The 144,179-nt window shown below is 41.8% G+C and overlaps 3 protein-coding genes across 3 annotated transcripts in view; 1 reads left to right on the top strand and 2 right to left on the bottom strand.

Moving 5' to 3' along the window:
* Positions 1 to 13,941, top strand: part of MRAP2 (melanocortin 2 receptor accessory protein 2) — a 24,223-nt gene extending 10,282 nt beyond the window's left edge. The window contains exon 3 of the mRNA XM_075554034.1: positions 12,582 to 13,941. Coding sequence (XP_075410149.1) covers positions 12,582 to 12,969 — 388 coding nt within the window. The 3' untranslated portion in view covers positions 12,970 to 13,941. The remainder of the gene's footprint in view (positions 1 to 12,581) is intronic.
* On the bottom strand, positions 1,763 to 2,640 carry LOC142452848 (multiple coagulation factor deficiency protein 2 homolog). The gene has a single exon (XM_075554033.1). The coding sequence runs from the start codon at positions 2,533 to 2,535 to the stop codon at positions 2,212 to 2,214; it is 324 nt and encodes a 107-aa protein (XP_075410148.1). The 5' UTR covers positions 2,536 to 2,640; the 3' UTR covers positions 1,763 to 2,211.
* An 11,188-nt stretch (positions 13,942 to 25,129) lies between the features above and the next one.
* On the bottom strand, positions 25,130 to 102,751 carry CEP162 (centrosomal protein 162). The gene is made up of 27 exons (XM_075554816.1): positions 102,501 to 102,751; positions 101,334 to 101,448; positions 91,636 to 91,744; positions 90,164 to 90,310; positions 89,477 to 89,660; positions 87,152 to 87,213; positions 86,514 to 86,629; positions 84,436 to 84,466; positions 83,863 to 83,982; positions 81,987 to 82,169; positions 81,268 to 81,349; positions 78,820 to 79,099; positions 77,160 to 77,442; positions 75,148 to 75,281; positions 74,685 to 74,903; positions 73,203 to 73,343; positions 71,099 to 71,211; positions 66,349 to 66,454; positions 56,171 to 56,297; positions 54,424 to 54,587; positions 53,307 to 53,411; positions 43,775 to 43,987; positions 40,072 to 40,718; positions 37,198 to 37,339; positions 34,945 to 35,043; positions 29,351 to 29,485; positions 25,130 to 26,635 (listed from the first exon to the last, which is right to left on the bottom strand). Exons 2-27 carry the CDS (start codon positions 101,388 to 101,390, stop codon positions 26,426 to 26,428), a joined length of 4,209 nt encoding a protein of 1,402 aa, XP_075410931.1. The 5' UTR covers positions 101,391 to 101,448; positions 102,501 to 102,751; the 3' UTR covers positions 25,130 to 26,425.
* Positions 102,752 to 144,179: the final 41,428 nt, after the last annotated feature.

The following is a 144,179-nucleotide window of genomic DNA, read 5'->3' as shown; positions in this document are numbered from 1 at the left end:
AGTAATGAGAGTAGTGATACCATGAGGGTAGGGAGAGGTGGGGGAAGGAGGGAGAGAAAGGAGGAACTGATAGTAATGATCGACATACAACACCCACCTCCCCAAAGGGGGATGGACAACAGAAATGTGTGTGAAGGGAGACAGTGGATGGTGTCAAATATGAAAATAAAATAATTTATAAATTATCAAGTGTTCACAAGGGTGGGAGAGTCGGGAGAGGAAAAAGGAGAAAGGGATGGGAAAGGAGTTGATAACAAGGGCTCAAGAGGAAAGAAATGTTTGGAAATGATGATGGCAACACAGGTACAAATGTGCTTGATACAGTTGATGTATATTGTTATAAGAGCTGTAAGAGCCCTCAATAAAATGATTTATTTAAAAAACAAATGAAGAATGTCTTTCTGGAGGTTTCACTATGATCCTGGGTAGCTGAGGTGTGCATATCCTAGCTTCCAGTCGACAGTTCAGACAAACTACTAGATGGTCTCTCTCTAGTTAACATTTTCTTCTTGTGAATTAGGTGACGGCTTACTGAGCAGAACATCAGTTTTACATTCATCCATCGTTCATACACATTTTCTCTCCTTTATTGCCTCCTATTTCCTTTTTCCATTCCACTTTCATAACCCTTCTGAACTTTGTCTTTGGGTAAATGTGCACTGCCCCCACCTCCTTTGTTGAAAATCCCGCCCGAATGGTTGGTGACTGAAAGGTGTTCATCGCTCCCAGTGTTACTGTTCCCTCGCAGAACTGCTTCTTGTGTGACGGAAAACCGCGCTGTGGGGATGCGCTCAGTTCAGACATGGAGATGACTAAGGACCACAGTCTCAAGGGCTCCACTAGTCTCTCTCCGACCAGGAAACCTCGTCTCTCTTTTTTTTTCACTTTGGTTTGCCAGTTTTATTGGTCATGAGTCCAGAATACATTATATAAATCTTTTAAAATAAGTAGATATTATAAGAATAGTTTACAATTTTGTTCTGATTGCACAAATACTTGACACAAGAAATCGTTTTTACAAATACATAGGTTCTTAGAAGAATACTTCAATAAAGAAAATAAGTCTCTATACATCTGATAACAAGGGGTAAACAGTATTTGCCCCACCGATTCATCATTTCATGTTTTTTACAACTTGTCCATACGTCCAATAAGCTAAGTCACAGTCAGCTGCTTCTCATTTTCAACAACTGAGTCACACCGCAGGCGTTTCTAAGCGTCTTTGCGTAATCTTTCCTGATCTGAAAGAATTCACGTATTCGGGCTGAAAGAGGTCATTTAAACATCATTCCTTCTAAAATCTAATCTTGCACTGACCCAGCACTGTGCTTGGGGGCTGATTTTCTACTTCTTCGCCAGATTAGACCTGCCAGCTGTTTGGCCTGACTGTAAGTCTCTATATCTGAACAGTTTCTAAACTGCAGAAAACAAGAGTTTAGAAACCAGAGCTAAGTACAAGGATCACGAAAGCCAAAACATTTGCTATTGATTAGAGCAGAGAACAATTGTGAAGGCCCCATCTCGCTCACACTGAATACAGAACACAAAGGAAGTGTCCGAATGTGGCAGTTTTATTTAAGTACTCAAAAACGGGAGAGTTCATTGCTTAGGTCTAAGGTGGTCACTTCCAAAATGCCAGAGGCTACACACAGACTATTGAACGTCAACACCTGACATTCTTTTGGGGCTGCAGCTTTGAAATGGCCTTAGGAGTACTGGCCGGGAGCGAGCCATTATGTAGGCCGGAGGACCTTCGCAGAGAACTCCCCACGTGAGCAGAAGAGACAGGCCCACCAGGAAGAAGTGGTGCCCTCTCCACCCCTTCAGTTAGTTGCAATGAGTCCACTTGGCAGAGCTTGCTGTCCTGCTTTGCGGCAGCAAGACTTAAAATGAAGACGCGAGCAGTGTCCTACCGTCACACTCAAGTTCCTGAGTACTCAGCTCCATATATCGCACATTCTTAAAAAACAAAACAAAAAAACTTTACTCAGGCCCTTATCCAATTAGAGGTTTTGCAGTCCTTGGGGACTCTGAGACATGTCCCCTTTCTCTTGACTTTTCTTTCTTACCCCAGTGTAACTAGTTGCTACAGGTGTTTGCCCAAACGCTGCAGCAATGGTTGGAGATGAGTTATTTTGCATCACGGAAAGCACTCAATCACATGCTTTTGGGTCCTGTTTGCATATAGCTAGGAGGCGACCGCACACCCGTCTACTGCAGTGATCTTGCAAATTCGGCATAGTCGATGTAGCCGTCGTTGTTCTTGTCATCGTCTCTCAAAACACCATTGATTAGGTTGATCAGTTCCTCTTCGTTCATCGGCGGAACATGTTCGCTCCCTTCCTCCCTGTGGACGTGAGTGATGGCCGTGGAGCGCTCCAAGCCGTCCAGCAGATTATTGCCATCGTAATCGTGCATCTTGAAATAGTGGAGCTGCAGTTCCTGTGGGGACATCTCTGCCTCTGGCTTGATGACACCTTCCAGATGCTCCATGATACGCTCTTGGTTGTGCACTGTATTCTTATCCAGGCCCATGCCAGCGCCGTGTGAGGAGCAAGGTTCTGAACAGCTGCAGGAATCCCATGGTCTCAGGCACCGTCGCGGTCCCAAATGGTTTTCCACCGAGACGCGAAGCCTTCTAGCATGGCCTCGCCGGGCCCGTCCCAGACGCTTCTTTCCCCCTACCCCCGCTTGGCTCCTGAAACCTCGTCTCTTTTGTGATTTTGAGTTTTGTTCCTCTCTCTTTTTGATGAATGTCTTGAACGCTTTAGGTCGGAGGATGAGGTCCATCATCTTGATACACGTATCTCACAAGGTCTTTTCGCTGTTAATAAACTGATAGATCCGCTCTCAGCCACACTTTCAGTGCTTCTGCACACAGTCACAGGCCACGTACGAGGCAGTGTTTGGTTGCAGTATACCAGAAGAGTAAAAGTGGGAAAAATCTAACATGTGGAAAACCTCTTAAATGGACCCGTTCAAGAGGCTTTTGGATCTTGATAAGCTTGACATGAACTTGGCAAGAACTTTCTTCTAAAGCATACATTTCCATTTCACATACCCAGTTTTAATATAAGACAATCCACTACATGTCTACAGGATACTTAGGAGTGAAGGAAAGCGTGATGAATATGGAGAAAAATAAATATTGCAAGCACAGTAAGAGATAAGTTATCAAGTGCCAAGGACTAATAGCCATCTTTAATTCATTATCTCCCTAACTCCTCACACGAAGATAAAGTAAACCTTAGAAGCATTCCCATTCTCCAGGATTGGGGGCCGGGTGGGGCATGGGGACACTGAGGCATGGGCGTATGAAGTCTCACAGCCTATAGTTTTTAGCTTCTAGCTAAGGTATGTTTCACCTTCAAATTCCTGTTCTCCCCATTATTTTACCTTGTCTCATTGGTCTCGTCAATCTTTCCCTTCTATTGAACAAGAGATATTAGCAAGCAGCTAATTCATCTATTTGTGTCACTTAGGGGACCAAGCATGAGCCCTGGAGTCAAATATTTTCAGGTGTACAGATTGAGACTCCGGGATAAGTTCTTAATCTGTAGTTGCGACTTCTCATTTGTTAAAAAGGAAAATGAATAATATTTGCCTCTTAGGATTTTGTGTGATACAGCCGGAACCGCTGCCACTAGGCTCACAGTGGTGTACAGTCAGGGCTCGTTCCCCCCTTCCATGCTATTGGAAGATTTGAAGGATCATGGGAAAGGTTGAATAAAAAGAAAACCATCTCCTCATGGGAATGCCAGGCTCTGGGCATTCACGTTGCATCTGCCCTTCCTCCAGTGTTGTCTCATTTTACTGCAGCTTCAGCTTGGTTGCACCCCAAGTTCAATGGAAAAGAAGCCTTGGAACCGACATACTGGAATTCTAACCGGATGGTTTGTCACAAAGAACACGTTCTTTGTTCTTTCTCAATTAGGATATCAGACAGCATTTTTTTTTTTTAGTTTGGGGGGAGGGCGAGGGCACACATAACTCCAGTCCTCCGGTAAAGGTACCTCGTCAAGTCTGAAGGCTCAGATAGATGGACCAGTGCTGGATCGACCACTTAATTCTTTTTTCTATGGGGCATCTCAGGGCAAGGCTGAGCAGTTCCAGAGCATCATCATTGCTTTATCATGAAGAGAGCATGTGTACCCCTGAGGCAGTAGAAGGTTGTAGGATGGCAGCTACCCACCTAGGTGCCCCTATCCCCAGGGCCAGGGCAACAGCAGATATCACTAATTACCTGTCTCATCTTTCTTGCTTCACTGAGACTCAAGAATCATTTTCAAAACAACTCCAGGCAGTCACCAGGAGTCGTTCCTAGCCCACCCAACCCACGGCCACCGAGTTGTCTCCCACGCATAGTGACCCAGTGCCACAGTAACATTTTCCTGTTGGAAGTTGTCGACTGGAGAGCAGGTTGGAGACAAGCTGCAGTTCTGGACCCATTGACGGGCCCATGTCTCTTGTGAAGCAGGGGTGTGGAGTAGGCCAGACAAGGCTATGCTGCAGTGAGAAGTAACCCCTGTGATCTCAGGGTAACACAAGAAACACAAAAGCTGGGGTGGTCCAGTCGATTTTGATTCATGGCGACCTTGCGGATGTCGGCATGGAATGGTGCTCCCCAGGGTTTCCCGTGGCTGAGATGTTTCTCCTTCCGAGGATTCTCTGAGTGGATTTGAATCGCCAACCTTGCATTTAGAAGCTTAGTGTGTCACGGTGCCACCCACGGCGCTTTATTTCTTGCTCAGACTTCATGCCTGCCAAAGGTTGGCCAGGGCCTTACAGCAGCTTCTCTCATTGTGTACCTGTCCTATTCAGCCTCCTGGGTGACTGCGACAGGGGAAGGGAACACAGGGAGATTTCACGGGCACTTGTTCTTCCCGTGGAAGTGGCGCACATCATTAATCAGAACCAGCTGTGCCCACCTTACTGCTGGCGGCCTGGGAGTCATGGTCCTCTGAGTACCCAGAAAAAGAGAAGCAGGTACCGGTGAACACTAGGGATGCATACTGCAGGGGGCGGATGCAGGCCGATGTGAAGCTGACACCACTTTTCTTAAAAGCTTTTAGGTCCAAGCAGCACCCTTGATGGGTGTTATTTTTTCCATGATATATTTGCCATGTGTGAAAAAAAATAGGTGAGGGGAGCTCTTCTCTGGGACCTTTATGAACAATGTAGGTAAAAGAACCATTTTTAACACTCCCTCCTGCCTTCTCAGCTGAAGAGTCATTTACTCTGTGTGCTGTCTGGTTAAAGCACTAAAATCCATTATCATAAATCTTATAAATAGAGAGGCTTGGATAAGTTTTACCCTGAATGCTTCGGTCTTCTTAAGAGACACCAGATTCTCAGCCCTCCCCCCCCCCCTCTGCCCCCTGCCTCCTTGCCATTGTAGCCTTTATTAAATACACCTTGTCCAGGGGAGGATGCTCTTTAGGGCGGGTTGCTCATGACCTTGTGAAACTGGAAATTACTTTTTACTTTGAACTGCAGTTTACCTGATTGTGGCGTCCTCTCAAGGACAGGCGCCTTGCAACTAAAAGCTAATCACCGGAAAAGGCCCTGCGCAAGGTCAGAAGAAAGCCCTGTCCTTCGCAGATGTTTCCCACTGCATGCTGTTTCATGCATTTGATCTCGTTTGTAAACATGCTTTCTTTTTCAGGAGATCATTTTAGTCCCTTGTCAATTAAGAGGGATTTACTGAGTGCTGGCTGATAAGCTGCGTTCCCAGCAGGGTGTGTGGTGCCTCTGTTAGGCTTACTATTGAGCTAAAACACTCAGCCCAGGCCAGGGTTCTACAAATGTCAGTGGTTATTACTCTTTTTCTCACTGGTTGTTTATCTCAGAAACTTTCACTCATAGCAGGCCTTTAGTTGACAGGCAGCCCCTGGGTGAGGAACGAGGTCAGTGCCTGTGTGTCTTTGAGTTCATTTTGTACGTATGTCCCCGTGGTTCTTCTTGAGCCTCTACACGTGCATGTGAAAGTCGGACATGGAACAAGACAGAGTGAAGAAGAATGGATGCGTTTGCATTGTGCTGCTGGGGAGGCGTGCTATGGAACTACTGTGGCCAGCCCCAGAACACACAGGTCTGCCTTGGAAGAAGCAGGAACACAATGCCCCCTAGAGGCCAGGATGGTGCGGCCTCGTCTCAGGTGCTCTGGACAGGGTGTCGGGAGAGAGACCAGTCCCTGAAGAAGGACATCATGCTTGGTGAAGTAGAGGGAAAGCAAAAAAGAGGAAGATCTTCGACAAGATGAATTGGCATGGTCGCTGTATCAATAAGCTGAAACATGAAACAATTGTGAGAAGGGCACAGGACCAGGCAGCATTTTGTTCTTTTGTACACAGAGTGGCTATGAGTCAGAGCCTAGTAACAACAAGTTGAAAGGGAAGCCCTTTCAATGGTTTAAAAGCTGCATGTGCTGCAAGTGAAGGTCATTGTGAAGCACAATTGTTTGTCAGTAGGGGGCTGGTTCATTCATTTTGCAGAGAGGGCAAATTTACATTGCATTAAAGGGCAAGTAGGTGTTGTCCTTTAATTTAGACATTCATAACCTCTAACTCAGGGATTGCATATATATATATCTTTAAAAATCTGCTGGAGATATCAAATATCAACAGTCTGGTGTACCCATCGCTTTTCATAAGTGAACAAGCCTGCACACATTGTCTGCATGCTAAAACGACATAGCAGCAGGCACTTCAATTGTAAATGAACACACACACACGTTGCTATGGAGCCAGTTTTGATTCTTGGCAATCCCGTGTGTCACAGAGAAAACCTGCACTGTATAGTGTTTTCAAGTCAATGCCTGTGGCTTTTCAGAAGCCGATTCCTTGTCTTCTGTAGCTCCTCTTATTGGGTTCCTACAATCAGCAAGCCAGTAATCGAGTCTTACTCATATGCAGCACCTCGTGGCTACCATGTTGGACTGCGTGGTTCTAGAAGAAAGCATAGGGACTATCCTCATGACTTTGGGTAAGCAATTATTTCTTAAGAGAGGATACAGAAAACACTAAACGTAAGCGAAAAATGGAACTTTAGTGAAATTTAAAACTTCTGCTCATCAATAGAAATTTTAGGGTTCTGGAAAAAAGACAAGGCTTTGTACTCCTGTAGGAGTGACAGTCTCAGGAACCCACAGAGAAGTTCTACCCTGCCCTTTAGGGTGGCTAAAAGTCAGAATGGACCCAATAGCAGTATGTTTGGGTTTTTTGGGGGGGTAGCAAAACTATATATATATATACATATATATAAAACATATATATATAAAACATATTTCTATACACAAATACAAGCATGAAAACATATGAAGGGTATTCAAATAACTCATGGAAACATGTGTAGTGAAAATACTATGACGGGATTGTGTAACATCTTTGTACCAAATTAAACTCATACTTGTTATAGCATGACTGAAAAAGATCTAGCTTGAGTTACTAGCAAGGTATTACATCAGTTTGGAAGAAACTCTTGTCACAGGAACATGAATTCTGCTATAACTGAAGCATGAACAAAAATCAAATTTGTGATGAAACTTGGGTGAGACAATGGTGCAATAACTGATGTTTTACAAAAGTCTATGGAGACAATGGCCCAAAGAAATAAGCAGTTTGCAAAAGGATAACTTAGTTCCAAAAGGAATGAGCTGGTGCTGAAGATGAAGACCGCAATGGCAGGCCATCCACATCAATTTCCAAGGACAATCAATGCGTTTCACACTCACATTGAAGAGGAATGTCGATTAAAAGCACAAACAATTTCAACACCATAGATATCTCAAAGGGTTCAGTTTACACAATTCTGACTGAAAAATTAAAGTTAAACAATGTTCCGCTCAATGTGTTGCACCCAGATCAGCTGCAGAAAAAGACAGAGATTTCAATGGAAATTTTCAATAAGTGGGATGAAGACTGTGAAGCAGTTCTTGAAAGGACTGGACCAGAAGATGATAGATGGCTTTACAAGTCCTTGTGACAAAGCAGTGACTCCTGAAGGGTGGAAATGGCCTAGTCTAAGCAAAAGCAGACAAGTTAAGAGCAAGGTCACACCAGGAATGCTCAAGGTAGCTAGCTTCTTGTCTTTCTGGTATGTCAACAATAATGTCTGCTTATTATGAAGTATTTTTGAGAAAGCTAGTCGACGTTTTGGCAGAACATTGCCCAGGAAAGCTTCACCAGAGAATCCTTTCCCATCACAACAATGGTGCTACTCATTTCTTCAACCAAACAAGGGCGATTTCTGAGAATTTAGATGGGAAATCATTAGGTATCCACCTTAAAATCCTGACTGAGTTCCTTGGGACTTCTTTTTGCCTCCTAATCTTTCAAAAATCTTTGAAGGGCACCCATTTTTCTTCAGTTAACAATGTGAGGAAAGACTGCATTGGCATGATTAAATTCACAGGGTGTTTTGTTCTTTAGAAATGGACTAAATGGCTAATATCATCACTTACTATAATATTCTAAACTTGATGGAGCTTATGTTGAGAAATGAAGTTTGCACTTTTATTTTTTTTAAAATCTTTTTTGGTGGCTTTTACAGCCCTTACCACAATCCATATATCCATTCATTGTGTCAAGCACATTTGTACATATGTTGCCACCACCATTTTCAAAACTTTTCCTTTCTACTTGAACCTTTGGTATCAGCTCATTTTTCCCTCTTCCACCATCCCTCATGAACTCTTGATACTTTATAAATTATTATTTTTTTATGTCTTACACTGACTGTCTCCCTTCACCCACTGTACTGATGTCTATACTCCTGGGCAGGGTATATATGTCGATCATTGTGATTGGTTTCCCTTTTATACCCCCACCTTCCCCTTCCCCTCCTGGTATTGCTACTCTCATTATTGATCCGAAGGGATTTATCTGCCCTGGATTCCCTGTGTTTCCAGCTCTTATCTGTACCAAAGTACATGCTCTGGTCTAGCCGGATTTGTAAAGTAGAACTGGGGTAATGATAGTTGACAGGGGGCGGGGAGGGTAGTGGGGAGAGTGATGAAGCATTAAAAGAACTAGAGGAAATTTGGATGTTTCATTGGTGCTATACTGCACCCTAACTCATGTCTTCTTTGTGACCCTTCTGTAAGGGGATGTCCAATTGTCTACAGATGGGCTTTGGGTCTCTACTCCACCCTCTCCCTCATTCACGTCAATATGATTTTTTCTTCTGGGTCTTTGGTGCCTGGTACCTGATTCCACTGACACCTCATGATCCCACAGCCTGGTGTGCTACTTCCATGTGGGCTTTGCTGCATCTCAGCTAGATGGCCACTTGTTTATCTGCAAGCCTTTAAGACCCCAGACACTATCTCTTTTGATAGCCAGCCAGCTTTCTTCATCACATTTGCTTATGCACTCATTCAGTCTTCAGAAATTGTGTCAGGAAGGTGAGCATCACAGAATGGAGGGTCATTAGAACAAAGTGTTCTTGTGCTGAGGAAGTACTTGAGCAGAGGCCCAATGTCCATCTGTTGCCTTAATACTTAATGTATAAATATATGCACATAGATCTATTTCCCTATCATTGTATATGCTCTTATCTTTTAATTCCATTTCCCACACTTTTTAAGCCCTTCATATGGTAGTTTTTGTTTGTTTGTTTGACCTCAAGGAATTAGCTCATGCAATTGTGAGACCAACAACTCCAAGATCATATCTGTAGATTAGATGTCAGACTGAAGGTCCTGCATGTTTGTGCCCCAAAATTCAAAATCAAGTGACAAGAAGAGTAGAGAGTTATAGTGTCCCGATAAAAGGTCTATGTCTTTGTCTGAAGATAGAACATGCCCTTGGAAACTCTGTTTTTGCTCGTAAGGTCTTCAACCGATTGATTGAGACCCATTCACATAATGGAAGGCAGTCTGCTTTATTTCAGGCCAATTAGGTTAAGGTTGGGCTGCTGTACAAGGTCAGTGGTTCAAGCCCATCAGCCACACTGCAGGAGAAAGATGAGATTGTCTGCTGTTCAGAAACCCTATGGAATAGCTCTACTCTGACCCATAGGGTCACTTTGAGTTGGAATTTGGTTTAAGTCTTTATAACAGCAATTGAACGAGTGTACAAAACTAGGCAACATAGGCTAACCTTGCCAAGGGGGCAGAATGAACACTCTTGTATACACATACACACACACACACGCACACACACACAAGATCAGGATTGAGAAAGAGCTGATGGCCATTATGGGATGCCCTGGAACCTCAGGGAAACATCTTAGAAATAGGTACTTTATGCCCACTGGAACGACGCAAAACTCTCTTTGGACCCAAATCTTAATTCTGAGAAAATGCAGCCTGTATCACACAGTTGTGCTTCTGAATCCATGTTCATACTCAGATGACGCCCCGCGCAGGCGGAAAAGTCATTCTTCATTGCTTCTTGTTCCTGGAATTGAGGATACTGTGGCCTCACACTCTATACCCCTCTCTTACTTTCGTGACTGTGACTTAATGATCATAGGTTTCTGACACATTCCTCCTTGTTCTCAAGTATCTTTGAATGCTGAGCAAAGTGACAAGTAGGCGGGAAAAATCATTTTTAATACACACACACACAAGACCATTTAAAATTGTATTGCAGCCGAGAATGTCAGTCTCTAAGTTTTTTTTCTCTGAACTTATAAAACAAGGCCTGATGAATGCTACATTGTGAAAAATACCAAATCTTCACAGCACATCTGCTTAGCTGATAATGAGATTCCTTAGCTAGGCTTTGACTAAAGGAAGAAGAAAAATTGTTGCCTAGGTATTCACAGGAGGAGCTAGATCCAGATAAAGGTGCCTCGGCTGGCTGAAGGCAAAACTGCTAGCATGACTGCCCCCCTGAAATCCAGGGGAGTCTTGATAATGTTGAGGTTAGTGATATCGAACAAGTTTCTGGACCCGTAAATTGAATCCATGCTCCCTTGCCTCTTAAGCATTTGGTCGTAAATGCTTTATACTGAGTGGTGGAATGGGAGGAAAGAGACTTAAGATCTGAAGACACTAAAAAAAATCACAATTCACTGAATTTTTTTCACATTCTGTTCTGTGGGATATAAAAGACTTTTCCCCAGCTTTGTCTCTCCCAAAGATATGCCACACATTAGAGGCTGTTTGTCAGCAGATGGTGGGAGGCCAGATGCTTAGAGATATCCTCCTGAAGGCATTCAACCTTCATTTAGTCTACAGTCTGGTCCCACCACAGGTGGGGCTCATTCCCTGCTGTTAGGGACAATGGATTACTTCCCCTGAAAGCTTGGAGTCTCCAGCTCAAGGGCCATCAAGGTTAGGCCGCCATCATGAATCTAGGATCCGCCCATTTTGTCACATGCGTATACCCAATCCCACCTCTTATTATTGCGTGTATACCCCTAGATCATTCTCCTCTCATTACTGCATTACCTGTAGTACAACCCCTTCCTGTGATGTAGGTCTTTACCTGTAATTAGGGGGCTTGCATGCCCCCCAAAGGTATATAAGCCTTGATTAGAAATAAAGAGCTCTCGCTCCCCTGGTGCTCTCTCCCACCCCTTGTCATCGCTTCCCTGTCCCTTTTCCCCTTGTCCTTCTTCCCCCTCCTCTCTCCTGCACTCTCTCCAGCCCCCTCCACGTGTACCACAAAGAGGAGCTGAGGTGAGCATGCTACTATGAAATGTGTCTGACTTTATTATTTCACTCTGTCTTTTATCTCTTATTTTCTACGACTTTACTATAATCTTTACTTATTATCGCTGTATAATTGCACCTACCGGACCTATAATGATTTGTTAGGGGCTGGCTCCCCTCCCACTGTTCTGGATTTGAAGATATGAAGACATGATTCTTCCTGTTCAGGAGTCAGAGTAAGAGCAAACCATATATAAATCTGGAGAGGATAGTAACTTAGGTAGATGGGCTGTCTATCAGGTTACCCAGTTTACACCCGTGCTCTTTCTTTCATGGATTCGTGGTTCAAAATGATAATTATTGCATTCATTCATTCATATCCATTGAAATATTAATTTTTATGACAAATTAAACAAGGAATTTTTGTTAGGTGCCATTGAGTCTGTTCTGATCCACACCAACCCTCTGCACAGCAGAATGAAACCCTGCCCGGTCCTGCGTCATCCTCACAATTGTTCCTGTGCTTGCGCCCATCGTTGCAGCCACCGTGTCAGTCCATCTCCTTGAGGGTCTTTTCATTGTCCCTCTGTTTTAGCAAGCGCGAGGTCCTTCTTCAGGGACTGGTCCCTCCTGACAACATGTCCAAAGTATGGAAGACAGGAGATCAGAACTTGAGTCTTCATCCTGTTCCCAGCACTATCTGGTTGGGTGACCGAATGGACACTTTTACTGCCCCTAATGTTAGTGTAGGAGCCCTGGTGGGTCTGTGGGTTAGTGCTTGGATGCTCACCAAAAAAGAACAGCAATTAAAACACTCCAGACTCTTCCCGAGTTCATTGACCCGTTTTCAGAACTCTCTCATTTCTGATGGTTCTCTGTATGTTCTCTATGGAAATAGGCTGGGCGATGTACATAAATCCAGGATGCTTCCGTGAATGAACTGCAGCGCCAACAATCTGTTCTTTTTCTTTCCTCACAGCAATGCCGAATCTTCGGAAAAGAGATTCAGAATGAACAGCTTTGTGTCAGATTTTGGAAGACCCTTGGAGCCAGATAAGCTGTTTTCTCGACAGGGCAATGAGGAGTCCAGGTCCCTCTTTCATTGCTACATCAATGAAGTGGACCACTTGGACAGGCCCAAGTCTTGTCACCAGACCACAGCCTTTGACAATGATGCTCACTTCCAAGAAGCCCTCCGAAACAGTGGAAGGCCAGAGGAGGAGCTGAACCGACTCATGAAGTTCGAGCTTCCCAACTTCATTAACACAGACCAGAACTCCTTTGGGGATGATGATCTTCTGATTTCTGACCCCCCAATTTTAGAAAATAAGCCAGTTTTCCAGACACCACAAAAAGACCTAGATTAAGAGGCATGCTTTGTAAAGGCTTTGGTGAAGATATTGATTCTGTCTTTGTATAGCAAGACAACTTCACCAGTGTGTGTGTGTGAGAGAGAGAGAGAGCGAGCGAGAGCAAGAGAGAGAGAGAACAGAGCACAAACTGTTAAGCATAGTAAACAGGGTATTTGTTTGCCTTTAGACCCAGCTGGGGCTTTTTTGGCTTATTTACACTATTTCATTATCCTTGTTGAAAAAAATGTGGCCAAATATGCGATGCCAGGCTTCTGGTATGGAAGTCAGAGTCCTGCTTTCTTAGCTGACCCTGCCATGGACAGGTTCTGTGCCTTTAAGCAATTTGTTGACTAAGCTGCCTGGGATGCCACTTTTTACTGTAAGATGAGGTGACTCCACTATCCTTTCAGCTCTGATTTTTGGTGGATTTGTCACTTTGCATCTAGACGAGGCTGAGATATATATCAAGTCGCATAAACTAAAGCATTACCTCCTGGCTCTTGATTTAGGATCCCTCAAGTATCATTACTGGGCCCAGCTTTTGCCCAGGGGCCTGACAATCTGCTAGGTGGTCAGGAGCCTGGACTCATGGAGTCACTGTTGGCCAGAGTTTCTGCTGGGTCATATTGAAACTGCTTGTCTAAGAACTTGAGGCCTCTCCTGCTCACACGTGATGGACAGCTTCTTCCAATCCAGTCTCTCCCACAGCCCTTCGGTCCCCAAGAACTCCCGAGAAAGTTGTCAACCGAGTGAGAGGGGTTAGAAGAGGTGCTGCCCTGCTTGTCTCTGGGTTGATGCACCAATGTCTGGTCACACTGAGTACCAGTGGCCACAGACTAATAGAAGTGCGATAGGCCAGGCTGTCTATTTCCTACAGGCGTGAGGACATGGTCAACGTGCGGGTGGCCTGGATTGTGTCCATACCATGAAGAAAACAAGCCTGCACCTTGGTATTGGCCATAGCTTCGTTTGCCCATGCCCTCAGCTCTATGCCCGGCGTTTTCATTTTGAATTGATGCAGCACCTGTCTTGCTTTTGCTGTAAAATAAATGCATTTAATTGCCCAGGAATCTTCTCTGTATTCTTGTTCTCACACGTCTATTTTTGTGATTTCCATAAAACACTCTGTCTCTCTTATAATCCTTCCAGTTCTGTGGCGTGAGCCCCATTGAGCCTGTCACCTTGGCAGGCCCAGTCATGCATCAGACTATAACGGAATTAATCAGCTGAAAGGAACCCCTTTCCCATAATAATGTTCTTGAGAAAAGTTTTATTCTTTGAGGCTGATGAAATAACAGGACAAAGTGCTAATATTTCTTAATAATTATATCTGCTTTAACACTTTCTTTAGGTACTTGTATGTTTTCCTGAATACTTTCTATAACACAGTGAAACTAGTAAAGAATTACTTTGATGAATATGTATTAGTCTGAATATGTCATAAATTAGCCACATATAAAGCTTGAGCTATTATTAATATTCAGAGCTTTTAAGTAGTACCTTATTAGAAGCAGATTTATTACTTAGAAAACACAGATATTTAAAAGTTGGGAAAATTGCATTGTTTTTATAAACAAAATCAAGAGCGGAAGGGTTTAAGATGTAACTGTGCTCGCAATCTAATACATGGTCACAGTACAGATCCATGCTTGCAACCAGAATACGCTTCTGAATGAGAAACACAGGGTTTTCTTTCTCACAACACTTCAGGCAGCAGGAGCTTCGCACATTGGTTCATGCATTATACCCCCATTCCTGTTGTCCTCATAGTCAGGTGGAAGCTGGAAAAAGCAAGACGGATGAATGCCTTTGGATCACGACGTTGGCAAAGAATGTTAAATACATAGTGGACGGCCAAAGAGTCAATACATCTACCTTGGGAGAAGCAGAGCCAGAATATTCCTTAGAAGGGAGGATGGCGAGACTTTATCTCATGCACTTCTCCAGTTCCTGGAGAAGGTTATTATGCTAGAGAAACAAATCCAGGGAGACTCATGTCTACGAAAGAACTTTTTATCAAAGAGCAATTGTATATTGAGAAAACAACCCAGCCTATTCCAGAGCAAGTCCATAAATCCGATTCTAGCCTATAAGTCCAATACTAGTCCATACATCCACCTTCAGACTCATGCAGCACATTTAATGATGCCGAATGTAGGAAGACCACAGGCTGGTGGGTGTACAGTCTTGTGGATCCAGTGGAGGTGGAAGCATCTCAGCACTGGCATGGGTCTCTCAGGGTGGCTCCTTAACAAGAAGGTGAAGCAGAGACAGGGAGCTATTGCATGTCTCAGCAATTGTCCCATGGCTTGTCAACAAGAAGACCAAGACAGAGAGAGAGTTGTTCCCAGAATCCTCACGTGAAGGCCATGCCCACAGGAGGCATCATCAGGCTGTGACCCGATTGACTGGCTAGACTCCACCCCTATACTTTTTTTTATTATGTAACTATCACACTTGATACAGTAGAGGGTCCGTGAAAAAGGGGAAGGTCCTCAGCAAGAAGGGTGGACACAGAATCTCCAACAATGGGTTCACACATAGCAACGATTGTGAGAATGGCACCAGGCAGGGTAGTCTTGTTCTGGGGCACTGAGTTGGCACCTACTTGATGGTACCTGGCAGCATTGCTGGTGTTAAAAAATATCCACAAATGAGTGACTTAACATGACACAAATTAGAGATTATTCTCTAATCTTTCTGGATTTAAAAAATCAACACTCTGTGTCATTGGGTTAAAAATCAAGACATCATCAGGCCCTCTTGATTCTCGGGGGAGAATGTTTCTTTACTTTTCTCAGCTTTTAGAAACGGTCCACATTTCTTAGGAAATGGCCCCACCTCACTGTGACATCTCCAAAAGCAAGGCTTTAGGAATCGATGGAATACCAATGGAAATGTTTCAACAAGCTGATGAAGAACTCACTCTTTGATGCCAGGAACTTTGGAAGACAGATACTTGGACAACTGATGCGAGAGATCCATATTTGTGTTCATTACAAAGAAAGGTGATCCAACAGAATGCTCAAACTATAGAACAATATCTTTGATATGACATGCAAGTAAAATTTTGCTGATGATCACCCAGCAATGGTTGCAGTATATTACAGGGACCTGCCAGAGGTGCAGGCCAGATTCAGAAGAGGGCGTGAAATGAAGCGTATCATTGCTCATGACAGATGGATCTTGGCTGAAAGCAGAGAACACCAGAAAGATGTTTGCTTGTGTGTTATTGACTATGTCAAGGCATTTGACTGTGTGGACCAGAATATACTAGGCATAATCTTGAGAAGAATGGGAATTTGGAAGCTGTACATGGATCGAGAGACGTCTTGAACAGAACAAGGGAATTATGCCAGTTTAAAGTTAGAAAAGGTGTGCTTCAGGATTGTATCCATTCACCATGACTGTTCATTCTGTGTGCTGAGCAAACCATCGAGAAGTGGGATGATATGAAGAATGTGGCATGAGGATTGGCGGAAGGCTTATTAACCTATGATATGCAGATGACACAACCTGGTTATCTGAAAATGTGGACTTGAAGTTTTCAAATTCCCTATTTTGCATTGTGTTCTGCCCAATCTGATCATTTTTTAACATCTGGATCCTAAGCCACACTTTCTATAAAAAGCTTCCCACGTTCCTATTGAAAATAATTTTTCTTTCCTGTTTCATTCACACATTATAATGTCTTCGTTGCACTTAGTTATATTTGGCTTGTGTATACATGTCTGGTCTTCCTGCCTGACAAAAACCATCTCAGTATCTGGAATATTGACTTGTTTCCTTCTGTCTGTCAGGTAGTAAGTAGTCCCTGGAGCGGTGTCCTTAGCAATCTTTTGGCGTTCTTGAGTGGGTGACACGAATGGTTGATGCGCTTGCCTTCCAAACAAAGGTTGGAGGTCCACCCAGGGGCACCTGGGAAGGGCTGGCCATCTACTTCAGAAAAGCAGGCATGGAAAACCTAGAGCACAGTTCTACTGGTGACCGAGGTGGGGTTGCTGGGAGCCAGATTGGCTGGATGGCCATTAACAAAGCAGGCAAGAGAAGGCAGCAGTGAGCCCCGTGTTTACCAGGGATCTGCAGATGATATCCGGCTTCCAGGTGCATTGCCAAGGATTCCAACACTCAGAAGTGTTTAGTCTATTGCTTATTATCAGCAAGATTTCACAGCTTTTATCATTTCCATGGCAATTGCTGCACTGTCAAAGGATAATGGGATAATTATTTTCCAAATATCAAAATATACTTCAGTTGCCTTATGATGCTAATTACATGCAGCTGTGGCTTAACAATCTATTGATTGTTCATGTACTGCTCTGTCATTTAACAACGGGAGGGATGCCACACGCTTCTTAAAGCTCCCAGTGATTTCGTGGACTACCCGAGGCAGTGGGCCTCAACTCCGAGCGAGGATATTTCCACCGGTCCACTCCAGTCCAACGCTCGCCCTCTATGGGGGGGATACAGTTAGCCTGCTGCCTGCTGACAGCCCAGGCCTCTCAGGAAGGACAGTTGAAGAGCCAGTGAAAGCATGCGCAGTGCTCTGGCAGCATGGAAATAGGTTTAACCTGCTTTTTGTCTAGAGCCCAAATTGCTGTACCGCTCCATATTTTTAAGGAACAAGCACAATGAGGGAACTGTTTGAACACCTAACAAATTAGCACCATAATATGCACAGGGAACTCAGCTTTCCCACGGCACTCGGCTTTGCCGCCGTGACACTTACTTGGAGCGATGGCTTCTCCGGTGAGTAGTTGAAGGCCCAGCAACCTTATGAACGCCTTTGTGTGTGTCTTCTTGAGTCTCCACATCATTAAATCTGGGAGAGTATGCGAATCCTATTCATTGGCAGCACCACATTCATCTTTATTGAAACATCACGCATTTGGACGTAGGCAATTTGAAGACAGAAATGTTCTTAGAGTTTTGTTTTAAACTAAAATCATGGTTAGTCATTCAATTTCAGAAATTTAGTGATATAAAATTAAAAAGTGATGGATTGTTAATTCCATTACACAGGATAGCATGGCCCCTGCAGCCTGTTTCGCTTAGCGCGACAATGGCCTCCCTCTAAGAGAACTTGCAGGCCGGTGCTCCTTGTCAGCACTGTCAGTATCGTCCCCATCAATAGGGTCATTCTTTTGGAAGGTTCCAGGCAACCTGGAGCCCTGCTGATGTCGTGGTTACTCATTGGGCTGCGAGCCCCAAGATCCACACTTCAAAACCACCAGTCACTCGGGAAGAGAAAGGCCGGGCTTCTGACTCGGTTAAGAGCCGTGGCAACCCACAGGGGCGGCTCTACCCCGTCTCGAGGTGGCTGTGGGTCGGATCCACTCGATGGCAGTGAGGGACACCGAGATGGAGAGGGAGGGGATATGGTACTTGTATCCGAACATAATAAGCACAATAGGAAGACACGATGCACACAATGAGTTCCACTGAGAGAAGAATGTGATACAAATGGAGCGGGGTGAGAAATCTGGAGGTGCGAGAGAGTGGTGTGATGCAGCGATGGAGGGTCAGCGAAGGTGGCAGCTTAGGATGGTCAGAAGGTCAGAAATTGGTGAGTGAAGGCAGTGGGGGAAGCAGAATAAGGCGTTTGCCTATGCGTGTTAGCGTATCCAATAAAAAGGGATTTTTTTGCAGGCGTGATTAAATCTCTGAAAATGGGGAGGGGGTGCAGACAGCCTGGTAGAGAGTTTTGCCTGTGCCAGTGAGCCAGCCATCCACCATCCACTGGAGGTATTTTGAAGGTCACTTGTCCAGAGGGCGCCCAGGTCAGGGGAGGGGAAGGAGAGATCATCTACTTAGTGGCTGCCATGTAAATATATGATAAGCTCCCCCCTAGACAGGTAGACAGCCCTATCACAGGGTTGAGGGATACTGATGGGAAAAACAAGCCAGGAGAGGGAAAGGGAGCAGACATGTCTTTGGAAAAGAGGGAGGACTGATGTGCAGTTGGGGAGGGGGTGGGTGGGGTGGAGGTGGGGAAAGAATGATTAAAAATGCTTTGGGGGGTTCACTAGCGGGGTGGGGGAGTGTCTTTGGTGGTATACATTGAATAGGCCACAGTAACCTGGGGTTTTGGGAGCATCCTGCAAACCCAGGCCAGCTGCCGTGAAGTGCTGGGACACTGAATCCTGGATCTTTAAGGTGCATGCCATGCTCCAGAAGCCACATCAGTGAGCTGCAATGTGGAAACTCTGCTGGGTGAACTGGACGCTACCTCAGATTCACTTGTCACCTGACGGCTAAGTCAGAAAATACATGGTGTCTGAGGAAGAAGAGAGCTGTACCAATCGTGGTCTTGCTACATCAATGCCCATATGCTGTGTTAAGATTTGTATCATTACTGGGGAGGAGGTGGGGAAAGGGAAAAAAAAGAGGATGAATATAAGGAAAAAAAGGGGAGTGGGGGCATGGGGAGTTAACCCACCCAAGGGGAAGGTATTGTTTATATCTCCACAGGGAAAAAAGGGACCAGACTTCAACCCAGTGCCTCAAGGTGTGAATGCAACATTCCGGCGTGGAGTAGGGAACCAGTGGAGAGGTCTGGGAGGCTTGCCCAGTACCAAAAATTAAGTGGATGCCTGCCCCTCTCCCAAGAAGAATTTGTTTCAAAGGACGACACTGAATCTGAAGCTCCGGGAGAGGGTCATATCTGATCAGAGCACATGGGAGCAGATGAAGGGGTAGTTGGAGAGTGGAGCATAGCCTGGCCCACCAGGCCCTGAGGATGATGACCTCAATTAGAGCAGCCAGTCCCACTATGAGACATGACGTCCCTCACTGACCCATGGCCCTGCAGGGGACAGCACCGGAGACACAGTGTGGGAATTGCACCTGACCTGATCCCACCACACCGAGACAAAGCACTGGGGGAGTGCAGTGGAACAGCAAGGGAATGGAGTGGCAAGGTCCCCAGGGAATGCTGAAAGTGGACCTTGGGGCCAGGGCGTGGTGCCCCAACAGACTGGACTAGAAAACACTCCTAAAGGCCAACAAATGATCCTTGAACTAACTACAAGCTTTTCTTTCTTGATGTGTTTTGTTTTGTTCTTTGTCAGTGGTTTGTTGTATACTGTTGCTTGGTTTTGCTCTGTCTTGTTTTTGTGCATGTTATTATCTCCGCAGGTCTATCAAAATAAGATAGGCTGGATGAACTATCTGGAGGAAAAACAACGGGACCAACAGTTCCGGGGGGACATGGGATAGGGGGAGGTGGGGGTTAAGGAAGTGGTGTTAACAAACCCAGGGCCAAGGGAACAACAAGGGATCCAAAATGGTGGTGAGGTGGGTGTGGCAGGCCTGGTAAGGCATGAGCAAGGGTAATGTAACCAAGAGGAATTGCTGAAACCCAGGTGGGGACTGTGTTGGACAGGGTTTTCTAGAGAGACAAACCAGGTTGCTAGTAATTATATATATAAATATATTTATAAAGATAGATATATAATACAAGAAATGAACTGTTAAATTATATACAGATAGATAATACAAGAAATTAACAGTTAAATTATAAAGCAGTGAGACACTAGCAGTATTTAAGGCTTGAGAGCCGCCAGTTGCCAGTCCCCTTCTATAGAGAGAGCTGGGCTATATATATCCAGGCAGCAAACAGCAAGGCAGGTCCCCAACTGTCATCAACTGTCGGTCCCCAGCTCCAGAGATGAACATTCCAATCGTGTGGGCTTAAAGGGACCTCAATTTAGAGCGACACAGTCCACAGGCTAGGCATCCCACAGGTAGTGTACCCCTTTAAACTGAGGCACAGAACAAGCAAGGCAAGGCTCACCGAGCCATTTATCCCTTTGCCCTTCAGTTAATCCTACTTGTGTTTATCTGCCAGGCTGGCACAATAAACTATCGCAGGGACTGAGCATGATAGTGAGACAGGAGGAAAGTCAAGGGAAATAGAGGAAAGAGCTAGGAGGCAAAGGGCATTTATAGAGGTCTAGACAAAGACATGTAAATATGCAAATATAGATGAGGACGGGGAAATAGATCTATGTGCCTATATTTATAGGTTTAGCATTAAGGTGGCGGAAGGATATTGGGCCTCTACTCAAGCACTCCCTCAATGCATGAATACTTTCTTTTATTAAATTGCCATTCTATGATGCTCACCCTCCTGACACAACCATTGAAGCCAAAGAGGGTGAATAAGCAAATGTGGTGAAGAAAGCTGATGGTGCCCAGCTATCAAAAGATATAGCGTCTGGGGCTTAAAGGCTTGAAGATAAATAAGCGCCATCTAGCTCAGAAGCAACAAAGTCCACATGGAAGAACACACCAGTCTGTGTGATCATGTGGTTCCGAAGGGAGCAGGTATAAGGCATCAAAGAACAAAAAATCACATCATTGGGTGCACACCTCCATGATACGATCGCTGAGGACAAACGGGTGCATAAGCAAATGTGGCGAAGAAAGCTGGTGGTGCCTGGCTATCAAAAGAGATAGCGTCTGGGGTCGTAAAGGCTTGAAGGTAAACAAGCGGCCATCTAGCTGAGAAGCAACAAAGCCCACTTGGAAGAAGCACACCAGCCTGTATGATCACAAGATGTCGAAGGGATCAGGTATAAGGCATCATCAGAAAAAAAAAATCTTACCATAGTGAATGAAGGGGGAAGTGCAGAGTGGAGACCCAAAGCCCATCTGTCGGCCACTGAAGATCCTCTCACAGAGGGGAGGAGATGAGTCAGTCAGGGTGCGATGTAGCACCCATGAAGAATACAGCTTTCTTCCAGTTCCTAAATGCTTCCTCCCCGCCCACTATCATGATCTGAATTCTACCTTGCAAGTCTGGATAAAGCAGAGTTTGTACACTGGTGCAGATAGGAGCTGGAGGCACAGGGAATCCAGGGCGGATGATACCTTCAGGACCAGGGGTGTGAGGGGTGATACTGGGAGGGTAGAGGGTGAGTGGGTTGGAAAGAGGGAACGGATTACAAGGATCTACATGTGACCTCCTCCCTGGGGGATGGACAACAGAAAAAGGGTGAAGGGAGATGTCGGACAGGGCAAGATATGACAAAATAATAATTTATAAGTTATCAAGGGCTCATGAGGGAGGGGGGAGCGGAGGGAGGAGAACCAAAAAGAGGAGCTGATGCCAGGGGCTTAAGTGGAGAGCAAATGCTTTGAGAATGATGAGGCAAAGAATGTACAGATGTGCTTTACACAATTAATGCATGTATGGATTCTGATAAGAGTTGTATGAGTCCCTAATAAAATGTTAAAAAAGAAATTCTATCATTTCAGCAACCCTGTGACAGACATTCTCAGTGATGATGACTGTAAATCTCCCTAACAATTAACCCCATTGTTTGTGCAAATAGCAATTGAGTAATTCAGGTACTGTGAGATGGAGTTAGTCTACCTTGGCCCAATATTCCTCTCTCACCAGTGCTTTAAAAAATTAGTACCAAAGGGCTAATCAAAGACATAGTAATGAATATCATTATGCCCCAGGGGGATAATTGCCAAGCCGTTCTACCATAAATTAACAAAATTTTGTAAGGGAGTCAAAGGCCAATAAACAAAGACACAAAAAACATAGATCTTACATCACGGCCTTGCTGGACACTCGCCCTCAGAAAGGAAGCACAGAAGACACGGGTGCTATAGCAAATGGTGGCAAAGAAATTAGATGGTGGCCGGCTAACAGAGAAATAGCGTCTGGGGTCTTAAAGGCTTGTCTCTAAATAAGCAGCCATCTAAGTGAGATGTCTAAGTCCACCTGGAAGAAGCACAGGAAGGATGGTAAATCATATCACGGGAAGTCGGAGGAGGGATTAATATCAGAACCTAAATTGTGAGAATCCGTTTGCAGAAGGCTGTGGATGGCAGTGGGAGCTCGAGACACCTTTGTGGGATCCACACGGGCAACAAGCCTCTGGGGGTTTCCCTCTGCACAATCGAGGGTGGGAGGACAGTGGCTACACAGAGTGCATCGCAGAGGTAAGTACAGAAGATCAAAGGACGAACCTCCCTTGAACAGCTAGACCACTGTCAGGTGAGCCCCTTCTGATGCATGCTGGACCTGATCTGCCTCTCAACATTTCTGTCTTTGTTTGGTTTGCTCAGATTAGTGTTTATCTCTGAGGTTGGGGGTCACCCTCTTAAAGTTGTTACATGCTTTTCTGTTTTTCAGTGTATGAAACCCAGAAATGAACCTGTAGGGCAGGCAAGTAGAATAAGGGTGTGTGTGTGTGAGAGAGAGAGAGAGAGAGAGAGAGAGAGAGAGAAAGGGAGCCGCTGTCAAGGAGTCCAGAAAGGAAAAGAATGTTTGGAAACTAATTGTGGTAGCAATTGCTCAATATTGCTTGTATTAACTCCCAATGAATAATAAATTAAACAAATAATCAGAGATCTTTTCTTAGCGGAGCTCAGTCAGGGAGGGCTGTGACAGTAAACAGTCTTGGGAAACCACAGGGGCTTGCTATGGGTCAGCAATGGCTTGACAGCAGCGAATTTAGCTCTGGTTTCTTCCTAAGGCTTTTCTTGACACAACATCAATCCCCTAAGGTTTTGGCAGAGGCCAGAGGGCACGGACTTTCCCGAGACGTACTCCACTTGGTCAGTCCCTGTGTTTTTCGGTGGCTCAAGCAGGCAAAACGTCCAGTTATGCTCTCCAGAAGTTCTCCACAAAGTCTGGACCATTTGCCATTTTCCGGAACTTATTAACAACCCCTTTTACTCTATCAATGAGACCTTATGTTTCTCTCCTTTCTGCGGAGTAAACCCCCACTGAATTTGGCCCCTCGATGGATCGAATTCTTACAGTCTATCATAAAGTAGGTATGGGTAGTAAAGAAGCATATGCGTCTCCCCCTGTATCAAACAGTTTAGGTGACTGTGATGGAGTTTTCAGCAAACTTGGAAAAAGAAAAGTGACTTCTTAGGTGAGAGCGGAGGGGACAGGCTAATGAAGGCCGTGGTTTAACCTGTTCCACGCGGGGCAAGTGCCCAGTGAGAATGTGTGTGCTTGTGGATTAAAGTCTCTGATGGAAACTGAAAGGGAATGTTACTCATCAAGTGGATCTCAGTACCAAATAGAATTGTCAATGAACTTGGAAGGACTGAAAGATTTTGCTCCCTGCACTATTCACTGCTAAGGAGCTCTTCAAAGCCGAAAGCAGCAGAGTAACCTTGGGACTACAAAGTGCCTTTGTTCAGAGAATACCCGTCAGCCAACATGCCTGTGAATCTTGGCCCTCACGAGAGTCCTTGTGTTGTACATGTAAATTATGGAATTCGGGACTTTTGTAATACGGATGGAACATCAATATAAAACTTGGATTTCTCAGGGTTTATGCATCATGAAGCTCCTGGGTGGTGCAAATGTCCAAACACTTGGCTACCATCTGGAACAGTGGTAGTTACATAATCTGGTGTCACCTTGAGACTTAAGAGTGAAGGGGTGGAGTTTAGCCTGTCAATCAGGCCGCAGCTTGATGAGGTCATTTGGAGGCACTAAAGAGAAAAATTGCTCGCTGGAGGTGGGGCACATGCTCACTCCCTGCGAGAAATTTCTGTTGACAAGACACATGGAGCTTCACAAGAACTCTGGAGCCAGAGGAGCCACGTGGAGACCCCTGCCAGCACTGAGATGCTTACAATGTCACTATACCCACAAGACCTGCCACCCACTGGCCTGTGATTTTCCTGCATTCAGCTTCATTGCCTGTGTTGCGTGAATCTGAAGAGGACTTCATAGACTGGCATCGGACATATGAGCTAATATCGGGCTTAATGGACTTGATCTGGACTGGGTTGGGATGTTTTCTCAATATTCAATGGCTCCTCTTGTATATAAAGCTCTTTCTTATACACATATGAGTGTATATGAATTTGTTTCTCTAGTCTACCCAGCCTAGCACAAACACACTACTAAGTTGAACACAGCCAGAGCACCTGGGAATACAGGCCACCTGATCCACTGCTGAAAGGTCTCAGTCTAGAAAACCCAATGGGGCAGGCTCTACTCTGCACACACGGAGTCACCGTGAAGAGGGGGGAGAAGCTATCAGCAGATGCTATGGGCTCACAAGCAGGTGAATCATTCAAAGATCACTCTGCACAAAAGCAGAGGTGTCAGCGACAAAGGGCACACTCAGATAATTAGCAAAATAGATGATTTATATTATAACTTAAGACAATAAAGTTACTTCACATAAAAAATAAAATGGCACATTATAATGGTCTACATTTTTAGAAAGGAACATGAAAAATTGCTGTACATTACATTCATTTCACTATATTTAACAAATTTCTATATTTCATATTCAATACACATAATCACACTATGAATTATTTAACCAGTAATTTTTAATAAAAAAGTCTACTTTGTAATGATTACGCTAGGGCTGTACTGAGTAATATAGCATGCAGTTACTATGTTTTGAAATGAGGCTATTCCAAATTGAGATTCTATAAGTAAAATATACCTTAGATTTCAAAGACTTTGCATAAATAATATAAACATAACAACTGTATAGCAATGTTGGTATTCTAGATATATTAGAAAGCATAAAATATACTATTAAATTAATTTCGCCTTTCCCTTTTTAAATATAGTTACTAGATAATTGACATTAACAGATGGCTCAAATCACATGTGTGTTGGACAGTGTTAGGAAAGAACACTTAAAAACGCGGGGCTCCAGCCTCACCGCACCCACACAGTACGCACTGCAGACCCGCGTTCTGCTTTGGGAAGTGGGAGTCACAAATGAGCAGTAACAACCCAGCTGCTTTTATTACTGCATGTCTGTGATTTTTCTAATGGACACATAGTACTTTTTAAATCGAGAAAGTAAAAATGTTATTGAAGCTTCAAAGGTACCAAAAGAAGAGGACTGGAGTTCAGGATACGTAGCTTACATAGTATGCCACTTTATAAATTAAGATTATAGCATTGATTAAATCCTCCTACTATTTGTGAGATACATATTTGCACCTGATAAGGGCAAAAAAGGAGACACCCTGAGGACGCAGGGAACTAGGGGAGATCAAGAGAACTGCCCGTCTACCTGGGCCGCAATGAGAAGTCTTTTCTCAACGACAGAGGAAGGTCGGCCACTCAGCCTCCAGCTGACGGCTCTGCCCATCCCATGGACAAGGACCACTCTTATGGCACCGAGGAGACACGCTCGATCGATAATCGTGTGAAATGCAGTGTGGGAAGCCGACTGCCTGTCTATCATAGGGCTCCAGGCATTTTACAATCAGTCTCACTAGTTACAATCATTTGGCACAAAGGGACCGATCCAGACTTATGATTTTTGTAAAATCCGCCATGATGTTTCTTTTTCCTTATTCATTAAGGATCATTTATTTTGACACACTGCATCTGCATTACTTGCTTTCTGGCAACAGAAAAGAACGCGCGTTGGAAAAGTTCTTGCTGGGCCGGCACAATCCCATCTACCTGTGGTGCTTCTGATGAGGCCCTGTGAAATCCGCCTTTCTAGTCAAGCTCGGCTGCATTCGCGTCAGCTGAAAAAGCCACCGGGACAACCACCCCCTGTCGGTGCAGCTCTCGAAGGACATCTAATATGGAGTCCAGCTCGGTGCGGAACTTGTCCAGCTCTCGGTTCTTCAGCTGCGCGAGCCTTTTCCATTTCTCAACTTCTTTGTTTTGCTCAGTCTCTACCACTTGGCGTGTCTGCTGTATTATCTGAAAGGCAAAGCATTCCTCATTACGGTTACAGTTCCGACTGGGGTGAAGGACACTTATTCATTGCCGGTGGACCATGGGACGGTGACAAAGGGAAGGAAGAGCGGAAGCTTCACCTGAAAAACTGAAGGCTTGTCACTGCATCTAAGGACTTGTCCATTAAGAAAGGGGGAGGGGGGGGAAAGAGGGCCTGATGCAAAGGGCTTAAGTGGAGAGCAAATGCTTTGAACATGATGAGGGCAAAGAATGTACAGATGTGCTTTATACAATTGATGTATGTATGGATTGTGATAAGAGTTGTATGAGTCCCTAATAAAATGTTAAAAAAAAAATAAAGAAACGGGAAATCAAGAATCCAGGTCTTAGACTAAATTTTATAGTTAAGAAAGTCATAGTAACATTTGAAAGCATCAGACATTTCTAATACCTTGGTATAAATCTTAACTTCTAAAAATGTTCCATTTAAGACAGCAATTGGTATGTACTTAAGACAGATTTAGAATAGATTGTAAAACCTGTGAGAGCAGGAACCTGTAAATGGCAGAAGTCTGCCAGAGAAAGAAAATAAATATTTCCCACTAACTGAGAAAGAGAAAAGTGGCAAGACTGCACCCTTTCAAAGATGAGAAATGGCAAGACCTGGAAAATAAAGTTCCGTCAAGTTCTCTCACCCACTGGACTGTGCCACGTGTCAGTAACTAATCACACACGACGTTGTTAGTGTCCGTGCCTTCGAGTCGGCTCTGACGCGCAGTGATCCTGTGCACAACCAACAGAAGAGGAGACCCCCCGGTCCTGTGCCAGCCTCACGACGGCTCCTACGTGTGAGCCCAGGGTTGCTGTCGTGGTGTCAATCCACCTTGTTGAGAGTCTCCCTCTCTTCCCCTCCCCTTCTCCGTTACCAAGCATGGTGTCCTTTCCCAGGACTGGTCTCTCCTGCCCACATGTCCTAAGTACGTGAGCTGAGGTCTAACCAGTCTTGCTTTAAGGAGCATTCTGGTTGTACTTCTTCTAAGGCAGATCAGTTTATTCTTTTGGAAGTCCATGGCACTTTCAATATTCTTCACCAGCACCGTAATTCAAGCACATCAGTCCTTCTTTGGTCTTGCTCATTCAATGCCCAACTTCTGCATTCATCTGAGAGGATTGAAAATATCCTGGCTCGGGTCAGGGGCACCTTAGTTCTCAAAGTAACATCTACCTACATGGTTGGTGGTTCAAACCTACAAGACAGCCCGAGGGAAAAAAGATAAGGTTGTCTCTTTCCATAAAGATGTACACGCTCCAAAGTCCTAGAGAGGGTCTGAGTTGATGGCAGTGACTTTGGTGGGTTTTTAAAGCAAGTTCGGATGTCAATCTTGAACATCAGGTATTGACAACTGAGAGGCACTTTCTAGAGCAGGCATTATAAGGTAGTGCACGGGGTAAGCTCTACTGAAAGGATGGTACAACAGAACGCCCTAATCCCACTGTGATGCATGGCTTCTGGTGTATAATGTGTTTCTCAAAGAATTACACAACAGTTTAAGAGTAAGGATGAAAAAATCAATTATATTATTTTTTTGTCTACCATTTCATAATATTTCTCAGTTCTCATAATGAGAAAGCACAGAACCTTGATATGATCGAATAGAGCTAGTGGTTCTCTGTGGAATGCTGGCCAACAACAAAACTTTGCTTTACGTCTGAAAATGTTCAGTTTTCAAATGCTCTATCAATTTACATTGCTCAAGAAGTTAAACCTCAGCATGAAGGCAAGACTAATAACACGCCGTACTTTCCCTCCATTTTTCCATTTTGTGTGCTTATACTAAAGGCTCCTAATCATATTGCAAGTACCAATTGATTGCATTTTCATGTTTATTGCTTATATAAGCATTTATTGAAACTAGTTACTTATCAAATATGTTCTCAAAGTATTTCCAAGACAAAAAAAAAACTATAAACAAACTCACTGTCATTGAATCCATAGCAATGGACTCATAGTGACGCCCCTATGAGTTTCCGAGACTGTAACTGTTTACAGGGGTAAAAAGTCTCATCTTTCCCCTGGGGAGCAGCTGGTAGTTTTGAGCTACTGACCTTGTGGTTAGCTGCCCAAAGCATAACGACTACACCACCAGGGCCCCTCTAGTCCCAGGACAAATATATAAAAAATTTAAGCATAGGTCAAAAATGAAATAAAAAGAAAATGGAATTTTCCAAGAACTTTTGAAGGCCCTCATGATATATGCTGTTTCTTTATTTCTCTAGACATCAGACAAACTAATCCTCAATTATCTGAAATCAAGTTATTTTCACTTAAAAGCCATGAATTCACAAGATTAAAATGAGGTGAAAATATTTTAATAAATAACTTCTGCAACAGATGACAAAACCTTAAAAAAATAAGAGGCAGTGAAAACTTAGATTTATAAGAGGCAATGATGAAACCAGTGCATTGAGCCGATTCTTAAAGTGACCATGTAGGACAGACCAGAACTGCCCCAGACTGGCCACAGCCTCTGAAACAGCCATTCCCACCCTCTGCTGGCAGGGCCCTGGCACGGGCTCCCCGGCTCTCAGTATTTACAGAGAGCCACAGGTGTCTCCCCGGGGGTGGCTTGTGGACTCAAACCCTCAAACTTTTCATGAGCCACCAAGAGTTTTAACGCCCGTGCCACCACGCCTCCTTAAAGCACCACACAAATACAGAAATGCCGTCCACTACTTTACCTGCTGAAGTTCCTGCTCTCTCTGCTCATGTCTCATTTCCATCTGTTTAATTTTCTTTTCTAAGCCTGTGAAATGTTTCATCTCTGGCGTATGGTTTTCTTTGGCTTCTCTCAGTTCTTCTAGGAGCTTCGTAACCTAAAATTGAGGGTGCTAGGTAAGTGAAAAACTACACTGAAAAGGAAATCATTTTGATTGTAAATAAAGAAGTAGAGGTAATTTGGATTTTAAACAAGGGCTTGAATAACAAGGACATTCATGATCTTCTTTCTGAACCTTAAGAGAAGAGACATCTTAACAGCAGGGATATTTCCGGGGCTGTTAAAGGAGTCAACAGCTTTTATGTCCCATGCTCACGAAGTAAAGGCACCCTCAGCTTTGGGTTGATTTAACATTCACAAGAAGATCTAGGTGACTGGACCACTTTTTCCCTTCTATGTCTGCCTAGTTAGTCTGAGGCTCAAAGAGAACTTGGGCAAAGTACATTTCTGGGGTACTGGCTTTGGTGCACTCAGTTCTGTTATGAAATATTTATTAAGTGACTGTATTTAGGATTAAATGATACAGCATTTAAAGCACAGTACATCTAATATAAATTGCTCAATAAATATGGATCCTTCTTCCATCACCAAATCCCTGTCCTCCGATTTATGTCTATCTTATGGCCCATGTTACTTTATGTTTTATAGTAATTCCTTACACAAATGAAAACATGCATGTGCAGTAGAGATAATTGAGGAAGTACTGAACTCTATCTTAATATTGGTCTGAGCGATGAGTTTTCCTGGTCACTTTGCTGGGAGGAATGAATGATTAGTGATTGGAAACACTTCATCTGGGCAGATCGGGATTCTAGCTGGTCGAAACTGAAGTTCTTGGTCATAGCCTCTTCAACAGCCATTCCCTCCTCAGCTGGCAAGCCCCTGAGATTGCTCGGGCACTCGGCTGACCCAGGGGTCCATAGGGATCCGAGGTGGGCATGTGACTTGGTGCTGCTGCAGTAGGGACGTGCGTCATGTGCCGTCCCCTGCACTAGAATGCGGGCTCCTTGCGAGCAAGGGTAGATACTTTGTTCCTCACCATGTCCCAAAAGCCGAGACTAGTGACTGACGCCCACTACGTCGTCATTAAATTCACAAATAACACTGCTTAGTAGCTTTTATTCCTTTTACTAGCTAAACAACCCGAGTCTTAAATACCAGTTGGTATCTGCAGAAATATATGTAGGTCTCTTGCTGTCTGCATGGGAAACCGACCATGGGTTCAGTTAACTTACTAGCTCTGCTTCTTCTTTGACAGAGACGGACATGCCAGCTCTGATGCCAGGCAGTTGGCTTGAGGTAAAGAGACTGACGGTTGGTAGACTGCCTGTGGGCTTGGGGAACTTTGTATGAACTCAACTACCTAGCGAGAAGCCCCAGCGTTGGGCAGTACGGGGACGGTGCCTCTTACAAGTGGACAAAGCCCTCTCAGGAACCATGGCAGGCAGGTCCATGGGGTATTTTCAAAGAACACTGCTTTTTGAGGAGTTTAGGGTGTCTAAGGTAGGGCAGTTCCTCCATCTGCCTGCGGTGAGGCTGACTTCTGTGCCCCTGTTCTGTCACCTGGGGGTCTAAAGCTACCTTGAGCTTAATAAGATCTGCACCCCATGGCAGTAGGTGAGACTTAAAGGCAATGTGGTACAGGGAGATTTTAGAGGTAACAAAGGCATAGATATACAATGCAGTACAGGTACAATAAGAAAACTTGCAAATTTCCATGATTAGCATATTAAGTTGGAGCCGGTCATTATTTACAGCACTGTAAAGTTCCTTCAATAACAAACAAGCAATCAAAAAACAAAATAATCCGACACTGCTTTAACTACAGTGTGCTTTCATTCGGGATCACACTCCAGTAAAAGACAGGACGGAGTCTCCTCAAGCTGAGTATGAGGTGGTGTACCGGAGAGGACGTCTTCAGAGCTTCTCAGGGGGGCCCTCTCATGTCGTGCTCAACACAAAGTGTGAGCCCACGGCCAGGGGACTCTTACCTGCTGACCGCAGCCTACACAATTCCCAGGGCTGGGAATATGTCATATACTCATCAGCCCGAGGAAAAAAACGCTTCATAATACATAGGACCTCAAGGAGTCCTTTGAGAAATATCACCTTCAGAGTGGGGATGCATCAGCCCTATATTAAGGCTGCTCTGGAACCACCCTATTGGTGGTGTGGGTTAAGCACTCGTTGCTAACCGCAAAGTTGGCAGTTCAAATCCACCAGCCACTCCATGGGAGGAAGGTAAGGCTCCCTGCTCCCTAGAAGGTTTACAGCCTGGGAAGGCTGAAGGGGCAGGTCCAACAATGGGCCAGAGCGGGTTTTCAGAAAATACTGTTCCAAGTACTTTATCCATTAGAACCCAAATAATGATGTCTTGTGCAGTTTATAGCACATACAGGGTCACTTTGTGTGGGAAGCAAAACTAGGATGGTGGGTTGGGCTTTTTGAACTCCACGAACAGAGCGTAACAACAAGGCTTAAAAAGAATCAAACTGATCCCAAGTAACTGAACTACCTGGCAGAACAAAGCTGAATCAGGGAAAACTCCTAGGCTAGAAGGTAAATCTGGGTAAAGGAGAAGGCAAATATAGTAAGGAAATTGGCTAAAAGAGGAGAGCAAGAGTTGAAGGCGAAAGAATAAAAGACGTCGACCTGACCATCCTGACAGCGGTGGTCTCCAAGACACGCAGGGATGACAGAGGTGAAGGGTGAGACGGCATAAGGGAGAGCGGGAAGACAGCCACAGAGACGGGTTTGAGAAAGGACAGCTGTACATGGGTCTTCACCTTGGCTGACAACCTATCCCTAAATGTGGGGGAGCCGACAGGGGCAAAGTTCTGCAAACTTCTTCGACATAACGAAACCCTGTGAGGCTTGTGTCACCAGTCTGGGGGCTCAGGACCACAGTCTTGGTGGACGTCAAAGTCCATCTGCACAACAGCCCACAGAGGTCAATGTTGTATGGCACTGACATGGTGGTAAAGCCTGTGGGCAGCCATGTAAGATGTCCCTCTTGGATGGTTCGTGTCCAGAGGAAAGAAGAGTGAGGGGACGCTACGATACACAGAAACCATCAGTCCAATGGACAAATGGACCATGGGAACACCAGTTCCCCTGACTTTGGGATCAACAGATGGAGACTGTGCGCAGCCCCCTCTACTAACTGCCCTGAAAGGGATCACGTGGAAAATCTTGGGTCAAGTAAGAAAAAACAACATGGAACAAAACTCCAAGCTTATAAAAGCATCCAGGATAACTTGGTGGGATAGAGATTGATGGAAACCCTGAAACTCTGGGTCTTAGTCACCCTTCAGGTCCGGAAGGGAATTCCACCAGCCATCAATTTCCCGCCCAACAACAGCTCTCTGCGGAGAACGGGAACACGAGGGAGCCGCACGCACATCCGAGCACTGTCACCTGCTATCAAACCGCAGGCAGCATTTACCGCAGGAAGAGCTCAGCAGGGTTAGGAGAGGAGGCGGAAAGGCAGCAGGACACACAGGCAAGAAGTGGGATGGAAGTGGGTTACTCGGAAGGGACTGCACTGAGAGAAAATAAATGCGTATGAATTGCTAAATGTAAAATTGATGATCTGCGTAGTATACCTTTACCCAGTTTACAATCTAAAGGTTTTTTAAAAAAGCAGCCTAACACTATTTCAAAGAGCAACAAAATTCACCTAACCACATAAAATTCACAAGGCCCAGCATCCAATACAACATCACCAGGTAGGCAGAGGCAGGAGGAGCCTAAAAGGAAAAGTAATAAACAGAAGTCTCAGAGAGGGCAGACATGATGGAAGTAACAGAGGAAGATGTTAAAAAAGAACTCTTATAAATATACCTTGAGTTAGTCTAGGCAGACTAAAGAAACAAATTCCCAGAAACTCAGATTTTATAAGAGAGTTTTATATAAAGGGTAAGTGCACATTAAGAAAACATCCCAACCCAGTGCTGCCCAAGCCCATATGTCTGACACCCACATGTTCAATGACCAGGTCGGCACCATAAACCTTAACTATCACATACCTCATATTCTCAGGAAGGTAGAAATGAACATGAACATGGTCAAGATAGAAACGGAAGGAAGGCACAAAGGGACTTAATTAGAAATTAAGATGAAATATACAATAACTGAAATGAACAATACATCAGATGGGATTAGCAGCATATTAGGCATTGCCCATGAGTGGATCATGAACTAGAAGATGAGGTCTAAGATAATAAAACTGCTAAAAACTGGTGGAGAAGAGAAAAATCAGATTAGGATCAGCCAGAGAGAGAGAAAATAATGAGCACAGCCTCTGTCAGAAGCTCTGAAAGGCAGAGGGTAATAGAGCGACATCTTTAAAGTACTGACAAAAAGAAGCCAACTCAAAACAAAAGCACACAAGCTGTCGGCCTCCAATCTGTACCTTGTGGGAAGTCTTTCAAAATGGTAACTACGCACCGTGGCAATTTGTTTCCAGCAGATTCACAGGACAGAGGCAGAGGCTTACACCAAGCAGAAATTTACATCGCACAAAGCAACAATGGGCCAGAAGTGGGTTTTCAGAAAATACTCTTTCAAGTACTTTAGCCATTAGAACCCAAATAACGAGGTCTTGTGCAGTTTATAGCACATACAGGGATAACATGTGTGACACCAACAGCACACAGGAAGGGAAGGGTTCCACGCGATGCGTTCTACATGACGCCAGCCCAACGCACTGCCACGGAGTCCGTTCAGAAGTGCAGCCACCCGCAGGCAAGACACAGCGATCCACCGCGGTGCGATTCTGAGGCTGCGACTTTCTGTGACGGGGAAAGGCTGTCTTTGTCCCATTACATGCGAAGAGGTATATTATTATTCGAAGTATAGATCACCAACTCTAAGGCTAAGCTGGAACACTACCATGGAAAATAAAAAGGTATAGCTAATAAGCCAATTAAAGCAAACAAACAAAACAAAAACCAAACTCACTGCCACTGAGTCAATTCTGACTCCTAGTGGCCTTCTTTTATTACCTTAAGGCCCTTTTATTACATATATATTATATATGTATCTTATATATGTAATACGCTAATAGGGGAGAGAAATTACAATTAAACCAAAATAATCCACAAAATTAAATGTAAACATTTTAAATATATTTCAGTTTTTCCATTTCCAAGGTTAAAACATCACGTGATGGAGAATCAAGAGGCGCTTAGGTAAATAAAAATGATGAGTTTCCAGAAAGACCTACTTCCTGTGACGTATAATTATTATTGACGATACAGGACTATGAGCCAGTCGTGGATGCTTTACCTATTTCTTCCCCAAATTAAACAATCTTAGTACTGAATGCAGAAATGGCCTGGCGTCCAATGCACCTTCTAAAGAAGTCACACAAGAACCAGCTGCCTTGTCATCTTTGTGTGGAGAAAGAAATACAAACATAAAAATCTCAAGTAAACACTGGATAGCAAAGACAAACAAATACTTTCCAATTCATATGTGAGCTTCATCTCGGGAAGGGAGATTTTCCTTAAAAATGTCACGAATATACTCTCGACAAGGCGTCAGTTCTCTTACCTCATTCTGTAGGACTTCTTCCCGAACTTGAGAAACTGCAAGAGATTCTTGCTTACTCTGTAGCTCACTAACTTGGTTTTGGAAATGCTTTATAAGAACCTAAAAGTTAGAAATTAAAAAAAAAAGTTAGCTTACTTGAAGGTCATTAATAAAGTGAACTTATTGCTTTTATTTTCACTAGTGAAATCAACAAAACAAAAAACTTGCCAATTAAAAATCATCCAAATTCTACTGCAGAAATAACTGCCATAGGGATCGAGCACATTTTCAGTTTCTTGTAATGTTTAAAAATAAAACACCACTCATAAATTAACTGCTGAAGCAACGTGGCTTCTCTAGCCACCGTACTGTTCTTCTGAAGGCCTGGAAAATACCTTTTAAAATAAACTGCTACAGCATCCAAGCCACCACTCAGCTGTCAGTTTGCCATCCTGTGGGGGGTTTGCATGTCGATTTGGTCATGGAAACAGGGCCACTGGGGTTTCCAATACCGGCAGGGTCACCAATGGTTTTAGTTTTCAGATGAGATATCCGAACAAGGTAGACCAGGAAAAAAGAGACTTCTAAAAAATTAGCCAGTAAACGTGTTATGAGTAGCAGCGGACCACCGTCAGCTGCAGTGCCAGGGGCTGTCCTCTCAGGCTGACGGCTAAAGAAATACGCCTGCAGACGAGGCGCCTGCCCAAAGCAGTCGCCCTAATGCTGGGGCTGGAGTCAACGCAGTCCCACTCACACCCTGGCAACATGGGACAGGGCGCGTATGGGACAGGGCGCGTATGGGACAGGGCGCGTATGGGACAGGGCGCGTATGGCCGATCACATTACTTTCCTCACCGCAGGACGCTCGTTCCCCCCCTCACTGCCCACTGAGGTGGGGTGAGGAAAGCAGAGAAGTTGTCCTTAAGGTCCTACTCCTGGTTACTGCGAAGAGCAACTCCTTTTTTATTGAAGTATAAAACTATAGTCAAAGTTCTTTTTAAGTTCTTTTGGGTGTTTCTTTTTCACTCATGTTTAATTCTTGGATGAATAGTAAATAAATCGATACCCTAGATTCAACAATTGTTAACATTTATTTCTTTCTGTTTATAAACATATGTGTATGCTTGATTTTTTTCCCCCCTGAGCTATTTGAAATTAAGTTGGAGACTTGATGCCATTTTATTCTTAAATAGTTCAACATACATCTCCTTGTAATAAGGGTACTTTTTAACAGTACTACTTATATTCCTAAGAAAATAATTTTCAGTGATCTACTAAACCAAAATCACACCAAGCCTGTTGCCATGAATGGATTCTGACTCATAGTGATCCTCTTTAAACTTCAAATGAGGGATGTATTTTTAATTAAGATGCTACTACATAATGACAGGTGGGAGAGGTTGTGGTGATGTCTAAATTTTCTTGACATTTCCTCTTCTTCCTGCCTAGCTCTGAAAAAGTAAAACCGACAGAAGCTAAGAGGAATTACAACGAACATTTCTATATTTTCAACTTGATCCATCAGCTGCCAGCATTTCCTACTTGTTCTTTCTGTTTGCCCTTGTTCTCTTTTGGGCTACACCTTTCCAAAGCTCGCCCAGAGATAAAAGTTCCGTCCAAATGCTGTTTTCCAACCTCCTAACCTTATAGAAGATGGACTACACAGCAGATATTTATAGATATTCCAAGCAGATATGCGCAGTTACAGAGAAAGAAGGTACATTCATTCCAAGACATGCTGAGGAACTGTCAGCATTCCAGGGAATGCTCACTTGGAGACTAACTGGCTTCGCAGAGGTGCTAACTCACTGTCACGGAGTCAATTCTGAGTGCAGTGGACGGACATTCTCTTCACTAGTTTTGTCAGCAGTGCCTCAAGCTTTACTGACTGAAAAGTAATTTAACGGCAAGACTGAGAATCCTTATCGCTGACTGGGGTTGGGAATGGGGAGAGATGGGCCAACATTCAAGTTCAACTACTAACATTCCCATCTTTCTTGGAGTTTGCTATAAGCTACCGAGAGAAAGGTATATCTGAGAAATGTAAAGGCCAAACTGTATGAACTCTAATTTAAAATGGTGTGGTTTTAAAGCAGAAACATTCCATAATATGGTATTTTTTCCTATGAAGTCACATTAACTCCCCATTTCTATCAGCAACCTGAAAAAATGAAATTAAATTGTGTCTAAAGTAAATAATGTTCTGTTAAGTCTGTAAGAAAAATGGACAGATGTAGAAGTCAAAGAAAAACCCAGGCAAACTTGGCCATTTACCTCTTGAGTAGCGATTTTCCGGTTTAGTTCAGCTACTTTGGAAGAAGAATTTTCCAGTGCGTTTTGGCAGAGCAGTTTCTCGACTTCTCTCTGATGGGATGCTTTAAGGGATGCGCTGTGCGCTGTGGCCTCCTCCTTGATCCTATGGAACAAGTAAACCACATACAACACAGGGCTCAAAAGCTCACTGTCCTCCAGGTGATTCTGCGAGCATAGGCCACCACTACCACAAACAAAACCAAATTCAAGTCAATGCCGACTCAAGGCGAGCCTCCTCCCCTCCCCCCATGGGTTTCTGAGACGGCAAATGTTTATGGGAATTGAAAGTCCAGTCTTTCTCCTAAGGAGTGGTTGGTGGTTTCAAACTGCCAACCATGCAGCCCAACGTGTCACTACTACACACCACCGGGGCTCCCGACAGCAGGAATGGGAGTGAAGGCCGATGCTTTCTGGGCCGTGCTTGGTACTTTAAACGTGACTGCCTGTGAGTTCTCACAACTGCTGCGAGAGCAGACTGTTATTTACTGAGTCTTATTGGGGCCTGTTCAGGTTTGGGGAAAAGACATGCATTCAGGACCCCAAATGAGCAAGCTTAGAGCTGAGGTCAGACCCAGCAGAGTTGGATCCTAAACCTGAGGCCTTCCATTGTACCCCTTCCTGGAGCAGATCGTCAGCGAAACACTGCTGATATGTAGTAACATGGCAACTCTGAAAACTTTACACAGACTTCTTTCCCCAGAAAATAAGAATATTTTCTTCATGGAAACAGTTTTATTAGGCCCTCAGGAAAGGTTGAAAATGCTCCAAATACTCCTGATATAACTAAATGACAGTTCTAGTTTTTAACTAAATGATAGTTAAAAAGCAGCCTAAATCTACATTAGGAAAATTTAGTCCTTTTTTTCAAGCCCAGAGCTATATGTTGAACAGATAAACACCACTAGAAAAATTTCAATTATGTAGAGTACAATTTATAGAAAATCACGAGTTTAAAACTATTTCTAAGAAAGCCTAGGATTTTCTATACATAGCCTCACCACTACTTGGAAGCAATCACTTGCCAGGAAGGCTCAATCCCTTCCTGGCTGACAGAGTTGTGCTTCCCAAGCCCATGCTGCTGCCACACCAGGTTGCTGTGGAGATCAAAAAGACCTGAGTTTTCAAGGAATTAAGGTGGTATATGATTCATGCTTACTTAGGACATATTACATAAATTGTACAGGAGATGAGATGGGAGCGAGCAATTTCCTGGAAAAGTCCAGGAAATAGTTCACGGAGCTGAGATACGAATGAGCAACAGGTAGTGCAGACAGGAAGCAGCTTAAGCACACAGCGTCGGATCAGAACCGTGGTGGCATCGGCAATGCCAGGAGAGAACTTCAGTCCCAAGACTGTCAGGGAGCTGGGAGTGAGCAGAGGGTGGTGACAGACACAGATGAAGTGTACTTAAGGCTTATTGCAGGCTTTCAGGAACGAGGACTGAGAAAGGCAGAAGGGAATGTCAGGGAGATCAGGCAGTGTGCGCTAACTCATGCACGCCGCACTGGCTTCCTAGTCAGGATGAAAGCACGCGCAGAAGCACGTACTGCCGACGAACCCAAGAAACACAGCAGCGCTGGCTCTGAGAAGAAGAAGGCCATGGGCAGATGAGGACATTGGGAAATGGAGGTAATTTAAGGGTAAAAATGAAACAAAATGAGAGGTTTCAAGGTACTTTGATTCCAGGATGTACAACCCAGTACATAATTGAAAGTCTAACATCTGAGTTCAGGAAAGACAGGAAGCCTTCAAGGTAAAATTTCAATTCATAGTTCAAAGAAGCCTTTCAAAGAGAACAGATATATTTTCCAATGGAGAAAGAGCAACTAAAAAATAGACAGCTACGACCTTTAGCTCAAAAGAAAGCCAGATTTTTAGGGCAGGAGGTATGGTCGTCAATACAAGAACCAGAAAAGATGGTTTGGTTAAAGCTGTCAAGACGTGGGGGGACAGGAGGACACTGTTTCAGGAGGGGCAAGGGAACCAACACCGTCAGAGAAAAGGAGATGCGAAGACTCCACTAGACTGAGCAAGGCCGGTACCCAGAGGGAGGTTTCCAAGAGCGGTGAGTCTGAAGTCACATTCAGGGGGAAATCCAAGAAGAAAACTGTCACCGAAAAATAGCAAGCGGACAGGCAGTTGTTTGCTCAGGGGAACGAGACAGTGGATGGTAATGGAGATTCTGAAGCACTATGACCACAAGATCACTTTGCTGTTATTCTGGAAAAGAGGGGGGCCTTTTTTATCCTTGTAAAACTGCTACCTAGATTCACTAACAGCTGTCATTTGACAGCAATCTGTGTAGGCACCTGATGGTCTAGTGGGCTAAGCTCCAGTTGCTAATTGCAAGGTCAGCAGTTCAAAACCACCCGCCACTCTGAGGGAGAAAGAGGCTTTCTACTTCCACAAAGTTACAGCTTTGGAAACCCACAGTGGTAGTTCTACGCTGCCCTACAGGGTCACTATGAGTTGGACTCAACCAGTGGCAGTGAGTTTTATAGAAATAGTAGCTGATGTGGTATTCCTACTCACCAGGGGTGAGTTTATGAACACTACTTGGGGACTTTTGGATGGACAGGGCCGGCCGGCCAGGCCAAGAACATAGCGGATTGAAGGGAAGAGTCAAGCTCCTCAGAGTTGGAGGCATCAGCAGGTAGAAGCCCTGCTTTCACCCTGATAGAGATCCGAGCCTGCCAAGTAAGGAGGCCCTGTCTCGAAATTCAGTTATGGATACAGGCTACGGTCAAACTAACTGCCCAGAGGGAGACCACCTACTACTATTCCCATGTCTTTTAAAATATGCTCCCATATATTAATAAGTAATTGACCACTTACCGTTTCATGGCCTTTTCATACTGATTCGATGCGGCTTCAGATTTCACCTTTAGTTCATTCTTCTCCGAAACTATTCTCTGTAGCTCACTTTTCAACTTGAAGTTTTCTTCCAGGACCTCCGACATAGAGGAATCCGTGAAAGTGTGTGGTTGGTACAGCTTGTCACCCAGGTTTCCAGAGTGAGTGCTTCCTTTACCTGTGGGCAGAGCATCTTTCTTCACCTTCTTGGTAGGTATTTCCTCCCTGCCTTTAGAACTCTGCTTCGAGAGCATCAGTCTTCGCTCCTGCTGAAGCCTCTCCACTGTCTTAGACAGGTCCTGGATTTCTCTCGCCTTTGAGACCAGTTCCTCATTGAGCCGGACCAGCTTAGCTTTAGCGTGGGCCTGCTCCACCTGGAATTCTATCGACTGGAAATCTTTATCATCCTTATCGCTCTTCTTGAGTTCTAATTCAGCATTCTGATGCCGGAGACTGTCTATTTCAGCCTCGAGGTTCCTCACGGTGATGTGATGGGCTTCCTTGATGTCATCAAGTTCCCGCTCTAGTGCTTCCACCCTAGAGGCGTGGCCGTGCTGGTCTTGGGGTGTCTCCTTCGATTTGGAGATGAGCAGCTGCTCCTGCTCCTCCAGTCTCTGTTCATACTGAATCTGGGGGAAAGAATCCACGTGTGGTCAAAGCAGTGCTACACAGTTCACTAGTTACTGAGACCCTGCCTCTGACAGCCTCCTCCTTTAGCTGCTCCCTCGGGTACTCGGGACGCACTCCGCTCCTCCGACTCTCTGCGGTTCTGCGTCAGTCAAATGCACTGGCCCTAATCTTTAAATGCTGTCATTGTATATTGTGGAGGTGTCATATAATTTCCTGATTAAATTACACACTCTCATACCCCATCAACATCACTGTGAGAGCTCACAATAAAACAACACCTTACCTTTTCTACACAAACCACTAGCGATGATTCGCCGGGGATACAGAGGTAAAATTGAGGTGACTGTGAGAAATACAGCTCATCTTTTTAACAGCAATTCAGTAAGTTGACTAAATTCCTCTTTAGTAATTTCACAGTAATCAATTTAGCAATTCTAAGTCAGCTTGGTATTTACATACTGTTATTTCCATATTATAAAAAAATAATACTTTAAATAGTTTACTCTGTGGAAGAAGGCACTGATAGTGTTTGTTCATTTATTCAATGAATATTTATTGAATTACCACCGCCTGTCAAGCACTGGGCTAAGTTCCAGAGACGAAGACTAAATTCTTGTCTTCAAATAGCTCACAGCCTGGTTAGGAGACCGTAATGTGCTATCGCCATGATGAGGGGCCCATGATTGTGGAAGAGTGGGTGGAGGCAAGACAGGGCACCCTGAGCCTCGAGGGCCTGAGAGAGATGAAAAGGCTGTGTAAGAACTCAAAGGATGAGCAGGCATTTGGAAGGAAGTGGGGGCAGGGCGGTTTTAGAAAGGGGACTAACACCTGAAGAGAGGCTCTGCTGAGTGTGTCTGGAGATCACGCGAGAGGTGAAAGTGGCAGGCTACTGGCTGTGGGTTGGCGCGTGAGGGACAGGATGGAGCAGAGGGGTTAGGAAATGCAAGAGGACAGGTGGCTATAGCCTAAGTATGTAAAAATGGGCAGGGGCTGGAGTTTGTTTCATGCCTGGGAGCAGCTAATTGGTCAGTGAAATATTAATAAGAATAATGATTATAATACATAGTCCCTTCAGGCATGGTACACTCATGCTACAAACCAGTGTTACTACATCGTTTCAAAATCCTGAGTTAGGGATTAAAAAAGCGGACCATTTATTGAGCATCTACTGTGTGCTGGGCACTGTGCTGGGCAAGACAATGCATTGTGGGTAAGAGCAGAAGAGTCCTTGCCATCACTGAGCCTGAGGCTGTTGGGCAAAGAAAGACCACTAATAACCCAATCAAAAGATCTGTAAACATGGTGGCCACTTTGAAGGGGAAGTACATGAGGTCAAGGGTGGCTAGAGGGGCAATTCATCTATGAGGTAGTCCTAGAAGGCTTCAGCCATGAAGCAATGGCTATGTTAAGATTTGAAGGGCAGCAACACCTTAAGTATGTGAAAGAGGAGGGCAGAGTGTACCTAAGAGTACAAGAAGGGATGCAAATGTAGAAAAGAGAGCATGCAGGAGAAACAGGCCACTGACTGGAGAGATGTGCATGAGGAGAGGAAACGGTGGAGGGAAGACGGTCCTGGCTGGGCATGGATTAGGTTTTATATTGTGAGAATCACAGGAAGCTACCACAAGGGTGTAAATAAAGAAGGTGTGTGAGGGAGAGAGAGACTGTAAAAGATAAGTTTGGCTGCAGAGTCCAGGGCTGACTGGAGGAGGGGGTAGAACAGGGAATAATCCAGCTGTGCGGACCAGACTAGAGCCGCTACCCTGGCCAGGTGTTGAATGACGGTAGTAGAGACATGTGGTATTGAGAAGAAAGAGGGAATGACATACATTTAGGAATCAAAGTGGCATATCGGTACCGAGTCAATTAAATGATCTTTTACACAGGGAGGTTAAGTTATGAACCCAAAGCCAGGAAGCGAGAATGCTGGATGGCAGGTTGCCTGGGCTCTATCCAGTCTAGGTGCTTCCTTTAGGCTGTTCCCTTACACGTAGGGCGCAGGGGTGTTAATGTAAAGCATGGGGGCAGGGTGCGGGGAGCAAGGGGCACTTAAAGATTGGGTGCGGATGCTTAGAGAAGTACAAGGAGGCGCCGAGCAATCACGTGTAAGAAGCACTGGGAGAATTCAGAGACCGGCAACTCAATTCTCTTTATATGCGTGTGTGTGTGTGTGTGTATGTGTACTGTGTATAGAGATGCATGTATGCATGTGTGAGAGGCAAGGAGCCCTGGTGGCAATGTCAGGTACGCAGTAGCCTTAACCGCCAGGTTGATGGTTTACAGCACCAGCTGCTCCGCAAGAGAGGCTTGAGCTGCCTGCTCCTGAAAAGATTTATAGCCTCGGAAATCCTCTACAGGATCCCTGTGCGTAACCATCAAACCGATGGCAGCGGGTATGTGTAGAACTTCTTCCTGGGATGAGTGGAAGTTTACAGAGCAAACTGGCTTTCCATTCAACGATTCCTCCAGGTGCGGATGCACACACACGTGCCATCTTCTTCAGAGAAGACAAAGCCGCTGCCGTGGAGGAGTCGAGCAGCAGCTGGGTGAGCGGAGGCCTCGAGTGAGAACACGTAGGGGTGAGAACTGGCTGGCATTTAGAGTTTTGGATAGTGAGAGAGGAGAAGGAAGGGTGGTTTTATTCTGCCATTTCCACTCTCATGGAGAATGTCTGCTATAAATATTAGCCTGTGCCTGAGGATTCTGTCTGAAACATAAAGTTGCTAAAGGGGCCCAGCAGCTCTGCGGGAGAAAGAGGAGGCTTTCTACCGCCACAGACTTGCAATTTTGGAAATCCACCGGGCAGTTCTGGTCTGTCTCATAGGATTGGTATACGTCAGAATCCGCAAGATAGCAATGATTAAAAAAAATTTTTTTTAAGGAGAGCACAAAGCTCGGAGGGACTCAGGTTTCTTTTGCAAAGCTACGGGAAAATTTTTGTGGGGAAGGGTGTTTAAAGCTATTTTTAATATGAGGGCTCAGGACCTTCCCCTTCCCACCAATTTGCATATGTGACTCCTATCCGAGCCCCATCTCCCAGCTTCCCTCCATTTACCTTCATCTTCTGAAACTGCTGTTCCAGGGTACGTAGGCTTTTCTTGGCTTCTTCATCTTTGCCCTCGAGATCAGCTTCTAACTTTTTAATCCTTTTTTCCATAAATTCCACTGTATTTCTATTCACTGTGTCACCAGCTGCTGACGCAGCCATTATTAAAGCAGGTAAGGAATTGGGGTATCTTCTCTTCAGAATTCCTTCCATTTCCTTAACCTAGTAAAATAGTTTGATAAATGGGAAAAATCAATAATGTAAACACTGAACAGCTAATTTTATAAATCATGTATTATTCACATCACAGATGTTACTTTGAGGACTAGGATGTGCCTGATCCAAGCCATGGCATTCTCCATTGCATCACAGGCATGCGAAAGCGGGACCCTGGATAAGGAAGACTGGGGAAACACTGACGCACTGGAATTGCCGTGCTGGAGAAGAATGCTGAACGCACCATGGACTGCTAAAAGGGCAACCCGATCTGTATCGTAAGAAGGAAGGCCAGAGGGCTCCTTAGAGGCGAGGATGGCAGGACTTTGCCGCCTTACTCACCTTGGACATGTTGTCAGGAGAGACCAGTCCCTGGAGAAGGACATCATGGTTGGTAAAGCAGAGGGGTGGTGAGGAAGAGGAAGGCCGTGGACAGCTGTACGGACACAGTGGCTGCATCCATGGGCCCAGGCACAGGAACAACTGTGAGGATGGTGCTGGGCCTCGCAGCGTTTTGTGGTTGTGCATGGGGTCGCTACGGGGCGGAGCTGACTCAACTGCACCTAACACCAACAGCAATTAATCACATCTAGATTCTGAAGACATGTTCATACACATTTCCTGACTGAATCCAAGGTAAAGAAAGTACTGCGGAGTCAGGTCTAACTCAGAGTGACCTTATGTACTGCAGAACGAAACACTGCGCTGTCTGGGGTTACCCTCACAACCATTGCCGTGTTCCAGCCCACTGATGCAGCCACCGTGTGACTCCATCTCATGGAGGGTGTCCCTCTTTTTCACTACCCCTCCACGTTCCCAAAGGCACCCTGCTGGCACAGTGCTAAGCACTGGGATGCCAACCACAAGAGGAGCGATTTGAAAGCACAACCACTCAACAGAAACATGGGCTTTCTACTCCTGGAAAGAGTCAGTCTTGGAAATGCATGGGGGCAGTTCTACCCTGACCTATAGGGTCACTAGTAGTCCAGGCAGTGAGGATTTAAAATTTTTATTTTGGGTTACCACTTTACCAAGCATGAAGTTCATGTCCAAAGAAAGTGAGATAAAATCTCACCTATATTATGGACTTAACAGTGCCCTATACCACTGTCTGATTTATATAAATCCTCTGCATTCATGTGAAATTGATCCAGGAACCAGTTTTCTGTTTTACACAGCCCCTTCACATGATAATGCTTGTACTAATGGGGGAAAGATTACGCACATGTGCATCAATTTGAAAATATTTTTGTAATATACAGACTACTTTTTAAGCACTAGCACCTGCCTGTAACAACTCCCACCACCACCTTCCAAAGGGGGTTTAAACTGCTTTAAAATTATTCTTTCTATTGGGAAGCAAGGAGGAATAGATGCCATTTAATGAAGTCTTCATAAAACACTAAGTAGTATTTTTTGGTTAGTCTATAAAGCAATGACATGTTATATGGTCTATATGTAAGATAAAAGAACTCCACCGCAGTCCACAGGAATTGGAGCTTGTACTTTACACACACACACACACACACACACACACACACACACACGCATACAGTTGTTAGTAGGTGTCACTGCGTTGGTTGTGACTTAAAGCAACCCTAAGTACAACTGCTCCATCTTCTCAACTGTTCTTATGTTTGCCTGCATTGTTGCAGCCACAGTGTAAGATTTAATTTATATGAAATCTCTAGAACATACAAATCATAAGGACTGGTAATATAAGAGAAGCATCCAGAGATGATAAGGGATTGACTGCTAATAGGGATAGTTTCTTTTGGGGTCTATGAACATGCTCTGGAGTCAGGTGATGGAAATGATTGTAGTTTTGTAAATAAATTAAGAACCACATAATCTTATATTTTATAACAGTGAATTTCAGAAAATTTACTTTTTTTAAAATTCCATGATTAAATCACCTTGAAAATTAGTTGTGTAGTCACCTTTAGTTCTAGTTAAAAGTGAATTTTATGCCATGAGAGTTAGATCCCTATTTTAAAAGTATGAGCAAAAAATGGAAGTAAAATAAAGATATTTGTAGAAAAAATATAAACAAATAAAGAATGTACAATCATAAGATTTTTACGAGGCAATGAACTGAAGGAACAAGTCATATTTTAGGCTATCTGCTTTTTTCCAGAGTGGGTGAACTGGGAAGGTAGAACTCTTTGATATCAATTGTAATGAAATGCCAAGTTCTTAGTCTTCTCCAGGTATTGCGCGCTTCCACACACATGAATACTAAAAGTATTATGAAAACATAATGATGATAAGCCTTTGGAGATTAAAAAAATAAAACAATCAAAATTAAAAGATTTTAAGTCCACCGTGAGTGTTAAATCCTAAAATAGACGTTATCTGTAGGGATGATGAAGTCAAGGGCACAACCCTTACTTACAGCAAATCATTCCTTGCTATTTTAAAGCATTTTAAGTAAATTTACTCTAACTTCTGAGATTGGCCATTAGGAATGAACTTAGATCTTTTAGTACGAAGAGGGAATCTAAACTCTACGTAATTCCAGTCTCCTGCTCATATTGTTTCTTGTACTTTCCAGCAATCCCTGGCAACTTATTTAGTAAGCGGAACATGAATGAATTTTATTGACTTCTCACTGTTCTATTCCTGTTTTTGATAAAAATGGTACAATTGTGATATCATTTGGGACAATTTTTGATTTTAAAAGCAAAATCCTTCTTACATAGTTTCTGAGAACATGATGAGAAGAAATAGCACTGAGAGGGGTCCCCAGCACTGCTAAGGAACATGCTTGGAGTTTGAATCTGCCATCCGCTTTATGACCTTGGGTCAACTCCTTAACCTCTCTAAGTCTCTTGCTTCATCAGCAAAATGAAGATGATACTACTAATCCCATAGGGTTGGTACAATTACATGAAGATCAGATTACATTCATATGGTACAGCACTTAGCAACTTGCAGACGGAAGGCTCAATAAATGTTGGCTCTTCTTATGATTTGGTCTCAAAAACGATCTTTCCCAAGGCAAGATGGGTTGCTGGAGCTTAACATCTTGTTTAAGGCTTAAAACTGTTCGCTATTTATATGTGGTATTTAAGAGTTGTGTCATTTGTACAATTAACAGTAAATACAAGCAGTCCCCGAGTTACAAACAAGATTCCTTCTGAAGCGTGTCTAAGTTTAATAAAATCTTTAAGTTGGATTTGTAAATAAGTTGGGGCAGGTGCATATGGTTTTTAGTTAGCCTTTCTGAGACTAAATTTTCATGTAACAGACAGCCTCATCTTTATCCTGCTGAGCAACTGATGGGCTTGAACCACCAACCTTGAAGTCAGCAACCCAACCAGGGCTCCTTAAAAACAAATCAAAGCAAAACAAATTTACTGCCACTGAGTCTACTTGGATCCACAACTCCCTCTATAAGGTTTCTGAGACGAAACCGTTACGGGAGCATGCCGCTCATCTTTCTCTCATGGAGTGGATGGTTGGTTAAACTACTGACTGCAGTCAGCAGTGCCAACAGCACAGAGCTCCTTGTTTTGTGTTACTTATTTTCCTCAAAAGCGCCAGAAAAGGCTTAGCGCAGCAGGTCTCAACCTGTGGGTCACGACCCCTTGGGGGGGGTATCAAACAACCCTTTCACAGTAGTTGTCTGTTTCACAACAGTAGCAAAATTATAGTTATGAAGTAGCAATGAAAATAATTTTATGGCTGGGGATGGGGGTCACCACAACATGAGGAAATGTATGGAAGGGTCGCGGCATTAGGGAAGTTGAGAACCACTGGCTTAGAGCCTTTTCAATGGTTTAAAGGCTGTACATGAAAGAAGTGAAGACAACCGTGGTAAAGAATGTGTGGCAAGTAGGGGGTGGTTAAAGAAGCTCTAGAGATACAATGAGCAGCAACGAACAGCAAAGTCAGTGGTTCAAACTCACCAGCTGCTCTTGTATAAACACCTACAGCTTCATTAGCCGCCAGGAGCTGTTCAGTTCTATTCTACAGCAACAGAGTTGACTCAGTGGCAGTGAGCAGAGAGAATGACAGCTGAATAATTTCAAAGAGCAGGCACGATGTTTATAACCCAGGGAGGGTCTATATTTCCATTCAAGAAGACTGTCTGCATATTCATAAGATTTCCTGCATATTCACAGTTATGCCATAAATTGGAATATATCCATACACTATTTATTTTATCTATAACTATATGAAAACTTGCTCTGGTATTAAAATTCTATTTACGAGTTAGCTTTTAGCACATTAAGTATGCACATACACAAACACAAATATTAAAGAGAACTAGATTTTAAAAATAAATACATTAAAAAATTTTTACACTTATATTCATTTGAAAATGTTCATTTATATTTAATTAAGGGGATAATTATATAATTATTCTACTACTTTAGAAAATGGTTCAATATTATTATAAAACCATTGAACAATAATTTGATTATAAAATATTCTTTAAAAAAATCTTTTTAAATCATTTTATTGGGGCTCGTACAATTCTTACCACAATCCATACATACATCTACTGTGTCAAACACATATATACATTTGTTGCCATTATCAGTCCCAAATAAAATATTCTTTAAAGTATAACATTAATTAGACTAGAAATACAGAAACAGGATTTATAAAATCTGGAACACACATGTATGTATCACAACATGAGATCAATTATTTAAAATCCTATTAAATGATGAATCATAATTTAGGCATATGAAAGCTGATAAACCAATAAATGTTTAAATATTTACTGAGAATGTTAACAAACAAGGGAGGTGATTTTTATAAATGTTATGTTTCTGGTCAGTATGAATCAGTTTTAAGCTTTACTATTAAATGAGCTTTATATTTTTACCCTCTCATGGTCAGATTCTCATTATTTCTCTTACATAATAAATAAGGTCTAATGGGGACGACTGTCCCTTTGGCCTTTTACTGCCTACCAAGTCTGGATGGTTTTGACTGATCTAATCATTGACTAATGTAACTTTAAAATACCGAAGAAAAGTCAATCAACTGTAGACCACCCTAACTTCAAAGTATCTCTAACTCTCTCAAGCGCTTTTGGCCTGTTCTTTCCTGGTCACTGAATGCAATTACCAGATCGTACCTTTTAATGTAAGAACAGGTCTTGTCAAAGGAACAATTTTCTTTGGATTAGTTTTCCTTCTTCCCATAAAACGAGGGTAAGCGCTCAGTGGTGACCTCACAGGTTGGTGTTTGTGATGGCATAACAGTAGCATTTCTAGGTGTCATAACTTGACTATAGAATCATGCTCCCTTGTGAAGAGATGAAAATCCTTTTTTTTTCTTCCTTTCATTCTTTAGTTATGGATACAAATGCTACCTTACAGAAAAGTTTGAATAATAGGAGAAAACATTCATTAAAATTCTATACCCCCTAGAACTATTTAAAAAATCCCTTTATCCTTATACGTTATACTGTTTTTTTTAAAGAAAAGGTCTTCCTAGCGTCACTGGCTATGAAATTAATATTTTTCTTAAAAAAATCATTTTATTGGGGGCTCATACAAATCATCACAATCCATACATCCATCCATTGTGTCAAGCACATTTGTACACTTGTTGCCATTATTCTCAAAACATTTGCCTTCTACTTGAGCCCTTGGTATCAGATACTCATGTTTTCCCTCCCTTCACGCCCCCATCCCTCATGAGTCCTCGATAACTTATAAATTATTATTTTGTCATGTTTTACACTGTCCAACATCTCCCTTCACCCACTTTCCTGTTGTCCTTCCCCCAGGGAAGGGGTTATATGTACATTCTTCTATTCAAGAGAATAATAAGAGTTCACGGACGGGGAAAACATCTTTAGCAATGACACATCAGACAAAGGCCTTATTACTAAAATCTATAATACTGTTAGCTTCCAAAAAGAAAAAAACTACATGCCCACTGAGGAGGTGGGCAAAGGACCTCAGTAGAAGTTTCACAGGGGCAGAAATCCGAATGGCCAACAAGCATATGTGAAAATGTTCCCAATCGTTAGCCATAAGAGAAATGCAAATTAAAACAATGAGGTACCACCTAATACCCTCAAAGGTAGCCCAATTCAAAAGATCAGAAAGCAACAAGTGTTGGAGGGGCTGTGGGGAGACAGGAACTCTCATCCACTGCTGGTGGACCTGTAGGTATGTACAGACACTATGGAAATCAATCTGGCGATATCTGAAACAGATGGAAATCTAGTTACCAAAGGACCCAGCAATCCCCCTACTGGGCATATACCCAGAAGAGGCAAGAAACAAACCAAGACCAGACATCTGTGCTCCAATGTTCATTGAGGCACAGTTCACAATTGCAAGGAGTTGGAAACAACCCAAATTTCCATCAACTGACGATTGGATTAAAAAACTGTGGTATATACATACAATGGAGTACTACGCATCGCTAAAAAGTAGTGATGAACGTCTGAAGCACATCGCTGCATGGGAAGAACTGGAGGAAATCATGGTAAGTGAAGTAAGCCAAGCACAAAAGGACAAGTACAACACGAGTCCTCTGAGATAACCTTTAAAAAAAATGCAAAAGGGGCATAGAGAAAAACCTACTGTATGCAAACATTCCAGGGAAAAAGCTACTGTATACAAACATTCCTGGGGTGAGGACCAGGTAGTATGGCAGGGACCACACCAAAAACAGGGATACATATGGTAGAAAACTAAAAGGGAGGTGGGGAAAGGATAATAATAATAATAATGATAAAGCAATGGGTGGCGGGGTCACAGGGCACTACCTAGCAAAGGGGAGGATATGGTTTATATCTCCACAGGGAGAAGGTCTAGACTTCAACCCAGTGCTCCAAGATGTGAATGCAACATGCCGGCATGGAGAAGGGAGCCAGTGGAGAGGTCTGAGGTACCAGCCCCAATCCCAATTACTACATGAATACCTGCTCCTCTCCCCAGAAGAATTTATTTCAAAGGAAGGCATTGAATTGGCAATTCTGTGAGAGGGACATATCTGATTGGTGCACACGGAAGCAGATGGAGGGGGAGGAGGAGATTGTGGAGCACATCCTGGCCGACCAGGACAATATGTTCCCTACTAGAGCAGTCAGTCCACAGAGAGGACCACATGGCCGGCCCCACTATGAGACATGACGTCCTTCACTGACCCATAGCCCTACATGGGACAACACCGGAGACACAGTGTGGGAATTGCGCCCGATATGAACCCACCACACTGAGGTAAAACACTAAGGGCATGCAACAGAACAGCAAGGGAATGGAGCAGGGAGGTCCCCAGGGAATTCTGAAGGAGGACTTCGGGGCCAGGGCATGGTGCCCCAACAGACTAGACTGGAAAACACTCCTAAAGGCCAACAAACAGTCCTTGAACTCACTACAAGCTTTTCTTTCTTGTTGTGTGTGTTTTTGTTTGTTTGTTTGTTTTTTGGTCATTGGCTTGTTGTTGTTTTGTTGTATATTGTTGCTTGTTTTTGCTGTCTTATTTTTGTGTATGCTAATATCTCCACAAGTCTGTCTGAATAAAATAGGCTGGATGAAAAATATGGAAGAGAAAACAACTGGACTGACAGTTTCAGGGGGACAAGGGAGAGGAGGAAGTGGGGGGAAAGGTAATGGTGTTAACAAACCCAGGGACAAGGGAAAAACAAGTGATCCAAATCTGTGGTGAGGAGCATTTAGGAGGTTTGGTAGGGTGTGATCAAGAGTAATATAACCAAGAGGAATTACTGAAACCCAAATGAAGACTGAGCATGATAGTGGGACAGGAGGAAAGTCAAAGGAAATAGAGGAAAGATCTAGAAGGCAAAGGGCATTTATAGAGGTCTAAATACAGGCATGCACACATATAAATATATTTATATATGAGGATGGGGAAATAGATCTATCTGCATATATTTAGAGGTTTAGTATTAAGGTAGCAGAAGGACATTGGGCCTCCACTCAAGTACTCCCTCAATGCAAGAATACTTTCTTTTATTAAATTGGCATTCTATGACGATCACCTTCCTGACACAACTGCTGAAGACAAAGCGAGTTAATAAGTAAATGTGGTGAAGAAAGCTGATGGTGGCCAGCTATCAAGAGATATAGCATCTGGGGTCTCAGAGGCTTGAAGGTAAACAAGTGGCCATGTAGCTCAGAAGCAACAAAGCCCACAGGGAAGAAGCACACCAGTCTGTGTGATCATGAGGTGCCGAAGGGATCCGTTATCAGGCACCAAAGAACAAAAAATCATATCATTGTGTGCTTACCTCCCTGATATGATCGTTGAAGACAAATGGGTGCATAAGCAAATGTGGCAAAGCAAGCTGATGGTGCCTGGCTATCAAAAGAGATAGCGTCTGGGGTCTTAAAGGCTTGAAGGTAAACAAGCGGCCATCTAGCTCAGAAACAACAAAGCCCACATGGAAGAAGCACACCAGCCTGTGCAATCACGAGGTGTCGAAGGGATCAGGTATTAGGCATCATCAGAACAAAAAATCCTATCACAGTGAATGAAGGGGGCAGTGTGGAGTGGATAGCCAAAGCCCATTTGTAGGCCACTGGGCATCCCCTTATGGAAGGGTCTCGGGGAGGAGACGAGCCAGTCAGGGTGTGATGAAACATACAACTTTACTTCCTAAATGCTTCTTCCCCCACTATCATGTTCCCAATTTTACCTTACAAATTTGGCTAGACCAGAGGATGTACACTGGTACAGATAGGAACTGGAAACACAGGCAATACAGAGCAGATGATCCCTTTAGGACTAGTGGTGTGAGTGACGATACTGGGAGGGTGGAGAGAGGGTGGGTTGGAAAGGGGGAACTGATTACACAAGGATCTACATGTGACTTCCTCCCTGGGGGACGGACAGCAGAGAAGTGAGCGATGGGAGACATCGGACAAGGCAAGATATGACAAAATAATAATTTATAAATTATCCAGGGTTCATGAGGGAAGAGGGAGAGGGGAAGGGGAAAAATGAGCTGATGCCAGGGCCTTAGGTGGAGAGAAAATGTTTTGAGAATGATGAGGGCAATGAATGTACAAATGTGCTTTACACAATTAATGTATGTATAATTGTGATAAGAGCTGTATGAGCCCCTAATAAAACAATCAAAAGTCAATCCATCAATCAATAAATAGGCAAGCTAAAAAAAGAATTCTTTATATATAGAGGTATAGTAAGATAGTTTTGTTCCTTTATTAATTTTACTTTAAATTCTATATATTCAGTATATTTATGAAGATCCACAAGTTTAAACAAGAATTTCCACACTGACTACATCTTATTGGAATACCTGAGACAATAAAGATACACTGCTTATAAAATACCTTAATCAAAATTTATCCATAGTACATACTTGTCTTTCCAGATCCTGAATTTTTTTGGCATCAACGGCTCTATCTTTTAAACGTAATTTCTGCTGAATAGATGGATTTCCAGATTCCGTTTTCAGTTTCTCAATCTGTCAATAAAGAAAACAGGCTAGGAAGCAGATCTACAACACTAGAAAAAAAAACAGGTGGGTAGCAGCATAAAGCTAGTTCACTGGTTAATTAGCAATTCCTCAACACTCAGTTACTGAGCTCCCACCCCATCCAAGCCCAAGGCACTTCTTATAAAGGGCAATGAGGCTGAAGATATGGAGGGCAAATGAGACACACTAGGTCCCTGCTTCCATGGCATTTGTGCTATCCTGGAGGAAGACAGCTGAGAAGCTAATAAGTAGAGCAATAAGCAAACAAAAGAACTTGAGAGAGTGATGATTGTAGTGAAGAAATAAGAGGAGGCAGAGGGGGTGAAGTTGACAGCTACACTACGTAACGTGGTCAGGAAATATCTTTCTGGGGAGTAGAAATTTTAGCTTGAACCTGAACAAGGAATGAAACACAGTAAGAACCTAGGCCAGAGTGTTCCAGGCCAAGAAAATACGTGCAAGGAGATGGCACGCTCACAATCAGTGGGAAGTCTGGTGCAGTTGTAGGAGTATGTCTCTGGGTGAATGTGCTGTCACATGGGGCTGGAGAGGCAACGAGAACTCAGATCACATGGGGACCTAACCTGACAAGTTGTATTAAGAAGCTTGGATTTATTCTCCATTATAATAGATTATATATCTAAAACAGACTATATCCAAAAGGCAATCAAACCCACCCGAGCTACTATAATTACTTTTCTAAGTATAACTTTGAGAAGGCTAGAATTTGGGTAAGACATAAGCCTGTCAATGCTGCCAAATTCAAATTATTTCCCGCTGATGGAGCAAGCAAGAGTGCGAGAAGTGGTAAGATCACACCCTTTCAAGAGCAGAGCATTCTGGAGACCAGAAAAACCAAGCAGTCCCACCATCAAGCTCTGGCTCACACAGCTCCCAGCAGTGAAACTCAGAGTAGCGATGCCGGGACACAGAGGCCATGCAAAATGGACGGTAGAGGACAATGTGCTTCACCCACAGAATGCATTTTGAAATGGCATACCTCAATTTTGAGCTTCTCAATTTCTTCATTTGCTTCTTTAAGACGCACTACATCTTTATCCAGGAGTTCCTGATTTTCAGCATACCACTGTAATCTTTTTTGTAAACGACTAATTTCTTGTTTGTGTGTTTCTTCTATAATTTTTATTTCATATAATTTTTCACCTATAAGATTAAGATACTCAATAACCGTTCTATTTTTCCAAACTATGGAAAAAAACTAAATTATAAGGTTCCAAATGAAAGCCAATAGCTGGCTTAATGGCAGCAAAATGGAAAAAAAAAGGCATATCACAACTTATGTACACAATACAATGTCTAGTTTATTAAGAAATAAAAATGAGATTGTGCTCATAATTCAAATTTTCAAAACTCAAAGCAAAGTTGCCTTAAATAATTTTTTATAGTTTTCCCACTGATTTCCATGATAAAAGTAAATTTTTTCCATGGGAAATCAACTGTTGATTCAAGAGATAATAAAACCCCAAAAACCTATTATTCTATTAAAAATACTCAAAAAGATATTATACATGGCCAAAAAAAACCCAAAAAACAAACAATTGACAAAACCGCTCAGCATGGTTGAACCTGGAGATCATCAAGTTGGTGAAATTAGCCAATCACAAAAAAGATACATTATATGAGATCACTGCTATAAGGGGGCAAAAATAAAACCAGGATAAAGACGTTCATATCAAAGGAACAGACTTTGGAGACTGCCAAGGGGGAAGGACAAGTCGAGTAAGAAAAAGTAATTGGCCAGTCTGTGGATGGGTGTTAACTCAGGACGAGTGGGAGGACAGGCGTGCACAAGGAGAAGGGCAATCAGGTGCAAATGAAAGGTAACTGTGGGGGAGGTGGGTGATAAGCATTTTAAGCCACTGAATACAAAGTTGATGATTTGAAATGTAAACCCCACTTAATTTACAATAAAAAGTTATAAAATAAGTAATGACAAATGTTAGTGAATGCTTCAACTGTATTATTTTATCAAACAACAAATTAAATGATGGATGCTATTATTATTATTCTGTTTTACAAATGAGGAAAGGAAATATTGTTTTCTTACAAATCGTGAAGAATAGATTTTATTGCGCATTATCTTACACTGACAAATTCCTCGTTAGACTGTAAAGATCCTAAGTTTGGAAAACAAAGCTTCCCGTGATCCACCTTTCTCGCCTTGTGTTCGGCCATCCTAATCTCGGACTTACATGTGTACTCCACATGCCTGTGGGACACACCTGGGCAGCCCCTCTCCATTTGGTCATTTTCTAATAAGCTTATCATCTGTCAAGCCCAAATCAAATGCCATTCCTTTCTTGAAACCTTTATTTAGCACCTCATTTTTGTCCCACATTTGTCTGTATTTTTTCTCCTTTATTCAACACATAGGAACTGCTGTCTCAATCATCTCTGGTTTTCCTAGCAGAAACCAGGTCATCGTTATCTCAGTGTTCTTTACAGAATTTAATAGTGTACACTTGCCCCAGGAAGGTCAGAGTCTTACTGGATAGAAGACACGTGTGTAAACATCTGAACATGAAATTCTTAAGTTCATGTTACAAATTTAAAGTTATCTTTGGTATTTCCTGACAAAACCAATCAAATGCACATACTTGTTAATGACTGAGTTTTAAAAATGTTTCCACGATTATAATTCATTTCAAGGAACAGTCTTCCATTTCTGTTCACGATTAGAATGGTTTCAGAGTATAAAGGTAAACCATTTAAATTGGATATGGTACCTGTTGCATAAGCAATCTGATCCTTGGCTTGGTCTCGCTCTTTCTTCATCTTTTCCAAGTCTACTTCAAGAGCTTGCTTGTCTTGCTTCAGTCTTTTGATATCTTCCAGCAAACTGTTTTTTTCTTTCTTTATAATAAAAAGATAGCCAAAAGGAAATTAGTTACAATCACAATAAAGTATTGTACAGTCTCTTCTTCATCCAGTCTATCATAATCTGATCTGCTAACTCTTTTTCTAAATTTTCGTTCTAATTTTATCATTGATATATCCCAGAATCATTAACAGACCCTAATCATAACCTATGGGAACCAGTTCTAAACATTTTATTCAGCAGAGTATTAAAGACCTTTTCCCTACCTTTTAAAGCTCTATTTGCCACCTTTTCCTGCTTATCCTAGTCAAATTGGAGGATTCCGTAATTCTGCTGCCTACTAACTAGTGTGCCTTCATTCCCTTCCACCCTTAGAGCCAACAGTCTATTTTCCTTACAGTAGCAAGAATTGAGTCAATTGATACCGCTTTTCTCTTTGACACTTGGACAGGCCCCTCCATCTCTCTCAAAATACAACTCAAAGTCCTACCTTCAGTGTCTATAGACTCTTACTGACTGCTCACTGCATCTGCGACAAATTGTCTCCTCTTCATTACCATTCTAGCCACAGAGACCTTGCTATTCTTTGAACAAGCTAATGAGGACACTGCTAAGGAACCCTGGTGGCACGGTGGGTTAAGCAATGGGCTGCTAACTGCAAAAGTCAGTAGTTCAAGGCCCCCCCCCACAGGATTAATTTACTTGAAAGCAGGGATTTTACTCTGCTTGTCCTTGTATCAAAATAAGTACAAAAATGCTTAGGCACATAAAGATACATCAATTAAATGAATTCTCGATATATATGCATTTCACATTACCCTCCAAATTTTGAAATGCCATGTTCCCCTTTCGCTATTTGACGTCATCATACTCCATCCTTAAATGCGTAGTTCGAATGAGGCAATTTCGGCTAGTCCTTTCCTCTGGGCTCCCACAGAATTTCAGTGCGCCTTAGTATTTACTTCTCTCTGTTTTGCTAGCCCCTTGGTTTGTTTGCAGGTTGAAAACAACCAGTATCGGGTTGAGAGCTCTGAGGGGCGAGTCTGTGATGTGTAACCACCTGCTGATGGAGCGGCACTAAGTGTGCAACCAGGACTCAACAGTGCACGGCCACGGACCGCCTCACGGTGCACGCCTTTCTTGAACTCGTGGCAATACACTTGCTTTTGTTTGTTTCAAAATAAAATACCCATCCATCCAGGACAACTTCTTACAATTTAAAATCGAGTCTTAAAAAGAAAGCAATTTCATTTATGAAGCATTGTAGCTGCAGCACAGCTGAGACATTATTGCACTGTTTAATCTGTGTGTAATCAGTTGTAGATCTCTTTTCAGGAGAGCGCCGTGTTTATGTTTTTGACTGTTGAAGCATCTTTCAGCAAATATTGCTTATTTGCTTAGGCCGACAGGAATGCTCCGTAGCAATAGGCAATGAGTGGCAGTGTCGAATTTTAGGCCTGAGGGAGGCCTGGGCACAGCCGCTCCAGCTTTCACTGCTGACTGAAAGGCTGGCAGTCTGAATCCACCGCTGCTTGGCAGAAAAAGGCCTGCTCCTTGAAGACCCCCAGCCTCAGGAACACTAGGGAGCAGGTCTACTCTGTCCAGTACGGTCTGACCTTGACTTCTACTGCTCTCATCTGTATTTCCTCACTTCAGCCTCGAGCCTGGAAGCTCATGTGTTCATTTTGCCCAGAGGGGAGGTTGCATTTCTGCCTGGTTGGCTTCTCTTCAGCTTTCAACACAAAGCAACAAGTTCTCAGGGAAGTTCCCCAACTAAACTAGCAGCCGCGGCCTCCACCCGTCACCGCTGTTTTCTTCAAGTTTTCTTCACATCACTAATTTATCACTCTCTCTAAATGTTCCATTTGCTTACTTACTGTCTGTCTGTCCCACAGAATATTAACAAAACCCATGTCTGCCGATTTACCGACTCTGTCCGGTGTCTGGATGACTGCCTGCAACACGGGAAGTGCTTGATGGAGGCTGGCTAACTCAGCACCGGGCAGCCAGCCCCTTTCTCCTCTCCCCTGATACCAAAATGAGAGTTCAGGACTGTGGCTGTTACTACCTTTCCACCCACCCATACTTTATAAAGAGCCAGGTAATATTTTAAATAATCACTTAAAACATTACTAATAGCAAACAGAAATAGTAATTAGTAATTGATAAATTAGGAACAAATTAGATGATACATGACTCTACTAGATATGAATATTAAAGATTTATCCAATCTTGTCTAATTTTTGCTCTAAAATTGCTTAAACCTACAATATCATAGTGAATGAAAACAGAGGTATGTCTACATTTTCCAGTACCTTCACAAATACACAAATTCCCCAATAATTTTATTATTTTACACAAACACTTCTCTCTCCCCTTCCCTCCTTTTATCTCTGAGTTTTTGTGTTTTTGGAAGTTCTACCATGACACACTTCTTTATCCTGTTTAAGACCCATTATGCTTCTGGAATCTGAGAATTTAGATCTTTGATCATTTCTAGAAAGTGCTGTCATTATCTTTAAAAATATTTAAATAAATATTATTACACAAATATTAACTGAAACCCAAAGCCAAACCTACTGCTGTGATTCTAACTCACAGCAACCTGACACAGGATTTCTGAGATGGCAAATCTTTATGGAAGCAGATAGCTCCATCTTTCTCCCAGGGCGTGGGTTTGAACCACTGGCTTTCTGGTTAGTAGTTCAACATTTTCTGGACAATGCTACCAGGGCTCCTACCTACAAGCTAGAAAACAAAGCCTTCTGCTGCCAAGTTGATTTCAACTCAGGGTCACCCTATACTGGGTTTTCCAAAGCTGTAAATCTTTACAGGAGCGGAGAGCCTCGTCTTTCTCTCATGGAGCAGCTGGTGAGTTTGAACCACCAACATTACGGCTGCAGTCTAACACTTAGTTGATAGTGTCACAAGAGCTCCATAATACATACCAGATCACCTCATAGTTCTTAATATTCTCCATTTCTCTATTTTTTAATTTCACGCTGGGTAAGTTCATTAAATTTATCTTACAGCTAACTGACTTATCTCCTAATTTGTGTATTATTATCTGTTTAATTATTTTACTCAGGTTTTTAATTTGCAGAACATTTAATTTCCAGGACACTATTTCTTTTCCTATCATTTTGCCTAGTCTGTTTCTGACAGTTTGTTCTAGTCTCTCATTTATTTTGCATTTTTCACCATTGTAGGCATCTTTATTTTAATGCTATTATTCAATATGTATAGTAGGACTCGGATCCTGGTGTTTGTTATGTCTGGAATATTATTGCTTGGGGTGTGTAATTGTGTGCTGTGAGGGCTTAGTAGGATCTTGTCTGTGGGATGCTCTGTGGGCTGTGTAAAGTGCATGTGTTTCTTATACAGGCCAAGGTTATCAATGAATCAGTCAGGACTACAGGTTTTATTATTTACTTTGTGTGAGTACGACCAGCCCTGACAGGCTGCTTCAGTTCAAATTCAGGAACAGACAGAAACAGCAGCGGAGGTTACCTTTTCTACTGAACAACCGTGAGAGCATGGGATCAAAAAGAGGAGTTTTTCCACTTTCTATTCAGACACCGACTTAAGGCAGACAAGCTTTCTAGACATCTCGGTCCCACATGGGGCGGCTGGATTTATTTCACTGCTTCACTAGGGATCTGGCTGTTGGAAGTCCTGTTGTCCGTCTTTCCTGTGCTGTGAAAAGCCCAGGCCTGCATCACTGAACTTGGTGGCCTGGAGAAAGGACACCTCTAGGCTTCCATCTTATCAACACGTTTGTCCCTAAAGAATTCCCTTCCATTCTCAAGGGATTGGTTATGTAGCTACAAGATGTTTATTATATCTCATATTGCATTTTAAGGTGTTTACAATGGACATGTTCTAGTTTCCCATTTGCCAGAAATATATGTGTGCTTCAAAAATTTGTGGAAAAACAGCATTAAAAGATAATGTAATTTTTCCACAAACTTTTTGAAGCCCCCTCATAGGTCCAAAACAGTTTTAAAATGTCACTAAGAAAATACAGAGAAAGTGGCGACCAGATAGGACTCATCCGTCCAGAGCTCCTGCTGCCAGACAAGAAAATTGGGAAGTAAGGCGAAGGAAACGGGGAGGTGGAGTCCTGAAATTAGAACTAGGGTACCAGGGTTTCTCCTGAACCCTTTTGTGTGGGATTTCCCCTCACAAAGCAAACCAAGAACGCTTTAAAGCACTCTAGCTTTGGCGAGCCTGCAGGCGCCGGCTGTGCCCTTGCCAGGAGCAGCGATTTCTGCAGAGAGATGCCCGAGAAGGAACAGAATCCCAGACACGAGGGAACCCCACTCCAGCGCTCTCCACGTGGTTGGCTGCCTTGAGCTCACAGCCAGGAGAGTGGTGGCGTGTAGCCATAATTTAGAGTAGAAGAAAAAATATATTATTACCTTAGGAAGATCGCAGTATGGGAGAAAATGGGTGGAAAGTTGGGAGTCCAGGGAGCAAATTTAGTTCCAATTGCCCGAGAAGGAAACAACCCCCTGATAAGCTGGATCTCCCCCTCTGGGGGTCAGCCTGACAGCCCCCAAATTGGAGCACATCACAAGCATTAAAAAAAAAGTGAAATATATATTATTGGTTTAAAACTCAAACCCAAGTATGGTTACTCAGCTCCAAGGAGCACATGGGGTGGGGGTGGGGGAGTCCCTTAAGATAAATCAGCATCAGAAGAAACCTAACTAAGGAATGCCAGCATGCAGCTACAGAGCCTGGCGGCTTTAAGCATAATGAATACCCACTGCAGCAAGTGTCAGCTTTAAACAGCCCAGTGACTGAGAGAGACAATTTCATTTGACTTTATTCTAGCTGGCCAGGGGGATAAAAAAGAAAAATAAATAAAATCCTCTGATCTAGTACGCACCAGCAGACTAGATAGGACAACAAGCCCAGCTTTCCTCTCAGTGATTCTACACACAGCTGGGGAGGCCCTGCCTATTCTGGGACCCTAGACGGGGCTGTGGGAACACCCCAGTGCCCCCCTCCCAGCCCCTGCTGCAGTGCTATATACAGCACAAGGCAGGTACGCCAGCGAACTCCAGCACCCAAGTGACCCCTGGCCAGGGATGCGATCTTGCTTTTGAAGTAATCCCACACAGCATCTGTGGAACCCTACATCAAACGGGTACACCACTCCGCTACTTTGAGGAAGAGTTGGAAATCCTCCAGCCTCACGGACAAGTGATCAAGTATCAGTTATTCCCTTACCTACTACTCTACTTCTTCTCTCTATATTCACCTGCCCTTCTAACTTTCCCACCGCACTCAGTCTCAACGAGCTCAGGTTTGTGTTGGGGTTTTATTTTCTCTCTTTCTTCTTTATCCCTCCTTTTTATATCTTATTTTTTCCCCCCCTTTCTCTTCTCTCCCACTCTCTCCTATCATATGCCACTGCTGGCTTTCAGGTCACTACCCTCTGCTTAGGGCAAATCAACCCAAATAGCAGGAGGAACTCCAGCCTGCCCTCCGTGGGAGTGCTCTACACCACACAAGGCAGCTGGGACAAACACCTACACTGCGCTGCGCTGCTGAAGAAACCCCTGTCAGACCTCTAAGGCAATCTCGTCAACTAGGGCAATTCTGCCCAGCACCACTGGATCCCGGCATTAAAGGGCACAGCAACCTGCCATTTGGGGGCAGGGTCTAAACCCCTCTGGCCCCACAGTCAAGCAATCAGGGATCAGCTATCTCTTTATTCTTTATTTCCTCCTCCCTCTCTTCCCTCTTTACCATCACAGCCAATCTTAGTGAACTCAGTTGGGTTTATTTCCTTCTTTCTCTTTATTCTCTTTTTATTTCTTTCCTCTTTCAGTCTTTAGTCTCTCTCTCTCTCTTTGCTTGTATGATTCTCTCTGCTCCCTCTCATTGCTTGCACATACCACTGCTGGTGTTAGGGTTAGGGTTAGGGTTAGAAACCCTGTCCTCCCAGTGGGCAGCCTGACCCCCTAAGACAGTGCTGCACACAGGACAGCACAGGGTCTGCTATTTCTTTAACTATTTAAAAAAATTCTCTCTCCTCCTCCTTCCCTTTCTTTTTTTTCTTTCATTTCGCTCTTCTTACACGTTTTCTTCTTTTCTTCTTTCCTTCAAGCTCTTCTCTATTTCCTACCACAACCCCAACAGATCTAGTTCCCCTTTTTAGTTCTTTTCTTTTATTTTTTACCGTTCTCACCTTTGTTTACTCTGGGTATTTTAATTGTGCGTGGGTGAGTGGTGTCAGTTTGCTTGGTATTATTGCCCCAGTCTGTGTCTTCCTCTTTCTCCTCTCTTTCCTGTCACAAGACACTAGCGGCCACCAGGCCACTTCCCTCTGCCCAGGGCAACTCTGAAGGCCCAACTAGGGGAGCTCTTACCCACATTTATTGGCTTGACAAGCAGCTAGGAATTCATGCCGGTCCTCTCCCACACACAAAGCACCAGGGGGTTCTCCCCTACACAAAGTGAGGGCATCCCCTGCCTAAATTCTGAGGCCCTACAAGTGACTGGGGGAAACGCAGGACCACCACTTATGGGTCTCGACGCTACTGCGGGAACATCCACCCAACCTCCAAGATGATCTATCTACGGGAATTCCCCTGCCAGCTACAGAGCTCTACACCAAGGAGGGTATACCCACACACCCTCCTCAGCACTACAGCTGCAGAGTAAAATACCACAGGACAGCCGAGGTGCTCCAAGAACTGTGAAGCCTACTTAGAGATAGGCCAGGGAAGAGATGCCATCGTGGGCCCACAACAATCCGATCAATGTCACATGAGATGAATATCCAACACACATTCCAAGTAACAGAATTCTGGACAGTTAGGATAAGAGTGAAACCAGATATAGCGAAAGCCTGACCCCCCAGAACAGCTACCGGCAGGTAGTTCATAGAAGTACTCATATAAATCCCCTAAATAGAGCCCAGAGAGCTTAGATTAAGAAAGATGGCTTCAGGCTCCTCTAAAACAACATGTAAACAACAACCAGTTCTAACAGCTTCAATGAAAAAGCAGGAAAAACAGAAAACAATGATGGAAGAAGTCATAAACCTAACGATGTGCATAGAAGCAGATATTGACCTTCCACAAAAAGAAATTTTCAAAATGCTGCTTAAAGTCATACAAGATATGAGGGAAGCAATTCAGAAAAAAGATGAAATGATAGAGGAGATAAAGGCAACACAACAAAAGGAAATACAAGTTACAGGATGAAATAACAGAATCCAGTGACAAATTGACAGACCTTGCGAATAGGCTTGAGGAGGCAGAGAATCACACCAGTGACCTATAGGACAACCAAGCAGACCTCAGCAAACAGGAAAAACAGTCAAATAAGACAATCAAAGAAGCTGAAGAAAACTTGAGAGAGATGTCAGATGCTATGAAAAGAAACAATATAAGAATAATTGGACTACCTGAACAAGACTCAACAAAGAAGTCAACAGAGACAATAGCATGGGAATTCGTAGGAGGAAAACTTCCCCAGCTTAATAAATAAATATCAAGCAACCATACAAGAAGCTGAAAGAATAACAGGCAGACTGAATCCCAAGAAGTCACCAAGACACATAACTGTCAAACTACCAAACTATGAGGAAAAGGAGATCATAAAAGCAGATAGGGAAAAACAAACAGTCACATATAAAGGTACCCCAATAAGAGTATGTTCAGATCTATTAGCGGAAACAATAAAGAAGAGGAGGGAATGGAATAACATATTCCAAAAATTGAAGGAAAACAACGCAAAGCCAAGAATACTTTACCCACCTAAATTATCTAATAAGATAGATGGACAAGCAAAAGTCTTCCCAGACAGGGACAACCTTAAAGAATACATAAAAACAAACCCAGCCCTACAAAAGATCCTTGCTGACACAGTATGGGCAGAAGATCAACACTCACCAAGGGCAAATAAGAGACTATCACATAGAACAATTCCACCCATAGGGCGACAAAGAGGAGACAGCCCCAGGATAGCATCAGCTCAATAGTGGAAAGAAGGCAAACATAAAGCACACACACAAAACAAGCAGGTAAGATAGGTAGATAGGGAAATATCTATCACAAAACGTACAATATGACATCACAGAGTCCACTGATAGACATAACACTGATTATCAATGGCCTGAACTCAGGCATCAAAAGGCAGAGGCTAACAGAATGGCCCAGGAAACATCACCCATTGATCTGCTGCCTCCAGGAGACTCATCTCAAGCTTACAGACAAAAACAGGTTGAGAATTAAAGGCTGGAGAAAAATATACCAAACAAATGGTAATGCAAAAAAGCAGGGGTAGCAATATTATTATCTCACCAAATTGACCTCAAGATACAGACCATAACAAGAGACAAGGAGGGGCACTATATAATGCTCAAGGGAATAATAGACCAAGAACCAGTGAGCATAATAAACATATATGCACCCGAGACCTGCGAAATTCGATAAAAAAAGAGATCACAGGCTCAACTATTATAGTTGGTGACTTTAATACACCACTCTCTGATAAAGACAGATCATTGGGAAAGAAACTAAACAAGGAGGTTACAGATCTAAATAGCACAATTGGACGACTTGACTTGATAGATATTTTCAGAACTTTCCACCCACATGCAAAAAATTCACATTCTTTTCAAGCCAAATGGCACATATTTAGAGATTATACAGACATCTCTCTCCAATCAATGTGTCATAGAGCTGGAAATTAACAGAAGGATAGTGAAGAAAACAAGGGTAAACAATTGGAGGATGAACAATTTCCTATTGCAAAAGGATTGGGTAGTGACCCAGATCAGAGATGAGATCAGGAAGTTTGACAGTATTAACAACTGTTTTAACTTGCTAATTTTTGAGACTCATTGATGTAGAGGCCCATTTTTTCTCTAGATAGTTAGGCCCCGTCTGTCCTGTCTACCCATTTGTCTTACTTATTTACCTAATCACTGTACACATATTTTAAAAACATACTTAGAGAAAGCTTCCTATTGATTTCATACATGGTCTTAAAAAATTATGGTAAAAAGAAATGAAAGGATAATGGAACTTATTCATGAATTTTTTGAAGGCCCCTCACATATGCATTTTACATACTACAGATTCTAGTTAGACACTAATTACTGAAATATGGCATATTTAAATTTACATAGCCTAACTTTATTTAATAAATGGATTATAAAGAAGTGGTGTCCAAGTTTTTCTAATTTACAAAACCATTCAAATAGATTAGGAGCGGTCACTGCTTCAGTCTGTGCCTTCCGAGAGGGCAAACGCTGAAATGTGGCAGAGTAGTCTATGCGTCCTAGGGGCACATCCAGGGGCTCTCTGAGTCATAATCAACTGGATGGCAGTGAACTTGAGGATTTTTTTTTTAAGATCACGTAGTCCCTAGGGACAGTCATGAAAAAATCATGCTTAAAAGAGAATTCACTGCAACCAACTCTAAAAACCCCCAGATGATAAATATTGCTCTAGAAAATTCTAAGCCATGCTCTTTATAATACAATTCAATATAGAAATTTAACAAGTTACGTACAGGCTAGCTATTGCATTATACTTTTTTGTTACGTGGTTGGGACCTACATGTTTGTAAGACACAGACTCGCTTTGCCTTCTAGACGTGCACAGTCCACTTAGGAAGAGGTTACATCAAGGTAATGCTTTTAAGGTGAATAATCATCTCCATTTTCCCCCCTATTGGATCTGAACGCTTCCTAATGACGCATTTACTTGAAATAAGCTATACTGGCCTTAAATAACGTTATGCCTCCTATGTAGTTACTGGAAGAAATTCCTGATGGATAGGCTGGATTATAAAGACGATGTCATCTAAAACCAGCATAACAAAAGTTTCTCTCTCTCTCTCTCTCTCTCTCTCTCTATATATATATATATATATATATATATGCATGCTACTATATAATTAGTATACTATATGAAGGCAACATATAGGAAATTCTAATCTTAAGTGTTTCACCTAATTTTTAAATGGTATAGATTTTAAGAACTTCGTATTCCTGTTACAAAAACTCTTTATAATAAGCTTTATTATCCTTAACAATCAATATCTTAAATAGCATACCTGTGCCATCCGGAGCTCTGCTAGTAATTCTGTAAAACTCTGGTTTCTGATGGGCTCTGAGTCTTCAACTACTCGAGACAGGAAACGACTTTTATGCACTTGTTCTCTGATTTATTTTGAAAAAAAAAAATGTTTTAACAAGATGATCTCTAAGAATAAAATATTCAATTCCTGAAAATCAAGAAAGCTAACACACAATAAAGAAGCCTCATGGTACTGTGGGCTTGGGGGTTGGCTGCTCACCACAGGGTTGTCAGTTTCGACTTATCAACTGCTCACAGGGAGAAATTGAGGGCTATCCGCTCCTGTAGAGGCTAACAGGCCCAGAAACTCGATCCTAGTGACTTGATGGCAGCAGGGTTTTGGGGGCTGGGAGTGGGGATGGGAGTAGAGGCTTATTAGACATTTATATATGAGTTGTGGAAAAGAAAAACTCTCTAATCTAAATCCCTGGAGGTATAATGATACATTTTCCATTTCAGTTAAAAACAAAGTGACATAGAAATATTTGTGGATTTAGTAACTGCTGAGTCCTCAATGACCATGGATCAGGGATGCGAAGTCTTGCTATCATGCAGAAAGCAAGGGAACATGGATGATGGCAGATGCAGTTAGATGGAAATCTAACACCTTGTCATTTGAGCTCCTTTGTGACCCATTTTAAATTTGTTCTAGTTTTTAAATATTTTCTGTGTTCTTTTCAACGAGGTTTTTCACTGTTTTACATTGTTATTGTTGTTAGTCTGTTGTTTTAATATTTTTCTGGATATGAAATCTAGCATAGGTAAATCTACATAGACAGTAATTGATTAATGGTTGGTTCCTTGGAGGTAAGACAGGGGAGGTTGGAGGGAATAGCAAGCTAATAACAATGAAAATAAAAAGAAGAATATATTCTAAAATTGATTGTGGTGATCATTGCAAAAGTCTTCTTAATATAATTGAACTACTGCATTCAATTCAGCTACTATACGATGGATGGATTATAAGCCACTAAAATTGTTTGAAAAAAATGAAAGGAAAACATGGTAACAGTCTCAGAAACTCACAGAGGCAGCTCAACCCAGTCCTACAGGGCCTCTGTGAGTGGGAATTGACTTGATGGCAGTAAGTTTGCTGCTGTTCGAGAAAGATCGAAATACTGAAAGTACAAGGGGCTTCAAAAAGTTCATGGAAACACAACGTTCCTCTAGTTCTTTGGTGCTTTCTTCTCACCACTATCATGACCTCAATTCTACTTTACAAATTGGATTAAGCCAGAGCATGCACATTGCTACAGATGAGAGCCACAACACAGGGAATCCAGGATAGATAAACCCCTCAGGGCCAACAAGGAGAGTAGAGATCCCAGGAGGATTAGGGGAGGATGGGGGGAGAAAAGGGGAATCGAACACAAGGGTCAACATATAACCTCTTCCCAGGGGAATGAATAACATAAAAGTGGGTGAGGGGTGACGGAGGACGATGTAAGAGATGAAAATAATAATCTATAACTTATCAAGGGTTCATGAAGGAGGCTGTGTGAGGGAGGGAGGGGTAATAAATGGGGAGCTGATTTCAGGGGCTCAAGTGGGAAGAGAATGCTTTGAAAATGATGATGGCGGCACATGTGCAAATGTGCTCGACACACTGGATGAATGTACAGATTGTGATAAGAGATGTGGAAGCCCTCGGTAAAAGTATTTTTAAAAAGCTCTTGGAAAAATGGAATTACTAGATAATGGAATTTTTCTATGAATTTTTGAAGCAATTACATACTTTAAAGTGAGCATGTTTCATCTAAACAGAATTAAAAACCTAAGAAAATAATGTATTGGTGTAAAAACAAAAAAATTTTTTTAAATTAAAAAAAAAAACAAAAAAGAAAATAATGTATTGGTGAATGTGATAGCTTATCTTTTTTTTGTAATATAAAATGCTTCCTCCCTTTTCTCAGAGGAAAAAAAATGTCCTTGAAAGAGTTAACACTTAAAAAAAAAAAAAGAAAGAGTTAACACTTGTCATATGATCCTGGCCCACCCTCTCCTCCTTCTCCTGTCTTGTTTTGTTTGTTTTGGGGTACAAACCCTCTCCCTACCACAAAGAAACAAACAAAACCCCAAAGTTCTCTGGTTTAGCTGAACTTATAAGGTAGAATTGGATGTACACTGGTACTGATAAGAGCTGAAACACAGGGAATCCAGGACAGATGATCCCTTTACGACCAGTGGTGAAAGTGGCGATACCAGAATGGTGGAGGGAGGGTGGGCTAGAGAGGGGGAACTGATTATAAGGATCTACATATAACCTCCTCCCTGGGAGACGGACAACAGAAGAGTGGGTGAAGGGAGATGTCAGACAGTGTAAGATAAAGACAAAATAATATTAATTTATAAATTAGCAAGGATTCGTGAAGAAGGTGGGGCTCAGGGAGGGAGGAGAAATATGAGGAGCTGATACCAAGGGCTCAAGTAGAAAGCAAATGTTTTGAGAATGATGGCAACAAATGTACATGTGTGCCTGACACAATGGATGCAAGTATGGGTCGTGATGAGTTGTACGAGCATCCCCCCAAATAAACAGAAAACAAAACAACAACAAAACCCCCAAAGTCACTGACCCTGCGTTGATTTCAACTTGCAGCGGCCCTATAGGACAGAGTGGAAAGGCCCCTGCGGGTTTCTGAGAAGATCACTCTGCAGGAGTAGAAAGCCTCATCTTTCTCGGGAGGATTGGCTGGTGTTTCGACCGTGCAGTTGGTAGCCCAACAGGCACATTTTGAAGCCAACGAATAACCCACATGGTCTATACTTAGACATTGTTGTTGTGAAGTGACCCCCTGTGCCAGAGAGGAACTGCCTCACAGGGTTTCCCAAACTGCAGTCTAGGGGCACGGATTGCCAGCTCTGTCTTTCTCTCATGGAGCTGCTGGTGGGTTAGAACTGTTGACCTTTCAGACAGCAGCTGAGAGCAAACCCACTATGCCACAGAGATATTGCTCAAGGTTGGAGGAACCATATAAGATCATCCAATCCCAATTGTATTTAAAAAGTCTCTCTGTAATTGTTAAATGTTCATTACTCAGAAGCATTACAAAGCCCACTACTGGTAAGCTACAGACTTTCAGAGTCTGAGACTATGACCCTTAATCACCCTTTGGGTCTGGGAATGAGCTCACCCCCGTGGCTCAATTTCAGCCAGGTGGCTAAGGCAAGCAAAAACACCCGGGAGGCGTGAACATCTTAGAAGAAATGGACATTTGAGATCAAAAGGAAGCACTTACACAGTGCTTACAAAGTTCAGAAAATTTAGAAAGGAGGAGGAACAGAAACCGGAGATACAGGACAGAAGTGGAATAGGTGATGTGGGGATCGCATGTAATAGCTGGAAACAAAATGTGTGAACAGTTGAACGCAAAACTGGTCTGCTCTGTAACCTCTCACCCAATTTACAATAACAAGTTTCTAGGCCTGTTTGTTTTTTTAAGTCCATTTAGAGATGGAAATTTGGACCCCAGAATAGCTGAGCCATGCAGCAGATGTGACATCTGAAAATATTTTATGGAAGTGACGGGAAAGAAGGCAGATGCTCTCATGCATCAGAAATGTGCCGATTATCACACTTGGCCGGGGGGCAGCACCTAGCAAGAGAAAGGGGCTTTTCCCCTTGTTTTTGTCCCAGTGTGCACAAAGATGCCGTCTGCTATCCCTGTGGACTGTGTCTGCTACATGGTGTGCCTTTTTTATTTTGCAAGAAAGATCAGTCTGGGTTAGTGGCAGTCCAGCCTGTGTGCTCCTAAATAATTGAGCAAAAAAAACAAAACAAAGTATGTGAATGAATAGGATGATACTCAGAGTCCCAGAAGGTTCTCCTGCGAGCAGGCCCACCGATCAGGGATCGGGTGTGTATGTGGAGTGACGCACGTTTAGTCATTTTCTAGAAGGGTATAGTGCCCTGGTCTGTCTGTTTGTAAGCTCTGCTTCTCCACTCTATTTACTATGTTAACCATTTGAAAACATCTTTGAAATATGAGGCATGATTCCTTAGTAGTTCTGCCGCTGCAGCGAGAGCTGCTGAGAACACACCACAGGCTATTATTTCCCTGGAGAAATGTTCTCAGCCTAACAGGAGTGCTTGGACTTCTTAGCCCAACAAGATATCCTCCAGCTCCCTCATCGTATCTCAGCCGTGACTGAATGTCTCTGCACAAAATGTTACCCTTGCCTTAAGTGAGGACCAATCCTGTTAGCCATCTGTTCTCTAAACCTTCCTCCTAGGAGCACAAAGAAGCCAGCCTCTAACCTGAGACCACATTCTAGCCTAGCTCTCCCCTTCTGCTCTTGCTCCTGAGAACAGGCATGCAGTTATTCTCGCCCACAAAGATCCTTCTTTCGGGCCTACTTTGGCAGACTCTGATCTAGGACAAGAAGTAATGTTGTAGAACACTCCTTTTAAATAATAATTATATATAGTTACTTAGGAAATGGTTAACTATCCCCGGTTTAATATTGGATCAGGAAGAATACTGTGTATTCCGTTTTCTGAAAATGATGTCAAACTTAAATATGAATCTGCCAAATATTATTAAAGTATGTACCAGTCACATAACACCAAGAGAAAAATTGACTGGACATTAAAAATGTAAGCTGTAAAACTATAGCAGAGTACAAACATTTTAAAGTAAAAGTAAATATATTGTTATTGACGAAACAATAAAATGCTTAGAATAACTTTAAATATATTTGATTTTAATAATCTAAGAAGGACTTACTTTAAGGATGCTAACTCACTCAGTAAACTCTGGTTTTCCTTAAACAGTCGCTCCTCGTTTTTCTTGTTTTGTTCTTGGAGATCTTTCACTTGATTATACAATCGTTCATTTTCCTATTTAAAAATAGAAATGATATTTTTAGTTACAAATCAGCAGCATTTATATCTCATAAGAGTTTAGATCCATAAACATTTAAAAATTGTATAAAGTCAGTGTTTCAGCAAAGAAAGTCTTTTAAAACACATTAAATTATTTCATGAGAAAACTTGACATCTAGAAATGATACTTGGCAAAATGTTTTTTAAAAACCCCAAAAACCAATCCTGTAAGAATTCCCAAAGCAAGGCCCTAATGTCAGTCCAATGGACTGGATTTCTCAGGAGTGATCACAGAGGTGATCCTCTGTAGGGTCAACCACGTCGGGACTGTGTGGCACAGAGTAGAGAGGTCTGATTGTGTAGCATCGCTTGGGGAACCTCTCTGCACACTGTTTCCGGGTGTACAGCTTGAAGAGAGAAAAATTATGGCCGGAGGGAAATTCTCGAAGTCTGGTTTCCTGCGATGAGGCAGTTAGATTTAGCATCAATGAATGTCCATGCCTGTTTCTGAAACCTAGGGAAAGCAGGGAGTTACGGATCCAGGGTTTCTGGCAGAGTAAAGCAGAAAGATACCATGCATCACAAGGCTTACGCTACAGAGTGATTAACAGTTCAGATCAGAGGGTATCTCTTTAATTACTCCTAACATGATTTTCTCTTGTCAATTTGTAAAATGGAGTGGTGGCTATTTAAGTAATAACCTTTAATCTAAAGGAGGTTTTCTATTTTAATAGGGAATAAGGAGCTAGATTGTGTGCTACTTATTCTGGCTTATCAACCTCGTTACGGCACTCTAGTGGCTCAGTAGGTACAGCATTACTTACCTGCTAACTACCAGGTCTGAGGTACAAACTCACCAGACACTACGCAGGAGGAAAATGAAGCTCTCTGTTCTTATAAAGATTTAGTTTTGAAGATTCCTATCTATATAGGGTTGGGCTGTGATCTGCATGGTCGGCAGCTCGAGCTTACCAGCATATCCTCAGGAGAAAAACGAGCTTTCTACTCCTGTAAACAATTACAGTTCAGAAACCCACAGGGGCTTCCTATAAGTCAGTACTGACTCGATGGCAGTGAGTTTGGTTTGGTTTATAAACCGGAATGGGCAGTATTGGCAGTGGGTTTGGTATTTGGTATTCAAACAAAGAGCAGGTCTTCATGGGTCCGAATTGACTCAATAACAGAGGCTGAGTGAGGGCACTCTAGTCGGCAAGTCTTGCAGTCCTACTTCATTTATAGCAAATGCCAGTCAGAGACGGCACAATGTTTTCCCTGGATGTCACTGGCGGACAGTATTTGTTACTAACAGGCTCCATGCTTAGGTCACGGTGGTCGGAAGAGGAAAATGTGGCGACAGAAAGCGGAGGGAAGGGAACCATGGTGAAGTCTCAAGCGGGAGGCCACTAATCCTTCCCTGGTGGACTGCTAGCTCAGTACCACGGCGATCCATAACGCATTACCAACGGCTGTCTTCTGTAGGACACGCACAATTCAATTTTGTTTGCACCTCCAAGGCACTAGCAATTGATTTCAGGTTCACACTTCTGAATATAATATTAAAGAGCACCTTAGAAAGGTCGGACAGTTTCTAAGGGACATGGCTATTAAAAAGAGCAGGTCATCTGCACTGATGAGTTCCTGAGGGCCCCATACTCTCTAAGAGGTTGGTTTGTCCTGTGTTACTTTCATTTCACAGCTACCTAAAGAGGACGGCACGTAACTGATACTCACATCTCACAGAGAAACTTCGAGGGATAAAGTGATTTGCCCAAGCCGCAAAGCAAGTGATGGAGCTAAGACTCAAAGCTGGAATATTTGTTTTTGGAATCCATGATGCTCTCAACAGCTGCAGTTCTGTCTATGAACCATGTGCAGACTCGTTAACTTATTAAATCCTCTTATTGCCAGAATTCCCACTTCCTATATTAAAATATTTTAAGCTGTCTCAATTTTACAATCAATAGATCTCATGGACAAGCTCACACTGCAGTGAGACATTCACATACCTGTTGATACCCTTGAAGGAGTGTCTCTTGGTCTTGTATTTCTTTTTGGATCTGCTTCAATTTTTCTTCAGTGACAGGATCAGTTGCTCCCCCCAGATGTAACCACCTTTGTTTTTTGTTTGCTTCTTCAAAGCTACTTAACTTGGAGAAAATTAAGAAAATGTTTTATTTGGGGAAGAATATGAAGAGGAGAGAAATAATAGAAAACTCAAGGGGTTAAGTGTCTATAACACAGTCTTATCTAACACCAGCCACACTAGAAATGAATGAAAACCCACTTAAGTTCATCAGTATAGTGACGTTTTGTACTGCTGTGTAATGTGGCATTGTAGTATACCTTCCCGATACGATCGCTAAAGACAAAATGGGTACAATAAGCAAATGTGGTGAAGAAAGCAGATGGTGCCCGTCTATTAAAAGATATAGTATGTGGGGTCTTAAAGGCTTATAGTTAAACACATGGCCATCTAGCAGGGAAGCAACCAAGCCCACACGGAAGAAGCACAACCAGCCTGTGTGATCATGAGGTGTCGACAGGAATATGTATCAGAAGTTCAAAAGCAAGCAACCAAATCGATGTGAAGGGGCGTGGAAGTAGTGGAGACCCAAAACCCTGCTACAGGATAATTGGACAGTCCCTATCAGAAGGGCCACACGGAAGGCATGATAAATCCAGGGTGCAGCACTGATGAAACACATAACTGTCCTCTACTTCTTTAATATCTCCTCCCCTTACTATTATGGTTTTGTTTTATTTCATTAATTTTGTTAGACTTGTCATTTGTATAATTAAGATGGTTCAATATATGAAAGCCAAGACAGATTACCCTTGAGAAACAGGAACAGGAGTAATGGTTCCCTGAGGGTACAGGAAGAGAGGGGGGAGGAAGAGCCGATAGCAAGGATGACTGATGACTGTAAAACCCCACTTGAGGGGAGTGAACCACAGAATGGTATGTGAATGGATATACTGGCTGGTGTAAGGTATGGCAAGAAGAAGAAAAGGTTTTGAAACAGACTGTGGTAGCAATTGTACAATACTGCTTGATGTGATTGAACTATGGAATGTTATGATATCTGTAAGAACACCCAATAAAATGATTCATTTAAAAAAAGAAGCAAAAAAATACTACAGTGTCATTCTCTTAGTCTAGACCTTCTACAACAATTCCTGCGCAGTTTCGTTTTCTTTGGAGGTCACAATGAACTAAGAGAATTGTTTTAAAAAGGGTAAAACTATCACATTAAGCAGATATAAACTTAATTCTGCCCCTGGGAAGAGCAGCGGGAGGTGGGGTAGCTTCAATTCAGGCCCTCCAGCAAGGTGGCACACTCAGAATCATATGCATATTTTGTACAGCAAAAAATGTCAAGGTAAACTACTCCCGGAACAGAAGGTAACGATGACATTAGCAGGGAGGACAGGTTCTTTCTTAATCAGTAAGGGAACAAAAACAACAAAAAGAGCAGCATGTCTAGTACCTTTGCTTGAAGAATATAATTGTCTTGATTTAGTTTGAAGAGTTCTTTTTCTTGCTGTCTCTTTAGATCTTCCAGCTTATTTTCCAACTCTCTCTCTTTGTCGGAGTATGTGACTTTAATGTGCTCAATTAAGGCTTGTGCACCCCTCCATTTTTCCTCTGCTTCCTGAACTCTTTTAAACAGAAATGATTCTGTCTTCTTGTTCCCACCAGAAGAGTCCTTTTAAGGAAAGGCATTATCTGAGATTTACTTATCACATTCAAACACAGGCTGATAGACAGACAGACACAGACACATTATGTGGTTAAGAATGTTCTACTTGGAAGTGAAAAAAAGAAAATGTCCCTAAGAGTGACTAGACAATCACTCTTGAGGAAAGAGAACTGTCATGTATTTGTTCTTTTTCATTTAAATATTATCTTGGAACACACAAACATTTTGAGTATTGATTTAGAACACCTACGTTTTGAAATGGAATACAGGAATTAATTTGTGCAGTATCTTCAGACTTCTTAGGAGTAGCCAGGCAACCTTCAGTTTGGGGAGCTGGTGTACCCAAAGCGGCAGGCTTGATGACTTTTGTTCCAGATAAGATTTCTAAATATTGAAAACCATGGATAAAAAGCACACCATGAATGCAAACAAACTTGAATGTCTCATCAGCAATTAAATGAGTATGAATACAATGGGAACACCAAGCTAAATGAAGATCTGCTCCTATCAGTTTGACGTGTAACAGGAAGGGTGCTCCTTTCATGGCGATAACTGACAAGAGTGCTGTCACTCACGATCAACATTCTATTCAATTTGACCAGAGACTCAAGTCAAAAGACCAATGGAACTAAATGAATGTAAGAAGAGTGTGCTTTGAAATAACTTCAGGCTTTATTTCTTTAGGTATATCACTAATACTTTAAGTGTATGTTCAGAGTAATCATAAATTTTTAAAAATAGTTGATAACTTTCCAAAGCACTTTAGTTCAGATTCACTGTTTTCAAAGTACAATTTCTATAGACTGTGTTTACCTGTCAAGCTATATGATCAGTGAAATAATTCCAACTGCGAGGAGCTGCGAGAATGGGGAGCTGTATGTCAGACATGTGACCGGGAAAGACCGGCCCTTCAAGTAGGCCCTCCTGCTCGCTAAAGCAGAGATCAGCAAAGAGGAGGAAGAGCCTTCCCGACATGGGCTGGCCCCTGAGGGAGGGGCTCACACATCACAAAGCTGCCAATGGTGCAGGGCAGGGCTGCCTTCTTTTGAGTGCTATGGATGGAAACCTACTCGATGATAGCCAGCCACCACAAAATCTAAATTCGATTTTTTGAAAAGTTAAATAATAATAAAAAACTCGCTGCTGTTGAGTGAATTCAGATTCGCAGTGACTCTATAGGACGGAGTAGAAGTGACTCTGGGTTTCTAAGACTGTAAATCTTTACAGGAGTAGAAAGCCTCATCTTTGTCCCGTGGACCAGCTGATGGTTTTGAATTGCCAGCCTTGCATTTAGCATCCCAGTGCAGAGCCCCCCTAGACAGAGTGCCAGCCGCTGACAGCCACAGGGGCAGTTCTACTGTCTTTCGGGGTGGCTGTGAGCCCGCATCAACGTGGTAGCAGGGGCTTTGAACAGCATTGGTGCTATAATACTTTGGTAACATCTATTAAATGATAAAAGATACAACTGTGATTAATGGATCTTCTGGTCAAGTTTTCAGATTTTAAGGTACTTTGTAAGCACCTGTGACAGTACAGATAATTCCAGGGCTAATCTATTATTCAGCACGAATAGAGACTAGTTAAGAGAAAAAGGTTCATCTTCAGATACTACAGGTCCTGAATGGAATAATCAATGAAGCCTGATGGCTGCAGCCTTCGAGATAAATGAAGAACCACCAATGATATGTTTTTACTAGACTTTCTTCAAAATGAGCACTTTGGAAATGTGCAGCTTACTTTTTGCATTAAAAAAACGCGAAGCTTTGGAAATACATAAAAATTCAAAGCCACGTCACTGATTCTCCCCTTCATCCCTGGGGTTCTTTTCACAGCTTGTTTGTTTTACAGGGATGGGCAGGGAGAGGCTTTCCTTACCGAGTTGTCAGCATATTGCAGGGGTCTATCTATCAATATACTTGATATAAATTTTTGATATAAAGAAATTTTTAAAAGACATTTCTTAACAGACCCATAGGGAGTTGTTTGCGTACATAAAGGCGGTAGCCCTGCCAAAGCTGCGAGCTCATTACAGTAGTCAAAGCAGGCGCTGTGATCTGCTGACCGATGGTTCTCTGTAAGAGCTGGCAGCAGGCTGTTCGGTTGTTCCCATTCAGAGCTGTAGTCTGTCAATCTTTTTATACCAGCATGATCTCTTCCTAGATTCTTAATTTTGATTCGCTGTGGGCTGAAGTGCTTCCAAAGTGCTTATTTTTCACTATGGTACATGGACTGTACCAAACTCTATGAAGAATATGCACTTACCCTTTTTCTTAGCTTGATTTGAGGTGGGAGTGGATCTTAAGTTTTTGCTCTTCGTAATCTCCTTTTTTGGCTCTTCGTAATGTCCTTTTGAAGTTTTTTTTTCAAAAGTAGCAACTGTTTTGATTGGTGAATTGGGTTTGCCATAGCCAGAGGTCCGGACTGAGGCATACAAGCCACTCTGGGGTTTTCTTTTAAATAAAGGAGGTGCACTTCTAGCCTTCTTGTATGATACTTCTTTACCAATTACAGCCCCTTCTCCAAAAGTGAGCTGAGATCTCAATGCCTGTGTACAACAAGGAGGAACACTTTAGTATTATTTAAGTGAAGTTCAACTATCGGGGTCACATGAAATAATGCAGTACACGTCCTACAGGAAGGTTGTTTACTTCAGTGGAACTGCACATTTTGAAGCATACCCTTCAAAATCAGCATCGTCACAAAGCAAAGGAAGCCAAATAACAAAATAAGCTTGACAGAAAACAAGAATGGATAATTACTGGAATGAACGTATTTTAATATGACGTTACATATTATCTTATTTTTCTCTTCAGACTCTTCAAGATGTATAAAACATTTCATTAATGTCCTGCCTTATTCCATTAAAAATAACATTAATACCCTGCCTTATCCTACAAAGAAACTGTACCTGATTGTGGTAGTTACAAAATCTGGTGTCAGTTTGAGAGGATTACGAGTGAAGGGGTGGGGTCTGGCCTGTCAATCAGGATATAAGTAATGAGGCCCCTGTGTGGGTATGGTCTTCTCCTGAGAATTCTGGGAGCTCCTGAATTTTCCTCATTGGAGGCGGTAGACTCTCTCTTTCTCCCCTCACTCTGTTGGAGACACTCTACTGACAACACACGTGGCACTACGCTGATAGACCCCATCCTCTGGAAACTGGAGGAGCCACGTGGAGACCCTGCCAATGCTGAGATGCTTACAACGCCACTAGATCCAAAGTCTTTCTACCCACTGGCCTGTGATCGTCCTGCGTCCAGCATCATTGCATGTGTTTCATGAGTCTGAAGAGGACTTTATAGATTGGTATCGGACATATGGGCTAATAATCGGACTTATGGGCTTGGACTGGACTGGGATGTTTTCTGAATGTACAATTGCCTTTATATAAATATAAAAATCTCTCTTATACACATGGGCTTCAATGGATTTGTTTCTCTAGCCTACCTGGACTAACACAATGATTTATGGCAAACACCTCATTAAAAGCTGTAGAATACATACAAATGGAGTACTGGGGTCATCAAAACCATAAACTACAATAGATCAAGAGGAGAAAGAAACATACTTGCTAGCAGCATTCATAATAAGATGCCATCTTACTTTTGTGGACTAATGAAAAGATTGAACAATAAGCTCTACAATGATGAGTAGACTTTATTTTCTTATATTATTCAAGTTCTGGTCTATGCTTAGTAAACAAAAACTTCTCACAGAAAACTGAAGCTACAGTGGTACTCTTGGGTGTGGGGCAGGAGGGGGTCATAATACCTGTTGCTCGTGTGCATCCAGGTGACCTACTGCAGACGTCAGTGTCTCATCAATCTCACTAGCGTAATGGGAATATAGTTACTTATCATAGTTATTCGTGTATTTCATTGTAATTTAATACAGCCAATCAAATTAGACTGTGAATACTTACTTTATTAATTTTGTCATCCTGAGGTAATAAGGAAAGATCAACTGAGAGCTTTTTCTTCACAATATCAAGGTACATTTTATCTGGGTGCTCTTCCACAGCATTTACTCTTGAATCACTACTTTCTAAAGCTTCGTCTGTGGGATTTTGTAAAACCACATTCTCATCCCTTTTTTCAAAAATTTGGTTCACCTGGTGTGGCTCTTGAGACTTAAGATTTGAGCTTGTCTTAAGTAAAGGGCTAACAAATTCAGCCCCTTTCTTATCAGCCAGTTGCTTGGCGCTAGAAAATAAAGCAGAACACAGAGAATGAATGCTATGTAATGTGACTCTCTCAAATATCAGTCTTTTCAACGTATTCCTACCGTTCAAATTCAGCTATTACTGTTAAATACACTAGTTACAATTCTGAATAACAAAGAATACTCAAAAACAAGAAAGACAAACAAAACAACCCCCAAGCCCACACTGCCATCAAATCACTTCTAACTCATGCCAACCCTACAGGGCAGGGCAGGGCAGGGTAGAACTGCCTCTTTAGGTTTCCAGGTCTGTAACTCTTTATGGGAGAAGAAAGCCGCATCTTTCTCCCACGGAGCTGCTGGTGGTTTCAGTATGTGGCTACCACGACCCTACCAGGGCTCCAAAGCATACCATATATATATAATTATTATTTTTCATATAAAAGCATCCTCAGCTTGTTTATTTTTTGTTTGTTTGGGTTCTTTTATTGGTTTTTTTAAAAAGATAGATTGGAGAGTCATTATATAATTTATTATATTGCATTCAAATTATTATTAGAAATTTAAAATGATTATATGATAACTAAGAACTGAGTGTACAGTATCACACCATGGTTAAGCTTTCTAATAATTTGAAAGCAGCATAAATTATATAATGACTCCCCAAAACACTAAACAATACTTTTCAAAAAGTGGGGGGAAAAGCTGAGAATGCTTTTGTATAAAAAGTAATTAAGTCAACTTTGTAGTATATATTTTATCAAATTTCTCATGAAGTCAACATGTGTCTGGGACAGGAAAAACAGCTCCGTATTGCTGAAAGAAACTAAAGCAGCAATCATAATTTCTGCAGGGAGGTAGTGCTGTCGTGCAATTTTGATGCCCAGAGACCTGTAGGACTGCTTCCTGCGGGTCAAGAGGCTGTTGGTCTTTACAGGAGCAAACACATGCATCTTTCCCAGAGGAGCAGATGGTAGATTTGAACCAGAGAATTTGAGCTAAGCAGCCCAATGCTTACACCACAGTGCCACCAGGGCTCCGTTATTGAGGCTCAGGTGACAAAAATTAAGTAGCATAAAAATCTTCACAATATATACTGCTGTTGCTACAAAAATGCTGCCAAGTTGATTTTAACTCACAGTGAGTCCAATAGAACAAACACTGCCCGGTCCTGTACCAGCCTCACAATGTCACCTTTCAGACAGCGCAGTATTGGTAATATGGAAATGACTCGAAAGGAAACACTCCTTTCCCTGTTATAACTAGGTGGATGAGGCGTGAAACCTTGACACTATGTGCTGGTGACAGAGATGCCTGAATCCCTAGATGACTGTGTGGAGCAGAGCCCCACTCCCGATGTCCCACACACGATATCAATGTAAACACAAAATGTAGACTTGACAGTGTTAGGCTACTCAGATTTCAAGGACTATCTAAAACAGAGGCTGGGATTCCTTATCCTCCAATTTTCTGAAGTTCATACAATGGCTAGTTCTATTATTATGTTATGTGTTTAGCAGAATTATCTTTGTTTTCAGTTTAATGCCAATGAATAATTCTGTTTTAAAATTCACTTTACTATAATGGTTTACTATTGTAGCATCCTAAGTGCTGAAGGTGAAACTGGTGATTTGCTGTGTAAAACTTCACCTAATTGAGAATAAAACTTTTTGTTAAAGTTCTAGATAGTACTGCAAGGCAGAGGCGACATACTAGGTTTAGTCTTCAAGAGATAGGAACTCCACTTCGCCTCTGCGTCTCACCTAGCACATATGCAGAAACAAGGCCAAGAAAGCACTGTCAGCAGATTTACATGATGAGGATGTCAAAGAAGAGGCTCAGAACATGTTTGTCGAAAAGATAAGTGAACAAACGAATACATGGTGGGTGGTGGGCTATTATACATAAATATTTCATGTGGATCAAAGATTTAAAAATAAAAGTGGTTAAGCACATGGGTTGCTTGTGTTCCATAGTTATTGCTGTCAGACCTTGGGCACTTTATTTCACCTCTATAAGCCTCAGTTACCTTATTGGTGAAGCAGATTAAAAAAATCATCTGGAGTTACATTAACATTAAATGCGATGATGTATGTAAAGAATGTTTACGTAGACCAAATCATCCTACCACTTTCTAATGGTAAAACAAGAACAAATAAAAACTAAAGCAACAAAACAATCCACACAATACATTCCCCTAAACTCATACCTGACAGACTGTAAATCAAAACCACTGACCCCAAAGGAATCTAGTCTGATAGGTTTCATCAGCTCTTCTACTGTGGGCAGATCTGAGAGGGAAAAGAAATGTCAAAGTAGTAACCCCAAATGCGCGAAGGACTTAATTAGCTCTAGGTGTCCCTAGGTGATGTGGTTAACATTGTTAGTGCATATGCAACGAACTCTATTTCCCACTGTAAACTTGTACTAGGCAAACCTCAATATTTTATTTGATAAATGTCTATCAAATATATGTGTTGTTATACATATATAACATGGATATGCATGCAGACATAGCTGTTTTGAAAAGGAGAATTTCAGTACTGTATTTTATGCAGATAATATACCATCATAATGGTGTGTGGCATGGAATTACTATGAAAATCACGCAAGGGAGAGGAGCCTGCCTGGTTGGCAAACGTCCACATGTGCATGTTATCTGCATAAAATATGGTGTGTGTGAAAAATGTGAAAACACTCAAATGATTTCTTAAGTTGATCAAGGACTATTGAAGCTGAAATTCTGTCCCAAGTCTGGCTCTAACTTTATAGTCAAACCAATGATTCTTCGATTCATTTTCCATAAACCCTTACATACTGGTTCAGAGAATGAGCAACAATCACCACAGTGCATTCTGTTTAAATTACACTGCACTGAAGTGTTCAGAGCGTCTTCCTTAATGACAGATAATACATTAATACGTTTACCAGATTCCGTCGTAGAGATGTTTTTAGAGGACACATCATCATTGTCTTTCACTGAGCTCTTGAAATTTTCTATTGCTTTCCCTTCAAATCTTTGCTCATCTGTATCTCCCAAAGAATGTGTTACATGATGATACGCCTGATGCAGGGCTTCGATGTCACTGGTGCTTTGTCCGTAAGAAAGACCTGTTGAAATCAATGTCATGTCTAGGTAGAATTACACCACAAGTGTATGAGAAGTACTAAACCCTAATCGTGCACCCGTGGCTCTGTTAGGAATCATGCCCAGTGGCAGGGCTGTGTTGCTGTTGTGTTCTGGTAGGTCCACTCCCACTTGTAGCAGGCACCAGGGACAGAGCAGAACTGGCCTAGAGGGTTCTCTGGTCTGTCATCTTTACAGAAGGATGGCCAGGTCTTCCCTCTCAGACGATGCCGATGCATTCAAACTGCCACTCTTGGTTAGCTGATGGGCACTTAATCATTACGTCACCAGGGGTCCTTACAGGTCAATAGCAAGATTAGAAAGGCAGAGTGAAACACCAGCTCAGGGGATACATAGCTGGAGCGGAGTGGCATACAAGTACAGTAGACTCAATTACTCTTCTCAGCAAGCTGAGCCCACAGTGTCTGTGTTCTGATGTGGATGGCACACTCCACCAGGAACCGCTTTCTTTTCCGACTGTCCTTAATCACCTTTTACATTGGATAAAACGATTCTTTCCCAAATCGATACATTCCTTCAAAGATTCTTTCTCTCCCTTAACATGCTACTTGCTGGCTTTCTTTTTCTGCTTCCCAGTGACACCAAACCCCTGAGAGCAGGATTTTCTTCAAAGGCAATTCTCGCATGCTGCTCATGCGGCCTTCAGAAGAGCAGCCCCGCCTCTCTGGTACACTTGACCCTGTGCAACACCATCTCCCAGGAACGGTTTCTGCTGCATCCCTTTCCCTGTGCTTCCTCTCACTCTTATGCTATCGGTGTCATTTCAGCACCCCTTCTGTCGTCCTCTAAGTCACATTTTTTCTGGTTTGGCTGATTCATCAGATTCTTAGCTTCAACTCTACCTATAGGCTGGCGACTTGCATCTCTATCTATGTCCATCGTCCTTATCTCTCTGCTATCAAACTAAGAAACATTTCTATTGTGCTTTAACTAAGTGACATCTAACATGTCAGTGGTGACATGATTTTTTAATTAATTGGGATCAATACATGTATCACATCATTCCACAGTTGAGTCACATCCAGCAGAATTGTATATTTACTGCCACAATCAGTTTCCCAATATTGTTTTTCTATATGGATCCCTTGAAGTCATCACCCCTTCACCCTGCCACTCCCTCTGTGTCCCCATTCCCCAAAAACCTTTATTCCCCTTACCGACTCTATAGGTCATCAGTCCTGGTTTTCAGACACCAAAAAAACCCAGTTACTACAACTACAAGAGGGTGACCCCCAATTAATGTGGCTCTTCTACCCAAATCTCTGTAACTCATTCGGTGGTGCTGTGCAAACAGGCCGTGTGCATCACACTACTAGAGGAGACGGGTTGGTCTTCGTTACGCCTCCCTAGCTAGAAGGATGAGCCATCTGGGAGGCAGCAGGGAGAGTGAAACCCGGAGGACCTTGGACGAGTACATTCAAGATTTCTGTCTGACATGGCGGAAGCCACCGAGACCAGTCACATCACACAGACTGCGGCATGGGGGCTCAGAAGAGCATCACTGAGAGTACAGGGTACTGTCTCCTGAGCTGAGATGATGGAACGGTGGAACAGGCCCAGGAGGGCAAAGGCCAAGGGACCATGTGGTGGAGAGATTGGACCCGGAGAGAGACCTGGCTGAGAGACAAGGCTAAGTCCATTTTGAAGCACGTTTACCTGTTCCTGTCATTTCATTCTCAGTCATTTCTGGTAGGGCCGCCTTTGGTTTACTTGCTGCTTTATCCTGTTCATCAAGGTCGACCTCGACGATGGAGTCTAATGAATCAAGGAGCACCACTGGAAGAAGATCAGGGGGAAATTAGGAATGGAGAAAAATGTGTATGGTTCTTTTGCTCTAATAATATTCTTTCAATCATATGCCATGTGTATAAAAGCAAAGGTAAATGTTTATATGCAATAGCATATGATTACGTATTAAGCATGGTTTTCTTCTTTCCTCCATACAAGACACAGGTTACCATATACATACACATCTGTTTTGCTACACATGCCTACGGTGTATTTATATGTGGAAGACATAGGGCCTAAGGAAAAAATTAAAACAAAATATAAACTTCACAAATGCAATAGGATGGATTCCAGAGGGGCATAAAGAGAGTATTTTTGTAAAAAGCTGTGAATTTCAATTCCTAAGGGATAATTAAAAATATAGTGATTCATTCAGAACTATTTACATACAATTGTAAACAGATTTTTTGTCAACTAAATAGATGACTATATAATATTTACCATTAGCCAGCATGCCAGTTTTCTCTTCTTCCTAAATTGAAGGGAGAAAATAGTCATATGCTTTAACACTAAAATCAGGTACTATACCAAACCCGACGTCACTGAGCTGATTCCAACACAGCAACCCCAGACTGGAGATCTTTACAGAAGCAGACAGCCTGTCTTTTTCTCCAGGGGCAGCTGGTGGTTTGGAACTGCTGACCTGATGGCGAGCAACACAATGCCTGCTCCAGTGCCACAAAACCATGATGCAAATGGGTACAAACATTTTAATTGTTATAAGAACATTAGGAAACGTACTTCCTAAGTTTCTCTCACCATTCTAAATCACTAACAATTCTCTAAAATCATAGCTCCTTATGTACTGAAACCACACACATCAAAAAAAAAAGCATGGCCAATTTCATCACATCACTGCTAATCGCTTTTCCTTTATTGTCCAAAATTAATGATCTCACATATATTGTGCTCATTATTTCATCTATATTTTGAGAGCGGAAAGTTCACAAAGGCCAAGAACTTATCAAACGTTGTATACGTGGCCAAATTATACTTCCATCAAATAGCTAGATAGTTGATATTCTTGGTCAACAGGAAGGGTAGTCTCAGAACATATTTTCTAATTAGTATCACCTATATTTCCCACAAGCAACACGGGCGGTGCATGGCTAACACCGACGGAAAGGTGAGCTGTTCAAACCAGCAGCAGCTTGGAGCGAGGAAAGACCCACGCATCTGCTCCTGTCAAGGTGACAGCCGGGGAAATCCTCTGGTTAAACCCCGTGGTTACAGAACAGCTCGACGCTGTCCCATAAAGCCATGGTGAGTGACAGCACACAGCAGCAAGTATTTTGCACTAGACAGGCTCTTGTATGATTCGTCCACAGTAACAAGGTTTTCATGCTTCCTGTTTTAATTTGTACCAAAAGACTCACCTAGACAGCCTCATCTTTCTCCCAGCAAGTAGCTGGTAGTTTTGAATTACCAATCTTGTCCTTAGCAGCTCAATGCTGAACCCATTATGCCACCAGGGCTCCTATATTACAACCCGAAATTTTATTAAGTTTCTAAAGGTACTCCTCAGATCACAATAAGCTTCAGGTGTTATTTTCAAGGTCACCTTCTCTCAGTACCCACATTACAAAGTACAGAAACAACAAAGAGCAAAGTATCGGGCAAATACAAAAATAAAGGTATTTATTTATTCTTAGGAAGCTTTGTTTTCTGTTTAGAGCAGAGGTTGCCAAATTTATCTGTCCTACTGCTCCTTTTCAGAAATACTCAGCACCCCTGGCGATTAAAAACGTTTGTCCTGTAGCCCATGCTCCTCGATAATGTGCAGCCAGCTAGCTACCTTGGCGCCTCCCCTGGTAGTTTAAGGACCCCGCTAAGGAGGGAGTCTCACCCACTCGGTGAACACTGACTCCACAGAGAGCCTATAGCTTCCCATGTGTTCAAAACACACTCCCAAACATGCAGTCCCCCAAAGAGACCAGCCAAGACCGGCACGGCAACGCACAGGGTGCTATGAGCTGCCATTGTATCGCTTCAAGGATAAGCTCCGGTGCCTCCAAATACAGTCGTAGACCTTGACAAGCCTTGGTAATAATTGAAAAACTAAGAAAAGAAAAAGAGATCAGCACCACTGAATGTGAACAAAATATACTTAATTAATTATTGTTGCCAGTCGAAGAAATGACATGACAGTACTGTCATCGCGTTCATAGAAATACTAAGGAGGGACTTACTGTACCTCACAAGGACAAGTCCTATAAAAAACAGTGAAACTCGGTATCCTCTTTAAAAATTAGACATCAGATAGTAATTTTCAAGTTCGGAGGCTTATCATAAGGAAATTACTTGTCAAAAAAGCCTTAATAAAATCACCTTCATAAGTTTTTAGGAAGCTTTATAGGGAACTGACACTCGGAGTCAGGAAAAGGTTTCACTGGGTGCTAAGCGATGCTTAACTCAGACACACTGCACAAGACTAGGGAGGGCTCCAGGTTTCATATTCTGCATCCTTCGACCGTGAGCCAAGTTGACAAAACTGTGATATATATGTAACTGCTACATACGTGTTTGGGCACATTTCTTTTTTCTGACTTGGGATTTTCTTTGGAAAAAACCTCTTCATCTTTAGTAGTCAAAGGTGCATTACTACCCTCATCTTCAAAATCATCACTGTAGTTTTCTGAAAAAAAAAAAAAGATTAAAAAAATTTTTTTAAGTACCTGATGAAAAAAAGTCAAAATCCAGAGAAAGATTGTTAATTTCCAGAAAATAAGGTCTGCAGAGCAATAATTTTCCAAAATTATTGGCATAATGATTGACACCTTTATTTACACCATGATCATATTTCTTTGGATAAAGTCAATGAGCATTCAGTTCACGAAGTCACGTTAGAGTTGTTTGTTGTCTTGCATTAAGTAGTTCTAATAGTTTTAAATTTTAAATCACCCCTCTCCCAACAAACTAGACGATAGTGTCTTTTTAAGCATTTCTTAGATGTTCAGATAATTTAGATATCTCCCTCTTTCTGTTCAAAACTATATTCAATATTATAGAACTTTTTCATTTTATTATTTTAATTTGTACCAAAGTCTCATCTTACAATTGGTTTTATCACCAACATTTTTTACAAATGGATTTATCAACAACATTTAAAATTCTGTATCTCAGTAAATAGTATAGATTTTAAAAACCATCAAATTACCTGCCAGTTCTTCATGTTCATCCTCATTTTCATTTTCACTTAATTCTACATTGGCTCGACTGCTAGAAAGACATTTAATAACATTACATGTTGGCACACTTTCAAAATCCTTTGAATATATATTTTTAAATTACAAAAATCTTCTATTTCTTCTCCAATTCTCTTGCTGTATCAAAAATTTAAAAACTAGGTGTTATCAGGATAATGTTTGAAAAGTAAAGGATATTTAACGCTAAAGACTAATGGTAGCTACATAGTTTCATACACAAATAAATGCATTTACATGAACACCTATTACCTTCTGCTTCAGGTACTTCTTTACGAAAGATAAGGAATATCCCACAAGCTCTGAGAACCAGTTAAGTCCAAGCGGAGCCTGGAAATGACATCCAGCTTAATATTTCCATGACACTCAGTAATTTAAGGACTTCCCGTGGCACAGTGGATTAGGTGAGGGGCTGCTAATTGGAAGGTGAGCAGTGGAAACCTATGAGCTACTCCATGTGGCAGTCTGTTTCTATAAAGATCAGAACCTCTAAGGGGACAGTTCTACTTTCTCCTAGAGGGCTGCTATGGAGTCAGAAGCAACTCATTGGCTAGGGGTTTGGTCATATCTCACACACCTTGATTTTAGTGAGATCAACAGCAGACCCAAGAAATGGCACAATGGCAGTAGAATAACAGCAACAGTAAACATCGCTATTGCACACTGAATGTTATGCTGTACTTGAACCATCCTCTGTTAGAGCAGACATAACTGTGGCACATTGGGGGTGGGGAGAGATAAAAGCGTGGCCAGTGCACTTGGGCATGCTGTTACTGTTGGGAGAGCGCCCTGGCCTGTTCTTGTTGGATATGCTAAGAATGCAAGGCCCTGACTGCTCTCTTCCAGAGCATTTCTCGGGACTGTGTATTCCGTGAAAGTTACTCTTCAGGATGAGGTAATACTTCGAATCACACAAAGAGCAGGCTTACTTCCACTGACATGAAAGCAGATTTCCCAAGCTCAGTGATCCTCCCCTGTAGCACAACCCACTGCAAGTACAGAGAGCCATTAGAACCCTGTGTGTCACACTGTGGGGCTTGAGGAACCAATGCAGATGACTGTGACCTCCAGTCCAGCTTTGGTCGTCAGCAATGCGGTCCTTTGCCTTTGACCAAGGCATTGTGCATCTCTTGTCAACAACCACAAAACTGGCAGGCTAGCTTGTTAGGTTGTAAGTTAGGTAAAAAACTTAAGTTATGATTCTTCTGACCCTTAGCTTAATTATACTTTTGTGTTCTCAAAATCCTAAATAAAATTGTAGTCTGATTTCCATTTGCAACTAAAAAAAACCCCCAAAACGAAACACTTTGGGGATACCTGAGGAAAGTAAAGGTCTTGAGAATATCAAAGGTCTACTATATGTAGGACCAGTTTACTCAACTGGTAGTTTCCAGGATAAGTGAGGTTTCTTAACAACTACCAGGATCAACTCTTCTCAAGGTGAGATGCAAGCCAAAAATATTTCTGCTCCTTGGCTCCCCTTTCCTTTTGTCAAAAGTCATTAATAGCTATCTGGACTGTCAAGAGCCTGGTGGCGTAGTAGTTACAAATTGGGCGGCGATGCGTAAAGTCAGTAGTTCAAAACCACCAGCTGATCCATGGAGGAAGACAAGGCGCTCTACTCCCGTAAAGAGTTATAGTCTTGGAAACTCACAGGGCAGTTCTACCCTGTCCTGTAAGGTCACTATGTGGGTTGGCATCGACTCAATGGTATTCGGTTCAATTTTAGTTATCTGGAGTCTCAGGAGTCCTGGTGGCGTTACATATTGGGCTGCTAACCACAAGGTAAGCAGTTCAAATCCTCCACTAGCTGCTCAAAAGGAGAAAGCTGGAGCTTTTAGCTCTGGTGAAGATTTATAGCCCCCAAAACCACAGGGGCAGTTCTCCTCTGTCCATGGGCTCGCTATGAGTCAGTAACCACTTGATGGCAGTGACTACTAGCATACAGTCGTATCTGGGCTTGTTTTTCCATATGTGGAAAATCACTTGCTAAATTACTTTCCTATTAAGGCCTTGTTGACAATACGTTATTCTCTCAATAAAATTGCAGGTAGGAAATTTCAGTTATCTGAAGGTGGAATGGGTTATCAAATATAATTCAACATATTTCATTCATGTATAAGAAAGACCCTGATTAAAATAACTGAAAATAGTTTAAAAAATAACATTTAATATTTGCCTGATTCATTTAAGTCCATGCATATCCCAGTCTTCCAAAAATATATTTTAAAACCTCTATCTTTTAACTTTAAAAATCAGTTTAGATTATGTTTACATACCTAAGTAAAGCTTTAAAATGTGTAGACTCATTAGAATCCAATTCTTTATTTAATCTTGAATAATCAACGGAAGATGTTAGGCCTTTCTCAAGCCTGGCAAAAAATTGTTCTTTTTCTTCTTGCTCTTCTAAGGTGTCCAGTCCCAATCCCAGAATACTCTGATTGAACTCAGAAACAGCTAGCTCTACATGGAAAGCACAAATATACTTTATTAACATATGGAATTTTGGTAAAACTCATTTTAATGATAAATATATTAACATTCAGAGCCCTGGGGGTGCTGTTGGATAAGTGTAGACAGCTACCCACAAGGTTGGCAGTTCGAATTCACAGATGAGGTTATATCCTCCCAGATTTGCAGCTTCAGAAGCTCATAGGGTCTCTGTGAGTCAGAATTGACTCAATAGCAGTGGGTTAGACACTGATTATATAATAAATAACACATCTTTAAAAAATAGATAGTCCCCTCTACCTACCAGACCTAGATTTATAATCAAAATCAGTCTGTTAGGTCATCAGGCTTTCTCTAAAGATCTAATTTGATTTTAAACCTTTGAGGAAAGTGTTAAATCTTTCTACATGTTTTAGCAAAGGAGACTCTGGATAGTTGAGTGAATTTTTTTAAACCTTGATTATATAATCATAGTGATGATTAACCTATCTACTAATACCACTTACATTTCTTACCATTTGTTTCTAAACTGTCAATACTTAATATTGATGTTCCACTGCTCTTAAGAAATTCTATCTTTTCACCAGACTCCTCTTCTTTTTCCACAACAGGTTGAGATGTCTTCTTTGTTTTCAAATAGCTTACACTTGTTCCAAGCAGTCCTAGGGATTTAATAGTTTAAGATTTATGTTCAGAAAACTGTTCTAACCATACGCTAACACAACACTATAAGAGTACTATAGTATACTATAATATATATAATATATACTATTAACATAGTTTATTATAGTATACTATAATATAAATTATAGTATACTATAGTAATTCTATAATACTATCATAGTAATTTTGTGTAAAGTAGTTACATGAGAGATAAATCTGCTCTAGTAAATGAAAATCACCCACATCTAAAACCAGCAAAAGAAAAATATCACTTCATTTAAGTATAATGTATCTTAGTAAACAGTTTAAGAATGAGCACAATGAATAAGACTTTTCTAATTAGTTTGAAGCACAGGGGCTTAACATATTACACCACTTTAAAGACCATCTTCTGCCTTAATTTCTGAAATTTCCTAGTGCATTCTTGTTGCCAAACTCTTAACACTATTGGAAATATTGTGGGTGGTATGAAGGAGCACAGGTATGAACCAGGATGGTATGAACCAGCATAGGTATAATCTAGGAAAATGAAGGAGAGTAGAAAGACAATGTAATTTCAAGAAAATGGAAGCAAAAATTAAAAGGTCTTTCAGTCACTGCGTCCCAACCACTGCGAACACAGCTCAGGGGAAGGAGAGGCTACCACAGGCTCTCTCACAGCATTGTGGAATTTGGATTTTTCTCTATAGCTAATACTAAGCATGTTTAAACTATTTCATGACTGACTAGCTATCCAATTATATAGAATGTTTCGAGGATAATGGAATTATAGTTCTATTTTAAGAAGAAAGCTCTTGTCTGGAAGTGGTATGCTGTCAGAGATTTGCTTCAGTCTAATCCAGTATATAGAAGAAACAAGATTGGTCATGAATGAATCATTGTACTAGCGAGGTAAGGTGCATATGGGGGAATATTTTACCTTTTCTACTCTAATTGTTGGAAATTGTCATACCATATTTTATAGATTTGCTGAAATCTGCCCTGCGCGAGGACACCAAAACACTGCCAGAATATCTTATAAATCCTATTTATATGGTAACATACAAATATATGTAAATTACTCATCATTGTGATTTGAGTAAATATCTATTACCTCAATGTACAGCAACATAATAATGCACAACAAATTCTCCTTCCATATACATTTAACAAAGTGAAGTAACATGAAAATCAGTTCAAAGCTTGAAAGTCTACACTATGAGTGTTTTTCCTTAATATTTTTACACTGCAGTATAAGATTCAGAATTAAAAGTCTTGACTGACCTCTTGTGGTCAAATACTTTGAAACTTAAAAAACAACAACAAAAACCACAATGTTTATCACCTTCTTCAAAATCATCTCCAGTGGTCCACCATGGGAGTGCATCTTTCTTCTTCTCTCCGTTTGTCTGCTTCGGTGTTTTGTTTGAATTTTCAAAGGAATCATCTGAAAGCTGAATTAGATACGAGCTACTGAATTCTAAAATACATTTAAAATTATTAGATAATCCCAGATTCATGGCTAAAAATTCATGTCTATTAGTACTGAGCTCAGATATCACATGTATAAACAATATTCTCAAATTGTATAGTGTATAAGTGAACATTTCTATGTATGTATGACTAATATAACTTAAAAAAATCAAACATTTATCTCTGATCATATACTTTATATCCACAAATAGGTACACTACTCAGGAAGAAAAAGAAATAAAATCTGATCAAACTACAAAAATTTGAAGAAAGAAAAAAATGTAGTTCTCTACATTTTCTGAAGTCTGAAGATCAATAATGATTGGTCAAAATTACCCAAGACCACTCTAGAAGAATATGCAGAAGATGAGGCTCAGAGCTAGAAAGGATGATGGAGTACTTCCTTATACATGGATAAGCTCCACAACATCGTAAGAAAACCAAGAGTTCTTTTGTATAAGTGTGTACAGCAGACTTAATGTGTGTTTATATATAGCTTCAACATTATTTAAATTGATTGTGGTCTTTTATATTTTTTTCCTTTAAATCATTTTATTGGGGGTTTATACAACTCTTATCACAATCCATACATCCATCCATTGTGTCAAGCACATTTGTGCATTTCTTGCCACCATCGTTCTCAAAACATTTTCTTTCTACTTGAGCCCTTGGTATCAGCTCATTTTTCCCTCTCCCTCCCTCCTCACACCTTTATGAACCCCTGATAATTTATACATTTTTATTATTTTGTCTTACACTGTCCGATGTCTCCCTTCACCCACTTTTCTGCTGTCCATTCCCCACGGAAGGGGTTATATGTAGATCCTTGTAATCTATTCCCCCTTTCTACTCCACCTTCACTCCACACTCCCAGTATCACCACGCTCCCCACTGGTCCTGAAGGGATCATCTGTCCTTCGCTTTGTTTTGTTCTGTCTTGTTTTTGTGCATATTATTAGCATCATTGCAGGTCTATCTAAATAAGCCAGGTAGGATAAACAATCTGGAGGAGAAAACAACGGGACCGACGGTTCCGGGGAGACATACGAGATGGGAAGGTGGGGGAAAGGAAGTGGTGTTAGCAAACCCAAGTACAAGGGAACAAGTGATCCAAAATCAGTGGCAAGGCGGGTGTAGGAGGCCTGATAGGGCTTGATCAAGGGCAGTGTAACCAAGAGGAATTACTGAAACCCAAATGAAGGCTGAGCATGATAGTGGGACAAAAGGAAAGTAAATGGAAATAGGGGAAAGAACTAAGAGGCAAAGGGCATTTATAGAGGTCTAAATACAGGCATATGCATATGTAAATATATTTATAGATGATGATAGGGAAATAGATGTGCAAATATTTATAGGTTTAGTATTAAGGTAGCTGACGGACATTGGGCCTCTACTTAAGTATTCACTCAATGCAAGAATACTTTGGTCTATTAAACTGGCATTCCATGATACTTACCTTCCCAACACGATCAATGATGGCAAAGCAGGTACATAATTAAATGTGGTGAAGAAAGCTGATGCTGCCCGGCTATCAAAATATAAAGCATCTGGGGTCTTAAAGATTTGAAGATAAACAAGTGGCCATCTAGCTGAGAAGCCCACATGGAAGAAGCCCAACAAAGCCCACATGGAAGAAGCACTCCAGCCTGTATGATCATGAGGTGTCCATGGAATCAGGCATCAGAACAAACAAACAAAAAAGAACAAAAAATCTTATCATTGTGAATGAGGGGAGTGCAGAATGGACACCCAAAGCCCATCTGTAGGCACCTGGACATCCCCTTCCCTTACAGAAGGGTCGCGTGGAGATGAGCCAGTCAGGGTGCAGTGTTGCAACGATGAAACATACAACTTTCCTCCAGTTCTTAAATGCACCCCCCCCACTATCATGATTCCAATTCTACCTTACAATTCGGCTAGACCAGAGATGTACACTGGTACAGATAGGAACTGGAAACACAGGGAATCCAGGGAGGAGGATTCCTTGAGGACCAGTGGTGTGAGTGTCTTTTTTATTTTTTAAGGAGCCCTGGTGGCATAATGGGTTATGTGTTGGGACGCTGACCATAAGATCAGTATTTTACAACTACCAGCCGCTCCTTGGGAGAAAGATGAGGCTGCCGGCTCCCCTAAGGATGTACAGTCTGGGAACCTACACGGGCAGTTCTACTCTGTCCTGCAGGGCCATTCAGAGTCACAATCCACCCGATGGCAGTGAGTTTGGATTTTTTTAATTTCTAATATTTAGGCCCAAATTTTGCCATAATTCTCTAGGCTCCTACTCTGTTACTCTCCGCCAATAACTTGCCCTTCTCTTTACAAAAAGCTTCAATTAAACACCAAGTTCCCCCCGTCCCATCACCAAACTGACCAGGTACAGCCCTTTTCACAGTCCTCCCCTCTAGCTAGACTTTTCAGGATGGGCACCTTCCACCTCTCTAGCGTCTGATCTTTTGGGTTACCCGACTGTGTTTCTGCAGCTTCATACACTTGTGCTCATCTATGCATGCCTGGTGCCTAGCACAACCCCTGGGTCAATTGTGGATTGAAAAAAATAACACTCAAAGTCTACTTTTCAGAGAAAAAGAAAAGTTTATTCCCTTGCCTCCCTTTCTATCACCTCCTCTTATCTACCAACTTCCTGATTCACTGTAAATTCTGGTTGCCATCCCCAAGAGCTCTCCTCTATATACCAACCTGTTACCGCTGAGTTGATTCCGACACACGCCAGCCCTACAGGACAGAGTCCAACTGCCCTGGATGGTCCCCAAGGCTGTCAGTCCTTCAGAAGCAGATGCTTTCTCTCTCTCGGATGGAGAATGGAACCACTGACTCTCTGGTTAGCAACCTAGCACTTAACCACTACACTACCAGGGCTCCTTCAATACACTATGTACGTAGATGCCCCCCCACCCACCCCCCGCCTCAGCTAGGCCTCTTTAACCTCCAAGATGACCACACAGTTCCACCTGGCAACTCAACAACTCCATGTGAATGATCTGTAAGAATGCCAACTTCAAAATGCCCAGAGAGAACTCATTGTCTTTTTCTAAACCCTTATTTTGGAAATTAGTTCATGTCATCCCCTTGTAATGGTCCATTTCTTTCTTCGCCCCAAATCCTGCCTATTTTTGATAATCTACTTCAACTCAGTCTATTCTTCCTAATCTCCATGGTCACATCAGAGTGTAGAATGAAGGACATGGCTTTTGGGACCAAGGCCAATCTGGCTTCAGGTTTCAGTTGCAACAAATGCTAGTCCTGTGGCTTAAAGAAAGCTATCTCTCTGAGGCTCAGTTTAGTCTTTTGTAATCGGCTTGGCCACACACACCAGGCAAGGGCTATGGCAAAGATCAGAAAAAGAAATGGAGAACACCTATATAATCGGTGTTCTCACTGCACAGTTCTTGGCACTGCTTTCCAGGTTAGAATCATTATAAATAAAATTCAAAATCGCAAAGCTGGTTCACAGATAACAATAGTGTTGGTAAGGACGTGGTGAAGCTGGAATCCTAATGCTGTGCTGGTGGGAATGTAAAATGCTGCTTTGGCAAACTCTGGTAGTTCCCCACAAAGTTAAACACAATTACCCGAAGATCCAGCAATTCTACCCCTAGGAATATACAGAAAATGAAAAAATATATATCTACACTAAATCTTTTAAACAAGCATTCATAGCAGCATGGTTGAGGGTAGCCAAGAAGTGGAAAGAACTCAAATGTTATTAGATGATGAACAGATAAACAATATTTGGTATATGCATACACTGGGGTGCTACCGAGCTACAGAAGGAATGAAGAAATGATGCATCCTACATGTCACAGGTAACTCCTGAAAACATGATGCTACGTGAAAGAGACCAGTTGTAAATGGCAGTATAGTGAACCATTCCATTTCTGTGAAGTGTTCAGAGTGGGCAAATATTAAAAAATATAAATGATAGCTGGGGAGGGTGAGGGGAGAAATGAAGGGCGATGACTAATGGGTATATGGTTCCTTTTTGTGTGATGAGAATGGTGTGGTGGTTGCATACCTTTGCAACTGTAACTCAAACTGTACACATTTTATGGCATGAGTTACACTTCAAAAAAGCTACATGAAGACATTGGTCGGGCCACTCTCCTTAAAATCATGTTTTGGTTCCTCTTGGGCCTTAAAACCTAGACTCAATTTAAGTTCCAAAGCCATGTCCACTCGCCCCAATACCCTGTTTCACCTCTAATCAAACAGAGAGACAACCTACCAAATGCAAAATTCTGCACCATAGTACAACTGGCAATTTTCTTTATTCCTGAACACCACGGTGGGCAAATCTATAACGACTATCCTTCCAAAAGAAGTTATTTACATTAATAATACATATGTTAAAATTATCAAATCATAGTTTTTTCACTGTTCAAAATGAAGGGATCAGGGATCAGGCATCATCAGAACAAAAAAGCTTACCATAATGAATGAGCAGGAATTGCGGAGTGGAGACCCAAAGCCCATTTGTAGGCCACTGGACATCCCCTTACAGAAGGGTCTTGGGGATGAGATGAGACGGTCAGCGTGCGATGTAGCAATGATGAAAAATACAACTTTCCTCTAGTTCCTAAATGCTTCCTCCCACTGTCATGATCCGAATCCTACCTTGCAAATCTGACTAGACCAGAGGAGGTACACTGGTACAGATGGGAACTGGAAACACAGGGAATCCAGGGTGGATGATCCTCTCAGGACCAGTGGTGTAAGTGACAATACTGGGAGGGAATAAGACGGGTGGGCTAGAAAGGGGGAACCAATTTCAAGGATCTACATGTGACCTCCTCCCTGGGGGACAGACAACAGAAAGTGGGGGAAGGGAGAGGTGGGACATAGCAAGATATGACAAAATAATAATTTATAAATTATCAAGGGAGGGGGGAGGGAGGAGAAAAATGAGGACCTGATACCAGGAGCTTGGGTGGAATGCAAAAGTTTTGAGAATGATGAGGGCAATTAATGTACAAATGTGCTTTACACAATTAATGTATGTATGGATTTTGATAGGAGTTGTATGAGCCCCTAATAAAATGATTTTAAAAAAATGAGGAGCTGATACCAAGGGCTCAAGTAGAAAGCAAATGTTTTGAGAATGATGATGCAACAAATGTACAAAATGTGCTTGACACAATGGATGTATATATAGATTGTGATAAGAGTTGTATGAGCCCCCAATAAAATGATTGGAAAAAAATAATAAAAAAATGAAATGCTACTTTATGCAAATCTCTCATATAAGGTAAGAGCTTTTAGGGCTATGAATGCAAAATAATCTATGTGTTTGTGTGTTCTATGTGTTTGTATGTTGGAGGGAGGCCAAGGAGGAGCCCCCAAACGCAAATAAGCTGCTGCCATCACACCACGCTGATGCACCTCCATACTATATAAGTTTCTTGAGACTGTAAATCTGTTTGTTTTTTTAAGTTAAAACAGCCCCTCAGGCATTTGATTCTGTTGCCAAGTCTCATGAACCAGCAAGTATCCCTCTGCAGATGGCCTGGAGATCATACTTCAGATATAAAAATGACACCTAAAGCGATCAAGGTCTCTAGCTGTCACAACGAGTTATCATCCACCCATTAGAATGGCTCAAATGAAAAATCAAAACACCGACAGCACCAAATGTTGGTGAGGAGGCAGGACAATGAGCACTCTCACACACTGCTGCTGTGGATGCAAATGTTCAATTCTGTGATACCTTCTTTCAAGATAAATATGAACCTATCTACGGTCCGGCAATTACCCTCATGTACGTAGCCAAGAGAAACGAAAGTATATGGCTACAGAGTCTTTTAACAAGAATATTGATAACAACCTCACTCAAAACAGCCAACAACTGGACACAATCAAAATGTCCACCCAAAGGTGAATGAATAAACAAATTGTAGTACAGGCGAACAATGGTACGCTGCATAGCAATTTTTCAAAAAAAGAACACATCACTAATACACGCAAGTTAGATAGATCTCAAAAATACTATGATGAGCCAAAGAGGCAGAAATCAGTTGGAGCCAATTTGTAGGCAGGTTTCCACACATCCCTGTGGCCTAAGATCATGAAAAAAGCCAATAAACACTTTCTGGATTGAACTGAGTCAACTAGTGGCTAGCAATTCAAAGCAGGTAAAAGTGCAAGTCTTTATGGATGACTGGTTGGGTTGCCCAAGTTCAATGGTTTCAAATTGTTCTGTACCTGAGTGGAGTGCAGTGACCATGCACTATGATAACTGTTATGGACTGAATTGTCTGCCCCCCCCCAAAAAAATATGTGTTGTAAAGTCTAACCTCTAAACCTGTGGTTGATGGAGTGCTAGTGAAGTTCTCAACTTGTGGGCTGTGACCCCTTTGGGGGTCAAATGACCCTTTCACAGGGGTCACCTGATCCATAAAAGTAGCAAAACAATAGTTATGAAGTAGCAACGAAAATAATTTTATGGTTGGGGGGGTCACAACATGAGGAACTGTATTGAAGGGTCATGGTGTGAGGAAGGTGGAGAACCACTGGCGGAGACACTGGGCTTCTAACTGCCAGGTCAGCAGTTGGAATCGAGCAGCGGCTCTGATGGAGACAGATGAGGCCTTTTGCTCCCACAAAGATTTACCACTTCAGAAACCCAAAGGGGCTTTTCCCCCTCTGTCCTACAGGGTTACTGTGAGTCAGAATCAACGCCATGGCAGCAGGATGAATGTGCGTGTGGACATGATCGCGTGGGGGACTAGGCTGAGGCTGTACGCCTTTACAGGAGCAGACAGCATCTTCCTTCTCCTGCAAGCAGCCCATCTGGCATTCGGCACTCACCCCGGGCTCGCCCCCCCAAATGCAGGTCTTCTGGCAACTGAATGGTAGAAGGACATTAAAAAAAAAAACCTTTCCAAAAGGACTACACGGCTATTTAACTTTCACAAAGAAAAGGCAGTTTATAAAATTTAATCTTGAAAAGGTCCTTACATGTGACATTTAAAAATAATTCATTCACATGAAAGCAAGACTCATATCTTGAGTACCTATTACTTCCTAACAATTGATAGGTGCTTTGTAGAATCCTTAGAACAGTCTTACAGAAGAGGCAAATTATTTTCAAATAATGCAACTGAAGTTCTCCTCACTAGCCCAAACACCTGTCATGACCAAAAATATTATTGTAATTGCTTAACTGTGTACCTTGCAACACCCTTCCATTATGTGCATGTACCGGATGTTGCGTAACCTTCACACTTTTCATTCAGCAAATAAGTATCAAACATCTGTTCTATAAGCGATAACTGCAATGAAATACATGCATCACTTTATAGATACCGTATGCTTATAAGGAGAGGTAGTAAAGAGACCCACATAAGAAAAAGGATAGATGGTGTCAAGTGTTATTTAAAGAAATAAATACACAATTTACTAGCAAGTGCCAGCGTGGGTTACTCACTGGCCTGCTAAGTTATAACATCATCAGCCAGGCTGACAGAGAAAGATGCAGCTCTCTGCTCCCACAATGATCCACAGCTTCCAAAACTCCAAAAGGAAACCTAGAGTTGCTGAGAGTTGGGATAGACTCAATGAGAGTGGGTTTTCTATTACTACGTGATTTGGGGATGACTTCTTCTGAAGAACCAAGGAGCACTGGTGACACTGCTGGGCAAGTCCCAGCCTGTTAAGCACAAGGTCTATAGTTCAAGGCCATCAGTAACTCCAAGAAAGATGAGGCTATCGGTTCCCATAAAGATTCACAGCTGCAGAAACCCTCTATGGGGTCAAGATCACTTGATTGCAGTGGGTTTGGGTTTCTTCTGGATAACCATGAACAACCTTTCTGAAGTGGTAACACTGAAAACGAGAATTTCGCTCGTCAGGTTACGGAAAAGGGAAAAGCACTACTGGGAGAAAGAATTGCTAATGGAAATCCCGTCAGAGGAAGGAAAGTTAGCATGTCCAGGAGAGAAACAAGGCCATTCTAATGTAAGCAAAGCAGGTAAGAGGGGAGAGTGGTATGTGGTATATGCTGAGGTTGTTATGTGACATTGAGAACTCTGACGCACAGCAACTCAATGCGAAACAGAACACAACCCTGCCTGGTCCTGTGCCGTCTGCAGTTATTCTTGTTTGCCCTCTGAGAGAGCCATTTCATCCCACTGAGAATCTTCCTCTTTTTCTCTGACTCTCACTTAACCATACCTGGTGACCACCTTCAGGGACTGCCCCCCCACTGTCAACATGTCCAAACACCTGAGTGTGTTTTTAAAGAACATTCTAGCTGTACTGGTTCCAAGACAGATTTGTTCATTCTTCTGGCAATCCATGGACTATTCAATGTTCTTCAAGGTTTCTTTAGTCTTCCTTATTCATTGTCCAGTTTTTGCAATCGGTCTTCACAAAGACCTCTGCCTAACACAAAGTCCCTGAAATGAAGTATTGGTGGCATTGCTGCCGGCATCACAGCAACATGGAGGCCACCACAGTACCCCGCCCCTGAGACACAAAGGACAGTCCTATGAGGAAAACACCAACAAAGTCAGGCGTGGTTTTCCACGTCAGGATACCAAAGGCCACTGCCATCACATCTATTTCAACCCTCTTTGGTCTCTCTCTAACAGGCGCTCTTCACCCTGGCCACCCGGTAGGGGCCCAATGGTTCAGTGCTGGGTTGACAACTGCAAGGTGAGCTGTTTGAAAACACCAGTTGCTCCGAGGGAGAAAGACGAGCTTTCTACTCCTGAAAAGAGTTACCGTCCCAGAAACTCGCAGGGGTAGTTCTACCCTGGCCTGTACAGCCACTATGAGTGGGCATTGACTCAGTGGCCATGAGGGTTATGGTCTACAAGGTCTCAAAGGCTCTAAATCTTTATGGACAGATAGCTTCACCTTTCTCCTGAGAAGTAACTGGTGGGTTTGAACCTCAGACCTATGGTTAGCCACCTGTCGAATGCTTACCATATAGTGAGACCAGAGACCTGAATTTGATTCTGCATGTGATGTGAAGCCTATAACATTTTTAATTTGGGGAAGTGGCAGAGTCTGACTTGTGATCCTGTGGCTGCAGTGTGGTAAAAGGAATACTGAGACGTCCGTTGAGAACTATTGTAGCAGTCCAGGTGAGACGACAGGCCTGAACTAGGATGGTAAAGTAGGAAGGAAGAAATCTGGAGGGATAAGGGACTATATTTTAGAGATGGAGTCAACAAAACTAAGTGATGACTAAATTGTATTTTAGTGGTGGAAGATCTGAGGGCACTGTTGGGACTGGATTGCTGACTGCTCCAAGTGCAGTGGTTCAAAGGCACCAACCACTCCTTGAGAGAAAGATGAGGCTCTCTGAGCTCGTAAGGACTGACAATTTTGGAAACCCTACTCACCTGACAGCAGTGGGTTGGGGTCTTTGGTTTAGAGGTGAGAGAGAAAACTGGAGGAAGGGTTTTAAAAAGACATATTTACATGTGCTTGATACAATGAATATATGTATGGATTGTGATAAGAGTTGTATGAGCGCCCAATAAATGATTTACTTTAAAAAGACATATTGACAATACAAACATGCCTCTTTAAAAAATATAAACATACCTCTTTCATAAACTGTTCAAACTCTTCATCTAGCTCTTCTTTGGAATAGCGTGCCATAATCAGTAATGTCCTCTTCTCAAAGTTAACATTCCAAAGAATTTACAGAAGGAAAACACTATATAACAACAGAAATAGACATTTTCTGAGACAATTTATATCACATCATGAAAACAAGTAGACTTAAACTGTATCCATTCCTCTTAAGGCAGCTTATATCTACAATTACCAGTCAGTGAGCTAATAAAAGATGCAGGATTCCCTCAGCAAAAGGCAGCTTTCATAATGCTTTGTGCTCAAGGCCCAGGATTAAACTTCCAGTTTTAAATGCTCCACAGCATTTCCCAAATCTGTATTAGTATTAGTGTATTCTTGCCTATGTGGGGGTAGCAGGTGGGGAAGGATGCAGCTTTAGGAGGTGGCTCCTTGATTTTCTTCACATAAACGAGGTACAGAGAATGTTTACAAATTATTAAATAGAAATCCAACGGGCTTCATCTTTTCTTTTCCAAACGCACAGAACTGATGATTACTTCCTTACTATTCAGCTAGTTATCTTATCAACCCAGATTAATGGTTTTGCAAAATAGAATGTTTTCAAATAAGAGGAAGTTTCAAACATAGCAATGGTATCCATCTACCTAAAGTAGTTACTGGAGTGTACACATCAGTACGGATTACATTTCACGTGGAGGGTGAGGAAGCCAGAGCAAAGTATTTCATCGAACACCAAAAGTGAAATCCAGAGATTTGCAGAGCAAAGTCCCCCACCTTTCTAATGCACCCAACTTCAGATCTGCTCCTTTCAGGATTCGAACTCCTGGAGCTGCTTTCTTTAGCGGAGGCTGGGAGTGGGGATGGAGGTTCCCGATGACCCCGTGCCTCACCTGCGTAACACCTTCTTCCTCTTATGAGTATTTCTGACCAAATCTTGGCTCTGAGAGATTGGTCAGAGGAGCCCACCGAAAGGATCCCAAACCCGGCAGCGACCCGGCTGCAGAAAGCGCGGGCACCAAAGTTGGCGGGAAGACAAAGACTTCTCGGTGAGCTCCTGGAGAAAGGGGGAAATGGCCCAGGGCAGCCTGGAGAACTGGCTGAGAAGCAGGATCTAGGACACAGGCGACAGGTAATAGCGACCCCAGTAGGAAGGAGCATCCACCTCTAATTTACCTTAGCCCTCCATTTGATCCTTTTCCGGAAAGACTGCGAGCTCCCAGCAGTTACCAGGGTAACAGACTTCAGCCGCGGAACTCCGGAGTCACATGATCTGACCAGGTCACGTGGCGCGTGGCCGACGGTGGGGCCGCCTTGCCGCCCCTATCGGTCATTCCTCCCCTGAGTGACAACTGGGACATCTACGGCGGAGCCGGGCCGCCTGAAGGGTGCAAACCCTCGCGGCGATCCCAGTCCATCCGACCAGACTGTTCCTGCCCTTCTTAAGCCGGTAGACGACGGCACACCTGGTGCGGAAGCGCTCGGGCAGAGGCATGATGGGTATTGTAGGCCGTGCCGGGGCTACTGGGAAGTGTAGTTCACTCCACCTATTGGTTTTGCGTGCAGTTCATTCGCATAGGACTTGCAGCGACCCTGTAAAGCAACGTTTCCCCTAGGGTTACCCATCCGGTAATTTTTATAGGAGCAGATCTTTCCATTCTTTTCTCCCCAGGGGCCTCCGGTGGGTCCAACAGCCCTTTTCTGGATATGTGGAAAAGCATGGACATTTTCCCACATGTAACTTGTCTTTTTCTCATCGTTCTCCACCCTTGTGTTGGAGCTATCTGCTTGACAAGTAAAAGTTTTGAAGGAGTTTAATTCACTGGATTTTCCCTTGTCACAGAAAAGCAGACCTGTGGAACCTTTTGTCAGCCTCGAGCTGTGCCACCATCTAGTGGACAAGAAATTGAAAACACATGTACTCCAACACGCACTCAAAGATCGTGGTACTCGATTCTTTAATATACACACTCGCTCACACATCATTTCCTATTCCTTTCTTCCAAATTTGAGCAAAGCAAAACTCGGGGTTTTACTGGAGACACACGGGGGGAATCATGCCCGCCCTGACCACGTCACACCGAGGTGAGATGCTGGGGCATGCAACAGAGCAGCAAGGGGAGCAGAGCAATGAAGTCCTCAGGGAGTACCAAAAATAGACTTCGGGGCCAGGGCGTGTGGCCCCATCAAACTCAGCTGGAAGACACTCAGAAAGGACAACTAGACCTTGAACTATTTATAGGCTTTTCTTTTGTATTTTTTGTCATTGTAGCTATTGTTTTATTTTCTTTTGTTGCTTTGTTGTGATGTGTTCTGTCTTGTGTTTGTGCATATTGTTGTTGCTGCGTTGTCTATCTGGGTGGGATAGGCAGGATAAACAAGCCCGAAGAGAGAACAACCAGACAACAATTCTGGGGGGACATAAGAGTGGGGGAGGTGGGGGAAAGGAAGTGATGTTAACAAACCCAGGGACAAGAGAACAACAAGTGTTCCAAATCGGTGGTGAGGAGGGTGTAGAAGGTCTGGTAGGGCCTGATCAAGGGCAGTGTAACAGAGAGGAATTACTGAAACCCAAATGAAGGCTGAGCATGATAGTGAGACAAGAGGAAAGTAAAAGTAAATGGAGGAAAGAACTAGGAGGCAAAGGGCATTTATAGAGGTCTAAATACAGGCAAGTACATATGTAAATAGATTTATATATGACAATGGGGAAATAGATCTATGTACATATATTTATAGGTTTAGTATTAAGGAAGCAGATGGACATTGGGCCTCTACTCATGTACTCCCTCAACACAAGAACACTTTGTTCTAATAGTCCAGCATTCTGAGATGCTCAAAGTGGGTGCATAAGCAAATGTGGTGAAGAAGGCTGATGGTGTCTGGCTATCAAAAGATATAGCATCTGAGGTCTTAAAAGATTGGCCCTGAGGGATTTATCTATCCTGGATTCCCTGTGTTGCGGACTCCTGTCTATAGCAATGTGCATGTTCTGGTCTAATCCAATTTGTAAGGTAGAATTGAGGTCATGATAGTGGGGGGAAGGAAGCATTAAGGAACTAGAGCAGCGGTTCTCAACCTGTGGGTCACAGCCCCTTTTGGGGTTGAATGACCCTTTCACAGGGGTTGCTTAAGACCATCAGGAAACACACATATAGTTCCATATTGTTTTGTCATTAATCACTATGCTTTAATTATGTTCAATTTGTAACACTGAAAATACATCCTGCATATCAGATATTTACATTATGACTTATAACAGTAGTGAAATTACAGTTATGAAGTAGCAACGAAGATAATTTTATGGTTGGGGGGGTCACCACCACATGAGGAACTGTATTAAAGGGTCGCAGCATTAGGAAGGTTGAGAACCACTGAACTAAAGGAAAGTTGTGTGTTTCATTGATACTATACTGAACCCTGACTGGCTCATCTCTTCCTTGTGACCCTTCTGTGAGGAGATGTCCATTTGTCTACAGATGGGCATTGGGTCTCCATTCCACGCCCACCCCCCCGATTAACATAGGGTATGATTTTGTTCTGGGTCTTAGATGCCCGATACTAAGGATCACTCTTGCTGTACTTCTCCCAAGACAGATTTGTTGGTCCTTTTGGCAGTCCATGGCACTTCCAATCTTCTTCACCGGCACCACGATTCAAACCCATTGCTTCTTCATTGGTCTTTCTTAGTCCCTTGGTTCTACTTCCATTTTCAGACACAGAAATGTCATGCCCTTCTGCAGTGCTCGCCAGTAATTTAAGAAGACTGCGCTTTCTTTTCCTTCTCTTTGTCATGTGAATCGATGGTGGGCTGGGGCAGCATAAGGTGCAGGAGAGGGGTGATGGGACTTTCATTTTGTGCAGTTTAGCTATTCCTTATACAACTTGCGTATATCCCCCCTGAATTCCAAGAACGTCTCAAGAACAGATTTGATGCATTGAACATTAATGACAGAAGACCCGAGGGCTGTGGGAGGACATCAAGAACACCATTCACGAAGAAAACAAAGGGTCATTAAAAAGACTGCAAAGAAAGAAAAGATCAAAGTGAATAGCAGAAGAGACTTTGAAACCTGCTCTTAATTATAGAGTAAATAAGGCAAATGGAAGAAATTACTATAGCACGAAACTGGATAGAAAATTTCCAAGGGCAACTCGAGACAATTGAAATATTATAGTGATGCCTCCAAGGACAGAGATTTAGAAGTTCAAAACGGAAGCACACTCAGCATGTCTCAGACGGTAATAACTGGAAAAAATTCAAGCTCCTAGTTGCAACATTGAAAGATTCTATGGGTAAAATATTGAATGATGTAGGAAGCTACCAAAGAAAATGGAAAGAATACACAGAATCACTGTACCAAAAAGGAAATAGTCAGTATTCTATCATAGCATGTGGTAGCATATGAGCAAGAATGAGCGGTACTGAAGAAAGAAGTTCAAACTACATAGAAACATTAGCCCAAACCAAAGCTCTAGGAATTAGTAAAATACCAAATGAAATATTTCAACCAATTGATGAAGCACTTACTTGTCTATGCCTGGAGGAAGAGATCCATATTTGTATTCATTTCAAAGAAAAGCGGCACAACAGAAGGCACAAATTATAGAAAATTGCCACTAGTATCCCATCAAAGTAAAATGTTGCTGAAGATCATCCAACAGCAGTTGTAGCAGTATAATGACACGGGTTGCCCTGTTCAGGCTGGATTCAGAAGAGGATGTGGAAAAGGGGATATCATTGCTGATCTCAGGTGGATCTTGGCTGAAACAGATCATACCAGAAAGATGTTTACTTGTGTTTTATTGACTATGGCAAGGTATTTAACTGTATGAATCATAACAAACTATGGATAACCTTGAGAAGAGCAGGAATTGCAGAACACTTCATTGTGTACATGAATGGATCAAGACGCATTGAAACAAAAGAATGCCGCATGAGTTAAATCAGGGAAGGTGTGGGTCAGGATTGCTCACCATACTTAATTTGTATGCTGAGCAAATCATCAGAGAAACTAGATTATATGGAGCAGAATGCAGCATCAGGATTTGTGAAAAGCTTATTAACAACGTGCGATATGCAGAGGACACAACCTTGCTTGCTCAAAATAAGGAGGAATTGAAGCATTTGCTGATGAAGATCGAGGATTACAGCCTTCAGTATGACTTAAAACTCAATGTACAACAGAAAAGTGGGTGAAGGGAGACACCAGGCAGTATAAGATATGATAAAATAATAATTTATAAATTATCAAGGGTTCAGGAGGGAGGGGGTATCAGGGAGAGGGGGAGGAAAATGAGGAGCTGATTCCAGGACCCCAGGCAGAAAGCGAGAGTTTTGAGAATGATGAGGGCAACAAATATATAAGTGTGCTTTACAAAATTGATGTATGTGTGGATTATGATAAGGGTTGTATGAACCCCAATAAAATGATTTTAAAAATTCCACACACACACCCTGGAAAGAAAAGACCCAAGTGATTCTTCATGAGCAAGCTGAAGGGGATTTGTGGAATTATTTCTGTCGCTATTTGGGGTGTCAGTTTACACTTCCACCATCAGAGGTCATGAAAGGACAGGGTAGAACAGAAAATTTGAGCTGTGTTGAGAATAAATTTGTTTGAAATTTGAATTGCTACTTTTTCTTAGAAGGCTTTAAATATGCTCTCACTTTTATATGGAAAAAATTTAAGAGTAAAATTATTGATGAATGGTAAGAAAATTTTAAAAGATTTTTACTTATAAATGAAGATTTTTTAAGAATAAAATTACTAGTAAGCTGCAAGAACATCCGGCTAATCTTTGAATTGGGTGCTCTAATTTTTTTTTTGAAGAATAAAATTTAATATGGAAAGCATTGGCTACTCCTTGCCTTGCAAATGTAAATATATTTAATTTTAGTTAGGTTTGTGGGTCCATTGATTAACAAAGAGTTGTGAAATTAAAGCTTAGACTTTTATGGAATATAATGCATTTTTTTAGTGAACATCACATATACATCATCAAGCATATTAAAGCGTGTCACATAGATTTTATATCTGAGAAATTGATGATACAAAATGTTTCTAATCTTATCATAATAAAATTGCACTGGGGCGGGGCGCGGGCATGGGCAAAAAAAAAATTGCACTGAAAGATCTAATATTGATTTGTATTTTGGTTAAGTCACAGGTAGTAAGTGTTGATTTAAAATTTCTCTTGCATAAGTTAAAATAATATACATTTGGCTCATAATATCACAGAATTCATCAGTCATCATTACTCTTTAATTTTCAATAGGAAAAGAAAATGTCTTTATAAGGTGATTGATATAAGTTTTGCATGAGTTCTTTACATTTTCTAAATGAATATGGAAATGGGTTGACATTGGTCTTTGATAATCTGCTCCACAAAACCTAAAGTGCCATGTCACCAGCCACTATGAGCCTCCATTATTCCTTCACAGCTCTGAGTTTGGCCAGACAAATTCTACCCAGTCACCGGAGCTACCAGTGGCCTGCGGACTGGGCCTGACTGAAGAAAATTCTATTGGACTTGCCTAAAGTTTACATCTCAAGAGCAGATTTTCCACACTGATCCACCACTTGTCTGTCAGACTGTCACACTGTGGTGGCTTCTAGTTTGCTGTGATGCTGGCAGCTGTGTCTCTCACATTTCAAATGCCAGCAGGACCGCCCAGTGTGAACAGGTTTCAGCAGAGCTGCCAGATAAAGAAAACACAGCAAAGAAGGAACCGGCTGCCCACTTCTGTTTATATACATGCACTGACCTTGGGTTGTGGTGGATGGAAAGGAAGCTCAGAGGGCCTGCCAGAACCTGGAGTTTGAGAAATCTTTGTTAGAAAGATTTTATTATTTAATTCAATCTCCTTTCTTGATAATAACTTTTGAAAGGTATTCTTGGGGTTAAAAAATTTGTTTTAGACTATTTCTCAGATTTAATCCATTAGTAGATCTGGAGTCAATGAATTGGGATTTGAAAACATGGTATTTAGATATTTTAAAAAATATTCAACTACCTATACAAATACTGATGTGTTCTGTTAGTTGAGAAATAGCTTATTTTTTGTTTGGTTTTTGTTATGGAATCCATTTAAAAAGGAAAATGTAAAATAATATTTGATATGAAATAAGAGAAGACATTGTTTTTTCTCATTCAGTCCTTTTTGAAGAAGCCATTTATCCAGAAATTCAAAGTACATGCATCATTTTCTAGTCACCTGATAAATCTCATTGATGAAAAACAAGGTTTCTTTGAAAGAAAAAGAAAACATAAAGAGACCGTTTCTACAATTCTAGCAAACCTTTCACCAATACTTCTAACAAGTTCCAAAATGAATTTTATCTCCATCCTTCACTCTGTTTTCCCACTACAGAAGGTTTTAATGAGGAACAACCTGGCTCTAAGGATGAACATTGAAGGGAGAAAAATCTTTAATAATCTACCACCTGCATTAATCTACATCCAATAACCCAGAATACTGAGAGCAGGTTTTAAAACACTACTGCCTTATTAAAGAAATCCATTGAACTTGGGAAAGCCGCATAAAGAGCAAATGAGAAGTCTAATACAGATTCAATTTACACTCACACGCAAGCCTTCACCGATCTTCTGACTCTTTGAGTTTAGAAATGTTGGTTCTTTTTCAAAAGGCTTATATCTCTAGTACAAAAGTTATAATACTATTTTATTTATTAGCGAATGCCTTTTCATTTTTCCTGTCTGGTGATAAATATTTTGAGGGTAGGCATTATACTGGTATTACTTGTTTTTGACTTATGTTCATGGTTGCTTAAACCGTTAGTGTATATCATGCTTGGTAAAGGGAGGTGCAGCCACGGAGAGGAAGGCCCTCACCGCATGGACTGACGCAGTGGCTACATCAATGGGCTCGGGCACAGGGACAATTGTAAGGATGGCACAGGACTGTGCAGTGTCTTGTTCTGCTGTGCCAGAGGGTTGTTATGAGTCAGAGCCAACTCCATAGCACCTAAACACAACAACAAATGATTGTGTAAAGGAGGTATTTAAAAGATGGCTGCTGAAACTATTGGTGTTATGGTTGTTGGTCTCATTTTATTATCTATGGGTTTAAGTTATAACTTAAAATTTTAAAAACATATTCATACACTCTAAATAGTTGACACATATATGGCATAGTGCCCCTTTCCCTAGTATACTTCTGTATATTTGCCATTGCTTTTTGACCTGAGCATTGGAAAGTGCATTGTTTTTCACACCCCAAACCAAACTCACTGCCATCAAGTCTGGCTACAGCTACAGCAACCTCTCGTGTCATACTGGGCTACACATTGAGTTGCTTAATCACAAGGGTAGCACTTCAAACCCCCAGCTGCTCCCCAGAGAAAGATGAAACTCTCTGTTCCTGTAAAGATTTGGAGTCTTGGACATCCACAAGGAAGTCCTAATCTCCTTTAAAGGGTCTTCATGACAATATTTTTAGGCAGAAGTAAACTAGGAAAAATAGAACAGAAATGGAAGACTTCCTCATTATGCTCTCTTGCTAGAGATTGCAAATAATAGTGATTGAGGATGAATATTGCTATGGATCCCCATGATCATAATGGATGTGAGGCACCTGAGAGAGTCGTTATTTTCTACCACACGTCTCTTATTATTTGAGTAACTTTATTCATTAATTTAACTTCCTTCTTCATAACAATAAATAATTTAGGCTATTCACCTAAAGTTATTTTGGGACATATAAGTAAAGAGAGATGTGAATGCTTTATTTTTCTAGTCAAGCCTCAGCAACCTGAGAACACCTATTCACCTCAGGCAAGAAGAGGCAGTCCTTTAGTATCTGGCCCACCCATCCCAACAAGGGCTTTCCATTGTCCACAGCCCCCTCCCTCCACACACTTTCTGAGTGCATTAACTTGCCCACACTCATATTGCTATAGCAACACAAATTAGCATCTGCATCCAGATCACACCTACTCATTTGTCTTTCCACTCCCTGCAGTTCCACCCATTATCTATTTCTGCTCCCGCCCCCCCCCCTGCAATATATCTCAGTGGAACTTATTAATTTTGACTATTGTTCTTAAAAATTTTTACTCATTTGTGTTAGGCAGGGTTCTATAGAGAAACAAAACCAGGACACTTAAGATTGTGTATATATAAAAAGATAGGTTTATACAGCAAGAAGGAATATAACAACTAATTAGTCCACACAGCATACAAGGGCTCAGTTCAACTCACGTTTGTGGAACAGTTAATGTACTGAAAGTCCTTCAACTCAAGGAGGGGGTCCAAGGTCAAGGAAACAGCCAGTGGAATCTTCCTTGGGAAAAGCAGGCAGTGTCTGCCCATGAGCAGCAAAAAGCAGGGTGAGTCAGCAACAATCAGTAACATGGGAGCTTAGTTAAGCAGGCCTGCATGAGGTATTGAACTCATGAGATATCGAGCTCAAGCAATGCAAGGTGCATGATCTGCTGGAGTGATGTAACCACCAGCAGCATGGCTAAGCAGGTCTCTAAGGAGCCTCAAGTTCTATCGACATGATCCACCCTTTGGGTTGGCCCACAGGTAGTATAGCACACAGGTTAAGACAAATAACTAGCTTTCAGTAGCACACTGGTCCACTCATCAGAGAACAAGAGAGAAGGGGGCATGTCTTGCAGAACCAGTTATATCTTTGCCCTCTAATCAAATTACAACCTGATTAATCTCCACCCACATGTTCCTATTGGCCAGGTTGGCACAATAAACCTAACCATCACACCACTAATTTTACAAAATGTGCAGGCCTCTCCAGCTACTTAGAATTACTATCATTAATTTATTTTATTCTCACACTTCTTCCACCTGCCCTTCCCCTCTGCCATGGCCCCCATTTATCCATCTTACTCCCCTTTTCTCCATTTCAATGCTGTATACTTTCCAGCTCCTAACAGGGGTCTTACATGTCACTAAACAGAGCCAAATACCTTAACATGATTGGAAGCTCACACACCACTAAGATCTGTACCAGTGCTGGGAAAAAAACAGTCAACCATGGTAAACAACAACAACAACAAAATCAAGACATACAACTGAAAGTGACCAAAACCCAGTGGAGTACCATGAAATTACCAGATACAAAATTTAGAAGAATGATGTCTAGTTCCTCCTGAGGGATATAGAGAAAATGAAAAAAAAAACAACAATGGAAAATTAAAAAACTAAAATATGTAAACCAAAAAGAATTACCAAAGACATTCAATGAGACAATAGAATTAAGCAACATAGTAAACAACTGGAGGAATAAAATGGAAAAAGAGGAAAATTGAGTCAGTGAAGTCAAATTAATCACTCTGACTACAACCAATGAGGGAAGCAATGAAAAAGAAGTGAAGGAATCAGAAGAAGGCATGGGAATGACGTGGGACGCTACCAGCAGAAATAACATATGTCTCATCATGTCGAGGAAGAAGAAGTGGGAGGAGGAGGAGAAAGAAACAAACAACAAAATTGACCAAGCCAAAGCAACCATGAAAAGGATTGATGTATGTATATGTATGGATTGTGATAAGAGTTGTATGAGTCCCTAATAAAATGTAAAAAAAGAAAAGGGAAAGAAAGAAAGAAAAGAAAATGATTAGGGCAAGGAATGTACAGATGTGCTTTATACAATTGATGTATGTATATGTATGGACTGTGATAAGCGTTGTATGAGCCCCTAATAAAACGTTTAAAAAAAAAGAAAAGGCAGGAGTAGCAATATAAAATATATTTCAAGGCGAATAACATAAGGCGAGACAAGAATGGACACTACATAATGATGAAAGGAAGAATATACCAAGAACATAAACCTTAATAAACATATGTAACCAATGAAAGATTCTCAAAATATGTCAATCAAATGCTTGCAGAGTTGAATACAAAAATAAAGAGCTCAAGAATAATTGTACGAGATTTCAACAAACCACTCTCAAGAAAATACAGGTCATTAGGAAAGAAAGTCAATAAAGATCTAAAAAACACAACAGTTCTACCTTTTAGGCAGATACAGAACATCCCATTCAACAGTACAATATGCATTCTTCCGTAGTCCACATGGTACATGTTCTAAAATAGGTTATGTGCTAGGTCAAAAGTCAAACCTCCACAAATTAAAAACAAAAATGGTGATCCTACAATCTCAGATCATAATGTTATAAAATTGGAAATCAGCAGTAGGAAGAATAGGGACAGAAGGACAAATGTATGGGGACTGAACAACGTACTATTTAAAAATTACTCAGAAATAGACCAAATAAGGCATGAAATTAAGAAATTCCTTAAAAATATATAATGATAGCATATCATAATAGACCTTTTGGGACACAGCAAAAGCAGTTATCCAAGGACAATTTATAGCAATCAATGCACACATGAAAAACAAGGAGACATCCAAAATCAACACCTTAACACAACATTAACAACTATAACAAGGTCTACAAGATAAACTCTCCAACAACAGAAGAAAATAACTCAGAGAAGAAATAAATGAACTGAAAAACAGAAAAAATAATGGGAAAAATCAACCAGACAAGAAGTTGGATTTTTGAAAGAATTAACAAAATTGACAAACTTCTAGAAAACTTAAATTAAAAGAAAGAGAAGATGTAAATACTTAAAATTAGAGATGAAAAGAGTGACATCAGAACAGATCCAAATGATATAGAAGGAATAATAACACAGAACTATGAAAGGCTGTACTCCAACAAATTTGATAATCTAGAAGAAATAGACAAATACCCAGAAATATGTCATCTACCCAAACTAACTCAGACAGATGTAGAAACCTGAGTGGACCCATAACAAAAGAAGAAATATAGAAGACCATCAAGAAACTTCCAACCAAGAAAAGTTCAGGATCAGATGGTTTCACAGAGGAATTATACCAAGTATTCAGGGAAGAGCTGTCCCCAATTTGACACAGACTCTTCCAGAATATAGAAAGGGACAGAAAATTCCCAAACTCGCTTGATGAAGCCAGCATAGCCCTGACACCAAATAAGGCAAATATCCCATGACAGAGCACAACAGATCATGTCCCTTATGAGCATAGATGCACAAATTCTCAATAAAATTCTGGTCAATAGAGTCCAACAACATTAGAAAAAGAAAGGAAGAAACCCAACATCATAACCTACTGTGATTTAGACCAATGAGGAAAGGATGGTTCAACACAAAAAAATACAAACAATGTATCCCACCACATAAACAAGACAAAAATAAGAACCACATGTCACACCAATTGATGCAGAAAAAGAATTGGAAAATATCCAACACCCATTTCTAATAAAACACTAAATAGCATAGGAATAGAAGGGAAATTACTCAGCATAATAAAGGCCATATATAAAAAACCAATGCCAAATATCACACTAATTGGGGAAAAACTGAAAACATTTCTGCTGACAAGAGGAACTAGACAGCAGTGATTCTTAGCACCACTCCCACTCAGCATTGTACTGCAAATCCTAGCCAGAAACATTAGAAAACAAAAAGAAATTAAGGGAATACAATTGACCAAAGCAGAAGTGAACCTCTCTGTAGTTGCAGATTATATGATTCTATATAGAGAGAACCTCAAGGAGAACACACACATACACACACACACACACACAGAGAGAGAGAGAGAGAGAGAGAGAGAGAGAGAGAGAGAGAGAGAGAGAGAGAGAGAGAGAGAGAGAGAGAGAGAGAGAGAGAGTTGGAAACAATCAAGGGGTTTGGATACAGAACTAACAAGCAGCAATGAACGGAATTCCTATATACCAGTGATGAGAGGTCCAAAAAAGACATCAAGAAAATAATACCATTTACAATAGCCACCCAAAAGATGAAATTCCTAGGAATAAACCTCACCAAAGAAACAAAAGTCCTGTACAAAGAGAACTACAGAATGTTACTGTAGGAAATGAAAAGATACATACACTGATGTGAGTATATGCTGTGCTCCAGGATAGGAAGACTTAATACATGGAAATGTCAATACTACCTAAAGTAATATACAAATACAATGCAATTCTGATCCAAATCCCAACATCATTCTTTAAACAGATGGAAAAACTAATTACCAACTTCATATGGATAGGGAAGAGATCTAGGGTATACAAAAAACTTAAGAAGAACAATGTAGGAGGTCTTGTACTACCTGACCTCAAAACCTATTACACAGCCATAGTAGTCAAAACATCTTGGTTCTGGTATTATAATAGATCTACAGACCAATGGAATAGTATAGGAAGCCCAGAAATAAAAGCATCTACAAACAACTTATTTTTGACAAACCTCATTCCTTGAGGATGCCCAATGGATGGTTGCCAGGAACTACTATATACTTACTATTTTAATGCCCTCCTTGCCTCATTAGGACAAATATTAATCTGGTAGGCATGATTATGCAGTTGTGAATGAATATTACTGGAAAATTTTCCCTATAATCAACCTGTTGTTGGTGTAGTGTTCAAACACTTAAGAGTTTAATATATACAAGTAGAAAAATTAGGGATTGCAGTTCTTAGCTGACCTGTGCATTGAGCTGCTAATTATAAGGTCTGCATTTGAAACCACCAGCTCTGAAGTAGAAGGAAGAAGGTTTTTACTCCTGTGAAAATTTTCAGACTTGCAGATTCATGGGGGGCAGTTTGAACCTGCTCTATAGGGTAGCTATAGAGTACCCTGCTCTATAGGGTAACTATGAGTCAGGATTGACTTGATATCAGTGTAAGTGATGCTCCAGAAGTTTGATTGATAACATTCTCTAACATGATAATTATGTCTCTAAGGTAAACCAGAGGCATATAAGCGATAGACGCATGAATTTGGGCTTGCACTTAATTCTAGCCTTAGTCGAAGAATAATGAGTTTTTATGATGTGGTCTCACTTTATGTTCACCTTCATAAAACGATCGCTGAAGATATGGGTATTATAGCAAAGTGTGGTGAAGAAACTAGATGGTGCCAATCAGAAAGAATAGCATCTGGGTGTTGTTTGTTTTTAAATAAGCAGCCATCTAAGTGAGGTGTTAACTAAGTCTATATGGAAGAAGCATACCAGCCTGTGATTCAAGGATTGTAAATAATACAATCCAAATCTAAAGGAAGGGCTGGTATTAGAGTTTAAATAGTGAACACCTGGTCTTCAGAAGGCAAAGAGTGGAAGAGAGTGGATGACCAAAATCCATCTGCAGTGTCCACATATGGATTAAGTCTCTGATGAATCTCCTCTGACCATAGTTGAGGGCTGTGTATAGCTTTGTTATCAGAAAGAGAACATTGAAAAGTTGATTATGGAATATGTAGTTCAGTTAAAATGTAATATCGCATCATTTAATCTCCCTTTTGATCCATTTTATAGCTGTTTCAGTTTTTTTAATCATTTTATTGGGGGCTTATACACAATCCATACATCTATCCATTGTCTCAAGTATATTTGTATATATGTTGCCATCATCGTTGTCAAAGCATTTTCTTTTTACTTGAGCCCTTGGTATCAGCTCCTCATTTTTACCCCTCCCTCCTTCTCCCTCCTTCTCTCATGAACCCTTGATAATTTATAAGTTATTAATATTTTGTCATGTCTTGTGCTGTCCGATGTGTTCCTTTATCCCCTTGTCTGTTGTTCATCCCCCTGGGAGGGGGTTATAGGTTGGTCATTGAGATAGTTAGTTTATTGTGCCAGCCTGGCCAATAAACATTGAAGGGTGGAGAGATGAGAGGCTCGGCAAGCCTCGCCTGTCTTGTCTCTCACTCTTTGATCATCGGACCAGTGTGCAGCTGTGTTGCTTGTTCTGTGCCTCAATTTGCAAGCTACACTACCTGTGGGACACCTAACCCGTGGACTGTGTCGCTGTAATTTGTGGTTCCTTTAAGACTTGCTTCTCCACACAATTGGAATTTACATCTTTTGAGCTGGGGACTGACTGTTGGTGACCTGGCTGACTGTCTTGCTGCCTGTGCCGGGATACCCTGATTCTCTCTACAGAGGACTATCTGGTGGCCCTCAAAACTTGAAGGACTGCCAGTGTCTCACAATTCCCTCACAGGAGTGAGTTGCACTGAGCCATTTGTACTGCTTTATAATTTAACTGTTCACTTCTTGTATTATCTGTCTATCTATCTGTATATAATTTAACCATTCATTTATTGTGTTATATATAGATCTTTATAAATAAATAAATTATATATATATATATATATATATATATATATATATATATATATAATTATTAGCAATCTGGATTTGTTTCTCTAGAGAACCCTGTCTAACACAGTCATTGTGATCGGTTCCTCCTTTCTTCCCCCACCTTCCCCTTCCCCTTTTGGTATGGTTACTGTCAATATTGGTCCCAAGGATTTTATCCTATATTCCCTGTGTTTCTAGCTCTTATCTGTACCCATGTACATGCTCTGGTCTAGCCAGATTAGTAAGGCAGAATTAGGGTCATGATAGTGGTGGGGAGGAAGCATTTAAGAACCAGAGGAAAGCTGTATGTTTCATCAGTGCTATACTGAACCCTGACTGGCTCATCTTCTCCCCATGACCTTTCTGTAAAGGGATGTCCAATTGCTTATAGATTGTTTTGGGGCCTCCACTCTGCAACCCGCACACACACACACACACACACACACACACACACACACACACACACACACACATACACACACACACACCCATTCACAAAATGATTTTTTTTGCTCTGGGTCTTTGATGCCTGATACCTGATCCCATCAACACCTCATGATCAACACAGACTGGTGTGCTTCTCCCATGTGGGCTTTGTTGCTTCTCAGCTAGATAGCTGCTTATTTATCTTCAAGCCTTTAAGACTCAAGATGCTATATATCTTTTGATAGTCGGGCACCATCAGCTTTCTTCACCTCATTTGCTTATGCACCCGCTTTGTCTTCAGTGATAGTGTTGGAGTGGTGAGCATCTCAGAGTGCTGGATTATTAGAAAAAAGTGCTCTTGTTTGAGGGAGTTACTTGAGTAGAAGCCTAATATCCATCTGCTTCCTTAATACTAAACCTATAAATATATGTACAAAGATCTATTTCCCCATCATCATATATAAATACATTTACATATATACATGCCTGTATTTCGACCTCTATAGATTCCCTTTGCCTCTTAGTTCTTTCTTCTATTTCCTTTTACTTTCCTCTTGTCCAGCTATCATGTTCAATCTTCATCTGGGTTTCAGTAATTCTCTCTGTTACATTGTGCTTGATCAAGCCCTACTAGACCTCCTACACCCTCCTCACCATTGATTGACGGACACTTGTTCCCTTTCCTTTCTCCCGCCTCCCCCTTCTGTGTCTCCCAGGAACCGTCATCCGTAGTTCTCCATTCTGGCTTGTTTATCCCACCTATCCCATCCACATAGACATGCAGAGACTAAAATATGCACAAACACAAGACTGAGCACAATGAAGCAACAGTAGGAAATAAAACAATAGCTACAACAACAACAACAACAACAACAACAACAAAAAGGCAATGGCAAAAAAAGAAAAGCCTGTAAATAGTTCAAGATCTAGTTGTTGTCCTTAATGAGTGTTTTCCAGTCTAGTCTGGCCCCACAGTCTTTTTTTTTGGTATTCCCTGGGGACTTCATTGCTCTTCTCCCCTTATTGCTCTGTTGCTCTGTTGCATTCCCTCAGCGTCACACCTCAGTGTGGTGGGGTCAGATCAGGCACAATTCCTGCCGCGTGTCTCCAGTGTTGTCCTCCGTAGTGCTATGGGTCAGTGAGGAACGTCGTGTCTCATAGTAGGGTTGGCTCTATGGTCCTCTCTGTGCATTGGCTGCTCTGAGCAGAAATATTGTCCTCAGGGATTGGTGAGCCAGGATACGCTTCACTCTGTTTTCTTCCCACCTCGTTTGCTCCTAGTGCTCTGATCAGACACATCCCTCTCCTTGAGCTGTAGCTTCAGTACTGTCCTCTGAAATGAACTCTTCTGGGGGGCCAGGGGGCTGTCTGCTTAGTTGGTAAAGGGACCAGTCTCTCAGGCCTCTCTGTTGGTTCCCTGCTTCATCAGTGTATTGCGTTCTTGTCTCGGAGCATGAGGTAGAAGTCTGGTTCCTCTGTCGCTGTGGAAATATATTATTTGTGTTTTTAAGAGAATGGGAAACACACATGCATTGAGCCCCTAATTAAGCACCTCTGTCCGTGAACCAAGGATGTGAGTAGTCTTGCTGTCAGGCAGAATGCGTTGGAAAGTGGATTCCTGCAGATGCAGTTAGGTTAAAATTTAACACCTTATCATTATATCACTCTTATGATCCACTTAAATTTGTCTGGTTTTTAATGTTTTCTACTTTCTTTTTGATTGAGGTTTTATTTGTCATTGTTGTTAGTTCAAAAAGAAATACTTTTCTGTACATGAAATCCAGGATAGGTAAATCTATAGAGAAAGTAATTGGATTAATATATCCTTGGGGGTCTGGGAGGGAAGATTGGAAGAAATATAGAGCTAATAATGACAAATACAAGGATGCAGAAAAATGTTCTAAAACTGATTGCTGTGATGATTTTTCAACTCTTCTTGGTGTGACTGAACTATCGAATTGTATGGTATGAAAATTATATGTCAGTGAAACAAATATCCTCACCACTTAACCAATAAGCAATATCATCATAAATGAAGAACATATTGAAATTGTCAAGTACTTCTTTCTACTTGGATCCATAATCAAGGCCCATGGAAGCACAGTGTAGCTGACCAAAGTCAGGATATTTTACATCACCTTATAGACATATGAAAGCTGGATAATGAACAAGGAAGATTTAGAATTATGGTGCATTTGAATTATGGTGATGGCAAAGAATCTGGAATGTATGTGTGTTAGTGTGGGTAGAGTAGGTAGTAGGTAGTAGGTAGGGTCTAAGAAAGAGCTTTATATACAAGAGCAATTGAATATTGAGAAAACATCCCAGCCCAGTCCAGATCAAGTCCATAATCCAATATTAGCTCCTATGCCCAATACCAGTCTACAAAGTCCTCTTCAGACTAACAAAACACATGCAATGACATCGAATGCAGGAAGATCACAGGCCTATGAGTGGAAGGTCTTGTGGATCCAGTGGCCGTGTAAGCATATCAGAACTGGCAGGGGTCTCCACATGGCTCCTCTGACTCCAGAGCTCTAGTATAGCTTCATGTGTCTTGTCAATGGAAATCTCTCGCAGGGAGTGAGTGTGTGTTCTGCTTCCAGTGAGCTATTTATCTCCTTAGTGCCTCCAAATGAGGTCATCAAGCTATCCTGTTTGACAGGCTAAACTCCACCCCTCACTCTTAAGTCTCAAAGTGACAACAGATTATGTAACTACCTCATATGAATACCACGTATTCTGTTAGCAGTACAATCGGAATTTGAATATGACAAGAGTTCATGTAATGTATTTTGGCTGTGTTATCAGGAGTGACCAGTTACTGGAGAAGGACACCATGAGTGGAAAGCAGAGGGTCAGCAAAACAGAGGAAGACCATAAGAAGATGGATGGACAAAGTGTCCCAGCATAAGGACCTACTACTGGAACAATTGTGAGAATGGTACGGAGGCAGGCCGTGCTTCCTTCTGTTTTGTGTAGGGCCACTGAGTCAGAACCAACTTGACAGACCTAACAACCGAGAGAGTTTGCATCTGAACATTACAAGAACACTGTATAGTTTTTGGCTCAGAGTAACAGTCATTTTAAGTTCTGGCAATTCTTCAAGAGAAAAAGGTTATTTTCTTTTCCATTTGTAAAGCTCTCTAGTCTTTAAAGATTATAATCTTAGGATATGATAGATTTTCAAATATCAAATTTAGAATTGGAATTTGATTATGTTAAATATAAAACCAAATACACCGAGGTGAAGCTGACTCGCAGCACCTTCTCTCTGACAGAGCAGAACAGCTCCGGAGGGATCTGCTAGCTCTCTTTGGAAACGCGATCTTCCACCCCTTTCTCCCTGAGAGCTGCTGGTGCGCTCAGGCTGCCGACTTTTCAGGTAGCAGCCAGGGCTTAACCACGGGGCCATCAGGGAGCCTCCATTAAAATACAGATAGGAAGACACAATTTCAAGACAAATGCACAGTACATGCATCAAAATTATCTAAGTGGCGAAGTCTTAGTTGAGTCTTCTTATTTGTTCTATAATTTAAAAAGTGCTTCTCTGATTATGTGTTTTGAAATTTGATTAAAAAAAATAAGCAGGAAAGCATGAAGACTATTCTAAAGAACATGGACATATATCATCCTTGCTTATAATTTGCTCTTTTAATTTGAGATATTTTTGAAGAAACAAATTAATGGAGATAAAGTTTTCTGTGTTTAATTCTACATTAAAATGATTTTATGCCCAGAAAATACATATAATATAATACTATTACATTATATGACATATTATAAATGAAGTATTTGATTTTCTGGGTTATTATCGATATGTATTTTTGCATCAACAGATATTTATGCCTAACTCATGAATAGTGTTTAATGTTTTCAAAAAATCCACAGATCACAGAGCAATTCATAAAATTGTAAAGATATTTATAATTGAAGTGAAAATACAAGTTATTATATGCTTGTAATAAAATTTCATGTTGTGAAAAGCATCCTAAATAACAATGTATTAATTATCAAGTAAGCTAATATTAAAGTAGCCATTATGCAGATGCTAGTTATGAGAACTAAAACAAAAAGTTACCTTTTTCATATTTGTTTCTTTAAGTTGTAGATAAGTTGTGTTATTAGATGTCATGAGTTGGGTCAAACTCAAAGTGACTCTGTGCACAACAGAATGAAATGCTTCCCAGTCCTACGCTGCCCTCACAATTCAGTCTGACGTTTGAGCCCGTTGTTGCAGCCACTGTAGCAATCCATCTTGTTGAAGATCTTCTTCACAGAAGTAATACACTTTAATCATCTCATTAACACCTGCTATCAACACCTGCAACGGGATAGATACTTTGAAATAACTGAAACAAGGCTATATGGAATTGTAGCGTTCTTAAAGCACAGTTTGAAAACTATCAAAATAAATTTCTGAGATTTCCTAGATAGCAAAGTTTCCAATGCACATTAATTAAAACTGTAATCCATGTAATGAAGAAAAAGTATGTGTAAGTGGGTGTCAAAACAAGACATCAGTGATATTTTACAATAGAATAATTGCATTTTCCCATATACTTTTTTATTCCTCACGCAGTTTTTACATATCAACTGCTATATCATTTCTCTTTCCTAGCTCTTTCAAGTTTGGTAGCATATTTGTTTTGGTAATTACCATGTGTTTCTGGCCACTATCTCTCAAATACCTGAGGAACAATAGTTCTTTGTGCCCCTAAGACGTATCCAGCTGATTATTGACAATTATCCTTTTGAAGAATCACGTGGGATTTATACCAGAATCTAAGCTAATATCAAGTAAACAAACAGTATTCACATGTGCTTCTGTTACGTCTCAGTTAATATTAATAACAGAAATAATGTTACCTTCTAATATATTATTGACCCCAAACTCCTGCACTTGGCACTTAACTCATTCTCTTTAGTTCTTAAGGAACTGATTCTATTACAAATGGAAAACAATTTTATTGCAATATTATTATATGACCATAAATGACAATACTTTTTAAAGAACATAAAGAATTTTGTTTCATTTACAATGTGTGGGCCTAGTTAGAGACAATGGGCCCTTTACTGTCGTCGTAGCACAAGGAGCAGCATAATCTTTAGTGTGTATGTGAGTATGGTCTGGTAGGGTTTAAGTACGTTTGAAATGATTTTAATCTTCATTTGCGATACAATGGAAAACTTTTCACGAGATTGCTGTACTACTCAGTTAACAATTCAGTCAGGCAATAAAAGGGCTGCATGTTTGCTTTGGTGTAGCTGTTACCTTTAGCAGTATGCCAGCCATCGTATCATAATCCGTTTTAGAGGTGGCAATGGAATTGGGAGGTGTGATTAGCATCAGGCTGATGTCCAGTCTTCATGTCAGGAGCTGCGTTTCAGCTTGTGTTGGGAACTATCAGTTCTTCTCTGGGCAAGAAGAAGACTTTGGTGTCTTGAGGTGGACACCATAACACAGACGCCAAAACATTCTTCCAAAGGGACTCACAAAATGTATTCCACATACTTCAACCACCAGAAAGCTAATTGCCGTCGAGTCACTCTGACTCCTGGCTACACTGTGAGTAGGACTGTGAGACCTGGTGTTTCAACAGTTGACTTTTGGGAAGTGATCATCTCAGGTCTTTCTTCCTCGGTACCTCTGGGAGGACTCAACTCTCCAAATCGTTGGTTAGCGGTCAAAAATGCTAACCATCTACACTACTTATGGAGTCCTAGGAAAACTTTGCTTTTGCTGTTAGTTGTTGTTATTCAACTGATTCTGACTTATGAAGGTCCTACAAACCTAAGATAGAAATGACTCAGAGGATTTGTCAGGCTGTACCCTTTCAGAAGCAGATCCTCATGCATGCTTTTTGAGACAGCTCTGGGTGGGTTTGAACCACCTGCTTTATGAGCTGGTAGTCAAATGCTTAACTGTGTGAGCCACCCAGGTTCTCCAACAATCTTTACAGAAGACACATTTCGTCCCAGACACCATGTCTTGTTCTGAAGACGTTACAGTAAAAGACAAGAGGAGCTACAAGAGGAGCTCTCTGCTGAGACGGAACATAGAATTTGAAATTCCCCAGAGATTACAAGACCTGAGAGAAGTCCTCGGTGAAGGGCCTGAGGCACAAGCAAAGAAGCACCGGCTCTGCCGGGAGGCAAGAGCCGGTGCTTCACAGGAGAGCTAACACTGGGCTAGGACATATGGGTGCTTTTTAAAAAAAAAACAGTTTGTGCATAATGCACATGCCATACAAGTCAATAGTTCAAGCATGTCAAGAAGAGGATCTACATATAAGCCCCTCCCTGGGGGATTGACAACAGAACAGTGGGTGAAGGGAGACGTTGGACAGTGTAAGACATGAAAACATAATAATAATTTATAAATTATCAAGGGTTTGTGAGGGAGAGGGGGTGGGGAGGGAGGGGGAAATGAGCTGATACCAAGGGCTCAAGTAGAAAGCAAATATTTTGAGAATGATGATGGCAACAAATGTACAAATGTGGTTGACACAATGGATGGATGGATGGATTTTGATAAGAGTTGTATGGGCTCCCAAGAAAATGATTTTTTTTTTTAAAAGGAGAGTTCTACAATCATTACCACTATTAATTTTAGAACACTCTCTTCTTTCTTGTACTCATTGTTAGTAGCTCCCAATTTCCCCCACCTTTTCCTGCTATATCCCCAAGAAACCATTATCTAGTTACTGTCTCTATAAATTCACCCATCTGGATTTCATATACTGAAAAACATGCAAACATATAGAAACAAAAAAAGCTAACAACAATGACAACATAAAATAGAGAAAATCCTCAGTAGAGCACAAGCCTGTAAAGAGCAGCACATTAAAGAAGCAAAAAAAGAAAGAAAGAAAGCATTTCTCATAAGAACTGTTACATGGCACCAGGAGCTGACAGTGTAGATGTTTTTGCTGTTCAGCTTTTGCTTCCACTCTTTTTTGTCAGACCTCTCCCTATGAAGCTGAAAGACCTACCTCTTGATTTTGTAATACCTACCACCTCCTTGTTTCTTGGCAAGGAATGGGCATCTAGCTTATGCTTACTTGGTCAATTGGATGGAGCGAAGGAAGCAGAAACGTGCACTGAGTCGAGAACCCTTCTGCGGTAACAGTGGCACTGGGGCTTCAGTTTCCCTTGACCAAGGCCACAGCCACCATTTAGAGGCCGTGGCCAGAGAATGGCAATGGTGGTGCCAATGGCAGGACCGCTGGTCAGTGGTGGAAGCAGTGAGAGTTTCAGCCGGTGAGTTTCTGAAGTCTGCTCTTTGCCGTGCTTTGATGACCCAGCCTCCCTTTCTTCTCGCCAGTCCCGAGCCTGGCTCTCCGATCTTGTGAAGATTTCTGTGAGCTAAACATACTGTCGTAACTTCCTTTCCTGCTTCTTTAAAGTATACTTCCTGCATCTACGACCCTCTCTTGGTCCAACAGTGTTCATGGCTGAGTTGGAAAGATTAGGGTTGAGTGTAAATAGTGGAATATGCCAGGATATTATAAAGACTCCTTCCCTGCCTCCAAATGGAAAGTGTTAAAGTAGGGGAAGAATATGACCATATTCACATAAAAAGAGATAATTCTGTTGTCTATGTTGAGATTGGTAAAGAGAGTGAAAGGATAAAGAGGAAGAAAAGTTGAGCTATAAGACTAACATTGATAATGAGGGTTTTCATAAATGGGTACGATGAGAGCAAGTGAGCATGAGTAAGCCCACATGCACGAGAGAGAATTTAAGAGATTACTCGGTAACAAAATGTATTGAACTTGGTCAGGATAGGATGAGGTAGAGAGAGATGCTGATGACTTTGAGGTGTCTAACTTCAATGGATGAGTGGGTATGTGTATGGATGATGAAACTGCTGCCCAATTATAATTATAAGTCCATGACTCCAAAAATTCTTTTTGATATAAAGATATCCAGCAGGCAGATGGATATTCATAACTGAATTTGAGCAAAGAAGTAGGGAATAGAATGATAGAAATGACTTTTTATGTGGTTCAAGTGATAAAAAATACCGTTGAGAAGAAAAAGGTAAAGCCCAGAGGAATTTTAACATCAACGAACCAAAGCCTCCTACAAGCAAGTGTCCCGGATTCCCTTCCTGCACACATTCCCAAGTCTGTCAGTTAATATCTACACACAGCCTCTGAATCCACGGCCATTGAGTTGGAATAGTGAGCCTATAAAGAACAGAGTAGAACTTTCCCTTGACGACATGGATTCATGCAGTGGCCGCAACAGTGCTTTTAAACATAACAGCAATTGTGATGATGTCGCAGTGTTTAGTTTTGTTGTACATAGGGTTGCTATGTGTTGAAGCTGACCCAACAACACCTAAAAACAACAACAACATCAATATCAACATACCCACTCTGCCCAGTCCTTCCTTGGCTGCTTTGTATTTCATTTGTCTTGGTAGCTTCGTATTTCATTTGTCCAAAGCCATATGAAGCAGCTAGACAGCTGCTGGTCCTCATCATGGAAACACAAATGCTCATGTCAAGGAACTGTTTCATGATTCCCTCATCAACCTGTCCTGGTGTGTCCTACAATGGTACCAGGTGCCCAACAAAAGTGGCCATATGCTTCTTTCTGAAGCAACAACATGATGTTCTCCACAGCCCAAAGCACATTTAAACATTTCCATCTGTCCATGTCCATTGTTGCTTTATTTAATCCATTCTACTGTTCTAGATAGGAATAAATACAATGCCAGACATTCCACTCATACCTTCTTTTGCTGTCCCTCATCTGATAGAAAACAAACAAATGGAATCAATATTGTGTGTGTGTGTGTTGTGTGTGTATGGAGAGAATCTAAATTATTAGTATCCAGTCAAAAATGTCCTGCTAACATGGAACAAAGTCTGAAAACCACTAGATTCTTGTGGAAAGAATAATAGTGTTGTCACTAAAACAAAATAAAAATATTCTTTATGTTGTTTGTAGATTTATGGCATGGGTATTATGCTACTTAATCTTCTTGAGCTTTAATTTCTTTAGCAGTGAGATAGTAATAATAATATTTTTTAATCTTTCAGGATTTTTAAGATAAAAGATAGTATTGTGGCATACTTTATGCTAATAGACACTTGCCAAATAAATTAAGAAAACAGGTCTAATCGAATCTCCTAGATATTTAAATAGGTATGTATGTTAGGTAGGTTTATTGCGTCAACCTGTCCAAGGGATCAGGTATCAGGCATCAAAGAACAAAAAATTATATTATTGTAAATGAGGGTGAATGCAGAGTGGATTCCCAAAACCCACCTGTAGGCAACTGGACACCCCCTTACTGAAGGGTTGTGGGGAGTTGACAAGCCAGTCAGGGTGCAGGGTAGCAACGATAAAACATATAACTTTTCTTTAGTTCTTTAATGCTTCCTCCCCCCACTACCATGATCCCAATTCTACCCTACAAATCCGGCTTGACAAGAGGATGTACATTGGTACAGATAGGAACTGGAAACAGGGAATCCAGGTCAGATGACCCCTTCAGGACCAGTGGTCAGACTGGCGATACCTGGAGGGTTGAGGGAAGGTGGGGTAGAAAGGGGGAACCAATTACAAGGATCTACATATAACCTACTCCCTAGGGGATGGGCCAGTTTTGGCAAAAACCAACATGCCTCTCATGCCCCATGTACCTTACTCCATGTGACATTTTTTTGTTTCCATGAATGAAGAGGGACATGAAAGGACAGCAATTTGACGCCATAGAAAAGGCGAGGAATAAAACAAGGGAGGTGCTAGCAGCCGTCCAAACAGAGATTTTGAAAAATGCTTCCAAGAATGGAATCACAGATGTGACAAGTGTATTAAGTGCAATGGAGAATAATTTGAAGGTGATAAGGTTGTTTCGTAAAAAATTCAAATACATAGTTAGGGGTGGGAATTCCACTTTTTGGGGGGTAACCCTTTGTATACTTAATGTCTTTCTAATTTGAAATCATGTGTAATATGGTGGCTTAGAGGTTATTTGTCGGGTGGCAATCCACAAGGTCAGCAGTTCTAAATCACCAATACTCTGAGACAGAAAAGTGGGGCTTTCTACTCCAGTAAAGAGTCGCAATCGTAAAAAGTCACAGGGCCAGCTGTCCTGTGCCCTGTAGGGTCTGTCTGATTCAACTTGAAGACAGTGAGTTGGGAGTTTGGGTAAATATGTACATAGAGGAGAGATATTGTTGGATATGTGGAATTGCTTAACAAGAATCGGGGACTATGTCATCTTTTCACCATGGAGATAAAGTACCTTCTAGAAAAAATGTGTGGACAAGATCCAATACGACTTATCCTGCGTAAAAGCCTCCCATCATCCCCGAGCAGCATGCCCCGGGCGAGGAACCCTGATGGCACAGTGCTTCAGTGTTTACCCGACCCGGAAAGACGTAGCTCACACCTGCCGGCCACTCCGCAGGGAGGGTTGCCATGAGCCCGGATCTACCTGTAGGGTTTGTAATTATTTTGGGTTACAATCTGTGTGCAAGAGTAGACCTATGAGTATATTTTGCAAAAGTGTTTTATCCTCAAACAATGAGCATCGCCGGAACAAGCTTTTATGAATTAAAAGCATGTTTCAGCAAAGCAAATATTTGGTATGAAATCAAGCACTTGGGCTCTTAAGCAGGGCAAAACAAGGCAGATGTTGACCATTTTAATTTTCTATTTTTTTCCATTTGTTATATATAGCCTTTTGGTACCACATACTTTTCACTTTGTCTTTCTTTATATCGGACACAGAAAGTTCCTCAAAGAGATATTTTTTGCTAACCCATCCTTACTCTCACACAAAACTTTTCCTGGAATATTAAATAGAAGAGGAGTTCTGCTTTGCAGATCATGGTTTATGTTTTTTATTTCGTTGTTTGTAAAAATTTAGACTGCAAAAATATTTGAGAGGGACAGAACAAAATAAAATGCTATCTTCAGTTTGAACTGCATAAAATGTGCATATTATTCATTGAAAATAGCCAACTGGGCACCCCTTACTGAAGAGTTGTGGGGAGGAGATGAACCAGGCAGAGTGCAGGGTAGCAACGATGAAACATATAACTTTCCTCTAGTTCTTAAATGCTTCCTCCCGCACCCCCCCTCCCATCATGACCCCAATTCTACCTTACAAATCTGGCTAGACCAGAGGATGTACATAGGTACAGAGAGAAACTGGAAACCCAGGGAATCCAGGACAGATGACTCAGGACCAGTGGTGAGAGTGGCGATGCCTGGAGGGTGGAGAGAATGTGGGGTAGAAAGGGGGAACCAATTACAAGAATCTACGTATAGCCTCTTCCCTGGGGGAGGGACAACAGAGAAGAAGGTGGGGGGAGACATTGGACAGTGTAATATATGACAAAATAATAATAATAATTTATGAATGATGAAGGGTTCATGAGGTAGGGGGAGTGGGGAGGGAGGGGGAAAATGAGCAGCAGATATTAAGGGCTCAAGTAGAAGGCAAATGTTTTGAGAATGATGATGGCAACAAATGTACATATGTTCTTGACATAATGAATGTATGTATGGATTGTGATAAGAATTGTGCGAGCCCCCAATAAAATGATTTAAAAAAAAGAAATTTGGAGTTCTTAAAATTATGGTATGATATTGTTGAATTGTTACTATGACAGAAGCTATTGTTAGTAGTTACAGTGCCTTAACCTTTAGAAATAAATTTCTTTAAATGTGCCTATTATTATGCTCTTACATTCTTTTATTTCAGCAATAGTTATTACAGCCATAAAACTTATAAGAAAGATATATTATAACAATTAATTAAAAAAGAAAAATGCAAATGAGATAATCTCTACTGAGGTAATTATTAGTTAATCCACTCATTTAATTGCATTTTACAGGAATCTTCTACATGCTACCATATATAGCTCACTTTGAGTAGGAATTGATTCGATGGCCGTGATGTATTGTCTCAGCTACTGAGAGGCACTGGAGTAGAACTGTGGATTGAGTATGGTCTTTGCCCTCCAAAATAGTCAACACTGGAAATATTTTTGCAAAACTAAATAGAAAGACCAGAATGGTCAGAATAGGAGGAACTGTTATAAAGCCACATTTAAAAACTCTGTTTCCATCAGCTAGCTGTGATATAGTAGACATTCCTGGGTAGTGTGAATGGTTAACACACTTGGCTGTGAACGGAAAGACTGGAGGTCTCAGTACATCCACAGGTACCTCGTAGGAAATGCAGCATCCTTCTTCGGAAAAGTTGGCCATTGAAAACTCTGTGGAGCACAGTTCTGCTCTGACACACTAATTTTCTTTTGTTGTTATGTTTTTATGAAAAACCCAAGGGACATCGGAAATAATGCCCTTCCTATTTTTGTCCACGGATCTTCTTATTCATTGTTCATTTACCGTACAGACTAAAAAACCAACTTTAAAAGGAAGTATAGTCTGGTTTATTGGTTAGTTCTTAGCTAAGATATCTGGCAAAATTAGCTACCCAGTCTGATGATTGAGCTATTTACACATGATACATACATATTCATATGTTAAGTATATGATGGCTAGCTGACATGGACATTTCCCCATGGCATGAAACTCTAGAGTGACCGTGGTAGTGCTAAAGATTCTTCATCTTTTCCTTTGCTTTTTCTGGCTCCGTTTTGAAAGGAAGGGTTATCACTGTGAACATGATGAGGAAAGTGGTCTGAGCAAAGTTCGTCATTCCCCACTTTGTTTGCTTTTTATTCAGTATGGAACTATTAAACTTCACAAAAAGACAGCTAGGAATATGGCTAAATATTTATTTTCACAATCTCTTGTTTCCTATCTTTTAAGTTCAGAAGTGAAATCCTATATCTCTTCTGATGCCTTAGCAAAGTTAACGGCGCAACCTCCGTTTTTGAACTCTTGTTCCACTGATTTCTTCTCTTGATTGTTTTTATGGCTCCCCCAAAAAGAAAACGTGATAAACAGAGCTAGAGATATTTTTTCTTTCATGTACGACAGATGTTTCTTCACCCATGCTCCACAAGCCAAATCCGATTTTAGAAAACATAGACGTGGATGTTTCTACCAGCAACGCCTCATGGAGAGAGAGAGAGTGGAAAGAGGACCACTTGTCTCGATTAGCAAATCCTTGATAATGAGTCTTGAGGCCCGCACACTATTCAGATTTCTGCGTGAGATGCTATATTAATTGGTAGAAGAATTAACATGAGACAAACGTGCAGACAGTGGCTATTCCGCTGCAAACGATTGCAGTGGGCATTCTGATAGAACATGCTCTATGGGCTGTTTCAAGCTTACTTTGTCATATATTTTAAATATTAGATGCACGAATATGAAGGGCAAGACTTAAGGGAAGATCTATTTGTATTAAGATCACAGAAGCATCAATGTGGATGGGTGAATGATAAATATATATATATATTGACAGAAAACAAACCAGAAGCTCTAGCTACCAAACTGGTATTGGACACAAGTTTGCTTGAATCTTTGCAGAAGGACGGAGATGGAAAATTTTTTTTCTCTCAGCTCGGCCCTATCTCCTTGTAATGCTGGCAGATATAGCAGCTTGGCCTTTCAGATTTTTACCCAGTTATTTTTAGTTCTTCTGAAGCCTGGGAAATAAGAAATATAACCTCCTTGAAAAATCCAAGTGAGCCAACCATAGCAGGGCCTCTGAATCTGATTAGATAAAACAACAAAGAGGTTCTGTTGGGGCAGAGGCAGGAAGAGCCAAGGTGGGTGGCAATCTGCTTAACTCAGGGGAAATGTAGCCTCAAAGAATTCAAAAGTGGGTGAAAAAACTAACATAAGCACTAGACAACTTTCCCACATCTCAGTTCACTCTCTAAATACAGCTAGAAAAATTTCCCCCACACTAAACTTAAAAAAATTTTTTGAAGTATAATAAACAGTATGTGAATGTATGTTTATCCTAAGCGCCACACTGAGAGAGATATTTGCTCTCAAGAAATGTTTGTACGCTACTTTAACCATTCTTGTTCCTTCTTAGCTTAGAAGGTGAAAAGAATAAACTTGAGGTGATAAAAATGGATGTGAGTTGTACATGTCCCAACATGCTATTGGAGTAAGTTCATACAAATTTCCCCCTCAGTTATTAAAATGGAAACGATTCACCAGAGTAAGAAGGTGGGTAGAGATTCTCCACCCAGGTCAAGTTAAGAAATAAAATCGGTTGCAACCCTGCCATTTGGAGCTGTTTACCAGGCTGGAGCTTGGCGAATGCAAGGCACAACCTAACCAGGAAGGCGGGGCGGCTGGTATGGGGACAGTTGTCAAGAAGAGCTTTTGACAGACCTCAAGGAAGGGACATGACGCATCCCCGGCATCGCCACATTGTAAAAGACAATCAATTACGAGGCTGAAACACAAGATCGTGGCCATCTGGCATCTTCGATGCCTTGCAAGTTCCTGAAGTGCCCTGGATTTCAGTGTCACTATTTAAAATGTGGGGATTGTCTTACATGCCACATTCGTTTGGTAATTTGAAAAATTCTTACCCATTGCCTCCTTTTGTGCAGATGTCCATGGTCACAAGTGTGGCAATGCTAAAGAGAGTCCAATTGTAATAAGGCGCTTGCTCTGTTTCTTGGTCACGTGTCAAGTCAACACTGCTAATCTGGCCTTCTCTTTTCCCTCTTAATGTCTCAACTTCTCTCTCCACTTGTCAGCACACCAATTCTTCTTTTACCCACACACGCTGCTGTGGGGCATTGTGGCAGATGTGCGCACAGGTTTTGGCGAGGGGAGGGGAGCGTACTTGCCCCTGGAATTCCACAGCTTACGGAGATGCCCCCAGCATTCAGGGTACGTAAGTTCTGTGTAACAGCCCGGTGGGCTCAATTAACAACTTGGTAGGTTTCTTAGCTTTTGGATGGCATGAGTGGTGTGCAGACAGCTGGAGACCGAAAGGTTGGTGGGTTGAACCCACACAGTGAATCCATAGAGGAAAGGCCCAGTGAACGGCTTCCATAGACATTACAGCCAAGAACCCCTAAGAAACAGTTTTACTTCCACACAAGGGATTGCCAGGCTGCTCAGCTTGAACGGCAGCAGGTGGGCTTTGTTGTTTTTACCCTGTGCCTGTGGAGTCCATTTTTGAACCAGCAGTTAATGTGCTCAGCTGTTAAGCAAAAGTTGGACATTTGAGTCCACACAGAGGTACCTTGGAAAAAAGGCCTGATGATCTATGTCTGGAAATTCAGCCATTGGAAACCCGATAGAGTATCGTCCCACTCTGACATGCTTGGGGTCTCCATGAGTCAGAATCAACTCTACAGCAACCTAAAAATATATATATATTTTTAAAAAATTCTTATTGTGACTGTACTAGACATCAAGGGCCCATATTGCCATTGTAGTTAAGCAGCTTAGCTGCTAACCCAAAGATAGTGTTTGCGTCATGACACAAGAGCAATATGGATCTATGTCGATTGCTAAAAGGAGGAAAAAGTCTATCACATTAGAAGTTTCATTGAGCAAAAGCTCAGGCTCAGCTATGAAAATCAATATTCTGAAATACAGAATTAGATTTTTGTCTACTACAAGTTAAATTTCATATTCATCTGCTTATACTTCTTTCTGTGCATCCAAACAATTTCATGCAACTAATTAAGTAACTAAACATGGCCGTGTGAACAGATAGAAAATGTTCAACTATAGTTATTCAAAAGTTTATAAATTATGTAAACTATGTAAATGTTCAGCCTTGTTGACATATTAACATTTTCCCCAAGGTATGGGTAAGAATACGTTATATCGGAAGGTTAATTTGTTCAAATTTTATTTGAAAATAATGTTGTAAGTTTTCTCTCTTTGATATTCATATCCCTTTTAGTATTGGGCATTACTTTTAGCATAAGATAGAGAAATCTATCCAATGCCCATCAGTTACCACCGGAAGTTCCAGAAGAAACCATTTTGTTATCTCCTTCGCGATGTTTTGGAATCTTTGAAAACAGAAACAGCAGTCATTTCTCGTTATTCATCCTGAGGCAATCGGTTGTTTCTCAGGAGGGAACATCCCCCTGAGCAACTTTTCACGTGCTGTGTAGGTGGTGTCCATGTCAACCACAGACCGAACAAATGTGGCGTGTGAGCAGAGGCGAACTGATAGATAAATCATTGCAGAAGCGGCCCACGTACAACTCGAGATTCTTCTTCCGTTAGGGCTTGTCTGTGACTTTGCTCCAGCTTATGTTCAGTTCACCCGACCCCCACTCCGCTGCCGGCTTTTTAGACACCGATTCTCAGGGTTTTGATGCCATATGTTTTGCCTTATTGGGACATTTGGAGTACAGGTGTGCCCCTGTGTTTTTGATGGAGTGTTGCTATTCCAGAGAGCTCCATCCCAGACACAATCCCACACATGTGATGCAAGCCCCCAAAGATGAGTCAGCCATCGAGCCTTCCATATGGCGATGAGACAAATCCTCCCACAGCTCAATCGGTGACCATGTTTCTAACACACACAGTGGTTAAGGAATCGTCCCGAACTTCAAAAAGAAAACAAACAAGCACACCCTCCACTTACCCTATGCATTTCCAAGGCAGAAATGTTCTTTAAAAAAATTCTGTGTCTGTTCTTCTGGAACCAGGGCCGTGTTATTAGATCATAAAATCTGTTCATGGCTGGTAAACACAAGTCCTACATGTACGCCTAAAAGCCTCCTCAAGAGTGCGGCTGTCCCACAACACTGCTTCAAGGATTTTCCACGTTAAATAACGAAGTCTGAGGCAATTTCTTTGCAGAAAAATATTTCCTAGAGTGCTGCTCAAAGTTCTTCAGGGCCTGACAAACGCACAACAAAAATCTTCCTTTCTTATCACGTCAAGGAAAGCATCCCCTTTCAGAAAGCTTCAGCAACAAAGAGAACAGCCTGGCTTTTTAGAAGTGTAATCTGGGTATTATTTTCAAGACACAGTGGGAAGGATCTTCGAAGGCTGTGTTGGTGGTTTTTGTCTCTGCCAGTGTTTATTCCTCAGACTGATGTCATTAAGAGGTGATTAGTGTGGAAGATGCTGAAAGAAAGAGAGTAAATGGGAGGACAGGTGTCATGTTCTTTATGGTCTTGTGCAAGGCATGCACAGCCGGCTCCGTGACGGCAAATTTGGCACGATGTGGGTGGCAGCCTGACTTCAAATGCTCAGCAGCTCAACCTCCAGGGCACTGACAGACTGTCGCCACCACTTGGGGACCGTCAGATGATGAGTCTCCGACTCTTCAGAAAGAGAAGCCTGATCAGCACATGGTCGTTTAAGCAGCCCCCTCTCTGAAGAGTCCAGCATTTTGGAAGAGTATTTGCACATCATCCCACTGCATAGGGCCTGTTTGGTCTGTTGCTTTTGCTGTTATATAACATCTTCTGGTCTGAGTCCTTTAATAGGTAAGTAAACAAACACATAAACGAACAAAACTCATCCACACTGAGTCAGTTCTGACACAGAGCTACCCAATGTAGGGTTTCCAAGACTGTGAATCTTTACGGGGGACAGACAGTCTCATATTTCTCCTTCAGAGTGGCTGGTGGTTTTGAACTGGAGTCCTGGAGCTAACAACTCAGTGCTTTAACCCACAGAGCCACCAAGGTCATGAAATAATAGGATTGTTAATCTGGAAGGAACTTCTGAACTCTCTCATCTAAACTTCTGGCAAGAGCCGAAAGGTAACAATGAAAATACTGGAGAGCTGGGAAAAGTCTCCCTAAACATAGTTTGCCTTCATTTGAAGATGGGGAATCCACAAACAGAGATAGTATCTACCATGCCTTAGTTGGAAAGGTAACTGCAAACTGATTTTAATATTGCCCATGCAAACATTTAATTATAAAACACATATGATGTTTAAAGTTACATCATGTGTTCCATGACTTCTATTTTGAATGTATATCTTAATTAGAATTTCAGACATTTCCAGTGCAAATATTCTACTTGGCATACTTCATGAGCAAAGTGACTGTCAACCCAAGCCAGAACACTTCTGTAGAGGAAGTAGACTGGAAGCAGAGTTTAGCAGCCAGAACTATATCTCTCACTATATGTCTCTTTATACACTCTGTCAAGGTGTTTTATTTGGATAGAAATGAGAGTGTGGTCTAAACTGTATAACATTTTCATAATAGGAGTTTCCCAGTGCCCAAGTCTTAGAGTTTCTATAATCCCCAAAGTGGAAAGGCGTAGATGATTTCTGAGAGTTACGATATTGTATTTCTCTGTCGGATTCCAAGAATCCCTCAACAGAGGCGTAGCACAGTGAGAAGTCAATGCCACATCCCTTCCCGTACCCCACAGGACACAACAGACGTGGGGAAGCACAAGGAAGAGGCAATCTCACAGCAGGGAGGTCTCAGACCTAGCTCTCGATAGGATACTGCCGGGGCAGTGGCAGGATGCCGGGCTGGGAGGGTGTCTCTACCCCTGCACCTGCGATGTGCTCAGGTGTCCAGCAGGGAAGATGAGGCCAAGTGTTCATGGACTTTGGGGTACCTCATAGTATCCCCATCTGTGTGTAAGTAACCTGCGGTGCTCTGTTTGAAACCTGCTTGTGTCACAAAGAAGAACTTGACCAAGTGCTGGCTAACAATTGAAATCTGACAATAAAAACACAACAGCAAAGCATTGCTGTTGAGTTGATTCTGCTGCTTTGTCCTCGCAATAGTCTGATTCCGAGTAATCCTATAGGACAGTAGCTATGCGAATGTATGCCTTTCCCCTGTGCTTCTCTTGCGAGATGGCAACGATCCGGTTTTTATTCCAGCCTTCTCTCCGTGCCCTGTGCGGCTCACCTGCGAGAGAGCTGCAGATCAATTCCAGGGATGCTTTTTGCTGTGCTCTGAACTATCCTGTCTTTGAAAACTGGACTTGCTGGTAACTTCCCCACCCATTGCATGAGGTTATGTAGGAGATGAAGATGTGACATTCAATATGGATGTTTTCCTCTCTGCAAATATCACAGAAGAAAAGACTATTAAAAACACTAAACATCTTTATATTGGGCACATGGGAAACACAGACAGATCATCCAGTTCGGAAGGTTGGTGCCACCACGGCACATTATTGGGGCACATGTGGCTGGCCATTGAGAAGCCAGGGAGAATTGTGAGGATTGAAGGAAATCAGTGAAGAGCGGAGTTATATAAACCTCGAGGACTCGCGCACCCGGAATCATTTTCATGGCAGTGTGTACACCTGAGCCTTCTCCTCTTCAAAGTATCCTGACTGCAGGGTGAGACTTGCTCTTTGAGTAAAATTCGACACAAAACTTCCATTTACTGACTAGAGAAGCAGGTTTTCCCTTTGTTGGGATTTTCAAGAGGTACCAGGGAAGGTTTTGGTACTGATGGCCAAATTGTTCTTTCTGATTCCCTGATCCCGGCTGCCCATCTCTCGGTGTGTTTTTCCTTAGTTTTTACTGAATCCGCTGAACATTCGCATGCATGCCCATGTTGTCGAAACATTTAGGGGGCGATCTACACAGCTCATATTTGATTGAGACGACCGGAAGCTCTCACGTATTTTGAAGAGATGACTGAGAGGAGACTTAAAAAGGCCGAGGAGTCCCTTGGTGTGAGTGGTTAACATACTTGACTGCTCACTAACAAGTTGGAGGGTCGAATCTACCCAGAGGCACCTCAGAGGAAAGGCCTGACCACCTCTTTTAGAAAAATCAGCCATGAAAACAAAACCAAAACCTACGGAGCCCCTTTGTCCTTGGATACACATGTAGGTTTTATGCTCAGCACCCACTTGACATCAACTCGTTAGATGTATTTAACGTTGCTGTGGGGACAACAGCGAGAAGCATTCCATGCTTTCCTTCCTACCATGCTGAGGGAGAAAATAAAAGGACAGCAATACTGTTGCTTTTGAACTTCTAATTTACCGTCACATTCTCTTAGATAGTTGGCGCGCCTCATCCAATAATAAGAACAGCCATTAAACATTTAACATGTCTCCAACTCTTTCTGCAACCCCTTTCATAGAGTAACTCAATGTATCCTCACACACACACTGTATGAAGTGAACCCTTTGGTTATCACCGTTTTATAGGGGAAGAAACTGAAGTTGGCATACGGTAGCCCATCCTATTAGATTGCTTCTCTATTCTGCTCTGCCGTTCATCTCGGTAGTTATATTGTCCTGTGGGATAGACATCATTTCCCCTTTTTGTGCTGGAGGATACCGAGGGTCGGAGATTCAGAAATGTCAGAGCTCATGTCTCCCCGTGATGATAGGTATGCCTTTGCTCGATGGTTCAGTCAACATCTTTAGGAAGCAGGCGCTCCGAGAATGGAGCTGGGAATGCTCAAGGCCCCCAGTGAGGCCGTTCAGCGAGGGCACTGCAGTATGGGGAGGGAGCTGCAGCCCTTACACATGGTTCAAATTGGCCTCCTACCCACACTGCAGGGTCAGCACTCAGAGAGATTGGAGAATTTCAGAGTGACTTGCTTTTCCCAGAGTGGACATGCACCTTCAGTCAGGCTCTTTGGAGAAATCCTGCTGGGATTTCCACATAGCACACATATTTGTAATGCCTCCCCTTGCCTCGGGGTATATGGGTGCTTTGTAGTTAGAACCCAAAGTTCTCTCTAGTTAGGATCCCATCTGGTCTTAGGTGGAGCACATCGGAGAAAGTGAACTATAGATTAACCCCAAGCCAGAAAATATTTTCATGATTTCCATTTTCATAGGGTCACCGGGGTGTATGAGAATAGAATGCTTGTTAGGAAGTGAAAATTCATGCTCTCAAAATATTATTTTCCCTAGTTCTAACCAGATAACCTCATACCTGCCTTCGTCTAGGAGAAGAGGCTGTAAGTAGTGCACATGGCATAAAGCCACTGTCTTCCTTCAGCAGAGAAAGGGCAACGTATACAGGACTTCTGAGGTTCAACTCATAGATAGAACGTTTCAGAAACCACTAAGTCGATGTACTATTTTTATATTACGGGACTTCCCATTGATTCTGGGAATTACAATGCGCAGGTCAAACGAAATACATACGTAGAGGTGCACTGGACTCTGCTCTGTGAACACAAATCCACACAGTGGCAGCATCATTCCTGCTCGTTCACCCGATTATCTAAATTCATGGGGCACCATATGGTTTGCACCCAGAACTGTCTTTTTTAGAAAAAATGTTCTCATTTTTTAAGTGCCTACCATTTTCCCTGTTAAAAAATAAGGGAACAAGGTAGCTTTATTTTTTGGGTCACTTTTACATTTTTAAAAGTCATTTTATTAGGGGCTCATACAGCTCTTATCACAATCCATACATATATAAATTGTGTAAAGCATATTTGTACATTCATTTCTTTCATCATTTCTTAAAACATACGCTTTCCACCCGAGTCCCTGGCATCAGCTCCTCATTTTCCCCCCTTCCGCCCCACTCCCCTTCCCTCTTGAATTCTTGATAATTTACAAATTATTATTTTGTCATATCTTGCACTGTCCAACGTCTCTCTTCACCCACTTTTCTGTTGTCTGTCCCCCAGGGAGGAGGCTATATGTAGATCCTTGTAATCAGTTCCCTCTTTCCACACTCTCTTCCCTCCACCCTCTCAATACTGCCACTCTTACCACTGGTCCTGAAGGGATCATCTGTTCTGGATTCCCTGTGTTTCCAGTTCCTATCTGTACCAGTGTACATCCTCTGGTCTAGCCAGACTTACAAGGTAGAATTGGGATCATGATAGTGAGGATGGCAGTGGGGAAGCATTTAGGAACTAGAGAAAGTTGTATGTTTAATCGTTGCTACACTGCACCCTGACTGGCTTGTCAACTCCCCACAACCCTTTTGTAAGGGGATGTCCAGTTGCCTACAGATGGATCTTGGGTCCCCAATCTGCTCACTCCCTCATTTACAATGATTTTATTTTTTGTTCTCTGATGCCTGATGACTGATCCCTTCGGCACCTCATGATTACACAGGTTGGTGTGCTTCTTCCATGTGGGCTTTGTTGCTTCTGAGCTAGATGGCCGCTTGTTTAGCGTCAAGTCTTTAAGACCCTAGACAGCGTATCTTTTGATAGCTGGGCACCTTCAGCTTTCTTCACCATATTTGCTTATGCACCCACCTTGTCTTCAGCAATTGTGTCAGGAAGGTGAGCATCATAGAATGCCAATTTAATAGGAGAAAGTATTCTTGCATTGAGGGAGTACTTGAGTGGAGGCCCAATGTCCTTCGGCTATCTTAATACTAAATCTATTCATATATGCACATAGCTCTATTTCCTCATCCTCATACATAAATATATTTAAATGCCTTTATTTAGACCTCTATAAATGCCCTATGCCTCCTAGTTCTTTCCTCTATTTCTTTTGACTTTCCTCATGTCCCACTATCATGCTCAGTCTTCATCTGGGTTTCAGTAATTCTTCTTGGTTATATTACCCTTGATCACGCCCTACCAGGCCTACTACACCCTCCTCACCACAAATTTGGATAACGTGTTGTTCCTTTGTCCCTGAGTTTGTTAACACCACTGCCTTTCCCCCCATCTCTCCTTCTCCCATGTCCCCCTGGAAGTGTTGGTCATGTTGTTTTCTCATCGAGATTGTTCATCCAGCCTATCTTATTTAGTGAAACCTGGGGAGACAATAAGATGCACAAAAACAAGACAGAACAAAACCAAGCAACAATATACAACAAAACAACAACAATAAACCAATGTCAAAAAAAGCAAACAAAAAAACACAACAAGAAAGAAAAGCTTGTAGTTAGTTCAAGAACTGTTTATTTTCTAGTCCAGTCTGTTGGGGCACCAAACCCTGAAAAGTAGCTTTCTTGATAAACTGAATCCAGGAAATGCGAATAGAGTTGTGTGAACTGGCTCCATTGAGATGGAGAGCCAAAAGGCCTTCACGGTCAGCCTTGACCTTGTAGAACACACATGTCCTTTACTTGGGTCCCTTGTGCATGGATGGACTTCAGTGAGTCCCTGAAACCCTACAGCTGAGTGCAAAATAATGCTCTTGTTGATCGTGGAGGCCAGGAGACATACTTGCTTTAACAAACAACCAAACGTGTGCCCCTTATGTATAACGTGACTACCCTTTTCAAGCAGAGGCTGCTATGCACTGTGGTTTTCAGGGGTTGTCAAGGAGGCCCTGATGCAGAGCTTCCCTACGCGCAGCAGACAGAGCTTACCGCCAGACCCACGCCATCCTCACAGTTATTCTTGTGTTTGAGCCCATGTTGGCAGCCACCATGCCCATCCATCTCCTTGAGGGCTTTCCTCTTTTTTGCTGCCCCTCCACTTTCCCAAGCCTGATGTCCTTTTCCAGGGACTGGTCTGTCCTGACAACATGTTCAAAATATGCGAGGTGTCTCACCATCCTTGCTTCTAAGAAGCATTCTGGCGGTGCCTCTTCGAAGATAGGTTTCTTTGTTCTTTTGACAGTACTTTCCATGGTACTTTCAATATTCCTCCCCAGCACCATAATTCAAAAGGTTACGGTGTACCAATATGGAGTAGTCTAGCTTCTTTTGATGTGCAAAAGGTAAACATAATACAATTCTGAGAAGAATACATAAGATAAGTGGATAGTACACATAGACTTGAAATCCCAGGGTGGTATCAATGGTTAAATACTGGACTCTTAACTGAGAGGCAGTGCTTTGGACCCACCCAGCAGTGCTTTGGAAGAGAAGCCTTGAAAACTCTAGTGAGAGCATCTTACTCTGAAACATGGGGTCGCCATGCATTGGGATTGACTTCATGGCAAATGATTTGTGTTGGCTTTCTTTTTAATCCATAGACTCTCTCAGATGTGTCTTAACTTAAAAAATACATGTTTTAATTTTTCAACAAAATATGTCAATGGTATTATTAGAAAAAATTTCAAATTAGCATGTATCATTCCTATATAGCTATTATAGGTTACAAAATAAAACCAAAGTGATTCTCTACATTGGGATACGAAAATGATGTTTGTACTTTTAAGGAGAGAGATAAAAAGATAAAACAAGAGGATATTTAAAGATTCATTAGTAAATTACTTTCCATGCCCAGAAAAAAGCTATAAGAAAATCCTCCAAAACCTTTCCTCATGCAGCACAAACTTCTACACACGTTTATGAATGACCCCCACCCAAGAGCTGCCACCAGGTAATTTTCTTTCTCGTTAACAATCAGTTGATATTTCTCTCCTCTTGTGCCTTTCTCCCTATTCTTCCTTATTGTTTGGGATTGATACTCCAGGCCTCTCAGTTCTTAACCACCCACCCCCACGCCCACCCCCACTCCCCAGAAGGAGCATGCAGTAGTCTCTAGGATGGTATAACTAACTGCCTGTCTCCCAATGTGATACCCCCAGTAAACCCCCCACCTTCTGAATCCCCTCACCTTAATTTTCCCTTCTGGAAGATTTCACTCTAATCGAATGCTTGAATATTGATGAAGTTTGCTTCAGTCTTTAATTAGGACCACTTTATGTAGTATCAATAGCTGGCTAGCACAATAATAAGTTAAAGAGCCTCATCCCTTCACCCCTAGAACCTTTGCTCTTCTTCCATTCTCTCCTTCTCTTTGCCTGGCCCTTTCCCTCGCTCTTTAGGAATTTCTCATCAATTGATAGCCTCCGTTGGCCTTCCCCTTTCCCCATTCCATTCTCCACGCACAAAAACAGCCCTGTCCGATGGGGCTAATGTTGGAGAGAAGGATGTACAAAGTCCCAATGGAGTGGAGAGGCACCTCTGAGTGTTTTAAAATTAAGCATGGGAATTAGTATTCAGCAAAGCTGACGCCACATTTATAGGTCTTCCAGGTTTCAAAGCATTTTTATGTGGAATTGCTTGATCTTTCCCAAATAGTTTGAGGTAGAGCAGAGAATCTCTAATAAAGGAGGAAACGTAAGGCTCCAGTATCATTTTACGAGGTTTATTCCGGGTCTTCTGTTTCCAAATCCATTTCCAATTCCATTTCCCACAACACCATCTTTCCTTCGTGCCATTTCAATACAATATTCTGATGCAAATTATAAAACGAGGAAATCTTAGCTTTGTTACATTTTCCAAAGATGAAAGATAAAAGTCCTTTTGGACAAGAACAAAATCCCTCAAGTCTTACGACTTTTCCGCAAGACTTGCATGATGTTTGTGGCAAAAGTAGCTAACTTGCTGCTCAATTAATTGATGGAATAATTTACCATCATTGGGTACTTTTGAAAAACAAAACAAAACACTACCCATTGCTGTCTAATTTGTCTGAGGTATAGAGTTTGTCTTTCCTTTGGAATATTTAAAACATCCTTTTCATGCTTAACGGTTAAAGGTAAAAGCTCTCTCACATAAAGGTGTGCATGCTAACTTGCTCTATGTGTGTTATTATAACAATTTTTTAAAAAGCACTAGACAAGGCTTTGGGTGAGCGTTTTCCTTTAGATAAGTGCCGTGCTACCAGGAAAGATGACATCATGGTTGGCTCCAACATTTGGAAATGAGACAGTATACAAAATGACAAGTTCTAGTAGCCATGTCATAACAGGGGATGCGATTTAAAACAAGACTGACAAAATAAAGTTTGAGGAAACTGACTATTTTTAAAATTGTACATTTATCATGACAGCTTGGGGGTTAATCTCTGGAACCAGCACAAGGATGGATGAGGTAATATTTGCACATGTTGTGGATAAGATAACCGAAGGGGGAGGCTGGGGGAAGGAAGCCCGTTTCCAGGCTAATGTGCAGCGAAGGTTATGCGCGTCATGGCTGGAAACAGCCCTGCGGCTAGGGCAGTAGAAGGTCCAAAAGGATGGTGCTGATGGCGTGGGGAGCCCTTCCCATGGGATCCGCAGCTTTCTGAACGGGGCCTGAAGAGAGCAGGCCGTGAAAGGAGCGAGCCGAAGCCTGCAGGAGAAAGATCTGGGAACCAGGGAACGGGGAGGCTCATGGGCCAAACACCCTCTCAGAGATGACAGTACAAAGTCTGCTAATTAAAACTCCACTGAAAAGTGAAATCTGATGATAGAGCCAGCTTAATACAGTTCATGTGTACATCAGGGAATGAGAGGGGATTGTAACCTTGACTCGGGTTCCTAACCACCCAGATGTCATGACTCTCAGAGAAACGATGAGATCTTGCTTTGGGATGCCCTTTGGGTTGTTCCCGCGGCTTGAGGAAGGGGAAAGAGCACCACGAGGGACGTGTTGACGGAGACGCGCCATTAATTTCATGTCTCTTTTGTAAAAAGCACTTAACGTATGCCAAGAGACTTTAAGTGCTTCAACAACATGCTTTTGTGACAATAGAGAAACACGGGTGTATTCCCATGGTATCAATAAGAATATCGTAACAATTTACAAACCGAACTATACTCTAAATTGGGTCACACGGAGACTCTTTCAAAATTCACAGAGATAAGAGCAGCCTCTAGGTTGATTCCTAACCACTGAGATCAGGATAAATAGGATCTCTCGTGGTCTCTAAGGTCCAAACGTCTTAGTTGCTATGGGCTTGCGTTTTAAGGAGGGCTCTCAGATTTTGGAAGTTGCGTCTTTTCTCACAAAATTCAATGATCTTAGAAGGAAACAAGAGGCGTATTTGTATCCTTATTTGTATCCTTTTTAACTGTTGCAGGTTTCCAGATGGGATTAACCGCTATTACTGGCTGAGAAGAAACATTTGTTTGTGTCTTAGTCTCATACTTGGGTCTGCAAGCCTCGGCAAATGGAAACTTTGAATAGCTAAACAAATAAACAAAGCATTCTCAGGATTTGCTGACACTCAGTATTCTATCCTCAAACTTTGCTCACCAGATGCAAACACCCGAAGGGCCAATTTCTCTCATTTCTGTTTTGTCTGCTACTTTAGAGAACTATACTGTTGCAAATCCCAAATCTACAATTCTTTGCATTAATGTACCTATGAACTTAAGTGACGCTGTACTTGTCTACTGATGAGTTATGTTGAAGACAACAGTAAGATAGGGGCTGGTTAAATCCACTCAGTGCCATCCCTAATGGGGCACTTTTACAATTGGTGCCAGGAAATTTAAGTGTCGGCTATTTAAGGTCTGGTGCTGGGCACTCGGGAAATGCAATCAAAGTAAGCTCAATGTTAGTGGAAATGATGAGTTCCAAAGAAATAGGAAGGAGGCAGTGGGTTATGGTGAAGAGTCAGACATGGGCTCTGAAGTCTGCATGTACATGGGTTCAAGTCCTGTCTTTGCCACTTTTCTACCTGGAGCACATACCTTTACCTTTCAGTCTTGTTTTCCTTACCTGAGGTTCATTTCATAGTGAA

Source organism: Tenrec ecaudatus, chromosome 7 (assembly GCF_050624435.1).
Source record: "Tenrec ecaudatus isolate mTenEca1 chromosome 7, mTenEca1.hap1, whole genome shotgun sequence".
Lineage (NCBI taxonomy): Eukaryota > Metazoa > Chordata > Mammalia > Afrosoricida > Tenrecidae > Tenrec > Tenrec ecaudatus.
Note: the sequence above shows the minus strand (reverse complement) of the source record. Positions and strands in the feature narration are given on the sequence as shown.

Bases quoted from the DNA above. Each gene is read 5' to 3' on its own strand.
- CEP162 (XM_075554816.1), bottom strand. From the start codon at position 101,390: ATGGCACGCTATTCCAAAGAAGAGCTAGATGAAGAGTTTGAACAGTTT. The intron at 90,311-91,635 runs GTGATAAACATT...TTAAATCCCTAG, and splicing joins TGGAGATGATTTTGAAGAAG to GACTGCTTGGAACAAGTGTA. The intron at 79,100-81,267 runs GTATGAGTTTAG...TTTATTTTCTAG, and splicing joins TTTGATTTACAGTCTGTCAG to CGCCAAGCAACTGGCTGATA.
- LOC142452848 (XM_075554033.1), bottom strand. From the start codon at position 2,535: ATGGGCCTGGATAAGAATACAGTGCACAACCAAGAGCGTATCATGGAG.